The 144,179-nt window shown below is 40.0% G+C and overlaps 1 non-coding gene and 1 pseudogene across 1 annotated transcript; one reads left to right on the top strand and one right to left on the bottom strand.

The window, feature by feature from the left end:
* Positions 1-67,855: 67,855 nt before the first annotated feature.
* LOC103561431 (polyunsaturated fatty acid (12S)/(13S)-lipoxygenase, epidermal-type-like) lies at positions 67,856-109,509 on the bottom strand (annotated as a pseudogene).
* An 18,516-nt stretch (positions 109,510-128,025) lies between these two features.
* Positions 128,026-128,158, top strand: LOC139074210 (small nucleolar RNA SNORA48). Its single transcript, XR_011523748.1, has one exon. It is a non-coding gene; the product is annotated as a small nucleolar RNA SNORA48 (small nucleolar RNA).
* Positions 128,159-144,179: the final 16,021 nt, after the last annotated feature.

Below are 144,179 nucleotides of genomic sequence, written 5' to 3'. Positions count from 1 at the left end.
AATTCATCTTCATTTTAAGAAGCACATGGTTCACAACTTAGGTTTCCTTCCGTTCTTTCTGAAGACAAAACAAATATAGTTTAGTTTTGTTTCTAAGAATTAAGATCACAAATGCTATCACTGATATTACGTAACTGTTTAACAAAGAACACCCTGATTCCAAGGGGTTTTTTTGTTTTTTGTTTTTTTTTTATTTTTAAAGATTGGCACCTGAGCTAACATCTGCTGCAAATCATTTTTTTCTTCTTCTTCTTCTCCCCAAAGCCCCCAGAAGCTGAATATTCTAGTTGTAGGTGGTTCTGGTTGTGGTGTGTAGGATGCCGCCTCAGCACGGCCTGATGAGCGCTGCCATGTCCGCGCCCAGGATCCAAACCAGCAAAACCCTGTGCCACTGAAGTGGAGCGCACACACTCAACCACTGGGCCACAGCCGGCTCCTCCAAGTTTTTTTTAAAAAAGAAAATTGTTCATATTCAGAGTATACATTTTTTAAATTAACATATTTTATTTTTTTAGAGCAGTTTTACGTTTACAGAAAAATTGAGCAGAAATTCTTAAGAACTCACGAAGTTCCAGGGCTTATCACAGTCCTTGGGCTCCTGTTCCAGTGAGCTTGTGGTAATATAACCAGTAAGCCAATAGCCTACAACCAAGTGCAGATTAGCACCCCTCAAAAGTCCGTAAGTGATATATTTTGCTTTAAACCACAAGGCTGTAAATTACAGGTTTTATATACCTGTATCTTTTACCTTGCCATTTCCATACCATAGTTGCTGTTATCCTCAATCCACTATCTCTAAAAATGTCCACATTACCTTTGGTATTGTTAAAGCAAGATCTAGGAACTGCCGCACGCCAAGCTCACCACCATTTCTCCTAAGAACAGCGGGTTATGCAAACTGCAGTGACGTGATCGGTGCCCTTTGAAATCAGCAGGATCATAGCCCCTTTGGTTTCATTGATGAGCTGCTGAGTGGCTTGGCAGCCATCCCCAGGGTCTGACTAGAGGATTTTACCCTTTTCAAATTCAGAGCAGAATTTCCTTTACTACTGTTTCCCTGAAATGGTTTGTGAGCATCTCTCAGTTCGTCACTTTCAGGAAGGTTTCTGAGGTAGTCTCCAGTCTTTTCTGTGCTATTTCTGGTTTCAGAAGCCTGGTCTTGGGGTGACTCACGGAGGTGTGCTGACCCAAGAGACTTACTTTGTGGCCCAGGAGGCTGTGGTGTAAGCACGTTGGGCCTGAAAGAAAAAATGTTGGACTGTTGGTTTTCAAGCCTGTGTTCTTGTGAAATTTTCCCTTAGAATGGGGACGTTAAACTCAGATTCTACAGCAAAGATTCTTAACCTTGGGTCCACACACCCTCTGGTTCATGGTTGAGCTTTAGTGGGTCTGTGAATCCCTTGAAATGGCATACAAATTTCCTGCAAATATGATTTTCTGGAGAACGAGTGCTTAACTTTCATCAGGTTCTTCAGGAACTGGTGGTCCCCAAAAGCCTAAGAGCTACTGGTCTGTCCTGTTACCTTAATCTGACTTGCTAGTCACAGTTCCTTGTTTGTGTTTCTAAGCAGTAGAGCGTGAACTGGTGTCACCAAGCCCTCGAGGTCCCTGGCTCTGTGTGTCCCTCTTGTTCTTTTTGGTTGTATTCTTCTGGTTGGACATCCAGTTTCTGGGTACTCTTAAATATTTCTTGGGAGTTTTAAGTTATTCGATGATTCAACTTATGCTGGCGGTTATCTTTAAATATGTCATGATTTTTTCTTTTCTTAAACTTTTTTAGTGTGGACTGTATAAAACATAGAAAAGAGCACATATGCTGTCTGCAGCCTCAAAGGGCAAGGAATGACAGGTAGCGCCAAGGCTACTTGGTTGTTTAAGCAATCCAAGCTTATTAATAAAGGGAAACAGAACCAGGAACGACAAATCGGTACTTACAATATCCACACCACAATCAGCCAGGGAAGTCCCAACGGTTTGTACAGCGGGCGGGAGTGCCGATTGTCTGGGTCTGAGGCAAAGCGCCCTTTCCTCAGTGAGACTTCCAGTTGTTCTATGCCTGTGACTGCCTTTTATCCTAAGGTTTCTAACTCGGGGTTTCAGACATTTGGATACTTTGAGTTATTTCTTCTTGTTCCCATGGATGGGATGTCTCTATAGTCTGGTCAGGTGCCCATCGGGGTGGCCACCCCAGACAAGGAACACAAGGTAGGACATTGCCTTAGTAACTTGTGCCTTGGGGTCAGGGTCGAAGTGGCCATCTTTGGCCCCAACCCCAGACACATTCTTTCAGGTAGGCCGCAGATCCTACCAGCCCAGTGTCGCTGGAAGGTGGGGAGGTCAATGAACTCTGTATAACATATACATGTGGAATTTAAAGAAAAGATTAAAGCAATTAAAAAACACCCAGGCAACCACAACCCAGTTCAAGAATTAGAATATTGCCAACATCCCATTATCCACACCCTCCAAAACCTCTCCTAGAAATAACCACTCTTCTAACTTTGTGGCAGCCATTTCCTGGGCTCTTTTTATGTTTTTTTGGTGTATGTATGCATTATTTAGTTTTGCCTATTTTTAAACTTTATATAAATGGAATCATACTAAATTATTTTTAGCTTGCTTCTTTAGCCCAATATTATATTTGTAATATTAATTCACATTGCTGCATGTAGCTGTAGTTCATTCATTTTCATTGCTTTGCAGGGCAGTTTTATATGAATATACCACAATTAGTTTATCCATTTCACTGTTGATGAACAGTGGCTGGTTTCCTGTTAATAGCTGTTAAGAATAATGTAATGGTCTTCATGCATGTGGTGCATATGGACAAGAGTTTCTCAAGGGTACGTACCTAGAATTGGAATTGCTGGTTTGTAGGGTATGAGCAAATTCAACTTTATGAGAAAATGCCAGTGATTTTCTGAAGTGGCTCCAGGAACTTAAGGTCTCACACTCAGGGCGTGAGAATTGTTCCATATCCTTGATAATCTTTGGTATTAGGAGTGTTTTCATTTTAGCTATTCTGGAAGGATGTAGTTGTATCTCATTGAAGTTTTAATTTGCCTTTTTCTGATTACTAATAAGATTGAGAATTTTAAAATATGCTTATTGACCATTTGGATCTCTTCTTTTGTGAAGTGCCTGTCCAAGTGTTTTGCCTGGTCCTTACTAGGTTGTCTCTTACTTACTGATTTATTGGAGTTCTTTTTGTATTCTAGATGCTAGCACTTTTTTGGGGGATATATGTGCAGAACCATTGGTTCTCTTATAATTTTCTTTATGAGCCTTTTATAAAAAATCTTTTTAGTTGTCATTTTAAGCATACACAAAAATAGAAAATATAACTCACCATATTCCAATCACGCATCTTCAACAATTGTGTAATTTTTTTGATGAACAGAAGCTCTTAATTTTAGTGTAGTTCACTTTATCAATCTCCTTCTTTAAGGTTAGTATTATTTGTGTCTTATTTAAGAGATCTCTCCCCAGGGTCTTGAAGATATTCTCCTATATTTTCTTTTGAAAAATTTGTAGTTTTACCTTTTACATTTAGACCTTTAGTGTACTTGAAATTGATTTATGTGTGATATGAATAAAGATCCAGTTCTTTCCATACGGATACCTCCCTGTCTCAGCATCATTTATTGAATGGTTCCTCTTATCCCAGCTGGTTAATACCGACACCTCTGTCAAAAAGGACCAATACGCCTGGGTCTGGTTCTGGGTTCTCCATTCTGCTCCAATTGCTCCCCCCAATGCTAACACCAAGCTGTCATCATAAGTGGGTTTTTGCTCTTGGTGTCTGGCTTGATTGCTTATAGTAGTCATGATATGTTTTGCCTGATCGCAATCTTCTAATTTTGTTGAGACTTGCTATATTGTCCAGTGTGGTCAACTTCTGGAAGGTTCCGTGTGTTCTTGAAAAGAATATGTGTTATGCAACGTGGGGTGCTGTGTTCTACAAAAGTCCACTTGATCAAGTTTGTTAATTGTGTTGCTCAATCTATATTCTTTTTTATTCTGTTTATTTTTTTTCAGTTTCAAATCTGCATTCTTACTGATTTTTCCTCTGCTCGTTCTATCAATTACTGAGAGAGGTGTACTGAAATTTCCTGGTATAACTGTGGACTTGTCTGCTCCTCCAGGTAGTTCTGTAAGTTTTTATTTCATTTAGAGATTATGTTACAAGGGTCATATAAATTTAAAATCATTATATCTTCCTGGTGAATTGAGCATTTTATCTTTAGAAATGCTGCTTGCCTTCAATTTTTAATTTCTGTAATTAATAGAGTGACAAATATTTGCTGGATATGTGTATGTGTGTATGTGTATATATGTAGATATATAAATATATATACACATACACACATTTTAAAAAATTTTGTGTGTGAGGAAGATTCGCCCTGAGCTAACATCCATTGCCAATCCTCCTCTTTTTTTTTTTTTTAAAGATTTTGTTTTTTTCCTTTTTCTCCCCAAAACCCCCTGGTACATAGTTGTATATTCTTCGTTGTGGGTCCTTCTAGTTGTGGCGTGTGGGACACTGCCTCACCGTGGTTTGATGAGCAGTGCCATGTCCGCTCCCAGGATTCAAACCAACGAAACACTGGGCTGCCTGCAGCAGAGCGCGTGAACTTAACCACTCAGCCACGGGGCCAGCCCTGCCAATCCTCCTCTTTTTTTTTTTTTTTGCTTGAGGAAGATTAGCCCTGAGCTAACATCTGTGCCAGTCTTCCTCTACTTTGTGTGTGGGACACCTCCACAGCATGGCTGATGAGTGGAGTAGGTCTGCACCCGGGATTCGAACCTGCGAACCCAGGCTGCTGAAGTGGAGCTTTAACCACTCGGCCACAGGGCCAGCCCCTACACACATTTTTTATTGTGGTAAAATATATATAACATAAAATTTACCGTTTTAACCATTTTAAGTGTACAATTCAGTGGCAGTAAGTATATTCACACTGTTGTGCAGCCATCACCACTATCCATTTCCGGAACTTTTTAATCATCCCAAAGAGAAACTCTGTACCCATTAAATAGTTCCCCATTCCCTCCTCCAGGAGGAGTTCCTTCTATTACCTCTTCTCAGTACCTAATATCATAGGAATCATACAACACTTGTTTTTTGTACCTAGCTTTTGTACCTACTTAGCATAATATTTTCAAGGTTCACCCATGTTGTAGCATGTATCAGAATTCCATTCCTTTTTATGGCTTAATAATATTCCATTGTATATATACACCAAATTTTGTCTATCCATTCATCTGTTGATGGACACATGGACTGTTTCCATCTTTTGGCTATTGTGAACAATGATACTATGAACATTGGTGTAAAAGTAATCATTTGAGTTTCTTCTTTCAATTATTTTGGGAACACACACATTTTTAATACAATATTTTTCAATTTAAACATTTTCAAGCCTTCTAAAAACTTATATATTATATGTTTCTCTTAAAAATCAACTTGTCAATCTTTGATTTCAACTGAAGCATTTAGGCCATTTACATTTAACAAAATTGTTGATATATTTTGTTTTATATATATCATCTAATTTTATGCTTTCAATTTGTCCTGCCTGTTCTGTGTAATTTTCCCCTGTTCTTTATTGGCTTTTTTTGGGATTGATTATTATATGTTAAGTCACTCCAGTTCCTCTGTCAGTTGTTTGGAAGCTCTGCACTGTTTCACTTTCTTTTAGTGCTTACTTGGAAATTACAACATGCTTTCTTAATGTATCAAAGTCTAAATTTAATTAACGTTTTTACACTTATCCCAGATAATACAGTAACCTTAGAATATTTTAAATTAAACTTATTCTCTTTCCAGACTTGAATGTTGTTGTTGAGTGTTTTCATTGAAAAAAAATCCTCCTTACTACCAACATTTTCTAGAATCCATTTTTTTTGTTGAAGAAGATTCTCCCTGAGCTAACATCTGTGCCAGTCTTCCTCTATTTTGTATGTGGGTCGCTGCCACAGCATGGCTGATGAGTGGTGTGGGTCCGCATCCAAGATCCAAACACATGAACCCAGGCCACCAAAGTGGAGCATGCTGAACTTAACCACTACACCACAGAGCCAGCCCTTATAGAATCCATTTTCATTTATATTTACTCACATTTTTACAACTTTCTGTGTTCTTTATTCCTTCTTGAAATTCTGACTTTCCATCTGGGACCATTTTCTTTTTCCCTGAAGTATATCATTTGGAATTTCCATTATTGAGGGATTGCTAGTGGCAAAATAAATTCCTTTATTTTGCTCTCATTCTTGAGGTAGATTTGTACTGGTCTTAGAAGATGTCATTTCACTGTATTCTGCTTTCTATAGATGTTTTTGCAACAGCTACGAAATCAACTGTTAGTCCAGCCATTGTTACTTTGTAAGCAATCTAGTTTTGTAAAAACTATTTACATGAAGAAGTAGACAAATAGTATAATAATTCCTGTTTGCTCATGATTCAACTTTGATAATTATCAGCTCATGGCCAATCTTGTTTCATCTATACTCCTACCCACTTTCCACCCTCCTGTTTTATTTTAAGCAAATCGAAGACATCACGTTATTTCATAGGTCAACATTTCAGTATGTAAACATAAAAGATAAGAGATTTTTCTGAAAAGAAACAACCACAATACTAGTACTGGCCCTAAAAACTAACAATAATTTATTCATATAATCAAATATCCAGTGTTCAAATTTCCAGTTCTCATAAATGATTTTTTTTTAGTTTGAGTAAGATGCTCACATTGCTAGTATTTTTTATATTTGTTAAATTCTTTTAATCTGTATGTTCTTTCCCCTCTTTTTCTTTCTTTCCAATTTATTTGTTGAAGAAACAAAGTATTTTTCCTGTGGCACTTCCCACAGATCGCATTCTCATAGTGTCATTTAACATGTTCTGTGACTACGTGTAAGAACTTCTCTTTGTTTTGGATGTTCTGTGTGAAATGAATAAGAGAAACTTCAACCACATTGGAGTCAGGAAGTTCTGTAGGGAGAGCTCTCATATCCTATCATAGATTGTCGATTAGCCCAAACAGGAAGAGCTGTATGCTTGCCTCTTCCACAGGAGGTACAACTGCTTTACTACTGAGGGAAGATTTCTGCCCCGACCCGGCAATAGCCCAGCCAGTGAAAAAAGCCGCAGCTCAGCCAGTGAGAAGCCATTGCTGCCCTGAACTGTTCCTTTCCCCCAATGGACTTTTGTTTAGAACACCCCTCGCTTCTCCTCCTTTTTCTCTATAAAAGCAGCTCTCCTCCTTTGTTCTCTGGATTTGCCTGTGGTTTGCCACAGCATGCACATCCTGAATTGCAATTCTTTGGGCTATTCCCAAATAAACTCATTTTGAGCGTAAAATAACAGGCAAATTTACTTTTTAAGTTGACATCTACATTTCATTATGGTGTGTCTAGGTGTAGATTTCTCTTAAACTTTTAAGACTTTTCTGCTAAAGAGTCTCTAGGATTTTTGAATTGGTGGATATGCATCCTTCCTCAGTTCTGAAATATTCTCATCCATAATATCCTCAGATATTTTTTCTGTCCTGTTTATCTAGAACTCTGACTGGGAGAACTCTCACTGCTTGTCTCATAACTTTTATCTCATATTTCCCATCTCTTTGTTCCCTTTGGTTGCATTCTGAATAATTACTAATGTTTTATCTTCTACTAATTTTCTGCTAAACTGTGTCTAACCTGCTGTCAAACATATTCATTGAGTTTTAATATCTTGTTGTATTTTTAAATATGTTATATTTGTTCTATTTTGTTCCTTTTCAAATCTACTGTTACATGACATATGTGGGTTAGGCCTATCTCTTTATGTTTCTTAGACAAACAGACCAAATTGTAACTTAGAACAATATTCTACAAAGGGTTTTGGAATATTGGAATGGAAGTTCCAAACAAGGAATTATTTACACCTCCTGCTAGGTGTGGCCACGCACAGAACCCTCAGGCCCAGGAAAACCCATCTTCAAGAGATCGCTAACAAATTCCTCTCTGCTTTACTCTCAGTCAACATGCACCTCAAAGAGGCCATGTCATCTTCCTCACAATGGGAGTGTCCACCAGTACATCTGTCTTATCTGGAATCTGAGCCTCAATAAGTACAGGTTCTGAGAGAAAGGTGGAAACTTCCCCTGAATCCAAGTTCTGTTTTGCCAATCATCATTTTTCTGGCTAGATTGACCTTTCCTAGGAGGCACTTTGCTAAACTCTTTCTGTACATTATTTCATCTAATTGTCACAATAAACCTGTGAGGTTATGATGTTACTTCCTTTTTCCACATGAGGAAATGGTACTCAGAGGGTTTAAGTCCATTGCCATGGTAACACAGCTCGTGAGTAGTGAGAGAGCCTTGAACACAGCTCTGTCTCATGTCTATACCTAAGCACTTTCCTTTCCTAAATGATCTTCAGACTCTTCTCCTGACCCTGAGGGTTTAAGATCCAGATCAAGCCATGAGAGGCTGATTCACATACCTGGAATAAAATAGTGTCAATAATCTGTATCTCATTTTATTGATGTCAGGATTATATAAAATAACATTTGACACTAATTCAGGCCAACTCACCATCTTGCAGTATAAAAAAATACGATCACACTTTTTGGTGTTATTTGTGGTGTATTTTACATTGAGTGAAATGCACAGATCTTAAATTTGATCAGTTTTTTTTTTACATATTTATACACCTGTTTACCACTATCCAAATCAAAATATAGACTATTTCAGGGTCCGACCCCGTGGCTGAGTGGGTAAAGTTCCACATGCTCTGCTTCAGCGACCCTGGGTCACAGGTTTGGATCCCAGGTGCAGAACTACTCGACTCACCAGCCATGCTGTGTGGTGTCCCACATACAAAACAGAGGAAGACTGGCACAGATGTTAGCTCAAGGTTAATCTTCCTCAAGGAAGGGAAAAAAAGGAGGATTGGCAAGGGATGTTAGCTCAGGGTGAATCTTCCTAAAAAAAAAAATTAGACTATTTCAATCACCCATCAGCATTCCCTTCTGTCCATATTCCCATTTCCAGACACAACCATTGCTCTAGTTTCTATCCCTTTAGATTAGCTTTGTCTGTTCTTGAACTTCATATAAATGCAATCATACTATATATACTCTTTTGGTCTTGCCTCTTTTGCAGTACAATATTTTTTTAGATGTATTCATGTTATTGCATATAATTCATGGTATTCAACCATGTGACAGACTGGGAGAAAATATTTGCAAAAGACATATCTAATAAGCTCTGTTATTCAAAAGATACAAAGAACTCAACAATAAATATAAAATATACAAAACACTCAACAATAAGAAAACAAATCCAATTAAAACATGTGCCAAAGACTTTAACAGACACCTCACCAATAAAGATACAGCTGTCAATAAGCATATGAAATTACACTCCGTATCATATGTCATTAGGGAATTGCAAATTAAAACAATGATGCTATACCAGTACACCTACTATAATGGCCAAAATTCAGAATATTGACAACAGCAAATGTTGGTGAAGATATGGAGCAACAGGAACTCTCATTCATTGCTGGTGGGAATGCAAAATGGCACAGCCACTTTGGAAGACAGTTTGGCAGTTTCTTTCAAAACTTAAACATACTCTTACCATATGATCCTGCAGTCATGCTCCTTGGTATTTACTCAAAGGAGTTAAAAACTTATGTTTACACAAAAACCTGCACACAGTTTATAGCAGTTCTATTCATAATTGCCAAAAGTTGGAAATAACTAAGATGTCCTTTCATATGTGAATGGTTAAGTAAATTGTGGTAGATCCAATGAAATATTATTCAGTGCTAAAGATAAATGAGCTATCAAGGCATGAAAAGATGTGGAGATCCTTAAATGCATATTACTAAGTAAAAGAAGCTGATCTGAAAAGGCTACATACTGTATGATTCCAACTATATGACATTCTGGTAAAGGCAAAACTATGGAGATAGTAAAAACATCAGTGTACCAGGGGTTGTGGGGAGGAGTGATGAATGGGTGGAGCACAGAAGATTTTAGGGCAGTAAAAATACTCTGTATGCTACCATAATGATGGATACATGTCATTATACATTTGCCCATACCCAAGAATGTACACCAAGAGTGAGCCATAGTGTAAATTATGGACATTGGTGCTAGCTGGAGGCATTCATAGGACAGGTCCAGCACCTAGGTCCTGGACTCCATCTCTGTCCAGGCAGGCAGCTCCACTTCAGCACAGCCTTGGTGAGAAATACTCCTTGATGTACTGTCCCAGGGCCACTTAGGATGCAGAGAAGAGGAATCTCAAGCTGCTGGAACCTTTGAGCCCCTACCCTACATGTTCTCTGTAGCTGCCTCCTTCTTAGAGACTCAAGTTCCAGCTTTCACTGCTTGTGTGGCCTTGATATCTGGGATCAATAATGTCCCCTCCATCTTCTCATCTCTCCTACATCCTGTATCTCTACCCTAGAGTTAGAGAAAGTTGAACAAAGAGAACCTGGATGTAGACTTTTCAGAACCCTGTCAGATGGGGAGGGAAATAGTGAGCAGGAATGTTAAGGGAGATCTGGTCCCCAGTCAGGGGCTTTGGAAGAAGGATCCTGACCTAGGACTCAGTCCTCCTCTCCAACCCAGATGCAGAGATCCAGGGCGCCCCATACACACTGAGCTTACTTGCTGATGGGTCTCAGCCTCACTGCTGCCTCCTTACGGCCTCATTTTGGGATTCCCAGGGCTCAAGGGGACCAGCCTGGGACCGAGCTACACAGATGCACAGGCCTTGAGAAATAGGGGTATGGGAAAGAGATCCATATCGGCATCCAGCCCTTAGTGACCTAGACCACCCCATTGTATTTGTACCTGCTGCACGGCTTCACACAGGTCTTTGAATACAGCAGCCCCTTCAATAAAAGTTTGAAATGAAAACCAAATCAAATGAAAGCCTGCGTTTTTCTTGGGAAGGAGGCAGAAGCAATGCCATTTCAAGCTCTTGGGAAGGAGGGTGTAGGAGCCATTTCTTCAAAGAGCCCTAGATTCTTTGATTGGAGGATGGTATTTAGAACCCAAGATCTGGGTGTTAGACGTAGTTACGTGGCTTTTTAAACTATGATTTTCATTTGTTTATTCCATTTAGTAGATTACAATGATTAATTCAGTCACTCTGAATTTTACATTTAGCAGGAATGATTTTTAGTGTTAAAAAATCATTTTGCAAACTTTCCCTTATTGAGTTCTTTCTGGATAGTAAATTTCCAGGAGAAGAATTAATGAGGAAAAGGTCATAAGTATTTTTATGTTTCTAAATACTTGCAGGCAAACTGATCCCCAAAATATAGTACTAATACATACTGTCTCCAAGAACTTATAAATGCACAGCTTCACTTCAATTTTTAGAATAAATAGAAAGGTGTAGAATGAAAAATCTTCCTGTCCCTAGCTTTCCAATTCCCTTACTCTTCCTTCCCAAACACCATGGTATTAGTTTCTTGTATGTTCTTTTAGAGTTTCCTTATGAACCAGACACCAAAATGAATGCATGCAAAAGAGGGAATACTAAACACACTGTTCGTAATCTTACTTTTTTATTTGTATTTTGGAAATATTTCTGTATAAACACAGAGAACTTCCTCATTCTTTTTATAGCCGCAAAATATTCCACTGTATGTGCAAAGGATCCCTGGACCCAATTCCAATCTGTGTGTGTGTGTGTGTGTGTGTAGGCTTCCCTACACCAACAAACAGTTCTCAGATGCCAGCAGGGTGTCCAGGAATTCAACTCAATTCTGACACTATCCACCCGGAGATAGAATCACATTCCATAGGTAAAGGACTCAGTCCCATAGGACCACCCTTGACTTCAGACGCCAATCACAGGCCCAGGTTGTTATCTGTGCTTCTGACTGACTGGCTATAAACTGGAGGCTCCAACAACCCCCTCCAATTCAGGATGCCAATCACAAGTCCAGGTTATCACCTGTACTTCTGACCAACTGGCTATAAACCAGAGGTTTCCATGACCCCCTCCTCAGTTCGACTAATTTGTTAGAATGGCTCACAGAACTCAAGAAAACCTGTTTACTCGCTAGATTACCAATTTATTATAAGGGATATTGTAGGAGAGGAAGGCATATTCCTCTACCCTCTAGGTTCTCCTCGCTGGTCTAAGAATTAAATTGACATGAGACAGAATAACGGGAGAAAATAAATCGAATTTAACAACATGTATAATTGGGAGAAACCCAGAAAACCAAGTAACTTTCTAAAATGGCTGAAACCACCACTTTAAATACCATCTTCAGCTAAAGTCAAAGGACAGTGTTGGGGGCAGTGATTTGGGGCTTCAAAGGGGAGGAAGGGAGCCAGCCCTAGTGGCCTAGTGGTTAAGTTCAGCATGCTCTGCTTTAGTGGCCTGGGTTCAGTTCCCAGGCACAGACCAACTTGCTCTGTTAGCGGCTATGCTGTGCTGGCGGTGGCCCACATACTAAAAAATAGAGGAAGATTGGCACGGATGTTAGCTCAGGGTGAATCTTCCTCAGGAAAAAAAAAGGGGGGGGGGGGAAGGCAATTTAGATGGAGATGGAAAAGCAAATGTTTGGTAAACAAAGGTTTGCTATACCTTGCGAAGACAATGAGACATGGGGAGGACTTCGATTAAATGGGCCTTGCTAGGTTCCTCCCTGTCTACCACACCTAGTTTATTTTATATTATGGTTATCTATGGTGATAGCACCTTCCTGAAACAGGCCTTCTATCTTAAATTCTTTTAGGCAATGAGAGGGAAGGTCAGAGATTCTTTCTGAGTCTTTTGTTCTTAAAAATCATCAAACCAAAGAGACACATTTTGGGGTGGCAAATTCTGATCCCCCACAACATTAAAGGATGTGAATCCACAGCCACATGAAGAGATACATAGGACAAGGTGCCCAACAAAGGAGCTTCTGTCCCTGTGGAGCTTGAGGCCCTGCGCAGTGGCACATGGAAGCCTTCTGGCTGCCCAAGATGGGAGCTCTCTGAAAAAAGGGCCTATGAGCTATCCTTTTGGGTTTTTATGGAGGCTTCATTACATATTCATAATTAATTAAGTCATTGGCTGTTGGCAATTGATTCAACCTCAAGCCCCCCTCCTCTCCTCAGAAATCATGGGGTGGGGCTGAAAGTTCCAATCCTCTGTTGACACGGCTGGTTCTCCTGGCAACCAGCCCCCACACTTGGCTGGGATCCAAAAGTATCCTTCATTAGCATAAATCAGACACCCATTTCACCTTTATGGCCCTGAAGAATTTCCAGGAACTGAGGACAAGAGACCAAATGTCATAACAAAAGATGCTCCCATTGCTCTTGTCACTCAGGAAATTCCAAGGGTTTTGGGAGCTATGAGCCAGGAACTGTGGAGGAAGACCAAATATGTCTGAGAAATATATTTCGGTCATCTGAATGACCAAATATATATACTTCTTATAAACCACAATACTGCAGTATGAATTTACTGTAATGTATTTATCCAGTCATCCACCGATGAACAGTTAGATTTTTTTCCTAATCTTTTACTAAAGCAAACAATGAGACAATGACTAACCTTCTACTCACATAATTTCGCCTGTGTGCAAGTCTATTTGAATAAAGAATTCTCAGAAACATTAATGCTGGATCAGAGGATGTTAGATATGACCAAATTGCCTTCCACAGGGGTTATATCCAATTTACATACCCACTAGCAACATATGAGGCTGTGATTACCCTATTATCCTATTGCACACAAAAGAGTGCGCCATTAAACACTTCAGTTAATGTGTCTAAAGCACTTAGAACAGCGTATGGAACACAGCAAGAGAGTAATCATTACTTTTACTGTTGTTATTATTAGATTTTTGCAATCCATTTGGTGAAAAAAGGTACCTTCATGTTTTTTCATTTGCTTTTCTCTTATTATGAGTGAGGCTGGATCTCTTTTCATATCTTTTCTTATGTTTAAAAGCTATTTGTCGTCCTTTTTGTGATCTATCTTTACATGTCTTTTGCAATTTGTCTATTGGGTTGATGATCTCTCTTCTTCTTTTTTTTTTCTTATTTCATAGGAGCTCTGGAAATATTAGGGAGATTACCCCTTGGTGATATGAATGGCAAATATTTATTCCCAGTTTGTCATTTGTCTTGTCCACCTTTGCTTTTATGGATTTTGGATTTTGAGTCATATAGTTAAAGTCTTTCATGGTTTCCATTTTTACATTTAACTATTTTATCCTTTTGGAATATATCCTGGCAGATGGTATGAGGCTTGGAATGTTTTAAATTTTTGTTAGCTTAATAGCTGTAAATTAGTACCTTGATGATATTTTTCTCTTCATTTATTTAATTATTGGTGAGGTGAACATATTCTCTGCATTTGTTTTATTGTATTTTATCTCAAGTGAATGGTTTGTACCTACTCTTTCATACATTAATCTTTGGAATCTCAATAATTTTTCTTACCAACCTGCAAGTATTCTTTATATTATATAGACAGTATTCATATATTTATTGCAAATATTTTTCCCAGCCTATTTTTGTCTTTTTATATTTTTTATGTTCCACACAGTTTTAGCTTTTTATACATTAAATATTTATCCCTATGCCTCATTTTGGATAGTTCCTATTGCTATGTTTTCAAGTTCATTGATCTACAGTGTCTTATAGAACCAAACTAAAATGGAGTCACTTATGTGAGGGACAAAGTGGAGATGGTCAACAGCAGTTGCATAAAGGAAACTTAACCTAACCTTAGAGGAATTTACAGCTCTTCCAGGACACCAGCCAATCCCCAAATGCCACGTCTGTTCACACCATCTCTGGACTTCCTTGTTCCCCTGACTCAGCTACCATGGTTGAAGTAAGAATGAAGACCACTAGGCAACCAATCAGCTGAAAAAGCCAAATAACTTCCGTATCTATCCCATAACAATCCCTTAGCCTGTGAGCAACTCGGAACTCATTGCTCCCCTAGCCTTGAGTTTCCCGGCTTGCAGGTCAAAACCCTTGCAATAAACTCATCCTTCTGCTTTGTTTTATTCAGTGTGCAGAGTTCGGTCTTTGACAGTCTCATCTGCTGTTAATTGCATCCAGTGAAATGTTTATTTCAGATATTGTATTTATTATCTCTAGAAGTTCCACTTGATTATTTGGTATATCTTTCATTTCTTTTCTTAATATCTTCTTATAATATTTGCAATAGCTGTTTTAAAGTCTTTGTCTGCCAATTCCATCATCTCTGTCATATCTGATCTGTTTGTATTGACTATATGTTCTTCAGATTATGGGTCACACTTTCCTGCTGCTTCTCATTGCTAGTAATTTTTGACTTGATGCCAGATATTGTGAATTTTATATTGTTGAGTGCTTGATTTTGTTGTATCCCTTTAAAGAATGTCATATTTCATTTTGTCAGATAATTAATTTACTTGCAGTTCTGCTTGATCTTTCTGAGGCTTGTTTTTAAGCATTTTTAAGGATAGTTCTAGAGTAGCCTGTACTTGAGGCTAATTTAGCCCCACTACTGTAGGAGATTCTCCTGGGGTCTTTGATGAATGCCCCATGTTTTTAATGAGGTCTCTCCACTCTGGGTAATGGGCATGTAAAGAATTTCCAGCCCTGTGTGAGCCCAGGGAAGTTTCAACTTACAGATCCACAAGTAATTGTTCTCTTTTTGACCATTCTTTGCCCAATCTCATGGAATTTCACCCTTGCTCAGATTAGTATGCAGCCCAACACTCAAGGAGACCCCTGTGCAGATATCTGGAGCTCTGTCTCTGTGTATATCCCCCTCCCTGGTATTCTGCCTCCTGATTCTGCCTGGGCCTCCCTGAACCCTGGTCTCCATTTCCTCAGTTCAGTGAACTCTGTTTGAGATTCCCCTCCTTGTGTTGCAGTCCAGAAAATGCCTCTAGGCAGAAAGCCTAGGCAATTATAGAGGTCATCTCATTTGGTTCCCTTCACGGTGCTGCACTCCCTGTTTTCCAATGTTTTAAAATAGTTGTTTGCATGGATCTTGTCAAGATGGTGGCATAAGCAGACTCTGAACTCATCTCCTCCCACAAACACAACCAGGTTACAACTACTTTTGGAAAAATTACCCTGGATAGAAAACTGAAAACTGGATAAAAAGAACCCCCACAACAAGGGACAGTCCTGACTAAGGTGGAAGAGGCAGAAATTCCTTCTGGAGAGAAAAAAAGCCACCTTTAGGAGCAGCGGAGTTTCTCAGCCAGCCAGGTGGGAGCCACCCTATGGTACACAGCCCTCCCTGGAGGAGTGAGGTCCTGAGCGGGGCCGATACTGCTATAAGCCAATGGTGCTGAGGCTCCCCAAACTGGATGTACAAACAGCTGGCAAGGGAAGGAAAGACTAGACTCCCTGGGTACCTGAATTATGAGCAACCCTGACACAGCAGAAGGACACAAGTAGCCCACAAAGGGGTCACTCCTGGATCATTTAGTCTGGTGACGAGAGGGAAGCAGATTGCTGGGCCTCAAAAGGCATCTTTTACAGAAGGCCACTTCTCCAAGATCAGGAGACCTAGCCAACTCACCTAATACATAGATATAAGCACAGAGAATGAGGCATAATGAGAAAACAAAGGAATACATTTCAAGCAAGGGAACAGGACAAAATACCAGAAAAAGGACTAAATGAAACAGAAATAAGCGACCTACCCAATAGAGAGTTCAAACAAAACTCATAAGCATGCTCACTGATATTGGGAGAAGACTAGATGAACACAGTGAGCTCATCAACAAAGAACTGGAAAATATAAAAAAGAACCAATCATAAATGAAGAACACAATACCAGAAATGAAAAATTCACTAGAAGGACTCAATAGCAGAGTAGAGGATACAGAAGAACAGATCAGCGAGCTAGACAAAAGACTTGAGGAAATCACCCAAGCTGAACAGAAAAAAGAAAAAAGAATTAGACAGAATGAGAACAGTCTACAGGACCTCTGGGACAATATCAAGCAAACTAACATTCGTATTATAGGTGTCCCAGAAGGAGAAGAGAGAGACAAAGGGGCAGAAAATTTATTTGAAGAAATAATAGCTAAAAATCTTCCTCACCTAAGGAAGGAAACAGACACCTAAGTACAGGAAGCACAGAGAGCTCCAAACAAGATAAGCCCAAAGAGGCCTACACGAAGACACAGAATACTTAAAATGTCCAAAATTAAAGATAAAGAGAGAATCCTAAAAGCAGCAAGAGAAAGGCAACAAGTGACATGCAAAGGAAAGCCCATAAGGCTATCAGCGGACTTCTCAGCCGAAACCCTGCAGCGAGAAGAGAATGACATAACATATTTAAAGTGCTAAAAGGAAAAAACCTACAGCCAAGAATACTCTATCCATCAAGGTTGTCATTCAGAATGGAAGGAGAGATGAGGAGCTTCCCAGACAAGCAAAAATCAGAGGAGTTTGTCACCAAGAAACCAGTTCTACAAGAAATGCTGAAGGGACTTATTTAAGTGGGAAAGTGATGACCACAAATAGGGATAAAATAATTATCCAACGCCCCCTCCCCCCAAAAAAGGCAATAAAATCACTGGTAAAGGTAAAAATATAGTAAAGGTAGCAGATCAACCACCTGTGAAGATAATATGAAGGTTAAAAGACAAAAGTACTAAAATTACCTATTGCAATGGTAAGAGGGTAATGGATAGACACACACGAAACAAGAGATTAGATATGATTTCAAAAACATAAAATGTGGGAGGAGGGGAGTGAAAAAGTAGAGCTTTTTAGAAGGAGGTCATGCTAAAGAGTCTATCAACTCAATATAGACTGTTATATATATAGAATATTATATAGGATCCTCGTGGTAATCACAAATCAGAGACCTATAAGAAGTAAGCAAATAAGTAAGACAAAAGAAATCAAACATATTACTAAAGAAAGCCATCAAACCGCAAGGGAAGAGAGCAAGAGGAAAACAAAGGAACAGAGAAGAACTACTAAAACTCCCAGAAAAAAAAAAAGCAACAAAATGGCAATAAATACATATTTATCAATAGCTACTCTAAATGTCAATGGACTAAATGCTCCAATCAAAAGGCATAGGGTGGCCAATTGGATAAAAAACCAAGACCACATATATGCTGCATACAAGAGACACACTTCAGACCTAAAGACACTCACAAACTGAAAGTGAAAGGATGGAAAAAGATATTCCATGCAAATGGCAAAGAAAAGAAAGTGGGGGTAGCAGTACTTATATCAGACAAAATAGACTTTAAAGCAAAAGCTGTAACAAGGGACAGAGACGGGCACTACATAATGACAGAGGGAACAATCCAACAAGAGGATATAACACTTGTAAATATCTATGCACCCAACATAGAAGCACCTAAATATATAAAGCAATTATTAGCAGACATAAAAGGAGAAATAGACAGTAACACAATAATAGTAGGGGACATTAACACTCCACTTACACCAATGGATAGATCATCCAAACAGAAGATCAACAGGGAAACACTGGTGTTAAACAACACATTTGACCAGATGGACTTAGTGGATATATATAGAACATTCCATCCAAAAACCACAGAATACACATTCTTTTCAAATGCACGTGGAACATTCTCCAGGATAGATCACATATTAGGCCACAAAACAAGTCTCAATAAATTTAAGAAGATAAAAATAATACCATGCATCTTTTGTGACCACAAAGGTATGAAACTAGAAACCAACTACAGGAAGAAAAGCCACAAAAATGTGGAGATTAAACAAAATGCTACTGAACAACGATTGGGTCAATGAAGAAATCAAAGTAGAAATCAAAAAATTCCTGGAGACAAATGAAAATGAAAATATGACACGCCAAAATCTATGGGATACAGCAAAAGTGGTTCTAAGAGGGAAGTTTATAGCAATTCAGGCCTACCTCAACAAAGAAGAAAAATCCCAAATAAACAATCTAACAGCACATCTAAAGGTACTGGAAAAAGAACAAACAAAGCCCCAAGTCAGCAGAGGGAAGGAAATAATAAAAATCAGAGCAGAAATAAATGAAATAGAAACTAAGAAAACAATAGAAAAAATTAATGAAACCAAGAGCTGGTTCTTTGAAAAGATAAACAAAATTGACAAACCCATAGCTGGACTCACCAAGAAAAAGAGAAAAGGCTCAAATAAATAAAATGAGAAATGAAAGAGGACAAATTACAACAGACACCTCAGAAATACAAAAGATAATAAGAGAATACTACAAAAAGTTATACGCCAACAAGTTGGATAATCTAGAAGAAATGGATAAATTCTTAGAAACATACAACCTTCCAAAACTGGACCAAGAAGTAGAGAATTTGCATAGACCGATCACCAGTAAGGAGATCGAAACAGCAATCAACAACCCTCCCCCAAAATAAAAGTCCATGACCAGATGGCTTCCCTGGTGAATTCTACCAAACATTCAAAGAAGACTTAATACCTGTCCTTCTCAAACTCTTCCAAAAATTGAAGAGGAGGGGAGGCTTCCTAACTCCTTCTACGAAGCCATTATTATCCTGATACCAAAACCAGACAAGGACAACACAAAAAAAGAAAATTACAGGCCGATACCACTGATGAACATCGATGCAAAAATCCTCAACAAAATACTAAAAAATCGAATAGAACATTACATTAAAAAGATCATACATGATGATCAAGTGGATTTCATTCCAGGGATGGTTCAACATCCACAAATCTATCAATGTGATACACCACATTAACAAAATGAAGAATAAAAATCATGTGATCATCTCAATAGATGCAGAGAAAGCATTTGACAAGATACAGCATCCATTTATGATAAAAACTCTAAATAAAATGGGTATAGAAGGAAAATATCTCAACACAGTAAAGGCCGTATATGACAAACCCACAGCAAATATCATTCTCAATGGAGAAAAACTGAAAGCTATCTCGCTAAGAACGGGAACCAGACAAGGATGCCCACTTTCACCACTCTTATTTAACATAGTATTGGAAGTCTTAGCCAGATCAATCTAGCCAGAGCAATCAGGCAAGAAAAAGAAATAAAAGGGATCCATATTGGAAAAGAAGAAGTGAAACTGTCACTTTTTGCAGATGACATGATTTTACATATAGAAAACCCTAAAGAATCCACTAAAAAACTTTTAGAAATAATAAATGAATACAGTCAAGTCACAGGATACAAAATCAACATACAAAAATCAGTTGCGTTTCTATACACTAACGACGAAGTAGGAGAAAGAGAAATTAAGAATACAATCCCATTTACAATTGCAACAAAAAGAATAAAATACCCAGGAGTAAACTTAACCAAAGAGGTGAAAGATCTGTACACCAAAAACTATAAAACTTTGTTGAAAGAAATCAAAGGAGACACAAAGAAATGGAAAGATATTCTGTGCTCTCAGATTGGAAGAATTAACATAGTTAAAATGTTCATACTTCCTAAAGCAATCTATAGATTCAACACAATCCCTATTAAAGTTCCAACAACATTTTTCACAGAAATAGAACAAAGAATCCTAAAATTTATATGGAACAACAAAAGACCCCGAATAGCCAAAGGATTCCTGAGAAAAAAGAACAAAGCTGGAGGTATCATACTTCCTGATTTCAAAATATGCTACAAAGCCATAGTAACCAAAACAGCGTGGTAGTGGCACAAAAAGAGACACACAGATCAATGGAACAGAATCGAGAGCCCAGAAATAAACCCACACATTTTTGGACAGCTAACATGCGACAAGCGAGCCAAGAGCATACAATGGAGAAAGGAGAGTCTCTTCAATAAATGGTGTTGGGAAAACTGGACAGCCACATGCAAAAGAGTGAAAGTAGACCATTCCCTTACACAATGCACAAAAATCAGCTCAAAATGGATTAAAGACTTGAATGTCAGACCTGAAACCATGAAACTTCTAGAAGAAAACACAGGCTGTGCACTCTTTGACATCGATCTGAGCAGCATATTTTCAAGTCCCATGTCTGACCGGGCAAGGGAAACAAAAGAAAAAATGAACAAATGGGACTATATTAAACTAAGAAGCTTCTGCACAGCAAAGGAAAGCATCAACAAAACGAAAAGACAACCTAACAATTGGGAGAAGATATTTGCAAACTATATATCAGATAAGGGGTTAATATCCAAAATATACAAAGAACTAATACAGCTCAACAACAAAAAAAACAACAATCCAATTAGAAAATGGGCAAAAGATCTGAACAGAGATTTCTCCAAAGAAGATATACGGATGGCCACAGGCATATGAAAAGATGCTCAGCATCGTTAGCTATCAGGGAAATGCAAATCAAAACTACAATGAGGTATCACCTCACTCCGGTCAGAATGGCTATAATTAACAAGACAGGAAACAACAAATGTTGGAGAGGACGTGGAGAGAAGAGAACCCTTGTTCACTGCTGGTGGGAGTGCAAACTGGTGCAGCCACTATGGAAAGCAGTATGGAGTATCCTCAGAAAATTAAGGATAGATCTACCATATGATCCAGCTATCCCACTGCTGGGTATTTATCCAAAGAATTTGAAAACACAAAGGCATAAAGATACGTGCACCCCTATGTTCATTGCAGCATTATACACAATAGCCAAGACTTGGAAGCAACCTAGGTGCCCATCGAGGGACGAACGGATAAAGAAGATGTGGTGTATATACACAATGGAATACCACTCAGCCGTAAGAAACTATGACATCCATCCATTTGTGACGACATGGATGGACCTTGAGGGTATTATGCTGAGTGAAATAAGTCAGAGGGAGAAAGTCAAATACTGTATGATCTCACACATAAGTAGGAGATAAAAACAACAACAAACAAACACATAGCAATGGATATTGGATTGGTGGTTACCATAGGAGAAGGGGGGGGGAGGGCAAAAGGGGTGATTAGGCTCACATGTGAGGGGATGGACTATAATTAGTTTTTGGGTGGGGAACATGATGTAATCTACACAGAATTCGAAATATATTACAATGTACATCTGAAAGCTATATAATGTTATAATCCAATGTTACTGCAATAAAAAATAAATTAAAAAAATTAGAAGTAAAAAAAAGGAAAATAGTTGTTTGCAATATGAACAAGTATTAGGAACTGGTCATTGCACATGTTGTATGTGTGTGTGACTAAAAATAACACAATGTTAAAGATGACCTAAAGTTATAATAAAAATGGTAGTTACACTGAAAATAAGACTTTCAGCCAAATGAGAAGATGTTGTCCTCATCCCTCATCTTGAGGTAACATCATTTATTATTATTATTTGTTTACAATCAGAGTAAGAAGATGAAGGTACATATCCAAAGAAAACACGACAATATTAAAGCAATAACACTATCTAAACACTGAGATGTTATATAAAAAGCACTGAACTGGGTACCAGAAATTCTGGGTTTTAGTTCTCGTTCTATCATTGCAAGCTGTACAGCCTGTAGCCTCTCTGAATCTTAGTTTCTTTGTTCCATGGAAAAAAATACCTGTCATGCCCACCTCTAAGGAGAGGCTCAAATGAAACAATACAAGTGAGAGTGCTTTGTAAACCCCTTGCATGATCCAGAGGTAAGATATCACCGTATGATTGTTATTATTTTGCCTGGTAATTATCAAGATGCAGAAGGTCAGAGTAAAGCTTTGATCAAAGCCAGATAGTTGTAATCTTGGAGATGTCCCTGTAGGAAGTGTCATTAAAGATAGAAATAATAACTAGGTAGGAAGGAACCAGTATGGGAATCACCATAAACAAAACTTTAGAGGCAGAAACAAGCTCTCTTCTTATGTTGGCCCCTGGACAGTATACCCTCCCTCCACAAAGATTAGCTGACTGACACTTTGAGGAAATTAGAAGACAAAGCTTAAAGGCTGGAGTGGGGAGATTAGGGGTGTGCTGGGGGAGAGGTGAGGACACTAGCTGAGAAGGAGCTAAGAGGGATGGCTGGAGAGAGAGATAGAAAGATGTGGGAGAGAAAAGTGGTTTATCACCACTGTTCTTTGGCTGGAGTAGGGGTGAGTGTAATTATAAAAGTAACAACTACTAATTGTAAAAATTCACGCACAACAGAAGGGAACTCTTTTTCCTCAACTCCTCCACTCTTTTTCACTTAGGAGAGGTGACCGATCCTAATAATTTGGTGTAAGTCCTTTCACACCTCTTCCAACGCATACAAAACACATATAATACAAACTTACATTCACACCAGATGATGATTAGTTCCCTAAGCCTTGAACCTCTCTGCCATTGGCTTGTTAGTCGCTGGGCTGGTTCTTCTCCTAACCCCCAGATTAGCTTTCTTCCTTTCTTTTTCTCACCCTTAAGAGGAGTTGTATCTCAAGGGTCCTTCCTCCCTCTACATTCTTTGCTCTTGAAGATCTCCATGCTGATAACTTCCCAATCTCCTCTTCAATACCTGACTTATCTCAAGAGTTCCAAGTCTGTATTTCCTACTACCAGCTAGATATCTCTTCCTTGATCTCTCACTGGGACCTTGTCTACAACCAAGGTCAACCATTTGTCTCAAAAGGGCTCCTTCTTCAAGCTTTCCTGTATTTATCATTTACATACCCTTAAAGTCATGTGCTCAAAACTGTGGCTTTATCTTGACTTCTCTCTTTTACTGGTATCCAGCTCCAATTGTTTCTTCTCTCATAATATCTTTCTCCTCCATCCCATCTTTTCATTTTCTATTTTTACCACCTAGACCATGACAATCATCCAGCCACAAATCTCTCCCCACTCCAATACATCTCCTCATGGCTGCCATGCCAACCTTTATAAAACATTATTTACATCTTAATCATTTGTTCCTCCTCAATGTAGAGTCCTCACCTTCTTGCTTACCTGCCACTGTCCCAATTCCTCAGCCTGGCAATTATACCTGTCACAGTCTAGCCCCAAATAATCTTTCCAATCTTATCTCCATGACTTTTCTACACACCCCTTTCCATGCCAGCCCAAATAATTTAATTTTCGTTCTCTTAAAACACCTTGTGCCTGCTGACTCCTGGATCTTTACTCAAGCCACCGACTCAATCTGAAATTCTGATTACCTGTTTTTGAACTTGTCCAAGAACTTCTCTTCTCAGCTCAAAACTCCGTCAAGCCCTCCAAGAAGCATTTTCTGACTGCCTCTACCATCCATGGTACTGCCCCTTCCAAAGCCTGAGGACACAAATTATTGATAAACTGGATTGGTCTTTACATATTATATCTTTAGATATATATTTGGCCTCTCTGAGTTTCCCATGTGCAAAGACTGTGCCGTATTCCTCAGTTTACCCTCAGTGCTGGTACAGGGCCTGGACATCATTGATATTTGATAGCTTTTATGTATAATGACTGTGCTTAGGGATAGGACGATTAGGTTGATGGCTTGGAGACAAAGAAGATAAAGTATGGTGGATAAAGAAGGAGGATATTATGGGAAGAGATGAGGGATAAATTGTGGTAGGGGATGAAGGGAGAAGGTTGAAGGAGTGGTGGAAATGGGTATTTGGAATACAAGCATGGAGACTGAGTGAAAGTCACTCTCCTACCTGTCATTGGTAGGGCCTGAGTTAGAGGCTCCATCTAGATGTGGTCATGAGGTGGCTGAGTGAGGGCCCAGGCGGGCCTCAGACCAGGAGAAATTATGGAGTTGGGCTCCTCAGCTCTACTATGGCAGGCAACCAATGAATTATTTAATTCAACTCTTACAGAAGCTCAAAGAAGCCCCTGCTGGAAGGCCTGGTTGCTTGTTTCAAAGAAAAAGAAGGGTAAAGATAGGAAAATAGTTTGTTTGTCTACTGGATTCATTAAAAAGTATTTATTGAGCACATCTTAAACACTGGGTGCTGAGAATACAGAGATTTGCTCTCAAGGAGTTCTGAATCTAGTAGAGAAAACAGACATAAAAATAAACACAACCGTGTGTTACTTGAAGAAAGAATTCTCTAAGGGGTGTTGTGGGGCACAAAGTGGGGAGGGGTCAGTTTGCCTTGGGGAGACAGAAAAGACCTTTCATGGGAAGCAACTTGAATTGAGTCTTGAAATCTGAGTAGACATCTGCCAGGTTGGTGGGAACAGAGGAGAGTTGGGGAGAATGTGGGCGTTCTGGGCAAAGAGGCAGCAAGACTTGCAGGGAGCTGGTGAAATTTCAGGGAAATTCATGAGATTGGGGCCAGGAAGAGATAAGTAATGCGGTTGCAGAGAAAACAGACCCATGAGGAGACTTCTCTGGTGTGCTGGTGAGAAATGATAAGGGCTTGCAGCAAGGCAGAGTTAGCAGGAATAGAGATGGGGGAGGGTAAAGAGATGCTAAGGCAGTAGAATTGTCAAGACTGTTATTCAACTGGTGGTGACAGGGAGAAAAGAATGTGAATGAGAGGGAGAGAAACAGAGAGATTGATCCAGTATGACTCCCTGGTTCTTGGCTAGGGCAACTAGGTATATGGTGGTGTTATTTACTGAGATGTGGGACACATAAGGAGTGGAAAGATTGGGAAGTATGATTAATTCAGTTTTTGACAAATCAAGTTTGAGGTTCCTCTGGGAATTGTAGAATTGCTCCACTTCACTGGCCGCTGCTTTGCATATGTAAAAGCTCTGGTGTCTGTGAAAGGTCAAAGGAATTGTTGGTAGAGGAACTGTAAGCAAGTGAAATCCAACTCAAAATAAGTTATTGAATATTTACTACATGCCAGACATAGTGCAACACACTCTAATCTCCAAGGAGGAAGGGACACTATCTGACTTGCATCCCAGTACCTGGTACAGTGACTGATACACAGTGGACATTTCGTTAATATTTGTTGAATGACTAACTGAATGCATGAATGAATATGCTTGGTAACGGGAATACAGCGATGAACATCTCCTGAATCCCTCTTTTTGGGAGCTTGCTGTCTGGTTGGGGAGAAAAATGCAAAGACAACAGGTGTCAAACAGCATATTAAATTCTTGAATAGAGGATGTAAGGGCAATGAGGACTCAGGGGAGGGAAGAAGTGACTTACTCAGTGCTTGTGCTGGATTTTAAAGGACATACACAAGTTTTCTAGGCAGAGAAGAGGAAAAGACATTCCAGGAAGAAGAAATAGACCATACGATGGCTTAGAGGGGTGAAAGTGTATTGTATGATTCTCAGACTAACAGTTTAGTGCAGCTGTACTGCACATGGCAACTGTTATGCCTGCCATCACCTTATCAGGAAGTCTGCCCCATCCGCAGCTCCTGCCAGGGGAAGCTCTGGATATACTTGCCTTACACAAAATGGAACTGCTGTTCAGCCACAGGTGGCCACTTACTCAAGGACAGACAGATCATAAGCTTTTTAGCAGCCAAAGCGTTATACTTGAGTGGAACCATTGCCCGAACTGGAAGGAGCAGGGCCAGTTTCTCACTACGATGTGTGTGTTTGTGTGTGTGTGTGTCGATCTGGAAAATAGAGAGAGAATCAGGCAGTTAGCCATAGGAGCAAAGATGGAGAGAAGCCAGGAAGCCAGAGGGGCCAAGACGGTCACAGGAAAATGAAGTTACAAAGAAGTAGAAGCCACATGGTAGAGAAAAGACATGCCGAGCAGAGGGAGAAGAAGAAATTGTTTTCAGAGCGAGTAGCAGATGGACTCAGAGACCAGCCCATTATATCACATCTGCGTATATAAAAAACCCAGTAGTAATGTTATATATTTCCTGTCAACCATCAAACCTATCTAATGATTCATTAGGAGAGAATAGTCTATTATATTTACCCAGATATTTAAAGTTTATGTTGTTCTTCCTTCATTCCTGGTGTTTCAAGTTTCCTGCTATCATTTTCCTTTTATTTGAAGAACTTCCTTTAGCAATTCTTTTGGAGCAGATCTGCTGGCAATGGATTCTCTTAGGTTTTCTTCATCTGAGAACGTCTTTATTTCACCATAATTCTTCCAGGATATTTTTGTTGGATATAGAATTCTGAGCTGACAGTTCTTTTTTTATCAACACTTTAAAAATATTATTCTACTTACTTCTGACCTCTGTTGTTTCTGATGAGAACTCTACAATCATTTGTATCATTGTTTCTCTATAGGAAATGTGTCTCTTCTCTGATTCCCTCAAGATTTTTTGTTTTTCTGTAGTTTTCAATAGTTTGATTGTAATATGCCTGGATGAGGATTTTTCGTTTGTTTAATCCTATTGGTGATTTGCTGAGCTTTTTGAATCTGTATGTCTATGTCTTTTATGAAATTTGAGAATTTTTAAGGCATTATAAAAATTTTCTTAAATGTTTTTTCTGCATCACACTCTCTTGTCCTTCTTGGACTCTGATGACATAAGTGTTAGACCTTTTGGCATTGTCCTACATATCCTTGAGGCTCTGTTCACTTTCTTCAACCACTTTTCCTCTATGTTGTTCAAATTGCATAGCTTCTATTATCTATATTCGAGTTCACTGAATGTTTCCTTTGTCATCTCCATTCTGTAGTTGAGCTCACTCAGTGAATTAAAAAAATTTTACTCTTTGCATTTTCAGTTCTAAATATTCATTTACTTCTTCTTTATATTTTCTATTTCTTTTCTGAGACTTTCCATGTTTTCATTCATTTCAAAAGTGTTTGCCTTTACTTGTTGGAGTATTTTATAATCACTCCTTTAAAGTCTTTATTTATTTTTTTTGAGGAAGATTAGCCCTGAGCTAACTACTGCCAATCTTCCTCTTTTTGCTGAGGAAGACTGGCCCTGAGCTAACATCCATGCCCATCTTCCTCTATTTTATACGTGGGATGTCTACCACAGCATGGTTTTTGCCAAGCAGTGCCATGTCTGCAACCGGGAGGCAAACCAGCAAACCCTGGGCCGCCAAGAAGTGGAGCATGCGAACTTAATCGCGTGCCACTGGGCCGGCCCCTAAAGTCTTTATCAAATAATCCCATATCAGTGTTACCTTCACATCGGCATCTATTGCCTCTTCTCTTGTGAGTTGAGATATCCCTGGTTCTTCATATTATGAGTAATTTTGGATTGTATTCTGGATATTTTCAATATTATGGTATGAGACTCAATCTTGTTTACATCCTATAAAGAATGCTAGTATTTTTGTTTTATTAGGCAATTGAGCTGGTTGACTTCAGGTCACAAATTCCAACCAGTCTTCTGTGGTTGTGGTTTCAATGCCAGTTCTGTTTTCCAAACCTTTGAAATGCTATTTGGACCTGTCCCATGTGTGTGCCACCCAGTGGCCAGTCTGGAACCTGGGCGGTGGCCTGTCTCTTAATTCAGTTCTTGAAGTCTTTGGTGGTCTGTTTGTGATCTGATCTTTTCATGTGCAGTTCAGGAGTGAGCCATGAGTTCATAAACAACATTTTGGGATTCCTTCCATGAGCTCCTCCTTCTCTTTGATCTCCCCAGTGCTTCCCGGTTCCATGATGTTTCCCTTTTTGGTCCTTCAGCCAAAAAGTTGGGCTTAATTTACCCTGCTCTGCTGTACAGTTATTGCAGCTGTGCCCTCATCTGGGTTCAGGTGGCTAGAGGACAGAGAGTGGGAAAAAAAATCAGTGTGAGTTTTCCCCATCCTTTTGGGACTACACTTCTGATCAGAGAGGAAGGTTCCCCTTCTTTGGAGCTATAGGTCCCTGCTGCGGCTGTTGTTCTTTCCAGAAGACCCTTTCTCCACTCTCTAAGCCACAACTAATAGCTTCCCCCAAAGTTCTCTCTGTCCATGCTGATATACACTTCTGGGTTTTAGACTGCCGAGAAGTCAGGCTAGGGGTTACTGGAGGGAAAAAAAATAGTAAACTCACTGACAGTTTGCATCCTGGTCTTTCCCCTAATCCCTCTGCTGCTACTACTTTTCAGCATCCTTAAAAAGTTGCTCCATACATTCTATCCAAGTCTTTATAGCTGCATTCAGTGGGAGAGAGGAACCAGAACTCCTGTCTTTTAAAAAACCCAACAAGTTATAAAGCATGATTACTTTACCCGGCAATGTTTGCTTTGATTTCCTTACATGTTACTATGTTCTTGAATCTCAAATAATTCTTATGGCATTATTTTCCTTCTTTTTGGGAGTACATACTCAGAAGTAAGTTTCCTCATTAATTTTTTTAAATTTGAAAACACTTTTACTTGAGTTTTGCTGGGTACACATTTCTTGGTTGACCAATATTTTCTTTGAATGCATCAAATACCTGATTCCATTGTTTTCTGGCTTCCATTGCTGCTATTGAGACTTTTGTTGTCATGATAACTCTTGTTCCTTTGTAGGTGATAAGTCCTCTCTTCCTGGCTGTTTTTAAGATCTTTTCATTCATGGTGTTCTGAAGTTTTACTCTGATGTATCTGGTTATGGATTTATGTTCATTTTTTCTGCTTGGGATACACTGATCTGTGAGTTTTGAGATTTCATTTGTTCTGGAATACCGTTAACCAATATTGGTTTAAATATTTCCTTTTGTCTGTTATCACTATACTTTCCTTCTGAAAGTCCAATTATTTCTATAACTTCTCATTTTATCCTCCACTTCTCTAAATCTCTCTTTTATATTTTTTATATCTATATCTATCTTTGTCACATTCTGGATACATCCTTTTGAGAAATCTTCCAATTCTTTAACTCTTTTTTCAGTTGTTTCACATCTTCTGTTTAAGCCATCCTTTGAGACTTTAATTTCAACAATTTTATTTTTTCTTGTTTCTAGAATGGGTTTTTTCCTGATCTATCCATTCAGTCTAGATCACTTATTATTACACAGTTACATTTGTAAATGCAACTCTTTTTACTCTTTAAGCATTTTGGATACGTATGTTCTATATTCTGTATTTGTCACTTCTGATAGCTTTATTCCTTTAGAATCTAAATGTGTTTTTTCTTGCTGCTTCTGATTTTTACTCATAGCAGCTTTCTTCCTTGCGTGTTTGATAATCTTTGTGAACCCATTGCTTGATCTTAATATGTCAGAGGAACTTTCTTCCAGAGAGTTTGCTTTGGTTCTGAAGTAGTCAGGGAGTGCTACTCCAGATATGTAAGACCACTTCGTTCTTCTTTTGAAGGTATTGGCTCAGATAGAAGTTGCATACTCAGCTTCCCCAAATTGCTGCTATTCTAAGGTTAAATATCTCCCAAACATTGTTGCTTTAGAAATCTGGACTCTGCATCACTGCCTTTCCTAGCTGCCTGTCCACACAGGCTGAAAACTTGCCTCTCTTTCTCCTCACCATTCTAGCTCCCTCCTAGAAATGAAATTTATACTCACTGAAAACCAAAATACTATACAAGATAAATTCTAAACTGGAAACAGTGTGTTTTCTTAGAAAATTATCACTCAATACAAGTTTTCAAATTTATTTGTATAGTGTTGAGCAAAGTAAGTAATTTATGATATTATAAATGTCCGCTATTTCTTTATTTCCCTCTATTATTTGTTCTTTTGTGTATTTGCACTTTCTCACTTCCTCATTTTTGATTGGCTAATGAGTTGTTTGCCCCCTTTTAAAAAAAAAAAAGCCTTTTAGATGTATATATTAGCTCTGTTTTTCTTTCCTGTTTTCTAATTTATTACAATTTGTTTTTATTTCTTTATTCCTGTCTGCATCTTTCCTTTGGTTTATTTGTTGTTATTTTTCTAACTTTTTGTTTAAGATGCTTATTTCTTTATTTTGTATTGCACTATGTATTTAAGGTGATTTTCCCGTGAGTACTACTTTAGCTGCATTCCATAGATTCTGATATACATTCTTTACATTATTGTTGTTGTTGTTATCATTTTCCATTAGTTCTTTAATTTTGGGTTATATTTCCTTTTTGACCCAACACTTATACAAAAAAAGACTTTTATTTTTAACTTCTAGATAGAGAAGACTCTTGGATTTTCTTATTAAATTCTAGTTTGTTGCAATGTGATAAGAGAATATTATTTCCATTTTGGAGGGTTATTGAGGTATTCTATGAAGTCGTAAACATGGTGAATTTTCATGAATATTATTAGACACTTGAAAGGATTCTCTGCTTTCAGGCTGCAATGATTGCAATGATTGCAACGATATTAGTAAGGTCTACTTCGTTAATTATACTATTTAGGTCAACTCTATTTTTAGTTTTTTAAAATTATAATTATTTGATCTTTTTTGAATGGAGACAAGTAAATTAAAGCCTTTTATTAGCATGTTTCTGTTTACCTCTCCTTGCTTATCTTGTGATTTGTGCTTTATGAAGGTTACTTTTATGTTATTTGGTGCATCAATGTTTATAATTATTATATTTTCATTGCCAATTGTACCCTTTAGCTTTATAAAGTAACTTTGCTTTTTGGCTCAGATTCCACCTTGTTTATTATTATTATTATTATTATTTTGAGGAAGATTAGCCCTGAGATAACATCTGCCACCAATCCTCCTCTTTTTGCTGAGGAAGACTGGCCCTGAGCTCACATCTGTGCCCATCTTCCTCTACTTTATATGTGGGACACCTGCCACAGCATGGCTTGACAAGCAGTGCCATGTCTGCACCTGGGATCCAAACCAGCGAAACCCGGGCTGCTGAAGCAGAACGTGTGTGCTTAACCACTGTGCCACCGGGCCGGCCTCTATTAGTTTTTTTTTTAAGATTTAAAAGATTTTTCCTTTTTCTCCCAAAAGGCCCCTCGTACATAGTTGTATATTTTTTAGTTGTGGGTCCTTCTAGTTGTGGCATGTGGGTCGCCACCTCAGCATGGGTTGATGAGCAGTGCCATGTCCACACCCAGGATTCGAACTGGTGAAACCCTGGGCCGCCACAGCAGAGCATGTGAACTTAACCACTCAGCCATGGGGCCGGCCCCCACCTTGTCTATTATTAAAATCATGACTTTTGCTTTAAAAAATTTTTGTTGTATACCCTTGCCAATCTTTTTATTTTTTTAAATAAACTTCATTTATTATTTATTTATTTATTTTTAAAGATTTTATTTTTCCTTTTTCTCCCCAAAGCCCCCCAGTACACAGCTGTATACTTTTAGTTGTGGGTCCTTCTAGTTGTGGCATGTGGGATGCCACCTCAGCATGGCTTGATGAGCAGTGCCATGTCCATGCCCAGGATCCTAACCAGCAAAACCCTGGGCTGCTGAAGCCGAGTGCGCAAACTTAGCCACTCGGCCAGGGGGCCGGCCCCCTAAATAAACTTTATTTTTAAGAATGGCTGTAGATATACAGAAAAATTGTGAACACTATATTGAGAGTTTTCATATATGCCACACCCAGTTTCTTCTATTATTAACATCTTATATTAGTATGGTACATTTGTTACAATTGATGAACCCAGATTGATATATTGTTATTAACTAAAGTTCATACTTTATTCGATTTACCTAGTTTTTACCTAATATCCTTTTTATGTTCCAGGATTCCATCCAAGATACCACATTATATTTACTCATTATGTCTCCTTAGGCTCTTCTTGGCTGTAAGTTTCTCAGACTTTCCTCGCTTTTGATGACCTTGACAGTTTTGAAAAGTGCTGGTCAGGTATTTTGTAGAATACCCCTCTACTGAGATTTGTCTGATGGTTGTTTTCATGATGAGATGGAGATTATGGATTTAGGGGAAGATCACAGAAGTAAAATGACATTCTCATCACATACTATCAAGGGTACATACTGTCAACATGATTTATTACTACTGATCACCTGGCTGATGTAGTGTTTGTCAGTTTTCTCCATTGTAAAGTTACTCTTTTTTTCCCTTTTCGATATTGTCCTTAAAGACTGGGGAGTTATGCTCCACCTTCATTCATTCATTCATTCATTTATGAGAAAGAACTGGCAGCACTTGGTAACTCTGTGGATCTTGGAGAAGCACTCTAGGAGTTAAACAGCTTAGGGTATTTTTTTTCCCTGGAAGATTTGCCCTAAGCTAACATCTGTTGCCAATCTTCCTCCTTTTTTCTTCTCCCCCCACCCTCAAAGCCCCAGTACATAGTTGTGTATAGCTGTAAGTTCTTCTGGTTCTTCTATGTGAGCTGCCACCACAGCATGGCTACTGACAGACGAGTGGTGTGGTTCCATGCCTGGGAACTGAACCTGGGCCGCCAAAGCTGAGTGAGCCAAACTTTAACCACTAGGCCAACTGCTAGGCTCACTGCTCCACCTTCTTGAGGGCAGAGTATCTACAAAAATTGTTTGGAATTCTTCTGCGTGGAAAATTTGTATCTTCTCTCATTTATTTATTTGATCGTTTATTTGTATCATGAGGATGGACACAGATATTTATTTTATGCTTTGGGCTACAATCCCAATACTGCTTTATTTAATTTATTGTTCAAATTGTTCGAGCTTTGGCCATTGGGATCACTTTCAGTAGGTTCTTGTATCCTTCAAATACACCCCCATCATTGTGATTGTGTGTGTGTGTGTATGTGAGCATTACCTTACTTTCTGCCATTACAAGATACTCTAGGCTCATCTTGTATAATTTCTGCCTCAGTTGTAGAATCAGCCACCTCCCTAAGGAGCCCTAATTCTTTCTATTGGAGAATGGTATTAATAAACCATGATTTAAGCACTAGGTGTGTTCACTGCTACTGGAGTGGCATTGCTTCTAGGCTCTCTCAGGTGATAGCACAATTATATATACATATACACATGCATGTATATAATATACACACACTAACCCTTGTATATACACACCTTGTGTATATACACATATATATAAATATTTCTATATGAAACCATCTGTATCTATATTAAGCTAAATATGAGCTCATACTGATATCTCAAACTCTAATCCATGACCTCTAATCCTTGCATTTTTAGCCTTTATGATTAATTTTATTTGAGGTATATTTCTTGTATACAGCAGAAGAGTATTATTTTTAGAGTCAATCTAAACATATTTCTAGTAATTGGTACAATAAGTGGATTTATATTTATTGTAATATATATTTGTCTCTAGTTCTATAATATGATTTTGTTATATATTTGTTTATATATATCTTAATTTTATATGTTTATACTCCTCTCTATTTACACTTACACACACACGGAGATATTTAAATTATTTCTCTACGTGGTCTGCTTGCTTTGCTTTTCATTGTAGTTTTTTAGATATTCAGAAAGGTTTGTATTTTGTAATTACTAGTATAATTACATCTTGATTAATTCAGACAATAGTTATTATTTCCTTACTATGAGCAATGTTAAAATTAGCTTGTGTACTATTTCTCTTACATTTTCTCTGACACCCAATTTTAGCCAATATTAATTTTTTTAGTGTTTACCATTTTTACTATTAAATTTGCTTATATTTTACTACTTGAGGCTTATTCAACTTTGCAACTTCTCTCCCTATTCTCTCATTTTATTGGTTATATAACTGCCACATTATCAAAACAAAATATTTACATTCCATTATGTGACCTTTACCCTCACAATTGCTTTCATCTTCATTCTGCAGTACATATGTATTCAATGCTTACCACCAGTACTTTTGCCAAAGTTTCTCTTGGTTGGCTGGAATTTGTCCTCTGGTAGTTTCCACAAGAAGAGCTAATGAGAACAATATTCCTTGATTTCTTATGTGTTCAAAACTGTCTGAAGCTCTATACTAGAAGTGCAATATGGCTAGATATAAAATCCTTGACTCACTATTTTCTTGTATGTCTTTTATCCTTGCTCAGCGTATTTTGGCATGGGACGCTGGTGTGGAGAATTACAAGTGATTTGATCTTTTGGTCTAGCTGGCCAAAGGATTCTATCTTTATCTTAAAGTCCAATAACTTTCATAGGCTGTATCTTGGTGCTCACATGTTGGGTGAATTTTCCCTGTGACATGGTGCGCCCTTTCAAAATGTAGATTTGAGTGTTTCTTTTTTAAAGGTGCATTTGCTTGAATTATTATATTTTAAAACACTTATTATCTTCCTAGGGATTGTTCCATGGTTTCCTCTTCAGGGACCTTAATTATGTGTATGTTGGCAAGGTTTTACCTACATTCTGTATCTCTTAATCTAATCTCTTTCTTGATTTGTTTCATTATGTTTACTTATCTCATTTTTATCTTCTCCATTACTGTGCTATCTGTAATATCCATTCCCCATTGTACTCATTTTAATTTTGTCTTCATTTCTATGATGATTTTGCTTTTTCTTCTATTTCTTTTCTGAGTTCTACCAATTTTCATTTTAATTCCTGCTATTGTTGGTCATATCATTACTGAATTATTGTACTTTCTACTTTGTAGTGTTTTTTCACAGTCGCAATTGCTTCTTTAAGAATTTTTTAATTCGTGGTGAAACCTTTGGATACATATTTTTATCCAATCCATGAAAACATATTTCTGGTAAATGTTTTCCGTAGAAATTATTTGTGCTATTTTTATATTTAGAAATATGTACCATCTCTATTTGAATGTTGTATTAATTCCTTTTTAAAATTCACATTTGAATGAGATAGATTTTTCTCTATCAGCTATTTGCAGGGATTTCCTGTTGGCATTGAGCTGTGGAGGGACAAGAACAGCCTTCCATGGTGTGCGGCTCAAGGGTTCCCTTTCCTGTTTCTAGAAAGATGGGTTGTTTCCTTCAAATATGGCACTTTTATACAACCACACATCCTCAGTGTCCCCAAACCTAAGCAAGTTCAAGAGGGCTTGGCCCTTTCACTGAGCACTGCCACCAAGGGGCCCAACCAGGGTCTTTCAGTGCCATCTCCTCCCCTTCCAATGGGTTATTTCCGAGTTCTGCCACTCATAGGACCCTGCATATGACTCCCTCTTCCTGCAGAGCCTTCTGTGTAGCTCTTTTGGTGCCAACTTCTTTTTGACACATTTGCACATAATTTTGAGTTTGAAGCATTAGATTAGTTAGATTTTTCTAGATTACTGAAAATTGTTTTAATTCCTTTTGTTGTTCTTTATAGTTTCCAAAAGGAGAAATGGGAATATACATAATTTAACCACTTGAGATCCTCAATAAAAGAACTACTGAAAGATGTACTTCATTCAGAAGAAATAGGATCTCAGAAGAAAGGCATGGGATCCTAAGAGCACAAAAATATGTAAATATATTGTTCAATTTAATTAATTTGCTCAGTTAAAAGATTTGATTATTGACTATAAAGAAAGAATCATAATAACTATTTTTTATATATTTAAAATAAAGATGTGATCTCCAATTCCAGACAATAAAATGTTGTTTTCTTGTTTGGTAGAATATATATGTATATGTATAATGTTTTTACATATATATAATTTATCATATTTAATTACATATAATATGTTTATATACAATGTGTATATATATATGAGAGAGAATGTTTTCAGATTTTACAGAAAAGCTTATAGTTATATTTGTGATACAAAAGTGTAAGGGTAACCACACACACACAAAAGAAATACAACTGATTGCTTCTAATTCAGAAGAGGGGAAATACGTAATATAAAAAACATTGTCAATTAAACAGAAAGCAGAGGAGAATAAAAAGCAAAGAAAACGTGGTAAAACATTATACTCATAATAACATGGAGAAATAAGTCCTAATACGTCAGTATTTCCAATACATATAAATTTACCTGCAAAAAGTTAGACATGATTATATTGGATTATAAAAATAAAATCTATTTATATGCTATTTAGAAGAGATATCTGGAACTAAACCACACTGAAGCACTGAAAATAAAAAATGGATGGCAAAACCTAGACCATGTAAACACCAAGCAAAAAATATCTGTTCTAACCATTTTAATATTGTGCAAAGTAGAAAGTAAAAATCTCTCAAAGGATAAAGAGAGACACTATGTAATGCCAAAAGGAACAATCACCAAAGGAACAGAAGTGTAAACTTGTCTAGACTTAACACGACATATACAAGGCAAAAACTGACAAAATGAGAAGGATTAATGGATAAAGCCTCAATTTCTGTGGGAAAATTTAGGCATACCTCTTCAAGAATTTGGTAGATTAAGCAGACTTAAAAATTAATAACATAGAGTTGATATCTCTTTAACACGGAAAAAAATATATCAATATAAAACCAACATCTTTCTTACTGGGGAAGAAAGAGAGGCATTCCTACTAGTCAGAGAAAAGGCAAGGTTGTTCACTATCTCCATTATAATTTAGCAGCGTCTTGAGGGTATTAGCCAGCAGGGGAGGTGGGGAGGAGTAATAGAGAAATTTTAAAAAATAGAGAGGAAGAAGTAAATTTATCTTTATTTGCAGGTTATATCATTATATATTTGAAAAATCCAAAAGAGTAAGTAGAAAACTACTAAAAACAAAATGAAAATTTAGTAAAGTAGCAGAATACAAAATTAATCACAGAAATCAGAAGGCTTCATATAAAAAACAACTAGGTGGAAAACATAATGAAAGGCCACGTTTACAATAGCAACAAATAAAGAAAAATTTCTAGGTATAAACTTAACAATAAATGTACAAAAGCAACACGAGAAAATGATAAGACACTCTCCAAAGACAAAAGTCAGACTTGACCAAGTGCGAAGACATGCCATGTTTATGAACAGAAAGATTCAACACCGTGTTGATTCTCCCTAAATTAATTTTAAAAGGTAATGCACTCCCGATAAATATACGGTTAATTTTTTGCTAGACCTAAAAGATTGATTACAAAGTCTACTTGGAAGAATAAAGTAGCAAAAATATCTAGGAAATCTCTGAGAAAGAAGGGCTGTGGGACCATGGCCACAGCCCAACCGAGTATTAAGTGCATTTTAAGGCCTCCATCATGAAAATTATGGTGTTGGCGCATGAGTAAACAGACAGATCAATGAAACATTATACAAATCTAGAACTAGATATAAGAGCCTATGACAGATAGTATACATTAAAGACATCATTTACCCTTGTGGAAAAGAAGGACTTTTAAATAAGTGATGTCGAGACAATTGGATAGCCATATGGAAAAAAGTAAAATTGAAACCATTATTCAGACTATAAAGTAGGGAAATTTCCAAATGAGTCAAGTACATAAATATAAAACAAACATGTTCCCCATAAATGGTAATAGAAAATGTGGGTGAATTCTTTTAGAATCTGCAGTGGAAAACCTTTTTTAACTATGACCAAAATTCTAGAAGCCATAGAGAAAGAAAATTAACTTGACTATGCAAATACTAAACAAATATTTTGTATGGCAAAACTCCACAAATGAAGGAGATAGACAAATGGTAAAATGGGAAATAATTGGGGCTGGCCCCCTGGCTGAGTGGTTAAATTTGCACGCTCCACCTCGGAGGCCCAGGGGTTTGCCGGTTCAGATCCTGGCCGTGGACCTAGCACTGCTCATCAAGCCATGCTGAGGTGGTGTCCCACATAGCACAACCAGAAGGACCTACAACTAGAATATACAACTATGTACTGGGGGGTTTTGGGAAGGAGAAGGGAAAAAAAGAAAAAAAGAAGATTGGCAACAAACGTTAGCTCAGGTGCCAATCTTTTAAAACAAAGGGAAAAAATTAGCAGCTTTTACCACAAAGGGCTATCATCTTTAAAATATAATGAACTTCAAACTCCATAGAAAAAATTGAGCAAAAGATAAAAACAGTTCACAGAAAAAGAAATGAAAATGGCCCTTAGACATGTGAAAAGATTCTCAACCTTGTTTATAATAAGAGAAATGCAAATTAAAATTACACTGAGATGTTATTTCTCCCTTCTCAAATTTGCAAAGATCCAAAAGCTTGACCACACTTTCTGTTGGCAAGGTTGTGGGGAAACAGACACTCTTATACATTGTTGGTATGAATGCAAAATGGAAGTTTGGCAACATGTGGCAAAATTACACATAAATTTACCTTTTGAAACAGAAATCCCACTTGTAGGAATCTATCCCAAAAATACCTGGACAAAAAATGAGAAATGATGTAAGCATGAAACTATTAATTGTAGCACTCCTTGTAACAGCAAAGGACTGGAAACAACCCAAATATCCCTCAGTAGGGAACTGGCTCACAGATATGGAAATGCCAAAAGTCAAAATACAGAAAACATACAAATTAGACATTGACAACAACAACAAAAAGGCTGATGTAGCTTGACAATCCAGAGGAAGATATAACAATTCTAAATCTGCTTTCTACCTAATAGCATAGTCTAAAAATATATAATGCAAAAGTTGACATAACTATAATGAAAAACATATACATACTCAGTTTTAGAGGGAAATTATATCACACCTATCTCAGTAACTGATGCATCAGGTAGACAGAAAATCAGTGAGGTTGCAGATGGCTGGAACGATGTAATTAACCAACTTGACCTAAAACACATTATATCCAAGTGCACATGGAACACTTACCATAATTGATCATATAGGGCCAAAAAGTAAGCTGCAATAAATTTCAAAGGATTCTAAGTCATGCAGAGTAAATTTTCTGACCGTAATGGTACTGTTTGCAATCAAGCAATAGAAACATAATTAGAAAATCTCAAATGTATGGAAATGAAGCAATACACTGAAAAAAAAACACAGAAAAAACCATGGGTCTATAAAGAAACAACAGTGAAAACTGAAACATATTTTAATTAAATGTAAATGAAAATATATGTCAAAACTTGTGCACTGCAGTTAGAACCATGCTCAGAGGAAGATTCATAGTCTCAAATGAAAATATCAGAAAAAAGTCCCAGGCTCAACAGCAATCATTTGAATATCATTTCATGAAGTTAGAAAAATAATAGCAAATAAACTCAAAGAAAATAGAAAATGGCAAATAGTCATGAGCGGACATTAATGAAATAGAAACAAACTCATAACAGGGAATATCAAAAAAGCAAGAGTTTGTTATTTTAAAATACTGATAAAATTGATAACACTCAGGCAAAACTTACAGAGTAACGAAAGTGAACAAATTATTGTTAAATGCAACAAATAGACGAATATGACAAACAAATGTTGAGCAAAAAGCCAGACTAAAAGAGTGATATAATGATTCCATTAATATAAATTTCAAAAACCAGACAAGACTATATGTGGTATTAAAAGTAAAAATAACAGTTACCTTTGGGGAGACAGGAAGGAGAAGTGATTGGAGGAGATGCCATAAGGGGGCTTTTGGGATGCTGGAAATTTCTATGTCTTGAATAAATATTAGTTACATGAGTGTGTTCACCCTGTGATGATTCATTGACCTGTGACTTATGTTCTGTGTGCTTTCCTGTATGTTATACAGCATTAAGATTTTATCAAGAAGAGACAAGTCATCAGAAAATAGTTACTTGACAAAGTCAATGCCAAAAAAAGAGATAAGAACAAACTGTTTTCTCCTTCACTCTTTCTAGCTGCCTGGAATATGGACCAGATGCCTGGAGATTCAAAACCATTCATAATCCTGAAGATAAAAGCCACAAAAGACAACAGATCTGGAGGAGAGAAGGAGGCATGACATCTGCCGTGGACAGCCAACTACAGACATATTACAAAAGAAAATAAACCACTCGTCTACTGGGGCCATTCTTACTTGAAGCTGAATGCCACCTCAACTAATGGTTTAAGTATTCAATTTTTCAAAACTAGAAAAAGAAGTATAATTTAAACATTACAAGAGTAGAATGAAGCAAATAACAGAAACTAATAATGTAAAAAATGGAGAAACAATAAGAATACACATAAAACATTTAAAAATAAAGTTAATACGATAAGCAAATCTCAAGCAAGCTTTATATTTTTTAGAAAATGAGAGTAAAACTAAACCATATTAAGAAAGAATAAAAGAAACACAATTACTTACACAGCACAGGTTTAAAAGAAATCCTAAGAACTCTGCAGCAGGCATATAAAGGGGGGAGTGCTCTGGGAATCCCCGACAATTTACAGAGCCAACTGTTTGAACCTCATCATGACCTGACTTGGGTAGTGTTCATGCTGTGACATCATATCTTTTCAGTTAAAAGTGTCAACTGTCCTCTTTTTAAGTAATTGGGATGGTTGCTTTGATTTCAGCCAATCAGTAAAGTGGAAAATGTAACCCACTTGGTCTGGAGGTGAGACACTCTAGGACCACACGTTTTAATTCCTCTGTTTATTGCCCACAGTTTAAATAGAGAGCCCTCTGGGGGCCAGCAATGGAATAATAGGAGCTGCTGTTTGAGAGAGGAGAGACCTCTGGTCTAGAGCTTCCAGCCAAAAGAGAAGCCTTGGCATCAGAACTCTTGATCCTTTCTCTTACCATTTACAGATGGCCACCATGTCACAAAACTGCAGTGGAAACCGTTCACAGAGCAGGCCATGTGAGTGCCCACTCTGGAGTTGTGCAGCCCTACACGTGTGCAGGTGGAGTAAGAGGGAAGAACTGATCAAAGTCAGCTCAAACAGTCTGACCAAGATTCCTGAAGGAGTTTCGAGCCTGGTATAAAAGGAGGGGAGAGAAATGATTGATGGGAAAGTTAGGGGTGTGCAGTCCATCAGCAGAGATTTAGAGGTGACAGTAAGGCCCGCCTGTGCAGTGGTGCCGGGTCAGGTTGCCTCAGTAAAGGAAGAGGGGCCGTACCAGGCTCTCCTGGCAGATTAGGGTGGAATGCTTTGAAGGCAGGACTGAGTAAATTCAAAATGTGCTGTGGGGGAGGTTAGAATACTTGCTGAGAAGACTCCAGGGGAAGATAAGAGGGAGGATTAGAGAACAGAGTTGAAGAGAGATGAGACACTGGGGAGATATCCTGTTTTTTCTCATAAACTGTTCCTTCTCCTCCCCAAGCTCCCCTGTCTGTCTCAAACCCCTAACTGTAGGTGTGTCCTAAGAGTTCTTGGCCCACCCACATTCAGTCCGTCCTAATAGACCAATCTGGATCTCAATGATCCCTTTTTCAATCGTCTGCTTCATTTCTTCCCACAGGAGTCCCACTATTACTCAAATGTACACAGCTTTCCTTCCAAACCTCCCTAGCCCAATCATGCCCACACTCGTAACCTCCGACTCATCTTCTAATCTCCCTCATTCCCTCCTTCTCTGCTGAAACTCAGTCGGTCTTCTAGTTCCTTCAACCTTTACCTCACAAAGTCTCTCTAGAAAAACTTCTGGACCAATGCAAAGAAAGATTCTGGAAGTCTATAATCTCTGACACTGTCTTTTATTATCCACCTGTGAAGGCATGTTATGGGCTGAAACTCCACCTCCTGCTTGGTGAGACAGGGACTGGGGAGTTAAAAGGTTAGCACCATCAACAGGTGAATTTTGGTAGCTCATATGTGTCTGTTTCTATCTTATGAACTGTATTATGTTCATCTTATTTAAATTGCCTCGAGTATTTGTGGAAAGCTGCTTGGCATAGATAAACTAATATGTAAGATGTTTTAAGGATTCAGATTCTCTTTATCTGTTCCATCCTTTGCTATCCCACAGTGCCTACCCCAGGCCAGGCTTTCATATCCTCACATTGAGATGACAGCAGCAATTTCCAGGTTGGTCCTTTGGTCTCTACATTTTAAGGTTTATCTTTTTAGGTGCTGTTCTGCTCATGGTCTTAATCCTAGCTTTGATTCTTCCTCTCAACTGGCCCTTGATCTTGTTACATTTGGGTATATGTCATGCTTTTCTTAACCTTTTTAAGCATATGGGCCTGGTGGAGACAGCGCACAGAGTCCACAATATCCTTTTTTGTCATATCCTTGGAGATGGGTTCCAGGAGAGCTAGTCCAGCTGCAATAAGAGAACCACTCAGGGGGCCAGGCTGCTGACTCATGCATTCTTTCCTCCTCTATTCTGTGTTCTGAGGGACCCCCATCACAGTTTACCTGGCCTAGGTTGGCAGAAGCACACTGTTCAGTGCATATGAAGATGTACCTGGAGGCAAAATGGCTGACCTGGAACAGTCTAAGGAAATGGGGAAACTGGGTAAAATTAGAAGAGTCAGAGCTCAGACAGCAAAAAAGGGAGCAAAGGGCAGACATGTGGATATACAGAGAAGGAATCAAGTCCTGGACATCCTGGCCTTTGGATCATGTGGCTCATTCATGGTGAGTATTTGAATGTTTGTCAACATGGAATGAAACTTGAAACTATGGGGAACTATGGAACTATGGAACATATTGGAACTATGAAGGAAAGGATGAGAGAAATTATCTGAGATATGTAAAAACACCTAAAAGAGTATAAGAGATATATAGTATAGGTAAATGCAAAGAAAACCACATCTGCACACATCATAATCAAACCACTGGCTGAAAACCAAAGAAAAGAGAAAATATTAAAAGATGCCTGAGAAAGACATGTTAATTTCAGAGGAGCAACAAGACTGACAGCCGACTTCTCAACAGAAACAATGGAAAGCAAAAGACAAATTCTACAACAGAGTAACTTTTTGCCTAGAATTCTATACTCAGTGAGAATACTGTACAAAGTGAAGTAAAAATAAAGTTGTTTTAAGACAAAAAAAGTAAGAATTTATGTCTAACAGACATGCTCTGTATGGAATTCATCTCTGTATGTAAACAATAATAAAGGGAATTCCTCAGCAGAAAGAAAACGTATCATGAAGGAAACACAAAATTATACGAAGGAAAACAATCCTAGAGGAAAACACAGAAATACAGAAAGGAAAATGTAAAGATATGTGGGAAAATATAAATGAATATTGATATTGGAATGATATTGATATTGTAGGGTTTAAAATATACTTGAAATTACAATGCATGACAGTAATGCAAGAGGAGGGAGTTAAAATGTTTCTGAGTTACTAGTATTATTGGGTAAATGGTCAAAGTACTAATTCATCATAGATTACAGTAAATCAGTGATGAATGTTTTAATCCATGATATAAACATCAAAAATTGCAACACACACAGGCTAAAAGGAAAATGAAATAAAAATATCTGATTCAAAAAGAAGTCAGAAGAGAATGAGACATCTTGATAAAGAACATCTACAAAAAAACCCCAGCAAATATCACAGTTAGTGGGTAAAGACTGAATGCTCCTCCCTTTAGATCTGGGACAAAATTTCCACTATAACCACTCTCATTCAACCTAGTACTGAAAGTTCTAACCACTGCAAGAAGGCAAGAAAAACAAATAAAAGATGTACATATGAGAAGAAAGAAATAAAACTATCTCTATTTGCAGATGACATGATTGTGCCCATAGAAAATCCTAAGGAATCTACAAAAAAAACCCACAACTCTTAAAATTACTAAGTGTATTCACCATGGTCACAGGATACAATATCAACACACAAAAATAAACCAATATCTATATAACAACAATAAACATATGGAAACTGAAATTAAAAACAGAATACCATTTATAATCACTCCAAATAAAATGAAATACTTAGGTATACACTTAGCAAAACATGTACAGGATATGGATGCTCAAAATTACAAAATTCCAATGAAAGAAATCAAAGAAGATCCAAATTACAGAGAGATATACAGTGTTCATGGAATATATCAATTTCCCCCAAATTGATAAGTTTAATAAAATTCCTATCAAAATCCCAGTAAGGCTTTTTGTAGACATAGAAAAGCTTCTTGTAAAATTTATATGGAAAAGCACAAGCCTTACTATATCTAAAACAATCATGGCATAGAAGAATACAGTGGGAGGAATAACTTTACTTGATGTTAAGCCTTACTCTATAGCTATAGTGACCAAGACAGTGTGGCAGTGATGGAAGGATAGATACATACTACCATTAAAAATAACGAAATGTTATCAAGGTCTTTATGGCAGTATATTTAATAAGTTATATGAAATATACACCTTCTTTAAAATATATAATTTACCAAAATTGATGCAAGAAGAAATAGAAAATTGAAGAGCCCTATATCTGTCTTTTTAAAATTTTTCAAAATTATGGTAAAGTATACATAAAACTCCAAGAAGATAATGTAAGAGACAATCTAGATGACTTTGGATTTGGAGATTACTTTTTAGATACAACACCAAAGGCATGATCCATGAAAGAAATAATTGATAAGCTAGAGTTCATTACAATAACAACCCTCTGCTAGGCAAAAGACACTGTCAAGAGAATGAGAAGACAAGCCCCAGACTGGGGGAAAATATTTGGAGAAGACATATCTGATAAAGGACTGTTATCCAAAATATCCAAAGAACTCTTAACAAAAAGAAAACCCATAACCCAATTTTAAAAATGGGCAAAATATCTGAACAGACACCTCCCCAAAGAAGATATACGAATGGCAAACAGCATATGAAAAGGTGCTCAATATCATATGGCATTAGAGAATTGCAAATTAAAATAACAAGATACCACTACAAACCTATTAGAATGGCCAAAATCCAAGACACTGACAACGCCAAATGCTGACAAGGATGTGAAGCGACAGTCTCTCTCATTCATGGCTGGGGGAACAGCAGATTCTCACAAAATTAAACATACCCTTACTGTATGATCTAGCAATTGCAATCCTTACTTTTTGCCCAAATGAATGGAAAATTTGTGTCAGCACAAAAACCTATACATGAATGTTTATAGTAGCTTTATTCATAATTGCTGAAACTTGAAAGCAACCAAGTCTCCTTCAGTAGATGATTGGATAAATAAACTGTGGTACATTCAGAAAATGAGTACTACAGAATATTATTCAGTGCTAAAAATAAATGAGTGATCAAGCCACACACAAAAAAATGTAGGAACTTTAAAAGCATCGTACTAAGTAAAAGAAGCCCATCTGAAAAGGCTAGATACTGAATGATTCCAACTGTACTCCTCACACTCCCTCATCTCCCCAGGATTGCGTCCTCTCCTCCTCCTGTCTGGACCTTCCTGTTTTCATGTGTTTCTTTTGCCTCATGCTGACCTCAGGTCAGAGCCCCACTCTCCCTCTCCCCGACACCCCTCCATTTCTCAGCTCCCACTCTCACCCACTGGGCAATGATCTCCCAGAGCCGTAAAGCATCATGGGCATAGAGAGCACTTGGGATTCCCAGCAGGCCTCGGTCAGCCATATCGTCAGGAGGACAGAGGGAGCAGTAGGTCAGCTGAGCCATGGCCTGACAGATCAAATGCGCATAGCCCCCTCCACCTGTGCTCATTGCTTAGGACAAGAGAGATGAGAGGCCTTGAGGAAGAAACAGAGCTGGAGAACACAGCGTACTATATAAGGGGGTCAGATATGGGCTTTTCAGATTTAATGACATGGATATAAAGGGACAAATCTCATGGGTTTAAAGGTCAGGACATTCACACACGTTGGTCTGGGATCCCAAAGGTGGCAGAAGGTAATGCAGAGCCAGATTAGTTGGCCCCAAGCCCCATGCCCTCCTTACCTTATCAAATACACCACCTTCTGAGATGAGTTGAGATTGACTTGGGTATTGATCTCCATGGTATAGTGAATGTGCAGGATCAGGAGCTGGGATGGAGGAGATTGGAGAGGGTGGTTAACGGAGAACATGCTTGGTCCTTCCTCCTAAGGCATGGCACCCAGCATGGTGGCCGTCTCTCCACTTGATGCTTTCCTTCCTGCCAGTGCCTTTGCAGGCTGGTCTTCTGCTTCTCTGATCACTTACTCTCATGTTCTCCAGCTGCCCTGTGAGTTGAGCTTTGGAGTCCAACTGACCGAGATTTCAACCACACTTTGCCATTCACTTTGATACTTGGCCAAGATACTTTGATACTTGTCCATCTCTTCATCTCTTAACAGGGGTGACAGTACAGTCTCTTATCACAGGCACTGTGGTGATGCTTATGTGAGTGATGTTTGAAGGGTATTGAGTACAGTGCCTGCACACAGAAGTCCTTGAATAGTAGCTGCTATCATTACCTTTGTTATTTCCACCTTGAATACAGGTGTCCTTTGAGAATCAGCCTTTTAACTTTTGATTTTTTAAACCAGTTTTTCTATCATGCACATCCTTACAGTTTAAACTAGCCTTTCTATTGATTTTCAAAGCCACTCCTTGAATCTCTAGTTGTTTTACTCTTGCATTTTTTAATTTTGGGGTGGGGGTAGGATATCTTCAGTCAGAATTAGAGGAGCCATATTGATCCATCCTCTTTATCAGTAGAAGGGCTGTCATAAAATCTGCTCTCACCAGCAGTTGGGCACTCTTAGGCTTCCTCTCCCCTGCTTTTCTTTAGCTAATAAGTGAGCCCATTTGATCTTCACATGCATTTCCTTTTGTCTTAGACCACTTTGTCTTCATTTCCTCTCAGTTGAGATGGAGGGTTCATGCAACCTTGGTATTTATGTGAGTTGGTGATGCCGGACAGATGGAAGACCCAAATGATACCGCTAGTGCCACGATATCAAAGCAGCTCACATTGGTTTAAAATTCAGAAAATTCATGAAAGACCCTGAGTGTCATAGAAAGCCCAAAGTCCACATGAGGAGAGAACATACCAGAGGACAAAGAATTAATAGTAATAGTAATAACAGCAAGAACTAATGCATTTTGTAGGATTTAGCCTGTCACACTGTTGTGTTATGTCGTTTTATCCTCATCATCCTCATCAATGAGGGAGCCCCTGTTATCCCCACTTAGAGATGAGGACACTGAGCACGCATCTGGTAAATACTGAGGCCAGGATTCAGTATTCTGACCCCGGCAGTCTGAATCCAGAGCCTGCACAAGTAGCCTTTATGAAATGTGCAGGCTTAGCCCTCCTGGGTGTCCTGATAACAACTCAGCTGTTTGCCATGGGATGAAGGTTGTTATGGTGAGGGGAGACAGGTGTGGAGGGGGTGGAACTAGTAAAGGGGGATTTTGAACTGTAAAAGTGGGCTTAACCATTAAGAGAGACAGAAGACGATGATGAAAGGCATCATAAAGTCAATCAAATACAAGATTCCATGAACTCTGTTGGTGTCTGTCTTGTCTATGTTTCCCCAGAGCCCAGAGGGCCACTGCACTAATGGATAGGTCTGGGGATGGAAGTGGGGACCCCTAGAAGCAGCACTACTCAAATGTTCTACCTAGCAAGTGCTCACTTATATATCTTGCTAACACTGCAAACTCTACGTACCTAAAACTGAACATCTCATCTTTGACTCCAAATTGGCTTCTCCTGACTTTACTGTTTCTGAAAATTGCTCTTGTTCATAAGCTTATACACATTTTTGTTATAAGCTTATATACATTTTTGCCCCTTCTGCTATATGTAAAGTGTCATCAAGATTTTGAAGACATTTTTTAAGCAAGCACAAGTCTATTTTTGCTGCCTCCTGCCTAGCAATAGAGTTTAGACTCACTGTTTTATAAAATTACAGTATTTCCGGGTCACTACAACAGCACATACTCTGTGAGCTCCTAGCTGTTGCAGCAGCTCAGCCTTCTGATCTTTCTCTCCAATCTCGCACCCAGGCATGCTGCAGCTACTATTTCCGCATCACAAAGTCTTTGCACTTTCCTTTCCATTTCTGTAACCCCCAAGTATTGCACCCCTGTCTTGAGCAGGTTAAATAACCTGTTAGCCTGCTGTCTTTGCTCTTTACTCTTCTATTTAATGACTCCTAAGTTGTGGTGGAACATTCTCCATCAACAATATAGTGTTTATTGCTTTCTCTCTGATGTCAAACTCTCCTTCCAGATATTGTTCTCTGGTTGTTTCTATGTGTCTCATTTGTCCTCCCAGTTAAATGGTAACTCTCCCAAAGCAGAGCAATACTTCTGTCTATCAAATCATATTCCTACTCCACACCAGACTCATTGCTAGAGAATTTCAGAACTGCCTTACAATAAGCGCTGAATAAATGCTAAGCGACTTGACTTAATAGGATAGATGGGATCTCTCTGTATTATCTCTTAAAACTACATGAAAATCTATGATTATCTCAAAATAAAAAGAATTTAAACATTAGAAATAAAGCCACAAGGCTCAAAGTCCTGACACAATCATTTTCTCCTCTCTTCAATTCACAAATTGCTATAAAAATTCTTTGCTACAATAACATGGATGCTTGTTGAATTCGAAGCTCTATTTAGATGTTCCCAGACAGATGGCTTAGGCTTTTTAAAACCTAGACAGCTGTTGGGTTGTTTCCTTTCTATGGAATGTGAGAGAGATGGGACATGGAGGGTAGAAGATGTACCCTGAAGACAGGGTGCAGCCCTGGGAGGCACCTGTAAGGCCACAGCAATGACCTCAGCCAGTGGATTGTTGTTCAGCAAGTGATATTGGAGCTCCTGCAGTTGGAAATCTGAATTTTGGATGCAGCATTTGGCCAGGAGCCAGGCAAGTGGAGGATCTGAGGTCAGGAACAGTGGCGGGGTTGGGTGCTGGGGTTGGAAGGCTGGGTCTGCAATAAAAAGGAAGTCAGCATTCATTGACCTCTCACCGTATGTGAGGCACCATTCTCACCGTTCACCATATGTGAGGGAAACAGATGGCAAAGGTAAGACTACTACCTTCCAGATGGTTATAATCTAGTAGGAGGATTGAGAACCATTCCACTCTGCCTCTCCCTAACTGTGGCACCATGTGAGTGTCAGGATGATCAGGTTGAATGCAGGAGAGTCAGAAGCAGGGAGTCCAATAAGAAGATCCTAACAGTGGTTTGGGAAAAAAGTGATGGGGTCTGAGCTATGGTGGGGGAAGGGGAAGGAGAAAGTGAGAAACTGGCAGTACATGTCAGCTAATTGTGAGAATAGCAGGAGTCGAAAATCATTAAAGCCAAGGGGAAGAGATGTTTAAGAAAGAAGGGGTGTTGCACAGATTCAAAGGTCACAAAGAGACTGAGTTGCCTCAGGGTGAGAACCAACAGAGACCATCATGACTCTCAAACAAGCAATTCCAGGTGAGTAGTGAGCAGGCTGCAAGGAAGAAAGGAGTGATGGAGACAAAATGGTCTCACTGAATGAGGCGGGAGTGGGGGACAAGAGCCAGTGGTCTTTGTCTCGGGGCAGAGGTCGGAGTGAACAGAGACCAGTCTTGGGAGGGGAATTCCCAGGGGGCCTCACCTGGATGACCATGGTAGCAGCTTCCCATTGGGTTCCATCTTCAGCATCACCAGGTCAGCAGCCAGGTACTGCCTCTCTCCTTGGATCACGTTGGCTGGAATTCCATCCAGCAGGATGAAGTCAGCTTCAAACAGGGAAGTGTTCTTAGGAAAAGAGGAATGTATCCATAGTTAAAGTTGAAAGCATACCTCCAGAGGGCCAAGGCAAAGGGGAAGATGTAAAGACACTCAAGTCTAGCTCCTTGCCGTTATCCCACAGCATGCCAGAGTCCTCGTGGCAGAACTGAAGGAAGCATCAGAGCATCCGGTTCAAGTCCTCATTTTACAGGGAGGGATAGGACCCAATGAAGCGAGCCTTCCCAAGGGACATGCAGCTTGTTTGTGGCACAGGTAGTTTTAGAACTAGGCCTGCCAATTGATTCTGCACCGCAGGTGTATTAAGCTCTCCCCTTGTCAAGTTGGCCAAGCTCCTTTCCGCATTATCTCCTGAGGGTCTACTTTGTTTGGCTGTAACTGGCCTCAAAGCTTTTCCTCTACATACTTTATCATCTCTAGGTTTTTCTGGCACAGGACTCTGCACCCAGAGGCAGTGGCTTAGCACGGCCTCCCTTCCCTGAGTCATCTTTGGTCTGCCCCTTTGCCACTTTTCCTCCCACACTGCCAAGAAGAGAACAATGTAGGGTGGGAGAAGGTACCTGAAGTTCTTTCTCCAACTGGGCCTGAAGCTCCTCCATCCCCGTGGGCAGCACTAGCCGGGAGGGCAGAGAGGTGGAGCGTCTCAACAGCATGGGGATGGTGCCATTGAGGAAATAGTAGCCAAAAAGCTCACCATCCCGCCAGCGCCGGTGAACCTGCTCTGTGGAGGTTGGGTTGGGGTGTGGATGAAGGATATTTACCCCAATAGTCCTCTCCTCCAGACTCCACCTCAGGGATTTAGTCACATGATTACCCCATACCCAGCCCCCATCTTTTCATTCTTGAGGCCTCTGTGAGTTCACCAGGCACAATAAGGTCTTTTTTGGCAAACAGTTTTAGGGACTATGGCGTGTGACAGATAGGTCATGAAAAGGGCCAGCAAGGTGTTATGGAGACCTGGGGAAACCACTGATCAGTCAAGGCACTCTTTTGTTCCGAGAAGATCTGATCAAAATCCTCCAGGCATTTCCAGGAGCTCAGGAGGGTGTAAACTTGTTTGATGGCAAATTCTATAACCTTAGAACAGACAGTGAGGATTAAACTGTCAATTTACCAAATCCTACCTGTTTCTGGATCCACCAGCCCCACTCCACTCTGACCATCTCCTCACCCTGACTCCACTGTCCATTCAAAGTCCCGTCTCTTCTCCTCGTGGAATCTCATATTTGGAGGCAGATCACCCTTAGTCCCTGCAGCTATTGTCAGGGGCAACCCTTCCTTCCAGGTGGCCCTGCTAGGAGATGGGGACAAAAGTTAATGGAGAGGGTAGAAGTCAGCGATGGAAGAAGTGTCAGGGAAGGGGTGGGACAACTGGGAGGCCTAAGGGAGGTGGTCCCTGGTAGGTCTGCTGTCTTTCCTCCAGTTCTTTCTCTCAGTGCTTCTGGCACACATCCAAGGCATTGTTTCCTGCGAGGTGGCCTGGGAGACGTTAACACAACTGACCACACTGCTCTGTCCAAGCTCATGCTATGCTCTGGCTTCTTCCAATCTCCTGTCTCTTTAACTGTATTGCATCAGACTCTTTTGCCTTTTTCTCCGGCTCTGTCTCTCCTAATTAATTCCCTGGCCATTTATTTCATCCTCGCCCACCCCCTTTTCTTGATTTCACGAATCTCAGATCTCATATTTGTCCTAAGACAAAAATCCTGTTTTTGACACCCTGTCATAATCCTTAACTCAAATTTCCCTGTCTGTCCCTATTCTTCATTATCTATGAATTTTATTCTTAATCACCTGAAATGTTCATACCTATGCTACATTATCCTATATTACTTTATGATTCTCCCCTGTCTTGGTCCTCTCCTGTCCACACCTCGACCTGTCCTCCAACAGGACATATTTCAAGTCAGGTGCACTTACATCCCCTGACCTCGCCTTTCTCCATCCTCACCTATTCCCTGGGATAAGATACTGTGTGTGTGCCCCCCTCAACCGTACCCTCCCACCTGTCTTGGAGAACAAATGGTTTCATGGTGCTACCTTTACTTGGTTCCATCTCACCTGTCCTCAACGTCACATAGTCTATATTTGTTAACCTGACTTGTTCCTGCCCTCACTTGTAATTATACTTGCTTCTCAAAGATGCATATTCCGTGTTCTTACCTGTCCTTTCTCTCAATTGTCTCTCCTACTTATTTCCTAAGGTAAAAGATTCTGTATTTTCTGTCATTCATCGCCATCCCCTGCCAGGAGCTCCCTGTCTCTCACAGTGATCTTCCTTGTTTTTCTAACTTTTCAGCTCTCCAAGGTTATATCATTTGCTTCCCTTAGCTGTCTCCTCTCAGGGGTCACTGGCCATCTCATGTGCCATGTGCTACCCCGCCCTGCCCTAACTTGCTCCCCATCACATAGCGGTCTCCTTCCCACTTTTACTTTGCTCTTCAGTTTTCCATCATTGCTGCAACTCCATTCCCCGTTCTCCCCTTCTTGGAAGAGGGAACCTTCAGATCGCTTCTCTGTGTCCGCCTATTCTACATCCAACTTCAGGACTTTATACATTTTTTCTTCCGTTTCAAGCATCCTGCGTTTTCCACCCTTAACCTGCTGAGCACCCACTTTTTCTAGTCTCTTCCGACCTTCATCAGTGCCCCCTCTCCCAGTGGTTCCCGAGGCCCTGCCCCAGTTCCCCGCCGCTGCCCCTCACCGGTGCCCTCGGGCAGGCTCAGCACGCCCTCGCCCTGCACCCAGCGGTAACACGGGAAGGCGGCCTCCGCGCAGGCTCCAGGGCCCTGCACCGTGATGCGGTCGCAGAACCACGCGTCGTCCACCAGGGAGTGGTGTTTGCGCAGCTTCACGAAGTGCAGTGGCCCCAAGTCCTCGGAAACGTCTCGATCAAACTCTTCCTCCTGCGGAGGCCAGAACCCGGCGAGACTTAGTAGCAGGGCCCCGGGAGAGGCCGTTTCGTCCGGGTTGGGAGTTGGGGGTCAGAGGTGGGGCGGGGACGAGAAGAGGCGAGGACCTTTCTGGAGTCTGGGTTGACAAGGCCTCCAAAGATAGCATTCCCTCGTTCCCTCCTCGCGACACCTGCGGGCTGTGTCTCAGACGCCCGGTCGCAGGGAGGACGAGGGAGCGTGGGGCGTGGCCTGCGGTGTCTGAATTGATGACTGAGCATCAGCACCCGCATCGGTCCCTTTGCTGAGCTCTCACCCCGCCCACGCTCTCCCCAGGAGCTTCAGGTTTGACCCCTCATCCTATATTGAGCCTATGGTGCCACTGGCTCTGGGGTCTTTTGGGGAAGGAGTTGGAGGCTGCGAGGACCTGAGTCGGGAAGAGAGAAGGGGGTTGAGCCCAGCCTGGCCCTGGCTCCCGACCCTCTTCGCACTCCTGGCGCGGGAGTCCCAACTCCCTGGGAGTCTCAGCCGGCGCAGTCGCGCTGTCGCTCGCCCCCAGCCTCCCGATTCCGAGCCGCCCTCCCGCCGCGAGCCGAGCCCGGGCCAGGGTCAGTGTCCCCGCTCCCGCCCGCTGACCTGGCCCCGCACCGGCTGCAGCTGCAGCTCCAGCTCCGCCTCCCCGCGCGCCCCGACCAGCCACAGCTGCACGCGGTTGTGCGACCCGGAGAAGAGCGAGGCCCCGGTGGCCACGCGGATGCGGTAGCGGCCCATGGCAGCGGGTGGATTCACCTGGGCTTTAGAGGTTCGGTCAACGATATCAGGTGAGAATTCCGCGGCCAGGTAAAATAAATAAAGCAGGACTCTGCGAGTCTGCCCACTCCAGGGTGTGGGGCACTCCTGGGTCTCCATCCCAGACAAGAACATGTGATTAGCTCGTGGGGTGGGGTGTTAAGGGGGAGGCTGCTCTTCTCAGCTCAATGCTGAGAAGCGGGGCTTTGAGGAAGATGAGGGGCTGAGCCTGGGTGCAGTAAGGAGGGAGAGGGGGCAGGGCTAATCCATCTGAGTTCCTCTCTAGGCTTCTCATACTCCCCCAACCCCGCGTTTTGCTACTGAATAGCATTTTCTGCAGGAGTCCTGGGTGCCATTCCCTTTTCTTTTTGCCAGTGACCGGTGCCCCTGGGTGACTGTCTCCACCGTCTCTTCATCTACCAGGTCTGCCTGCTGAAGGGGCATCGAGATTGTCCTTGTGGGCCAGAGAAGGCCCCTTCTTGAGGGACACTCGAGAGTTAGGGAAAAGTTAGAATATCCCCTCCAATGTGACTTTCCATGTCCAGGCACCTAGGGAGTAGCTGAGGCCTCCATTTTCTCCCCCATCCCAAGAGAAAAAAAACCAATGTCCATGGTCCAGTGTTTCTCCTTATCCACTCCTTTCTGTTTATGGACTTGTTTCTATAAGGTTTTGGTCATTTCTTCCACAAAAAAATGAGGTCACGCTACCATTTTGTTTTCCTAGGAAGTTGTTTTCCACAGTTAACAATACATGATGGGAATATCTTCAGATCAATAGAGAACCAACTACACTTTTGGTTAGCTCTAAGTATTCCTTTCTTGATGAGCATCCAGGTTGTTCCCAGGAATATTAACTATGATGAGTGCTTTAATCAACACGTGTCTATGTATGCCATTAAGTATTGGAGCTTTTAAACTTATAGAATAAATTCCAAGAAGTGAGATTTCTGTGTAAAATTATATGAATGTATAGTAATAGATATTATCAAATATTTTCCAAAAAGCCTGTAGCATGGTATCAGAGTGCTCTTTCTCTGCATTCTCACCTGCACAGGGAGTTATCATTTAAAAATATTTTGCCAGGGGCCGGCCCCGTGGCCGAGTGGTTAAGTTCACGCGCTCTGCTGTGGCGGCCCAGGGTTTTGCCAGTTCGAATCCTGGGCGCAGACATGGCACCGCTCACCAAGCCATGCTGAGGCGGTGTCCCACATGCCACAACTAGAAGGACCCACAACTAAAACTACACAACTATGTACTGGGGGGCTTTGGGGAGAAAAAGAAAAAATAAAATCTTAAAAAGAAGAAGAAGAAGAAGATTGGCCCTGAGCTAACATCTGTGGCCAATCTTCCTTTAAAAATATTTTGCCAGTCTGGTGGACGAAAAGTGTCAAGAACTATGAGAAATCTGGGATTTTACCCTGCTTAAAAGCTAGCCAATTAGCCTGTTACTGTTTGTGAGACGGTGGTAGAAGACACAAGACTCCTGTTCAAATTCCTAAAGAACATTATTATTCACAGCAAAAGAAATAGCCGGAGGTTCATGTCCCATCCCTTCCTCCTGCCCCTAAGTTCCATGGTGGTGACTCAGGTGGGCGTGGATGGATGCCTGTACCTACAGCAGGTTGCATTACAGGACGGGATCACTGAGCTTGGGGAATTCACCATTTTTATACTAAGTGGAAGGAAGTCTGTTCTTTGTCTGGGGGTGATATTACCTCATTCCACAAGATTGCTTGCTACAAACATGGCTCTTGAGAAATAGCCCAAATAAAGAGCAGTCAAGACCTTGCATTCCTGGAATACCCAGCAGGAATGTTCGGGGGCAATCAGGGCCCATGGCAGATTTCCCCTCCCAATAGAAAGTAGTGTCTTAGCTGCTTAACACCTTCTATAGCTTCCTATTAGATATAAAATAATATACTCACGTCAATTACTTTCCTATATACCAGCAATGAACAAGTAGAACTTGAAATTTAAAACACCTTGCCATTTACATTAGTACCCCCTAAAATGAAATAGTTAGATATAAATCTAACAAAATATGTACAAGATCTATATGAGTAAAACTACAAAACTGATGAATGAAATCAAAGAAGAACTAAATAAATGGTGAGATATTCCATGTTCGTGGATAGGAAGACTCATTCTTGTCAAGATGTCAGTTCTTCCCAACTAGATCTATAGAGTCAATGCAATCATAATCAAAATATCAGAAGGTTATTTTTGTGAATATCAACGGACTGATTCTAAAGTTTATAAGGACAGGAAAAAGACCCAAAATAGCCAACTCAATGTTGAAGGGGAAGAATAAAGTTGGAGCCACTACCCAACTTCAAGACTTACTACAAAACTGCCGTAATCAGGACAATATGGCATCGATGAAAGAAGAGACAAATAGATCAATGCAACAGAATAGAGCCCAGAAATAGATCCACATAAATAAAATCAACTGATCTTGGACAAAGGAGCAAAAGCAATACAATGGAGCAAAGATAGTCTTTTCCACAAATGGTGCTGGAACAACTGGACATCCACATGCAAAAGAATTAATCTAGACACACACCTTACACCATTTACAAAAATTACCTCAAAATGGATCACAGACCTAAATATAAAATACAAAACTATGAAACTCCTAGAAGATAACATAGGAAACAACCTTGTAAATGTTTTCCCCAGGAAGTTTTTCTTTTCTGGTCTCAGAGGGTTTTACTTCATACACATGCAGATTGGTATTCAGCTAAAAGATCTAAAGGACTTCTATGTGGCTATCTAGAATTCTTTGTGTAGCTTCCCCCTCTTGTATATGTAGCCCTGCAATTTCTAGCCTTCTTGGCCTCCCTGAACTCCAGTCTCTGTCTCCCCACCTCAGTAAGATTGTCTGACTCAGTTTGGATTCTCCCTCACTGTGCACAGTCTGGGAATTAACTCCATGAAAAAAATCTGGATAATGATAGAACTCATTTCATTTACCTTTTCTCAGGGATCACAGTACCACACTGATTATTTTTCAGTGCCTAAAAATAATTGTTTTCTATATTTTGTATAGTTTTCTAGTTGTTTATGGTAGGAAGGTAACTCTGGAACATCTTAGTGTCTCATGGCTGGAAGCAGAAAAACTCTCTCACCTTTGTCATAGTTTTATCACACCTCTATGTATTCGCAAATATATTTCATTTTAATTATCTTAACCTGATTTTTTTAAAAAGTGGTATCATGCTTTATGCAATCATTTGGAGTTGATACTAATTTAACCTAAACTTTCATGTTGTATTTACCTGTTTTTCTTATATCCTTACAAGCACAAGACTTCTGCCTCTGCCTTGATTTTGTTCCTATTCACCTGGACTAGAAGTTTGTGTTATTGTGAACTGGGGACAGGGGGTGCTTATCCCAAAGCCATTCAAGGGACAAGTAAGAGCAGAACTTCAGCAATCTCCCTCCTAATTGATCTGCCCAACTAAGCAGAACAGTTTCCCCCAGGCCCGTCCCCATCCTTTCCACACGGGTCCAAAACAACGCCCCTGTCATCGAGAGAGTCTCTCGCCGTTTTTTGGAGGTCTCATTTCTGTAGTTCCTCCTTGGTTGTACATTGGGGAAAGAACTAGTAATCATGCTGATTAAGTTTCCTGGCAGGGCTGGACATTTATTTGGGAGCACTTTTTTTTTTTTTGTAAGAAAACTGGTAGCCATTTCTATCAATTGCAAACCATTTCTGTGGTTAGCACTAAAGCAATAACATCACTTCAAGATTGCTCTTCTTTGTATTAGAGAATGTCCTGGAATGGTTATTTCTTTTCTTTCTTTTTTTTTTTTTTCACCTTCTTACATTTCAATCTTGTTTCTTTTTGTTCTTTTTTTAAGGTTGGCACCTGAGCTAACATCTGCTGCCAATCTTCTGTTTCTTCTTCTTCTTTTTCTCCCAAAAGCTCCCCAGTACATAGCTGTATATTCTAGTTGTAGGTCCTTCTGGCTCTGCTATGTGGGATGCCACCTCAGCATGGCTTGATGAGTGGTGCTCGGTCCACACCCAGGATCCAAGCCAGCCAAACCTTGGGCCACCAAAGTGGAGCGTGCAAACTTAATCACTCGGGCACAGGGCTGGCTCCCTGGAATGCCTATTTTATATTCAACTTAAAGCAATCATCTACCCACTATTTGGGAAGATATGGATATAGATACAGAGATGGATATGGATATAGTTCTAATAATAGAATTTTTGGGATCACAGTGTCTTGGGGTTTAAATGTTAATGATGGATATATTTAGTTGATATTTCCCCAAATATACCTATCAGCATACATGACTTTACAAAGGGGACAAAGATCCTTTAGGGAGAAGAAAAGGGCACAAACCCTTTTCCTTTGAGGTTCAAAGTTCTTGAATATTTTGAGACATTCGGGTGGCTCTGAAGTCAGCTGCCAGAGAAAGGACAGCAGAGAAACTCAGAAGCACAAAGGATCAGGGCTCTGAACAGGTGTCTGGATGGGATCCATACCATGACCTAGGTTATCACAGGGAGACCTGGTTCTCAGCACAACAAGTGACTTTGACACTGAGGGCATTAAAGAATATGTGACTGTATTAATTGGAACCCCAACTGGTGATTCATCACAAACCCAGTTTTCATACGTGTGCTCATATAATCTTAATAGCTGTGAGATAAAGTAAGCATTATTTTAACCTTTTTTTTTTTTTTTTAGAGAAAAGGACTTGGCATTTCAAGTGTGTGAATCAGTTTCTCATTGTCTGATCGGGGCTTTACAAATCTGAGGGTCAAATCCTAGAACAGGGTGACTGAATCAAGGTGTGACCAAGTGTTTCCCAATTTCTTGCCTACTTCCCTTAGATTATATCATGCCCGCCTCCAGATTGACCTCAGATGATTGAACTAGAGGATTTCCAAAGACCTAGCTTCATGAAATCCTCAGGTCCACCCTCCTTTTCTCTTTCATTGCCCCGTGACAAAACACAAACAACCCGAGGCAGACCTGGCTTTCTGTGCTTTTGGATGATCTTAAGAAAAGGGAAGCAAAGCAGCCAAAGAGCCTTATGTACAGGGGCAATAAGCCAAGAGTAAATTCCACGGCAAAGTGAAATCAGGCTGGAGAAAGAATTATTTGACATGTTTAGAGTTTCAATCGTGAGGTTCAGAGTAAGGGCATGCATCTATTACTGTATAAATTATGATTATTCTGAACCCGCATCCTTCTGACTACAAGATGTCTACTCTGTAACTTCTAGGGATTCCCACTCAGCCCAAAGGGTCAGCCATGTCTACAATAACTGACCTCACAGAGGAACAATCCAAAAATTCTGGTCTGTCTGTTAAAGGGCCTGTTTTCCCCCCATGTGGATGACTTTACCACCACAATCACAGCCTCAAGAAGCTGTGGGATGATCAAAGCCTTCTTAGAACACTCATCTCCACAGGGTTATGCTCAGATGTGGGTTCTCCATGCCAGAGTAAGGTGAGACACCAAAGTGATGGCCATAGCTGACACAGCTTTTACAAATGCACATACCAAGACACATACATGCTCATACACACTCATTTTGTCTAAGGCACATTTCTATGTCCTATTACTAGAACCAGATGACCCAGCACTTTGGGGATAAGACCTTGATATCACTAATGAAAAAAATAACCTGGAGACTTGGGGAATCAGCTCTGCTCCTGGCAAGCCTCAATGTAGCTCCTTCCAACACCACCCCTCTCTCCCTCACACTCCACATTCCCATCCTAGGCAGGGCTCCTATTTGAAGTTAATGTCACCTTTACTGATGGGATCTGGCCCAGGGCCAGCAAGAGTTGGTTATGCTGAAACCTCAGCACAGTGGGACACTCTTATCTATGGTCATGTGGTGAGGAGACCCAGAAGGCTGTACTGATATCAAATAATGAGGCTTTAGAGTCAGGAAAATGTGATTTTAAGTTCCTTATCTGCCGCCAAACTTTATGATTTTGAACAATGTTCTTAATGTCACACTTTTAGTTTCCTGCGCTTAAAAATGGGGTTAATACTGAGCATTATAGTGTTAATTTCCTTTGTCTCTTATCATCAAGTATCTAAATCTTCTTGCTATAGCTCCAGTTGGTCCAGCATCTCAACCAAGCCTTAATCACACCTCTCTCAGATCTCAAATCATCTCATGGCTTGGCTCTTGCCCATGACCTGAGTGCTCGGCTATGATTTCCAGCTGTACCTGTTAGTGTCAAATCCATGATGGGGACATCTTATAGCTGAGGTGATCTCTTTGATCCAAATTTCCACTTTATTTCAAGGTACCTCAATGGTTCCCCTCCACCTCCAAGATTTCACATATCAGGCTCATCAAAAGTGATAATAAGACAGGGAGGGGTTAAGAGTCAATTTTCTCACTTTTTTGATTGAGCTCAGGGATGCAAATGAAAAAGGTGGGACAGGGGCTTCTATCCTCCAAAATGATAACTAAAGTAACTATTTTTCCTAAAAAGTGAAGAGTCTATTAAAATAAGAATGCTGCATATTAAAATTCTGATTAGAAAATCAATGAAGCCAAAAGCTGAGTCCTTCAAAAACTCAAAAAATTGACAACCTTTAACTAAAGTCACCAAGAAAAAAAAGAGGAGACTCAAATTACTAAAACCAGGTGTGAAAAAGGGACATTACCACTGAACTTACAAAAATAAAAAGGATTAAGTACTATAAACAATTGCATGTCAACAAAAATGGAAATCCTAGATCAAATGGACAAACTCCTAAAAACACTTAAATGATGCTGACTGAAGAATAAATAGAAAATCTGAATAGATGTATAACAAGTAAAGAGATTGATACACTAATTAAAAACTTCCAACAAAGAAAAATCCAGGACCAAATGGCTTTACTGGTGAATTCTACCAAAAGTAAAAAAGAATTAACACTAATTTTTATCAAACTCTTCCAAAAAGTATACAAGGGGGAGAAATTTCCCAAATCATTCTGTGAAATCATTATTACCTTAATACCAAAGCCTGAGAAAGACCTTGGAAGAAAAGAAAGCTAGAGATCCAATATTTTTTATGACTCCAGATGCAAATATCCTCAACAAAATACTAGCAAATCAAGTTTAGCAGCATATTAAGTGGATTATACACCATGACCAAATGGGGTTTATCTCAGGAATGCAAGGTTACTTTAACATCTGAAAATCAAACAATAACATACACCATATTAATAGAATAAAGGAAAAACACTACACATAATCTCAATAAAAGCAGAAAAAGCATTTGACAAAATCCAATACCCTTTCATTATAAAAAAAGAAGTCACAGGGAGTGACATCAGCATCATGGCAGAGTGAGCTCTTCCCTTAGTCTCTCCCCCTAAGATACAACAAAAAGGATATTCATAAACCAACAGAGGACATTCATACAACACAATAGATGTCTGAGAGGACCTTACAGCCATACAACTGAAGGTGGGGGTGCTGGACCCCCCCGGGAGGCAGTGGAAGGAGGTAAGGGGGTCTCCTGTCCCTCATGAGTGGTGGTGATCTAGGGTGTGGGACCTAACGCTGTGGCCAGCATGCCACCCTGAGTGGAGAAGGGGGAAAACGCAGCCCTCCACAGGAATGTTTGTGCTCTTGGAGTTGACTGCAAGCCTGTGGGAATGCTCCACATCAAGTCAGCTAGGCAATTGTGGGTGCTCCACACGAAGCCGAGAAGCCCAGGTGGGCACACAGTGAGTGCAGAGTCGGGGCATGTGGGATTGCGCATGTGAAAGAAAGTGCCCCTCTCCTGCTCTGACCTGGGGCACCAGCTCAGCTAGTAGGCAAGAGCAGGGCATCCCTGCCAGAGCACCTGCACCTATGCGTATAAAGCAGCAGTGGCCTACAGGCAGACAGGCCCTGTGAGCACAGCTTCCAATGGACAGGCACATCTGCCAGGGGTCACAGAGGGCCTGCCTCCTCATCCAGTGGTAGCAGGTGGAATCTGCAACCAGATACTAACTACCACTATGTGATGGAAAAAATATGCCCCACTGAATAGCATGAAGAAGTATATTAACACTCCAGACAAGAAGGAAAATTACAAGTATCCAGAAATCAATCCTAAAGTCACAAGAATTTACAAGCTAAGTGGTAGAGAACTCAAAATAGTTATCATAAAGAAACTCAATGAGTTACAAGAAAACTCAGAAAGATAGTTTAATATATGTGGCATAAAATTAATGAAGAAAGAGAATTCTTCACAAAAGAGATACCGTCCAAAAAAATCAGAAATGTTGGAGATGAAAAACACAATGAATGAGATAAAGAAAAATCTAGAGTCCTTAAAAACCAGAGCTGAGATTATAGCATACAGAATCAGTAATTTAGAGGACAGAAATATAGAAATGCTGCAGATGGAAGAGGAGAGAGAACTAAGACTAAAAAAAGATGAAGACTTCTCCAAGAATTATCTGACTCAATTAGGAAAGGCAAGATAAGGATTATAGGTATTCCAGAGGGGGAAGAGAGAGAGAAAGGAGCAGAGAGCTTGTTCAAAGAAATAGTAGCTGAGAACTTCCCAACCCTGGAGAAGGAGCTGAAATTACATGTAAATTAAGCTAATAGAACTCCTAATTACATCAAGGCAAAGAGACCTTCTCCAAGGCATATATTAGTAAAACTGACAAGAGTCAGTGACAAAAAATATTAAGGGGAGAAGAAAATAATCCACAAAGGAACCGCTACCATGTTTTCAGTGGATTTCTCAGCAGAAACCTTACAGGCTAGGAGAGAGTGGAATTATGTATCCAAAATTCTGAAGATAAAAACTTTCAGCCCAGCAAACTCCATCCAGCGAAACTGTCCTTAAGATATGATAGAGAAATAAAAACTTTCCCAGATAAACAAAAGCTGAGAGAGTTCTTTACCACAAGATCTGCACACACACACACACTCCCCCCCCGACCCAGGAATGATCAAGAAGGCCCTCATACCTGAAAAAAAAAGAAGGAGTTTACAAAGCCTTGAGCAAGGAGATAAATAGACAGACAAAATCAGAAAATTGCAGTTCTCTTTCAGAACAGGTTAGCAAACAATTATAACATTAAAGATAAAAGGAAGGAAAGCATCAAAAATAGCTACAACCACTTCATTTTAATCACAAACGCACAATGGGATAAGTTGTGACAACAATAACTTAGACAGGGAAGAGAAAAGGAATGGAACCTGCTTAGACTAAGGAGATCAGAGGCTATCAAAAAATGGACTATCCCATCTATGAGATCTTTTATACAAACCTCATGGCAACCACTAAACAGAAAATCAGGACAGAGACACAAATGATAAATAAAGAGAAAACTGAGAAAACCATCATAGAGAAACACCAAACTGAACTGGCAGTCAGAAATACACAGGATGAGAAACAAAGGAAATATAGAACAACGAGAAAACAAGTGATAAAATGGCAGCATTAAGTCCTCAAATATCAATAATCACTCTAAATGTACATAGATTGAATTCTCCAATTAAAAGACACAGAGTGGCTGGGTGGATTAAAAAACAAGACCAACAATATGCTGCCTCCAGGAAGCACATCTCAGCTCTAAAGACAAACACAGGCACAGAGTGAAGGGATGGAAGATGATACTCCAAGTTAACGGCAAACAAAAGAAAGCAGGTGCTGCCATACTCATGTCAGACAGAATAGACTTCAAGATAAAAAAAGGCAATGAGAGACAAATAGGGGCAGTATATAATGATAAAAGGGACACTCCACCAAGAGGACATAATGCTTATAAATATATATGCACCTAACACAGGAGCACCAAAGTACATAAAGCAACTATTAATAGACCTAAAAGGAGAAATTAAAAGCAACCCAATAATAGTAGGGGACCTCAACACCCTACTTACATCAATGGATAGATCATCCAGACAGAACATCAACAAAGAAATAGTAGAATTAAATGAAAACTAAGCCAGGTGGACTTAATAGATTTATACACAACATTCCATCCAAAATCGGCAGAATATACATTCTTCTCAAGTGTACATGGAACACTCTCAAAGATAGACCACATGTTGGGAAACAAGGCAAGCCTCAATAAATTTAAGAAAACTGAAATCATATCAAGCATCTTTTCCAACCGTCATGCTATGAAATCAACTATAAGAAAAAAGCTTGGAAAGTGAAAAATATGTGGAGACTAAACAACATGCTACTGAACAACCAATAGATCAATGAAGAAATTAGAAGGGAAATAAAAAAATATCTGGAGACAAATGAAAATGAAAATACACCATACTAACTCATATGGGATGGAGCAAAAGCAGTCCTAAGAGGGAAATTCATGGCAATACAGGCCCACATTAACAAATAAGAAAAATCTCAAATAAATAATCTTAAACTACACCTAACAGAACTAGGAAAAAGAAGAACAAAGCCCAAACTCAGAAGAAGGAGGGAAATAATAAAAATTAGAGCAGAAATAAATGAAATTGAAACCAAACAAACAAAAAAACAAAAACCAGTAGAAAGGATCACTGAAACTAAGAGCTGGTTGTTTGAAGATAAACAAAATTGACAAACCCTTAGCTAGACTCAGTAAGAAAAAAAGAGAGATGGCTCAAATAAATAAAATTAGAAATGAAAGAGGAGAAATTACAACAGATACTGCAGAAATACAAAGGATTATAAGAGAATACTATGAAAAACTATATGCCAACAAATTGGACAACCTAGAAGAAATGGATAAATTCTTAGACTCATACAACCTCCCCAAACTGAATCAAGAAGAAATAGAGAATCTGAACAGACCAATCACAAGTAAGGAGATTGAAACAATAATCAAAAACCTCCCCAAAAATAAAAGTCCAGGACCAGATGTCTTCTCAGGAGAATTCTACCAAACATTCAAAGAAGATTTAATACCTATCCTTCTCAAACTATTCCAAAAAATTGAAGAAGATGGAACACTTCCTAACTCATTCTACAAGGCCAATATCACCTTGATCCAAAACCAGACAAGGACAACACAAAGAAGGAAAATTACAGGCCAATATCGCTGATGAACATAGATGCAAAAATCCTCAGCAAAATATTGGCAACCCAAATACAGCAATATATTAAAAGAACATACACCATGATCAAGTGGGATTTATACCAGGGACGCAGGGATGGTTCAACATCCACAAATCAATGTGATACATCACATTAACAAAATGAGGAATAAAAACTACATGATCAGCTCAATAGATGCAGAGAAAGCATTTGACATGATCCGACATCCATTTATGATAAAAACTCTCACTAAAATGGGTATAGAAGGAAAGCACCTCAACATAATAAAGGCCATATATGACAAACCCACAGCCAACATCATACTCAATGGGGAAAAACTGAAAGCCATCCGTCTGAGAACAGGAACAAGACAAGGGTGCCCACTCTTGCCACTCTTATTCAACATAGTACTGGAGGTTTTGGCCAGAGCAATTAGAGAAGAAAAAGATAAAAAATATCCAAATTGACAAGGAAGTAGTGAAACTCTCTCTGTTTACAGACAACATCATTCTCTATATAGAAAACCCTAAAGAATCCACCAGAAAACTATTAGAAATAATCAACAACTACAGCAAAGTTGCAGGGTACAAAATCAACTTACAAAAATCAGTTGCATTTCTATATTTTAATAACAAACTAACAGAAAGAGAATTCAAGAATACAATCCCATTTATAATCCCAACAAAAAGAATAAAATATCTACAGATAAATTTAACCAAGGACGTGAAAAACCTATACAATGAAAACTATAAGACAGTATTGAATGAAATCGATGACATAAAGAAATGGGATGATATTCCATGCACATGGATTAGAAGAATAAACATGGTTAAAATGTCCATACTACCTAAAGCAATCTACAGGTTCAATGCAATCCCAATCAGAATCCCAATGACATTCTTCATGGAAGTAGAACAAAGAATTCTAAAATTCATATGGGACAACAAAAGACCTTGGATAACTAAAGCAATCCTGAGAAAAAAGAACAAAAGTGGAGGCATCACAATCCCTGGCTTCAAAACATACTAAAAGCTATAGTAATCAAAACAGCATGGCACTGGCACAAAAACAGACACATGGATCAAGGGAACAGAATTGAAAGTCCAGAAATAAAACCACACATCCACAGACAGATAATCTTCAACAAAGGAGACAAGAACATACAATGGAGAAAGGAAAGTCTCCTCAATAAACGGTGTTGGGAAAACTGGACAGCCACATGCAAAAGAATGAAAGTAGACCATTGTCTTTCACCATACACAAATTTTAACTCAAAATGGATAAAAGACTTGAAGGTAAGACCTGAAACCATAAAACTCCTAGAAGAAAATATAGGCAGTACACTCTTTGACCTTAGTCTTAGAAGCATCTTTTTGAATATCATGTCTACTCAGGCAAGGGAAACAAAAGAAAAAATAAACAAACGAGACTTCATCAGATTAAAGAGCTACTGCAAGGCAAAGGAAACCATGAACAAAACGAAAAGACAACCCACCAACTGAGAGAAAATATTTGCAAATCGTATATCCAACAAAGGGTCAATCTCCAAAATATATAGAGAACTCACAAAACTCAATGACAAAAAAACAACCCGATCAAAGAAAGGGCAGAGGTTATGAACAGACATTTTTCCAAAGAAGATAAACAGATGGCCAATAGTCACATGAAAAGATGTTCAGCATCACTAATCATTAGGGAAATGCAAATCAAAACTACAGTGAGATGTCTCCTTACACCCATCAGAATGGCTATAAGTACCAAGACAGAAAGTAATAAATGTTGGAGAAGCTGTAGAGAAAAGGGAATCCTCATCCACTGCTGGTGGGGATGCAAACTGGTGCAGCCACTATGGAAAACAGTATGGAGATTTCTCAAAAAACTAAAAATAGAAATACCATATGACCCAGCTATCCCACTACTGGGTGTTTATCCAAAGAACTTGAAATCAACAATTCAAAGAGACTTATGCACCCCTATGTCCACTGCAGCATTATTCACCATAGCCAAGATGTGGAAGCAACCCAAGTGCCTGTCCACTGATGAATGGATGAAAATGTGGTATATATATATATATACAATAGAACACTACTCAGCCATAAAAAAAGACAAAATCGTCCTATTTGCAACAACATTGATGGACTTGAGGGTATTATGTTAAGTGAAATAAACCAGACAGAGAAAGACAAACACCACATGATTTCACTCATGTGGAAGCTAAACAAACTCATGGACAAAGAGAACAGATTGGTGGTTACTAGAGGGGAAGGGCTTGGGGGGTGGTCATAAAGGGTAGAGGGGCACACATGTATGGTGACTAACAAATAATAATGTACAACTGAAATTTCACAATGTTATAAACTATTATGACCTCAATAAAATTTTAAAAAGCAATGAACTATAGACATATGCAAGAAAATGAATGAATTTCAATATAATTAAGCTGAGTGAAATAAACCAAATAAAGAAGTAAAAATAAGTAAATAAATAAAAGAAATCAACCACTCACCCTAAACCATAAAAACCTCATCATCCTTATCTGCCTTGGGATCATTGGAACCAATATCTCCAAGTTCTTTATCCCTGTTTATATCGGTTAATACAGGAAGCCCAGGTCTCCATTTCCTCTGTCATGCTCAGACTATAATCACCAAACTCCTGGCAAGATTGATAAAGAAACAAAAGGAAGAATGTGCAAATAAACCACATTAGCAATGAAAGGTAGCCATAATTACAGTTGCTGCAGGTAGTTAATAAGTAAGAGAATATTTTCAACATGACAATAAATGTGGTGAAATTTTGTAAACTTCCCAGAAAGAGTAGAACTAAATCTGACTAAAGAAGAAATATAATTTGGATGGTTCTATAACTAAAACAGAATATGACTAGGTACTCAAAAATATTCCCACCAAAAAAATCCACCACACATGGACAGTTGTAAGGATGAATTCTATAAAACATTCAATGAAAAGATAATACCATAGAGAAGATCTAAAAAAAACTGCAAAAAATGAGAAACAGTATCCAACTCACTAAGGGTAATTATAAGGATCTTAATAAAACCAGAAAAGGGTAGCTCAAGGAATGATAATCATAAGCCAACCAAACTAAAGACCATAAATGCAAAAATTGTCATCAAAATATTAGTAATTTTGGAATTCAACAATGTATAAAACGACAAATTCGATATACCTCAAGAATACAAAGTTGGATTAAGATTACAAACTTTACTAGATGTACTTCCAATAAAAATCACAATAGTTTGATATGGAGAATTACAAGCTGATTCTCATACCTGTGTAAAAGGCCACAAGTCCAAGAAAAGCGAAGGCACCTCTAAAGGACGAGTTGGATGAATATGTCTTATGAAATAACAGACTATGTTAACTATAAAGTTGTACAATATGTCAGTGTGGTGTGTTGTAAGACAAACATATGAATGGAATAGAATAGGAAGCTCAAAAATACTCCCATTCAGATATGGCAACTCGATTTACGTTAGCATTATAGATCTGGGGGAGAGGGTGGGCTCTTCAATAAGCTGTGCTTAGATAAGGGATTGTCCCAATGCAAACAATGGAATTGGACATCTATCTCACACCATATTACCAAATCCATCCCCAAATGATTATATAATAAATCGAAAAGACAAAGTTTCCAGAGGCAGGAGGAGGCTCCATGTTCTCTAAGGAGCATGGTTTTAAGTTAAAGATCATTCTGTTAGGTGACTAGGAGGTGAGGACAGTGCCTCAGACTAGTGACATATCCTGGAAGGGAACTCAGGTCGGGAAGAAAGTAGAAGCATAGCAACTCAGATCCATTAAAACATAGAACTTAGGAGGAAAAGGTTAATCATAGTGGGGTGGCATAGGATCTTTAAAGGGCCAGCATGTTTGGGCTCAGAGAGCGATACTGTTCTCTATGCAGCTTGGCTTCAGGTATTCATAGGAAAGGTCTAGTTGTTCATTCTGGGCGATGATTTCCTTATCTAGGTTGTCCAGATCTGTTTGAAATCATCTTAAAACAGCCTTGGGCTCAGGGCCTGAAAAATATTTTTCTGTGTGGTGCCCCAGGGCCACCTGAAGCAGAAAAAAAGGATCAATTAGTTTTTAGTTCTAAGAAACGGGCACCAGAGGCCAGTCACTCACTCTGATATCTTGTCTCCAGTTGTCAGTGCCCCCAGATTTCCCAAGGTCCCCTCCCACCTTGTCTGGCTGCCACTGGCCCAGCTGTCACACAAGCAACTTCTGAAGACAGCTCTGCTTGACATCCGGTAGTGAGACCATCACTGTGGCCATTGTCACATCTTCCTTGGTGGTAGGTGGAGGCATCTTCATTGAACATGAGCATCAGAGACCCAGAAAAACCAGTCCAGCAGGGGGAGGAGAAATCTGGAGTCAAACTGGAACTCTGATGTGCAGGACCCTAGCCCCCAACTCTTTCCTTCAATCATCCCCTAATCTAGGCATTTTCCCTTAGGGACCCAGGCTTTCAGTTGTCTCTTCCTGGCTCTGGTTGATGGCCACATGCTGGGCAGTGCACGTGAAGATGCACGTGGCAAGGAAATGACAGAGCTGAGCCCAAGACTGGAAGGAGACAGTGAAACCTAGGAGAAGAAAGACCAAATTTAAAAACTGCAGTCCCTGAGGAGTCAAGGAAATAAATGCTGATGTCTTGAGACACCCATATTTAGAATTAGCAAGTGTTCATTCATTCATTCAAAATGTGTGGGATACTGTGTAGTAGGCACTGTCTAGGCATTGGGGATACATTGGTGAGCAAAAGTGACAAACACCCTGTCTTCTTGTAGCTTAGATTCTATTGGAGGAGAAAGATAATAAACAGAATAACCAAGTGAAATTGCACACAGTATGTTGATAGTGATGAGAAGAGAAATAAATAAAGGAAGACGGACATGAGAAGTCAGGGAGGGGTGGTTGATAATTTAGTCAAGGGCCCAGGGGAGCCTCAGGGGACAATCGTCTGTGAAGCAGGTGGTGCAGTGGTCAAGAGCCCAGGCTGTGGCATCAGCCCTGGGACCCGTCCTGGCTCTGCTGCTGACCAGGTGCGTTACCTTGGACCAATTGCTTAGCATCTCGGAGCCTCTTATTTTCCTCTGAAAATGAAGATAATAATTGTTACATTATAAATAGATGACCCATGTAAAGCCCCTCAGAACTTTGTAGCTATGTAGGGTGTAGCTTATGGTAAAGTGGAAGCTCTGAGAGGCTGCATGGTCAAATACTCTTTTTTTAAAAAGTGGTTAAAAATAACAAGATAAAGGCAGGTAACCAAAAAGTATATGGGCAAAAGGCTTTGATAGGCACCTCATAAAGGAGGATATCCGGATGGCTATTAAAGCAAGGAAAAAGAACGCAGTGCAGCAAGTCATTGGGGAAATGCAACTTTAACTCACAAAAGCTCTGCACCCTCACCAAAATGGCTAAAGTAAAAATGATAGAAGTATATTTTTCATGTATTTGAGAGAATATGGAGCAATTACAACTCATGCTCTCCTGGAAGGAGTGGAAATTGGAACAGACACTTTGGAAAACAGTAACTTAACGAACATGAGCACACTCGGTGATCCATCAGTCCCATACCTACGTGTGCCCACGACAGAAAAACACACACACAAACGTCGACAGCAGCACAGAGCGTAATAGGCACAAACTGGAGACAATCCTAATTGCTCATCAATAGCAGAAAGGAAAAATAAACTGTGCCATATTCACAAAATGGGAAATTTACAGCAACGTTAATGAATGAACTTCACGCTACATGTAACAACATGAGTAAACCTCAAACATATTGTTCAGAGAATGAAGGCATACACAGGCGAGTACTTGCTTGTATTTCTATTTGTGTAAAGATCAAAACAGGTAAAACTAACCTATGCTGTTAGAAGTCAGGATAACGGTTACCTCTATGGGAATAGCCAGGTCTCTGAGGAGACAACCTTTGGTATGTAGAATTGTCCTGGGTCTTAGGAGGTGGGAATGGGATTCAGATGCTTCATGTATGGCTGGAGAGGGGGTTGTGATGAGGGGTCGGGGTCCTGAACCCAGAAGGGCAGGGCTGAGAAGGGGCTCTGGGCAGAGTCTCTGAGGAGCTCCTGTCTCTGGGGAGGGGTTTTACCTCGGTCCTGGGCCTGGCAGAGCCCCACCTCAGTGATCTCCCGACACCAGGCCTGCAGCTCAGGGGCCCCTCTCACGGTGTCATCCCTGTGGTAGAAGAGGTGGACGATCCCCTCCACGTACCTGCCCAGAGGAGAAGGGAGGGGAGCTCCTTGAGGGGGGAAGGCTCCAGCCTCCTTCCTCTAACTTTCCTGTGGTCTCTGTCCAACTGACTCTCACTGTGTCTGAGGATAGATTCTTCAACACATGCCTTTTGGGACTTTCCCTGGCTCTTTCTGCACACTAGTGTGGAAAGGAATGAAATGTGGGTCCTTAGTTCTGGGAATTCCCTACATGTGGTTGCTGGCCATTCTTCCGGACAAGAACCCTGATTTGTCCAGATCCCTCAGTCTCCCCCTCCACAGCTTTCCCGACCGAGGCTCTCTACCCCTATTCCACTTTCCTCCTGTTCAGACCTCCCCACTGACTCCGCACACTCCCTCATCTCCCCAGGATTGCGTCCTCTCCTCCTCCTGTCTGGGCCTTCCTGTTTTCATGTGTTTCTTTTGCCTCATGCTGACCTCAGGTCAGAGCCCCACTCTCCGTCTCCCCGATGCCCCTCCATTTCTCAGCTCCCACTCTCACCCACCGGGCAATGATCTCCCAGAGCCGCAAAGCATCGTGGGCATAGAGAGCACTTGGGATTCCCAGCAGACCTCGGTCAGCCAGATCGTCAGGAGGACAGAGGGAGCAGTAGGTCAGCTGGGCCATGGCCTGACGGACCAGCTGCACATGGCCCCCTCCACCTGTGCTCACTGCTTGGGATGAGAGAGTTCATAGGTCTTGAGGTGTGGAAGAAGAGCTGGAGAATCTTGACAAATTAGATAAGGGGTCAGAAATGGAGTTTTCAGAATCAAAGGTATAAAGGTATAAAAGAGACAGGAACCTGGGTGAAACTAAGAGAATTAGAGACTATGAGACAAGGACATGAGACAGATCTCAGGTAGCAAAAGATATTTGGAGATATAGAAAAGAATTTCCATCTGTGGTTGTGGCGTCTAGACTCTATGGCTCCACGTGGTGTGTACTCAAATCTGTATGGACTTGAATGAACCGTGGTGCTATGGGGAGAGGATATGAAAGGGTGGGGGAAAATACCTGAGAACTGTATCTGGATCCAGAGGAAGCTCTTAGAGCATGTGGATGGGAAATGCTGTATGGGAAGATGAGAAAGGAAGGGGGCTGAGGAATCAGGAGTGATCACTAGGATTTCTGGAGAGGTCCAGAAATTCTCAGGTATCTTATCATGCTGTGAGAAGGGACAGATTGTTGACAGATGGGGCCAGTTGACACAAGTTCAATGGGGAGGGATCTGTGCCTTACTCCCCATCCTAGGCACCCTGCAGTCCAGTCTCAGTGGCCTGCAGCTCTGGGCCATCCTTCACGGCTTCATCACTCTTGCAGAAAAGATTGGCCATCCCCTCCACGTACCTGCTCCTAGGGAAGAAGGCATTTGGTCTCAGGTGGCCAGTGTAGGACCTTCTTGACCTGTAGGTCCTCCTCATTCTCTCCAACATGCCCACTGGGTCCTCCCTCTCTGTGTTACCCTCACCAGCTGATGTTTTCCCACAGCCTGAGGGCATCTTGGCCACAGAGAGAAGACTTCACATCCAAGAGCCCAAGTTCAGCCAGGTCATCAGGAGGGCAGAAGGAACAATAGGTCAAACAAGTTGTGATCTCTGGAGAATGTCAACATGGCCTCCACTACCAGTGGTCATCACCTGAGGACAACCCCACAGCAGATAAACTAGGGTTAGCCATGTCAGGTGGGGCAGGAGAGAGATCAGGATCAGGAGATTCCAGGTCCTACTCAGGCCTCTCTAAGGAGAAGGCTACCTGGGTGTGAGACAGATCAGGGAGAGGCCTTCATGGAGGAAGCAGAGCTTGGGGGAGGAGTGAGCAAGTGAAACATCCCTTGGGATTCTGTCATCATTGAGCCCTCTTCCCTCTTTACCCATCCCTTCCCAAGCCAGATCAAAAATTCCCCATTCAGAGACAAGATTACTCTGAGCCAGGATGTTGCTCTCCAAAGTGTAGTGAAAGTAGGGGCTCAGGAGCTGATTGTGGAAGAAAGAAGTGGGACATAGTCAAAGAAGAGGATCTCAGGATCCATGAGAGGAGGGGAAATTAAAGAACCATGGAGAGAAAAAAAAAAAGGAGAGGATGGGTCTTCACGAAAATGAGAGACTTCCCGTAGGATTGGATTGTGTCAGGTTAAGATTTGGGAGAAGAGAGATGGGGAAATGTCTTCCTGGGGCCTCCCAAGGTCAAGGGTTTTAGGAGTTCACTTATTTACACAGTCTCATGTTATTCGTAAGAATTCTAGGAATCCTTTATCTCATACCACAAAAACTAGCAAGCTTCCCACATATGAAACCATATGTTATGCCTCTCTCATCACTGTTAATAAAGCATCTCTACTCCCTTCACAGGCAAATTCCTCCACTTGTGATCAGGAGCACGACCCCAGGACATCACTTGTAATCAATCAATCTTTCTCACACACACACACACACTTAATATTTGATACCCTAACAAAGAAAACCCTCGCTTTACCCCACACCCCTTTTGTTTCTTGCTTACCCTTTCACAGCAAGTCTTCTTAAAAGCGTCACCCTGTGTTATCTCTGCTTTCTCACCTCACATTTTTCTGCTCAGCCCACACCAATCAGACAATCAATGCAAGTGTCACTTCTCTGTTTGTAACTTTGTTGACTTCTCAGCAGCATTTGGCATAGACAATTATGTCTCCTTCTTAAAGCACTTTCTCCTCTTGGCTGCCATGACATCACACTTTTTGTTTCCCTCCTACCTCAATGGACGTCCCTTCTTTTGCTCCTTTTCTTATTTCACTCCCTCCTCTCAACTTATAAAGGTTGGGGTGCCCTAGAGTTATATCCTGGGACAAATTCTCTGCTGTAGCTACAAACCCTAGACAACTTCATCTAGTACAATGGCTTTAGATACTTCTGTTTTCTGATAACTCTAAAATCTCTATCTTCAACCCTGACCTGTTCCAAGAACTCCAGGCTCATATCTCTAACTGCCCTCCTGACATTTTCAAATGGATCTCTAGGAGCACTGGAAACCTCACGTGGTCAAAACAGAACTCTTTATTCTTCTCCCCACCAAGTAACATGGCTTCCTCTCTCATCTTTTCCCACCTCCCTTTCCTCCTACCCAGTGCTTCAATCACTCACATCCTACTCTTCAATCACACCTGTAGGGGAAGGAGACACTTCCTTTACCCTCTAGGTCCTCCTGGCTGATCTAAGAATTAAACTGACATAGGACAGAATACCAAGAGAAAATAAAACAAAGTTTAGCAACATGTACACATTGGAGAAACCCAGGAAAACTGAGTAACTCACCAAAATGTCTGAAGTCACCACCTTAAATACCATCTTCAGCTAAAGACAGAGAGGATGTTGGGGGGGGGGGTGGTTTAGGACTTCAAAAGGGAGGAAGGCAATTTACATGGCGATGGAAATGCAAATGTTTGATAAACAAGTGTTTGCTGGGCAATCTATAGACAATGTGACCTGAGAGACAGAACTTTGATAAAAATGGGCTTGCTGGTGCCTTTCTGTCTATCACATCTCTTTTACATTATACTAATCCTATGATATTAGCTCCTTCCTGGAAGAGACCTATCTTAAATTCTTTCATGCAGTTAGGGGGAAGGTCAAAGTTTCTTCCAGAGTCTTTTGATCTTAAAAATAATCAAGCCAGAGACACATTTTGGGGTGGCCAATTCTGATGCCTGACACACCTACTATCAGCCATTATCCACATTCCTCTGCAGGTCTCTCTGACTGAAATGTCTGCATCCCTCACCACCCAAACAGAACCTCCTCAGCCCAAATTTCAACTCCTTTGTAAAAACCTACTCTCATTCTTTCCCCAACCCTGGGTCTTCTGATAGCACTGTGTATATATGTGTATATCTGTGTGTGTCTGTGTGCATGTGCATGCATGCGTGTACATATAAACCGAGATTGCTACTAACCTAACACGCCACAAGGTTAGACTCTTGGTAGATGCCACAAGGTTAGAAGTGTGAGATCTGAAGGGCTGTCAGATGCAGAATGACAGAGATGCTGAAATACCTTGTAGATAGGATACAGGCTGGGCAGGCTTCTCATTGTGGCCACAGAAATAACCTCAGCCATCAGATGTCCCTCAGCAGGTGTGACTGTAACTGATATAGCTGGAAATCAGAGCTACAGACCCAGATCTTGGCCAAGAGCCAGGCCATGAGGGGATCTGAGGGCAGGAACAGCACAGATTGGGGCCATCTGTGACAAGATGGCTGGAGTTGGGCAAGAGGGAGTCGGGGCTGAGGGCCTGTGTGTCTAAGTCCCAAAGGAGGTCAATGTCTGGGGGTGGGAAACCTAGGTCTCTACCTGAATAACCATGGGTAAGAGTCTTCCATCAGGCTGGAGCTTCAGCACCACATATTGTTACTTAAAAATGATGGCATTAGGCTTGACCTCATCCAGCAGGGAGAAATCAACTTCACACAAAGATCCAGCCTGAGGCTGGGGGCAGGGGTGGATAGAGGGGTAGGATCAGTTCTGGACCTGCCTTCTCTCATTTGCCAGAGTGGATCCTTCCTCTACCCATCAACTTTTACTTTAAACACCAATCACTTTCCCCATAACCAATGCCCTAAATGCAAGGTTTCCACACCCAGTGTCTTTCAACAGAATTGGAGCTCCTGAGGTGAACTTTCTGGTTTTCCACCATGCACGTCCACCCCCTACAACCAAAGTCTTCCCTTATCACCCCCCTCAGGCTTTAGCCAAATGCAGCACAAAATAGTTCCTTTATCCCCTCCTCCCCCAGCTCTCTACTGGGCTTTGTTCAGTCTCTCTTGCTGTTTCCCTCCAGAAGCCTGAGCTCTTCCCTAAGGCTAAGTACATCTAATGAAGAAGGAAGAGATGAAGGTGGAGATGGAAGAGGGGGAAGAAAAGAAGGAGATAACAGCAGGAGTTGGTGTAGATCAGTGGTGCTCAAGCAGACGTGATTTTGCCCCCCAGAGGATGTTTGGCAATGTCTGGAGACATTTTTGGTTGTCACAACTTGGGGGATGCTACTGGCATCTAGTGGGTAGAGGACAGAGATGTTGCTAACCATCCTACATGCACAGGACAGCCCCCCACAACAAAGAGTTATCTGATTCAAAATATCAATAGTACCATAGTTGAGAAACCATAAGTGTAGATGGAGGAGGGTGTAGATTAAAGAGGTATCAATGGAGGAAATGAGGGAAGGGGGGGGCAGGAGGCAGGAGAAGGAAGCATAGAGAAAGGAGATGGGGACCATGGCTGTGGTGGCGAGTGAACAGAGGGAGTGCAGCAGCTGGAGTTCTTTCTCCAGCTGGGTCTTCAAGTCTTCCATCCCTGGGCTGTGCCAGCTGGGCTGGGAGGCTGGTGGAATGCCTCAAGAGCATGGGGTTTGCCCTGTCGAGGAACTGGTACCCAAAGAGTGCATCATCCTTCCAGGAATTTCAAACCTGCTCTAGCGACATCAGTTGGGGCGCACGCTGTGAGCTCTGAGCTCCTGATCCTACTAACACATCACTCTCCTATCCTCTCTCCCTCTTCTTCCAAATCCTTGGGTTGGAAATGTGATATAGATTTTAGGAGGTTGTGGTAACTGACCAGCCAGGGCAGTCTTTCCACACAGGAATATATTTTTTTGAAGTCTTCCAGTCTTTTTGCAGAATTTGTGAGACCCAACGTCCCCTTGAGGGCCAAGTCCTTCAACCTGTGGAGAGAATGTTACTGAAAGTTCAGTCTGAACTCGATGTGAATCCAAATAACAAGAACAGAGTCTTGAGGGGAAAGAAAAGGCCTTATTTTCTTTGCCAGGTAGCAGGAGTAAAGCAATGGCTAGTGCCTTAAGAATTGCTAGCTCATTAGGAAGCAGGTTGGGGTTTTTAAAGGTTGGGAATGTGGCTCTTTGTGGGGAGTGGGGGGGTGGCTGTGGCCTTGCTGGCCACTATTTTCCCATCAGCCTGTGTCTGGGGCTGCTTCCAGCAGAGAAGATAAAGGATTTTGCAGATGAGTGTCCTTGGCTGTTTATCTCCATGGTGGATAGTAGACTCTGGCATCAGGAAGCTGAGGAGTTGGGGCCTGGGAAGCTTTTCTTGATATTGTCTGGACATTAGGTTCCTTATAAGAGACTTCAAGGACCTGTGATTAGTTACAATTTGAGCGGGAGCCCAGCATGAGGCCATCTGGGCTTTTAACACTTTGTAATTTCTATTTGGTTGTAAAGCTCAGGGAGTCAGAGCTTAAAGAAACAAATATTTACATATGAGTGTAACTAAAGAAGCAGGGAATGGGACGTGTACTTTGAGTTTTAACCCCATATATGTTGGGTTCAACGTAGGGGAACCCATATCAGGGCTGGTATTAAGAGCCTGTAACAAGAAGGCCAGTGCAAGAAGATCAAGAAAGGATCCCACCTTGCATCCTAGGAGCCCAGTGCCCAACCTCCACCCGGCACTAACACTTTCACCAGAAAGAGAGTGAAGCCCAAATCCTCGTCCTGGAGGAATCACCTGTTCCTGGGAAGATCCCGCTGCGTGCTCCCCCCTATAGGCAGGATTAACCCACCTTTCCAGGAGCCTGCCTGGAGGAAGAACTTGGAATCCGGAGAAAGTGGGGCGGTGGGTTTCTTGGGATCTCGTGGGAGATCAAAGGCTTTCTTGGGCTCACTGGTTCACCTTCTTTCTTGCCTTAGAGCTCCTGCTCCCGATGTTTCTTAAACAGGTTCTGCGGGTCATCTCTCACAGTCCGGGCTGGGGAGAGGACAGAAGAGCACGAGGCCTCCCTTGACATCCCTCCGTGCTCGCTCCCCTGCGTCAGCCATCCTCTGAGCCCCACGCTCTTTCACTTCTCCCCTCTCCAGCTTTCTCACTTTTCCCTCCTATATCACAGCATTCCCTCGACATCCTTCTCCCAGCCCGCCGGGTGCCGCCCCCCGTTTCCTCACGCCCTGACTGGTGCCCTCGGGCAGGCAGATAATCAGTGCCCTGCGGTAGCAGGGGAAAGGGCCTCGCCTTGGGCTCCTGGACCCTGCACGGCGTGACCCAGCTGCAGAAGCAATCGAAATCCAACACGCCTTCGTGCTTACGCAGCTTCACCAGCAGGGGGCGACCCGGGTGTAGGACGACGTCGACATCAAACTCCGCCTCCCGCGGAACAGGACTCGGGTCAGAGGCAGGTTTGGGGGTCCTCAGAGAGGGCGGGGTCAGTGAACCTTCAGAGAAGTTTGGCTCCGCTTGCCCCACGGAGCACTTCCCAGGAGAGACCTGAATCCCAGCTGGAGGTGAGGAGGAACAGCCAACTCTGGGGCCTCCGGGCTCCGGTCCACGCCGCGTCCGGGGAAAGCGCAGCGCATCTCTGCTCCCTCCACCCGGGCAGAAAATGCTGCTCTTCTCTCCTGGGCCTCTTGCTTTCTCTTTTACTACCTGGCAACCCCGAACCCGAGCTCCTTCTCCCGCGCCCGAGGCTCGGGCGCCCGCAGGCACCTCCTCCCTCCCCCGCCCCCAGTGGCCGCTGCAGGGTCCCGGGCCCCCGCGCCCAGCCGTGCTCTGCATTGACCTTGCCCCACGCTGGCCGCAGCTGCTTCCCTAGGTCCGCTCTCCGTACTTGCCCACCAGCCACAGCTGCGCTAGGTTGCTGAAGCCCCCCAAGACCGGTGGCCACCCGGATCTTGTACTTGCCCGTCTTGCCCGGACTGGGAGGGGACCTGTGGAAATTAAGCAATTAAGAGGATCTGAGGCCCAGCCCCCGAGGAAACTACTCTCAGACCAGTGTCTATTGTGATCGATTCCAAGGTGTCCACCTCCCATCCACAGGTTCCTCTCCGCTCAGATGCACGTGTCCCTGGGTTTCTCACAGCAGCTCTGGAAGGTGCGCCCCACCCTTATCCACTTGGCAAAAACTACCTGGCCAGTTCCACGCCCAACCAGGACTGAACACACTGGCCTACAGACGATGACAGATAAACACTAGCTGTTACCCCCACACACACACCTACACAAATTTTGATGAATAAATGAATAAGATAGGGACAAGGGACGGATATGAGGGAGGTGGAATGGTTTGAAGTGTGCGAGTGTTTTCAGTGAAAAGTGAGTGAACCATTTTGGCAAGGATGCAGGGCCTTTTGCTGAGGACAAGAATGAGATAATGCTGGACAGGTGAGGCAGCTGGGTCTGCTGTTCAGACTCGTGAGCCAAGAGGGGGAGTTTGAGATTCCTGGTCTAATCCAGTCATGAAGCTTCCGTTGGACTTTCCTGAAACCGGCTCTCTGGGGCCAGCAACCCAGGCTGAGCACCTATAATGGGCCCCATCAGCCTGCTCCCTTAAGGACCAATTCTTCCCCACCTCACCTCCCAGTCTTTTGCTCTCCTCAACCTCCTTAGGGACAACTGCTGTACCAGGCAGGGATCCCTCCTAGGTTCCTTCTTTGGATGTTCATTTCTATCCGCCTCTCCCCAGGAGCTCCTGCTCTCCCCTCAGCTTGCCTCTTTCCTGGACCTTCTGTTCCATTGTGAGCAAAGGCTTTGAATCCACAGCTTTTTGCTTAAACCTTGCTTTCATCTCCTCATGTTCAAATAGTTAATCAAAATAGTTGGTTCAAGTGGGATTCAAAAACTATTCAGACATACCTTAAACATTTTGTTTTAAAGTGAAACCATAAATGTATAGACACTCATGAATGTTTTCATATAGGGTGGAATTTTTTTGAGTGTGGGTCCATAATAAAAGCTTCCCTAGGTCTTTCTTGCGTAAACCACACCCAAATGAGTTGACGTTTATTTAAAATGAAGCTAAATCCTAAAGGTTCTTGTGGGAAAAAAACTAAATGCAGTATCTCTCCAGATCTTTATGGTTTTCCCCAAACATTTTACTGTTGTCTTCCTACTCCTAATCATCAACTTCACAGTGATTTTTTTTAATGATTCTTGTTTATAGAGTCATTAAGTATTCAACTTGGTTTTAATAAAACAATACCTTTATGTATACTCATTTCAGCCATTTTTCTGTAAATTTCACAATTACAATAATAAATATAACTGACATAAACAGTTTGGGAAACTTACACAACTATTCTTGATAAACCTAAAGCTCAACTGGTGGGCATCAAAGTGCCAGGTGTGTCAGGAATTAGCCTACTCACTATGTGCGTTTGGCAAACTGTGGGCATGCCAGTCTCTTTTGGAGGGGATGGGTAGTGTTGATTACCTGATAATTTGGTTAAGTTTAGGTGATTTAGAAGCTCCTATTGTCAAATCCAGTTTTTCTCTGATGCTACCCTGTCCACAGCAGCTACCTCTCCCAATATGCAAGAATCTAGGGACCATGAATGGCCACAAACCCTCCCTGCTCCCACAGCCATGTCCAGAGAGTTGTGTCACTGCCATCCCTCAACAACTTCCTTCTGAAGTTCACGCTATTCCCCAATAAAATCCTCTTTCCTTCCTCCTCAAAATCAGAAGCACTCTCGCCTCCTCCCCATTGACTCCAACACCTAACAAACTTCGCCTCCACTCTGTGCCCTACCATTGTCCTCAAGAGCCTCAACTTGTATTTAGAGAAGACCCTTCTTACACTTCAGCAACATGCTCCCTCCACTGACGGAGCCTCCAAATCCCTACTTTTCACATTCCAGTTGCCCGCCAAGCCAATCACAACTTAGATGTCATTTATCATCACTTAAAATTCACCGGCAGTATCGTACACATATCGTTGTTTAAGCCCTCAGCCCTCAAACCATTCTCCCTTTCCTGAAGATTGTGACTGGAGAGAGGAGAGAAAGAGAGCAACGGTGAGCTCCTGAGCATTTCCAGCCCCTTGCTCCAGCCCATGGGAGACCCAGCTCAGTTCTCTTCCTTGGGTTGTGTGAGATACCAAGTGTCCTTCCAAGAAATCCCCTTTGGTGGCTTAAGTAAGTTTGAAGTGGGTCTCTAGGGCAAAAGAAATCCTATCAGGAGTAAGTCCCAGTTATAGATGCATAGAAAGCAATTATGACACCAAGTAGTGACGAGTCTCAAGAATTGTTGTGTAAACATGAATTTGCGTTCCTTCTCTAACCACCTCCCCATTGTGCTATGTGAACCTCCCTTCCTGCTGAGTAGTGTTTTATTTACTTAATGATTTCTTGTCCTGAGTCTACAATTTTCCAGTCCTTCTTGATTAATACCATAATCTTATTTCAATATTTAAGATTGCTTATTTTATAACTTCCACCTCAAAGTCCATTCAAAGCTCATCTCCTTGCCTCCATCTACTTCTAAACTATGCTTCTGCCACCTATTTAATTAGATGTCCTAACTCTAGCTACACTTATTTTTGGACATAGAGGCTTAGAGTAAAAGAGAGGGCTGATTTGCTTTTCATACACTTTCCCTTTCCTTTCTCTCTTTATATTTCATACTCTCATACATCCTCTATGAAGGAAGCCGAGACAGAATGAAGAAATTCCACTAAGTAACTCATCAAAGCTGTCTCTGGCATCCACTACTGATTACTTGTGTGGATATGATGGTTCATGTAAGTAATGTTTGGTTCTTGGAGCAGTGTTCGGTTTCATGCCTGTCCTTTCTATCAAAAGCACTCCTCCTAGAGAAAGAGCCGTATTTCATCAGGGTAAAATCCCAACACCATTTTCAGGCTGGATGTCCCATTATTTGGCCTGGAGATACTGTAGTCCCATGGCTTCTGCCCCTCTGCCAGCTTCCATGCCCCTACGTGTGGAGCCACCAGAATCACTGATGCCCTCCTCTGTACTCACCCTAGTGAGTTGAGTTGAAAATGGCTCCTATCCTCTTCCAAGGCAAAATATATTATTTTCTTAGGTTATTAGGTTCTTTCAGGCTTTCTTGGAACTGTTTACAGGTGTCTCATTCCAAAATCTGTGGTGACATATGTCAAAGATAAACAAACAAACACAAAGACACAGAGAACATTTTGGCGGTTACTAGAGGGGAAGGGGGTGAAAGGAGAGCAAAAGGGGTAAATGAGGCACGTGTGTATGGTCATGGATGGAAACCAGACTTTTGGTGATGAATGCGATGCAGTCTGTACAGAAGCCGAAATATAATGATGTATATCTGAAATTTACACAATGTTATAAACCAATGTGAACTCACTAAAATTTTTAAAAATCTCCAGTGAGATTCATTCAAAAGTCTCCAGACCAGTAACAAACACGAGTTTCTGTAGTAAAGCATGCCCCCAAATTTAGACGGCAAATAGCTCGCTCTTCTTCCCCATAATGGAGGACGACGACTAAAAAGGACAATGCTCCATACTCCGAGGGCATCAGAACTCTTCTGTAATAACTTTTGTTTCACTGTCATACACTCCAGGGATGGCCCTAGGAGATTCATATTCTGCCAGTTTTCCTGCATCAGCCAAGGATCCAATAGAAGATAGATGACACATTTAAATTAGGATAATTAGAGGAGAATTTATTTACACTGGGACAACATATAAAGGGATGGATATGGTGTGAGAAACTACAGTGCCAAGGCTAACAGTCCTGGGGCTGTCAACACCTATAGGCCCAAGGAAAAAAGAGGAGGGAGTGGTTGCTAGAAAGTTATCTGGAGAAGGCTTCCTTGAAAGGAAGAGTGCTCTTTTGTCAACTCACACACCCTGAAATGAACTTTTAGAGAGGGATTTAGGGGAATAAACACCCTGACCTCACTCTCCTTCCCTATTACCTCCTGCTGGGGCTCCCCATTGGGCAAACCCAACTGGAAACCAGAGAGTATGAGAACCCATTAGTATAATCCATCAGATCATCTCCCAGGGAAGAGAGAAGAGTACATAAGGGTAGAAAATGGATCTGAAGAGACAAAAAGAATTTATCCAGAATATTGTCTTTATAGTAGACAGCCTCAATCTTCATGAGAGCCTCTCTTGGATCCCCCCACTGTGGCTTTAGAGAGAAAAGAACCCTGCCCTCTCTCATATTGGTAAAAGGGAAGAAAATATTTCTCTTTAAAACACTAAACTTTAGGGTTGGGGTGGGCAAAATTGGTGAAGGTCGTCAAAAGGTACAAACTTGCAGCTATAAAACAAATGTCATAGGGATGTAATGTACAGCATGTTAACTATAGTTAATAATATTATATTGTGTATTTGAGAGTTGCTAAGAGAGTAGATCTTAAAAGTTCTGATCACAAGAAAAAAAACTTGTAACTATATATGGCAATGGATGCTAACTAGACTTACTGTGGTGATCATTTCATAATATATACAAAAATCAAGTCATTATGGTGTACACCTGAAACTAATATAATACATCAATTATATCTCAATAAAAATACCCACTAAATTCCACAGAACACTGGTGACCTGTTCTATCTGTTCTCTATTTATACTGATTGAAATGGGATGGTTGGTAATAGAACAATTTTGAACCGGCACCTTCAGTAAGCTCTCCGTGAGGTGGAAAAATTGAGATGAAGTGGGGGCTAATGAGAGTCCCCCATCCTGGGATAGGAAGTAGGCAGTGACAAAGCCATTGACTAAGCAATCACCTATTGTCTTCTGGGCCTCGTATCATATGAACACTAAGGGCAAGCCTTGAGGAGATGCAATAGCCAACTCTACAGTTTCAGTTTTGTGACTCTAAGGTGCAGCAGAAGAGACAAACATGAGTTCAAGTTTGCCCATCTGAAAGCAGACAGGGAAAAGCAGAATATTTATATAACTCTGTTACGGCAAACTTTTCTTATTACAATCAGTGATTTGAGACCACTGGTGCCAAATCAAGAAATTAGTTGTTCAACGCTATCCCAATCAGAATCCCGATGACATTCTTTACAGAATTAGAACAAAGAATCCTGAAATTCGTATGGGGCAACAAAAGACCCTGAATTGCTAAAGCAATCCTGAGAAAGAAGAACAAAACGGGAGGCATCACAATCCCTGACTTCAAAACATACTACAAAGCTACAGTAATCAAAACAGCATGGTACTGGAATAAAAACAGGTGCACAGATCAGTGGAACAGAATTGAAAGCCCAGAAGTAAAACCACACATCTATGGACAGCTTATCTTCGACAAAGGAGCTGAGGGCATACAATGGAGAAAAGAAAGTCTTTTCAACAAATGGCGCTGGGAAAACTGGAAACCCATATGTAAAAGAATGAAAATTGATCATTCTTTCTCACCATTCACCAAAATAAACTCAAAATGGATCGAAGACCTAAAGGTGAGACCTGAAACCATAAGGCTTCTAGAAGAAAACGTAGGCAGTACACTCTTTGACATCAGTATTAAAAGGATCTTTTCAGACACCATGTCTTCTCAGAGGAGGGAAACAATAGAAAGAATAAACAAATGGGACTTCATCAGACTAAAGAGCTTGTTCAAGGCAAATGAAAACAGGATTGAAACAAAAAAACAACCCACTAACTGGGAAAAAATATTTGCAAGTCATATATCTGACAAACGCTTAATATCCGTAATATATAAAGAACTCACACAACTCAACAACAAAAAATCAAACAACCCAATCAAAAAATGGGCTGGAGACATGAACACACATTTCTCCAAAGAAGATATATGGATGGCCAATAGGCACATGAAAAGATGTTCATCATCACTGATCATCAGGGAAATGCAAATCAAAACTAGACGAAGATATCACCTTACACCCATTAGAATGACAAAAATATCTAAAACTAATAGTAACAAATGTTGGAGAGGTTGTGGAGAAAAAGGAACCCTCATACACTGCTGGTGAGAATGCAAACTGGTGCAGCCACTATGGAAAACAGTATGGAGATTCCTCAAAAAATTAAAAATAGAACTACCATATGACCCAGCTATCCCACTGCTGGGTATCTATCCAAAGAGCTTGAAGTCAGCAATTCCAAAAGTCCTATGCACCCCAATGTTCATTGCAGCATTATTTACAATAGCCAAGACATGGAAGCAACCTAAGTGCCCATCAACAGATGATTGGATAAAGAAGATGTGGTATATATATACAATGGAATACTACTCAGCCATAAAAAAGAACAAAATCGTCCCATTTGCAACAACATGGATGGACCTTGAGGGAATTATGTCAAGTGAAATAAGCCAGATAGAGGAGGACGATCTCTGTATGACTCCACTCATATGAGGAATTTAAAAATGTAGACAAAGAGAACAGATTAGTGGCTACCGGGAGAAAGGTGGGGTGGGGGGTGGGCACAAAGGGTGAAGTGGTGCACCTACAACGAGACTGACAGACAATAATGTACAAGTGAAATTTCACAAGATTGTAACCTATCATTAACTCAATAAAAATAAATAAATAAAAAGAAATTAGTTGAATTAGTTGTGAGTCTTAATGAATAATGGCACCCAAATCATCTGAAGCACCTGGTTTCTAACAGTAAAGTTGGTATAATAACTGGGAAAATGGAGAATCCTGGCAACTGAAGAGGATATCTAGGAAGAACAAGAGGTTTTAGGGAGCTCTCTCCCCAGACTTCACCATTCCACCAAATACTATCTCCATATGTGCCCCCTAGTTATGATCAAAGACGTTACAATATTCCATTGTAGAGTGGTTTCCACCATTATTCTGGGAATGCATCATATAAGCAGAGGATGGTAATATTTAAGGACTGGACTTCCATGCTGCCCTTCGCTCCCCATTTGTGCCCTGAGGTCAAGGCAATAAAGCAAAGAGTTCAGCAGAGATGTGTGGAGCTTTCAGGCTTGCTGCGAAGAAACAAACTCCAAATGGCTCAGTTCTGGCCATTAAGTCTCTGATGATGACCCACATGCTAAACAGTCCACTAAATTTCTGTGTGAATTTCTTTCTCAGATACAGGAATCATAGGGAAGGTAGTTAAAGATGTATGGATATAGTTAAAGATAGGTGATAGGTAGATGGATAGATGATAGATATCTACATCTATAGATATAGATCTATATAGAGCTATAGCTCTATAGATATCTATATCTATGCCTACATCTGTATCTATCTAGAGAGAGAGAAAGATAGAAAGAATATAGAATTTTTTCCTCTACAACATAAGAACATGAATATGGCTGCCAACAGATCACCATGGAACTAAGCCTTCAGCAAATGTCCTCTCCAGGAAGAAAACTACCAGTTATTTGCATCCATTATCTCAAATTAGAAAATGTGAATAAAAAAACTGACATTAGGGGCCGGCCCTGTGGCCAAGTGGTTAAGTTTGCACACTCTGCTTCGGTGGCCCAGAGTTTCACTGGTTTGGATCCTGGGCACAGACATGGCACTGCTCATCAAGCCATGCTGAGGTGGGGTCCTACATAGCAGAACCAGAAGGACCTACAACTAGAATATACAACTATGTACTGGGGGGCTTTGGGGAGAAGAAGTAAAAAAAAAGATCAGCAACAGATGTTAACTCAGGTGCCAATCCTTAAGGAAAAGAATTGATATTAAACTTGTCAAGGTCACTTTGGGAAACCTTATTGCATCCTCATCAATGCAAAACTTTTAGGCAATGGGAAAATCCTCCAGATCAAAATAGGATTAAATCATATTCAAACAAGGCTGTGTGCTTTGAGTTAGACCTAAGGATTTGAGATCACCTCAAGGGAAGAACCTCAGAGTGTGTGAGGAGGGGGGAAGACTGGGGTAGTGCTTATGAGCACGGGCTTTTGAGACAGCCAGACCTGAGTCCGATTCTGGACCTGCTAACTTGCTGTGTGACCCATGACACATTACTGAACCTCTCAGAGTCTCTATGACCTCATCTATAAAATGAAAGTAATAATACCTACATCATGGAATATTTGAGGATTAAAACGGTTGCTGTATAAACTGCTCTTAACAGAGTATCTAACATTTAATAAGCATTCAACAAGTGGTAGATATCATTATGCACAAGGAAACCTCCATAGTTAAAGAGGTGCAGAGCTTTGACTAAGGTCACTGAGGACGGTCTTGATGCATTTGGGGACAAAGTTTTTCCTTCTGGGGAGAAGTAATATCCTAGATAACGAACCTGAGGACAATAAAATTGTATTTTGTCTCCTGAAATCTGTCCCTTTTGAGCCAGATCTCCTAATAGGTATTGGGTATCTGTCAATGAATTATCAAATGCACTGGGGCAAAGAAGGAGGTCATCTACATATTCAATACATCAGTAACATGGGAAGACAAGATTCTTTAAGTTTTCATTTAATGTCTGGGGAAAAATAGGCTGTAAACCCCAGGGGCATAACAGTCAAGTATATTGTGGATTTTCTTAGACGAAGGTAAATAGATGTTGGGAGTCAGAGTGGAAGGATTTACTAAAGAGAGTGGAAACATAAGTCAATAACAGAGAAGTAATTGGTGCTGGGGGTATTGAAGCAAGGATGATATAAGGGTTTGAAACTAAAGGGAATCTAGGCTTTCTTAGTTTATTTACGGTCCATAGGTCTTGGGTTAATCAATATCCTTCCTATTAGGCTTTTAAAGAAATTAATAGACTTTATTTTTTAGAACAATATTAGATTTGCAGAAAAATTGAGTAGATAGTACAAATCTATGTAATCAGCGCTCAGATCAAAAAACATAAAATAACCAGCAACCCAGAAGCCTCTCTCATGACCCCTTCCAGTTACTACCCTCCTCCAAGAGGTAACCACTGTTCTGACCTCTAGCACCACGATTAGTTTTGCCTGTTTCATACCCTATATAAATGAAGTCACAGCATATGTACCCTTCTGTGTCTGGCTTCTTTCTTTCTTTCTTTTTTGGCTGAGGAAGATTCACCCTGAGCTGACATCTTCCTCTTTTTGGATGTAAACCAGCCATCACAGCACAGCCACTGACCAATGAGTGGTGTGTGTCCAAGCCCTGGAACCAAACCCAGGCCACCAAATCAGGAGTGCATGGGACTTAACCACTAGGCCATTGTGGCTGGCCCGTGTCTGACTTCTTTCGTTCAACAGTGTGTTTGTGAAATTTGTCCACATGGCTGCATATTAGTTGTTCTTTTATTCTCATGAGTGCATAGTATTTTTTTGTACAAATATACCACAATTAATGTACCCATTCCATTGTTGATTGGCATTTGGGTAGTTTCCAGTTTAAGAATATTGTGAATAGTACTGCTATGAACATTCTAGGGCATCTTTTAGCAAATATATATAAACACATTCGTTGGATATATATTAGGAGTGGAATTATTGGGTCATAGGCTGTACATATGTTCATTCTTAGTAAATACCCCCAAATAGTTTTCCAAAGTGGTTGTACCAATTTATACTCACACTGTTGGTTCATGAGGGTTCTATTTGCTTCACATCTCCACTCCACAGCACTTGGGATTTTCTTTGCAGCTGTGTTCCCACTTAAAGAAGACGAAAGATATTGGAGAGCAATTAGGAGTCTCTGCCTCAAACAGAAACACCTTAGTATGGAGAGCTTTACTCTGGGGCAACAACGCCCACACTTTCTCAAGCACTTCCCAGACAGTTTGCTCATTTCCAGTAGAGAAGAGCCCTTTGGGGGTTTTGCCTAGAAAGTGAACATCTGGTTACTCGGGATTCCATGAGCGGGAGGAGGAGAAATCAACTGTTCTGAACACAGTGCTTAAATTAATATCTAATTTTGGCCCCACTTCTCAATTCTCTTTCATCTTACCTTATATCGGGACTTCGTGACCCTGTCTAAGGATCTCAAAGAGAGGGCAGCTCCTCCCCGAATACAAGCTGCTCTTCACCTTTTCTAGTCTGCCGCTTCCTCTCTCCCACTTCATCAGTCACACCGCCCCGTCTACTTTCTATCTTCTAAAATTTTTGAGATTTTTCATTCCTTTCAGATCTTCCCCACTTTTTTTCACTGTGGGCCCTTTGTTATTCCTTACAATAATTTTTATAGCATCTTGGGAGGAAAAGCAGCACGCAGTTCTTCATATTTAATCAGGAGTCTTCCTTTTGCTTAAGTAAATTGTTTGGCTGCTAATGGAAATCAACCACTTTCTTCTTTTTTTTTTTTTTAGTGTTTTTTAAATTTGAGTTCGTAATAGTTTACATCATTGTGAAATTTCAGTTGTACATTATTTCTTGTCTGTCACCACATAAGTGCTCCCCTTCACCCCCTGTGCCCACTCCCCACCCCCTTCCCCTGGTAACAACTGAACTGTTTTCTTTGTCCATGTGTTGTTTATATTCCACATATGAGTGAAATCATCTGGTGTTTGTCTTTCTCAGACTGGCTTATTTCACTTAGCATAATTCCTTCCAGGTCCATCCATGTTGTTGCAAATGGGATGATTTTGTCTTTTTGATGGCTGAGTAGTATTCCATTACATATATATATCACATCTTCTCTGTCCAATCATCAGTCCATGAGCACTTGGATGGAAATCAACAACTTTCTAATGGGCCATAAAGCTCTATTGTAAAGGGAAAGAAATAGAATGAGTACTTTTGTGTACAAGGAACCAAAAAAAGATGGAATCGAAAATGTAGGAGAGGAGCTCCTGACATGACGGCGTGAGTTCTGTGAACCTGCTCTCCAGTGAAACTATTGAAACATTTTTAAAAAGCAGCTGTATAAAATCTCTGGGAATGGTCCTGAGGGCATACAGCAAATGAAGAAACGCTTATTCATGAAAATCTCCCATTTCAGTTTTTTAAAAAAGTGAGAGTTTGTGGTACTTAATCCAAGATCTGCTCCCTCTTTCCCACCTCTAGCGAGACGGAAACTCACTCCAGACTGGCAAGGCAAGAATACAGAGCTCCTTTTCCCTCTAGCTCCCAGTCAGAGAGCTATCTGTATTTGGTGCACTTTTCCAAAAACATGTCAGCATTTTTCATCCTGCTCCTAACTGCCCCTTGCTGAGGGTGAGCTCCAGACGGTGCAGCTGAGTGGGGGGGACACCCTTCTTCTGCTCAGCCCCTACTCAGGCAACAGAGGCCCTACCTTAGGTGCAGAATGGTGAGAACATCTAACCTAATTCTACACCTTAAGGAACAAGAAAAAAGAAGAGCAAACTAAACTCAAAGCTAGCAGAAGGAAAGAAATAATAAAGATTAGAGTGGAAATAAAAGGAATAGAGAGGAGAAAAACAATAGAAATAAGCAATGAAATCAAAAATTGATTCTTTGAACAGATCAACAAGATTGGCAAAACTTTCGCTAGACTAAGAAAAAAGAAGAGAAAACACAAATAACTAAAATCGGAAATGAAACTGCAAATATTACCACTGACCTTCCAGGGATAAAAAGGATTATAAGAGAGTACTATGGCTTCCTTTAGTATTATGTTTGGATTCCTTTCTCTTAATGTTTTTGTGTATTTATTATAGGTTTCTGGTTTGTGATTACTGTGAGGTTCATATATAATAACCTACATACATAGCAATCTGTGTTAAGTTGATGGTCTCCTAAGTTTGACCTCTTGCTAAAAGCTCTACTCTTTACTCCTTTCCTCCCACATTTTATGTTTTTGTTAGTATATCTAACCTCTTTTTGTGCATGTGTATACCCACTGATCATGGATATAGATAATTTTGCCACTTTTGTCTTTTGACCATCATATTAGCTTCATATGCAGTACATCTGCTACCTTTACTGTATATTCGCCTTTACTAGTGATTTTATTGGGGTTTAAAAAAAATAATTTTCTTATTCCTATATGTGAGCTTCTCTTTTCCACTTAAATAAGTCCCTTTAGCATTTCTTCTAAGTCTGGTTTCTTGGTGATGAACTCCCTTAGCTTTTGCTTGTCTGGGAAACTCTTTATCTCTCCTTCCATTCTGAATGATAACCTTTCTGAGTAGAGTATTCTTGGCTGTAGATTTTTCCGTTCAGCACTTTAAATATATCATGCCACTGCCTTTTAGCCTGTAAGGTTTCTGCTGAGAAATTTCTCATAGCCTTATGGGGTTTCCTGTGTGTAACTTGTTACCTTTCTCTTGCAGCTTTTAGGATTCTCTCTTTATCTTTGATTCTTGACATTTTAATTATAACGTGTCTTGGTGTGGGCATCTTTGGGCTTATCTTGCTAGGAGCTCTCTGTGATTCTTGTACCTGGATGTCTGTTTCCTTCCTTAGGTTAGGAAAGTTTTCAGCTATGATTTCTTCAAATAGATTCTCTGCCCCTTTGTCTCTCTCTTCTCCTTCTGGGACACCTATATTTTGGATGTTAGTGCTCTTGATGTTGTCCCAGAGGTCCTTAGACTGTCCTTGTTCTTTTTAATTCTTTTTTCTTTTATTTGTTCAGTTTGGGTGATTTCCTCTAGTCTTTCGTCCAGCTCACTGACCCATTCTTCTGTATCATCTACTCTGCTATCAAGCCCCTCTAGTGAGTTTTTCATTTCCATTATTGTATTCTTCATTTCTGATTGGTTCTTTTTTATATTTTCCAGTTCTTTGTTGAAGTTCTCACTGAGTTCATCTATTCTTCTCCCCAGATCAGTGAGCATCCTCATGACTATAAGTTTGCATTCTTTCTCAGGCAGATTCTTTATCTCTGTTTCATTTAGTTCTTTTTCTGAGGATTTGTCCTGTTCTCTTGTTTGGAAAGTATTCCTTTGTCTCTTCATTTTGCCTCTTTTTCTGTGCTTCTATCTGTGTTTTAGGTAGATCAGCTATGTCTCCCGATCTTGGAGAATTGGCCTTATGTAAGGTAAGAGATGCCTTATGAGGCCCAGCAGTGTGCTTCTGTTTTGTCACCAGTTCCAAATGTTCCAGAAGTGTCCCTTGTGTGGGCTATGTGTGTCCTTTTGTTGTGGCAGGGTTGCTCTTGCTGCAGGTGCCCAGGGAGGCTAGGCTGTGCCCCTGGCCAGTTCACTGTAGTGTGTAAGAGAGTACCAGGAACCACTGTATGTCAACAAATTAGATAGCCTAGATGAAATGGACAAATTCCTGGAAACACAAAAACCAAAGCTGACTCAGGAAGAAATAGGAAATCTGAACAGAATTATAACAAGAGATTGAATCTGTAATCAAAAATCTCCCAGCACAGAAAAATTCAGTACAAATGGTTTCCCTAGTGAATCCTACCAAACACTTAAAGAAAAATTAACATGAATCCTTCTCAAACTCTTCGAAAAATAGAGAAGAAAACACTTCCTAAGTCATTTTGTGAGACCAGTATTACCCTGGTACAAAAGCCAAAGACACTACAAGAAAAGAAAACTACAGACCAATATCCTTTATAAACATAGACACAAAAATCCTCAACAAAATACTAGCAATCTAAATCCAACAGAATATTCAAAGAATTATATGTCATTACCAAGTGAGATTTATCCCAGGAATGCAGGGTGGCTCAACATAAGAAAATCAACCAACGTAATATAACATATTAATAGAATGAAGAGGGGCCAGCCCCATTGCGGATTGGTTAGGTTTGCATGCTCCTCTCCAGCGACCCAGGGTATCACCAGTTCGGATCCTGGGCACAGACATGGCACCACTTATCAGGCCATGCTGAGGCAGTGACCCACATGGCACAACCAGAGGCACTCACAACTAGAATATACAACTGTGTACTGGGGGGCTTTGGGGAGAAGAAGAAGAAAAAAAGAAGATTGGCAACAGTTGTTAGCTCAGGTGCCAATCTTTAAAAAAATTTAAAAAATAGAATGAAGGAAAAAAAAATCATCTCAATTGATGCAGAAAAAACATTTGACAAAATCCAACGCATTTTAAAAAAAAAAGGCTCAGAAAACTAGGAACAGAAGAGAATTTCCTCAAAATGATAAAGGGAATCCATGAAATACCCACAGCTAATACCATACTCAATGGTGAAAGACGAAAGCTTTGCCTCTATGGTCAAGAATAAACACAGATACCCGCTTCTACCAGTGCTATTCAATATTGCACTGAAAGTTGTAGCTAGAGCAATTAGTCAAGAAAAAGAAATGAAAGATATCCAAATTGGAAGGAAAAAAGTAAAACTATTTGAATTCACAGATGACATGATTTCAAATACGGAAAGTCCCAAGAACCCACAAAAACTACTAAAGCTAATTAATTCAGCAAAGTTGCACAGTACAAAATCATTATACAGGAAATCAGGGTTCCTATACACCAGCAATGAACAATCCAAAAATGAGATTAAGAAAACAATTCTATTTACAATACCATCCAAAAGAATAAAATACCTTGGTATAAATTTCACCAAAAAGATGAATGGCTCGTTCACTGAAAACTACAAACATTACTAAAAGAAATTAAAGAGGATTTGAATAAATGGAAAAGCATTCGATGTACGTGAATTGGAAAAGTTAATACGTTAAGATGACAATACTACCGGAAGTTATCTACAGGTTCATTGCAATTCCTATCAAAATTGCAGAAATGGAAATGCCAATATTTAAACTCATATGGAATAGCAAGGGACTTAGAATAGCCAAAACAATATTTAAAAAGAAAACCAAATTTGGAAGACTCACATTTCCCGATTTCAAAACTTACTACAAAGCTATAGTAATCAAAACAGTGTGGTACTGGCATAAGGACAGACATATAGACCAATGAAACAGAACTGAGAAGTAAACCCATGCATCAGTGGCAAACTGATTTTTGACAAGGGTGCTGAGATCATTCAGTGGGGAAAGAACAGTCTCTTCAATAAACCGCGCTGGGACAATTGGCTATCCACACGCAAAAGACTGAACGTGGACCCTTATCTCACATCATACGCAAAAATGAACTTAAAATGGATCAATGACCTAAATATAAGAGCTAAAACTCTAAAACTCTTAGAAGAAAACGCAGAAGTAAATCCTAATGACCTTAGATTTGGCACTGGATTCTTAGATATGACACTAATAGCATGAGTAAGAAGAGGAAAAAAAATGCATAAATTGGACTTCATCAAAATTCAACTTTTGTGCATCAAAGGGCAGTGTCAAGAAAGTGAAAAGGCAAACTACAGAATAGGAGAAAATATTCACAAATCATATATCTGGTAGGGTCTAATATCTGGAATATGTAAAGAATTCTTACAACTCAACAACGAAAGACAAACAATATAATTTTTTAAGTGCACAAAGATTGAATAGACATATATCCAAATAACATACGTAAATGGTCCACAAGCATATGAAAAATTGCTCAGCACCATTAGTCATTAGAGAAATGCCAATCTAAACCACAACGAGGTACTTCAGACCCACTAAAATGACTGTAATTTTTTTTAATGAAAAATAAGCTTTGGCAAGAATATAGAGAAATTGTAACCCTCATACATTGCTGGTAGGAGTGCAAAATAGTGCAGCTGTTGTGGAAAACAGTTTGGTGGTTCCTTAAAATGTTAAACATAGAATTATCATATGATCCAGCAATTCTACTCCTAGGTATGTACTCAAAAGAATTGAAGACAGGTGTTCAAACAAATACTTGTACACGAATGTTCATAGTACCACTATTCACACCAGCCAAAAGGTAGAAACAAACCAAATGTATACCAACTGATAAATGGATAAACAAAATGTGGTGTATCTATACAATAGAATACTGAATATTGTTCACCCATAAAAAAGAATGAAATTCTGATACCTACTAAAACATGGATGCACCTGGAAAATATTTTGTAAAAAGCTAAACGCAAAAGGTCACATACTGTATGATTCCATTTACATGAAATGTCCACAATAGGGAAGTCCATAGAGACGGAAATCAGACTGGAGGTGTCTGGGGGCTGGAGGAGGGTGAGTGGGGAGTGACTCTTTAATGGATGTGGCTTTCTTTTGGAGTGATGAAAATGTTCTGGAACTAGATAGAAGTGGTGGCTACGTAACACTGTGAGCTCACTAAATGTCACTGAATTGTTGCCTGTACACTTTAAAATGGCTAATTTTATGTTATGTAAATTTTACCTCAATTAAAAAAAAATTGTTAGAGAATAATGTGACAAACGCTCATGTACCCACTACACAGAATAATCCACTGTTAACATTATTGCTTCGGATATATTTTTATATAAAATAAATAGAACATCACAGGGAAAAAAAATCATATGAAGAAAAAGGATGACGCTCTGCCCCTCCTCTCTTCGCCCCCCAACCTTGCTCCCTCCAAGGAACCACATCTCAAGTTTTTAAAATATTTCTTCTGATATTTATACCACATTTCTAAATAATATACTTACAGTTCTGTTTATTGAGCAGCCAATTTTAGAAACTATTTACTAATGATTTGACTTGCTGTGACAGTAATGAGAATTTAGCTCCCCCAGACTTCTCTCCTTTTCACTTTTCCCAGCCTCCCTTATGATTATGTCTAAATTTTTGTTAAGTCAATATTCAGAGTTTACATCACTTTGATTGTGTAAATATTGCTCACTGCAGTCAAGCAAAATAGATTCTATTTCCTTTCTTGCATAGCATTGTTTCCCTTGAAATTAATAGTTGCCTTGTTTTTTTATTTGCTTAATTTCCATGTACTGTCCTTAACTTTCACGTTGGCTTCATCAGATCTGTAAAACGCCTATCCATTTTATTATTTAATTATAAAATATATGAGATAGCACATCAGTGACATTTTATCCTTTCTTAGATCCCTCTGTCCTCCCGCTCCAACCAGAACTGGCCAGTCTTCACATCCGCCGAGCAGTTGTTATTCTGGAATCTGCCTTTACTGTTTTCCTATGTTGGATCCTCTCACTAAATCCCAAGTTTTTCTCTTCTTGGTTTTTTTCTTATTTTGCTCCAGTAGCTTTCTTGTGGATATGACTCCCTGTGCACCTTAAAATGTGTTTAGCCTCTCCTCACATTTAACAATTTGGTGGCAGTATAGGTGTCGCTTTATTGTCTCTGGCTTCCGATAGTGCTATTGAAATGCCCAATGCCTTTCCAAATCTAGTTTATTTTATGTAATCTGCCTTTTGTCAGTGAAGCCTTTCAGAATGTTCTCTTTATAACTTGCCTTCCAGCTTTTTGTAAATGTAATCCATGGGTTTTTGGTTTTGCAATCTAGTTGTTCTGTCTGTTTTTATGTGAGTATATAGATCCAAAATCTATGCTTCCTCCTCTGATACCACCTGCCCAGAATCCCTACATATTACTTTTCATAGTAAAAAACCGTGGTATAGGAAGATTGATCTGTACATTGAGTTTGTAATGAGTTTTTATGAAGTTGCAGAGATGGCAGGGAGCCAATGTTGATTTCTGAGAGATGGGAGCGTTATCATCAGGCTGGCTTATATGAAAGATTAGCTTGGCAGAGATTTAGGGATTGGGGAAAGACAGCAGAATGGGAAGACAAATTATGATGGTACTTCACCAGCTCAAATAGGAGATGATAATAAGGGAGAAGTGGGTGGCAATGGCAAGGGACAGACAGATGTGAGAAACACAATGGAGGCTAAACCAAGTGGCTTGGTGATGAGGGAGGGGGACCTTCATGAGCTGCCCCTCAAGGCTGGGGAAGCTAGTTGTTCACCCACTCTCCCCTTCCAGGCAAGGGGAACTCTTCAAGCCGGGGAGTTCCCTCCTGGCACTGGGCAATACCAACTTGGGGGATGGGATGATGGAGGTAAGATGAAGCTGTCTTCCTTCTTGTTTTGTGTGGTTATTCTCAGGCTTTTTGTTCCACTGTGTTGCTGACGTGTCTTAAGCGGACTCCGAGCTCTCCCAGAGCTGTGTTGTTTGTGGATAGCTGTCTAACTGTTGATCTTTGACGGGAAACAGAGGCTGGGGTCTCCTACGCCACCATCTTGGTGATGTTGCTCAGACATTATTTCTGATGAATGATGACAACATCACCATGGCTTTGGAAAAGGGATTAAATCTGAGTTGGATCAAGTCTCTTGAGTTACCGCTTCGTGTGGAAAATACAGAGGAGAGAAGAACACATTGAACCGTGCCACTAACAGGCCATCAGGAAAATCTACAGGACCTGCAGCCTGGGTTCTCCAATACATGAAGCATAAGGAAAGGGAAAGGGAGGGAGGCAGATACTAGAATTAAAAGAGATGTAAAGACATATCACATTTAAATAGTGAGCAATACTGTAGTGTCTATAGATGCAGACCTGAGGGGCAAAACCGAAAAGAATCACGAAGAAATGATAACTATAAAAGTCAAGAGAGTGGTTACTCTGGGGAGAAAGGCATGTGGGGAGGAGAGTGGCTGAGTCGGAACACTGGAGAGGCTCTCAGGGAGGCTGGCAAAGCTGTCGTTCTTGACCTGGATGGTGGGAGAGTGCTTTAGAGTAAATCCGTTAAGCTGTACCTTTATTTTGAGTGGTTCTGTATCTGTGTTTTATTTTACCAAAAAAAAAAAAAATAGCCCTTATACAAAGACAAGTAATTAATAGGAAGAAAGTGTTTGCAATATATAACAAAGCATTAATGTCTATAATACATAAGAATCTTCTACAAATAATAAAACATAAAAAATCTTATAGAAAATTAGCAAAGCCATTAAGAAGCAAAGTATAAAAGAAATGCAAGCGATCAAAAATAAGTGAAAATGTGTTTAACCTCATTAAATATTAGTTTAATTATTACTCATTAGTAATTATGAGTATAATTATTACTCATTAGCACTCATTAGCAATAGGGGAAATGCAAATTGAAAGAAGATAAAAGTTTTACCCTTTTGACTAAAAACAACAATAAAAAGCCCTGTAATTTGTTGAAAAGAGTATGGTAAAATTGGCATTCACATTACTGAGAGAATAAATTGGTAAAACTTTTGTAGAGGACATTTTGGCAGCATTAGTTAATATATCAAATATGCTCACATTTTACCCACAATTCTACTTCTAATATCTAAAGAAAACACCCCTCTCTGGACCCAAGGGACATTCATTGTGGCACAATTTGAAATTTTTGGAAAAAAATATAGTTGTCAATAGGGTAATGACTAAATAAATTTAAATTACAATGCATCCATACTATCAAATATGGCCATAGATCTGGATAAACTCATAGTATGATCCCAATTATTTTTCAAAACTGTATATGTATATATGTAAATTAAGTGCATATTAAACCTTTAAAAATTATAAATAAACATGCCAAAAAATTAAAAAGTATATAAGGATATACAGCGCCAAGTCGTAATCTTGCTCTAGAACCTAGTCCAGTTAACAGAGGTAAATACTCATTATTAAATACCTAAATCAAATTAATAATTTCTTATATAACCTTCTAAAATTTTTCTATTCATTTGGGAGTTATAATGGGTATATAATTTCAGGGAGGCAAACATGGATAATTCTTTATTTCTAAAGTTGACTTCAGTTGTTGACTCTGAGCCCCAAATCAGCATTCTAGAAGACAACTTGATCATTTTTCTATCATCCTTTTGTTATTATCTAGTTTTAAATTCATTCTGTGTTATTATCTAGTTTTAAATTCATTTCCAGGTTTTCTTTTCCCCTTCTTCCCATCCTCACTCTGCATGTTCACGTGGCCTCAGAGGCTGTGGCTGGAAGCAGTCTGCTTTGCAATTGGCCATACCTCCGTGGCAAGGAGCAGGTGCTTCTCTGTCAGTCTCATCTGGTCCTGTGTTGGCATCAGTGGGTCCTTAGAGTCTGAGTTCTCTTGGCTGATGTTGGGAGACAGCTTTGATGTCTAGGAACCAGCAGATCCTGCTACAAAGTATAGTTCTAAAGTGGTTTTCTGATGTGCACAACCCCACCAAGATGCAGCTCTATTCTTGTCCTCACCCCAGCAGGAATCTACACAATTTTTTAATGCTCATCCCCTTACCCTGCCAGGCAAACTCTTGAGCTGAAATGCCAGCAGCTTCCTCTACTAGCTACCAATGCCCTCCCAAGCTTCTCAGGGTCTTGCAGCAAAGTCTGTAGATAGCATGACTGACCTGTCATCCCTGGACCCCCTCATTGCCACTCCAATTATTCTCTGCATACTCAGTTGCATGAGAAACCTCTGTTGAATTTCTGCCTCAAACTTTAGCCAGAAAACAATGTGTTAATTTCTCAGAGTCACAAATAATCTCCAGTTTTGCAATGTACCTTTTAAGGTTGCTTTCCTTTCATCACCACACCGACTCAGAGCCTGGCCCGAGGGAGAAGAGAGAGAAAGACTCTACATTCCTTCTCACTCTCTTTTGCCTTCCTCCAACTCTTCACCTTTATATGAGCATAGAAGGGGGAAAATTGGTTCTACCAGAACAAAATCTATCTTAAAATCTTTGAACTCTGTCTATTCACACCACTGTGTGAAAGCTTTACTGTGTCACACTAGGCAGGGATGCCTACATGGTACTTTGCAATTTAAAAGCTGTGGTCTTTCCTCTCTGAGTTGGGCTACCTCCATAGCTGTCAAAGTCCTCAACGTTTATATCCTGCATGTGGAATGGTCTTTGAGGGGATTGGGAGGGTGTCAGGGTTAGGATTAGGGTTAGGGTTAGGGTTAGGAATGGCTTATTAGTAAGTACATTAAAATATCATCCAGCACACGCTTTATCTGTTGGATGTTTTTTATGAAAGTATAGAATATGAAAATAACAGTAGTTTTAAAAATAAGGATATGAGATATCACACAAGACGTATGTCTGAAGACATGTCCAGAAATCATCAAGATAGGTTAATAACCCAGCTGCTCAATAATGTCTAGTCTCTGCTGCCACTTTCCTGCGGTTTTCTTGCTTTACCTTCGTGATCGCAAAATGTCACAGCTTTAAACATTACATTCTGAAGCTATGATGTCTAAAGGAAGTCACAGAGGAAGGAAGGAAGACGAGGAGGGAGGGAGAGAAGAACAGAGAGTTTCTCCTTGCTTGCCTCTCTCTTTTCATCAGAGAGGAAAATCCCTCTCAGAAGTTCAATGGCAGACTTCCTCTTACATCCCATTGGCCATAATTGGGTCTCGAGTTGACAAAAAATTAGGACTTGATTGACAAAGGAAAGGGGGAGTAGTTTGGGATAAGCAACAAATACTGTTTCCCCACTATTAATATTTGTGTCTATTTAACTTTTTTCATAAATGGACACATAATTCAACCGTCCTCCCTTTTCGTTTTTTTACCAAACAATGTACTCTGAAGATCTTTTCATGTTGGCACATTTACGTATAACTCACTATTTTAATGGCTGTATTATATTCCACTGTAATGGACATGTTCCTTTTTATTTTTGGCCTGCAGGGCATCATTTCCTTTGGTGAATTACCCGTTCCAACTCCATGTGATTTTGTGACATCCTAAACCCTCACCACAGGGTAGACATGTGTCTCCAATAGGATGATCCAGAGTCCTTTAAGGTGGCTGTGGGAGGCTATATTTCTCAAAAAGAGCTAAAGCAGTATTTCCAGTCCCACAGGCTTTTCCAGAACCTTGCCACTTTCCCATTAAGAGATAGGGTCTATTTCTCTTCCCTTTAAGCCTAGACGGGGCTTTGTGACTGCCTCGCTTCATTCACACTCACACCACTCTCATCGTCATCTCACACCTGGACTCCTGTAATACTGTCTTCATTATCTGCCCACTCTCTGCACTCTCTTCCGCTGTTGACAGGTTAATCTTCCAAATCTAGAGGTCTGACCGTGTACAGTAGTCCCCCCTTGTCCACCGTTTCACTTCACCTGGTTTCACTTTCACCACGGTCAAACATGGTCCGAAAATATCAAATGGAAAATTCTAGAAATAGATAATTTTTGAGTTTTAAATCACTTGCCATTCTGAGTATCATGATGAAATCTGGCACCATCCTGCTCTGCCCTTCCTGTGACATGAATCACCCCTTTGTCCAGTGCATTTACACTGTGTATGCTACCTGTCCATTAGTCACTTAGTAGCCATCTCATTATCAGATGAATTGTTGTGGTATCACAGTGCTTGTGTTCAAGTAGCTCTTATTTTACTTAGTAATGGCCCCAAAGTGTAAGAGCAGTGATGCTGGCAATTCGGATATGCCAAAGAGAAGCCAGAAAGTACTTTCTTTAAGTGAAAAGGTGAAAGCTCTCAATTTAATAAGGAAAGAAAAAAGTCATATGCTGAAGCCGCTAAGATCTATGATAAGAAAAAATCCTCAATCTGTGAAATTGTGAACAAGGAAATAGAAACTTGTGCTAGTTTGGCTGTAGCACCTCAAATACATATGTATAGGAAAAAACAACATATATATAGGGTTTGGTACTATTCATGATTTCAGGCACCATTAGGGATCTTGGAACATATCCCTCATGCATAAAGGGGGACTACTGTAACTCTCTTATTCACAAATCATCATTGGCTCCCTACCTCCACTCACTACTGCACACCAGTCTTCAGCCTTTTTAGCTAGTAGGTAGAATTTATGAAATTTCCACTTCTGTAAGTCAACGACTCAAAATATCAGCAATTTCACATGGTTCAAACATTTTATCAATAAAAAGAGTACATGCATATGGTAAAAACTCAATCAATAGAAAAATGCAAAAGATTATACAACAAAAAGAAATTATCTCTATTATCTCAAATTCCTAATCCCAATTTCCAGAGGTAAACATTGTTGGCAATTTATTGTATATCTTCTAGAAAATTCAGTTTTACTTGCCTAAAGTTGTGTATAATATTACTTCATAATTCTTTTAAATACCTTGGAGAGCTATGGTCATGTTTTATTTCTCTGTCTTAATTGTTGTTTCATCTCTTTTTGCTTAATAAGCCTTAAAGAGGAGTCTTTATATCTTTGTTTTTCAAAGAACCAAATTTTTGTTTTATTAATGAATTCCATGAGGCCTTTTTATTTCTAATTTATTAGTGTTTTACACTATCTCCCAGAGGTCCCTGGAGGTATCATGCTCCAGTTTTCCACAATAGTAAGCAGCTTATTAATGCTTTTTTGGTTCCCTTCCCTTCCCTGTCTCATTCACCACTCTCCTATCAGGACTTCCTGGGATAACCTCCCAAATAAACTCCTCCCTGCACTCAAATCCTAGTCTTAGGGTCTTCTTCTGGGGAAACCCAATCTTAACTGAGATAGGAACACTTGAGTGAATGTGCTTGAGAAGTTTCAACCCCAAGATTCCTGTAAACCCTCTGGGCCAGCAGAAGTAGCCTCTTTCAGCTAGCTAGAGGACAGAGCTCTTATTTTCTGGAGAGCATGCAATGGTCTCCCCTAAGGCAGGTGTTATGCAAGATGGTGTTGTCCTCCCCAAGATCTGCCTCCACCTCTCCTCTTTGCTTTTAGACTACTTTTAAAGATTTTATTTTCTATTTTTTTCCTTTTTCTCCCCAAAGCCCCCCAGTACATAGTTGTATATTCTTCGTTGTGGGTCCTTCTAGTTGTGGCATGTGGGATGCTGCCTCAGCATGGTTTGATGAGCAGTGCCATGTCCACGCCCAGGATTTGAACCAACGAAACACTGGGCCACCTGCAGCAGAGCACGCAAACTTAACCACTCGACCATGGGACCAGCCCCTAGACTACTTTTAAAGTCGAGTCTAAGTATGGCCCAAGGAGGGAACTAATCTATTGACCAAAAGAACTGCAAAACATGACTAGTGCATGCATACTAAGAAATGAAGAAAATATGCTTGGGTGTGAATCTTGAGGGTGACAGTCTAGGAAAGGCAAGATCTGAGGCCAGATAAGGGAGAGTTTATTGATGTCACTCTCCTGTGGCTTAAGATTTAACACTCTGCAAGCAAAAGAAAGCAGATGTAGCCATACTTATATCAGATAAAGTAGACTTCAAGATAAAAAAGATAATGAGAGACAAAGATGGGCATTATATAATGATAAAAGTGACATTCCACCAAGAAGGCATAACACTAATTAATATATATGCACCTAACACGGAAGCACCAAAGTATATAAAGCAACTATTACCAGAACAAAAGGGAGAAACTGACAGCAACACAATAATAGTAGGGGACCTTAACCCCCACTTTACATCAATGGATAGATCATCCAGACATAAAATCAACAAGGAAACAGTGACCTTAAATGAAAGATTAGGCCAGATGGACTTAATAGATGTATAGAGAGAGCATTCCATCCAAAAACAGTAGAATACACATTCTTCTCAAGTGCACATGGACCATTCTCAAAGATAGACCATATGTTGGGAAACAAGGCAAGCCTCAATAAATTTAAGAATATTGAAATTATATCAAGCACCTTTTCTGGCCACAGTGCTATGAAACTACAAATCAACTACAAAAAAAAGCTAGAAAAGTCATAAATAAATGGAGATTAAACAACATACTACTGAACAGCCATTAGATCAATGAAGAAGCCAAAAGAAAGAATCAAAAAATACCTGGAGACAAATGTAAATGAAAACACAACATATGAACTCTGATGGGATACAGCAAAAGCAGTGCTAAGAAGGAAATTCATAGCAATACAGGCCTACCTCAACAAACACAAAAAATTCTCAAATAAATAATCTTAATCTACACTTTAAAAAAACTAGAAAAAGAAGAACAAACAAAGGCCAAAGTCAGTAGAAGGAGGGAAATAGTAAAAACCAGAGCAGAAATAAATGAAATAGAGACTAAAAAAACAATAAAAAGGATCAATGAAACTAAGAGGTGGTTCTTTGAGAAGATAAACAAAATTGAGAAACCTTTAGCTAGACTCAGTAAGAAAAAGTGAAAGGACTCAAATAAATAAAATCAGACACGAAAGAGGAGAAATTACAATGGATACCAAAAATTATAAGCGAATACTATGAAAAGCTATATGCCAACAAATTGGATAACCCAGAAGAAATGGATAAGTTCTTAGACTCATATGACCTCCCAAAACTGAATTAAGAAGCTACAGAGAATCTGAATAGACCAATCACAAGTAAAGATATTGAAACAGTAATCAAAAACCTCTCAAGAAACAAAAGTCCAGGACCAGACAGTTTCTCTGGTGAATTCTACCAAACATTCAAAGAAAATTTAACACCCATCCTTCTCAAATTATTCCAAAATATTGAAGAGGATAGGTTGCTTCCTAATTCATTCTACAAGACCAACATTAGCCTGATACCAAAACCAGACAAGGACAACACCAAAAAGGAAAATTACAGGACAATATCGCTGATGAACATAGATGCAAAAATCCTCAACAAAATATTAGCAAATCAAATACAGCAATACATTAAAAGGATCATACACCATGATTAAGTGGGATTTATTCCAGGGATGCAAGGATGGTTCAACATCTACAAATCACTCAATGTGATACGCCACATTAACAAAATAAGGAATAAAAATCACGTGATCATCTCAATAGATACAGAGAAAGCATTTGACAAGATCCAACATCCATTTATGATTAAAAAAAAACCTCACTAAAATGGGTATAGAAGGAAAGTATCTCAACATAATAAAGGGCGTATATGACAAATCCACAGCCAAATCATTAATTACAATTAACACTGAAAAACTGAAAGCCTTTCCTCTGATTACAGGAACAAGATAAGGGTGCCTACTCTCACCACTCTTATTCAACATAGTACTGGAAGTTTTAGTCAGAGCAATTAGGCAAGAAAAAGAAATAAAAGGGATCCAAATTGGAAAGGAAGAAGTAAAACTCTCACTGTTTGCAGATGACATGATTCTATATATGGAAATCCTAAAAAAAAAAAAAATCCACCAGAAAACTATTAGAAATAATCAACAACTACAGCAAAGTTGCAGGGTACAAAATCAACATACAAAAATCAGTTGCATTTCTATACACTAATAATGAACTAGCAGAAAGGGAAGTCAAGAATACAATCCCACTTACAATGGCAACAAAAAGAATAGAATACCTTGGAATAAATTTAACCAAGGAGGTAAAAGACCTATACACTGAAAACTATAAGACGGTATGGAAAGAAATCAAAGAAGACATAAAGAAATGGAAAGACATTCCATTCTCATAGATTGGAGGAATAAGCATAGTTAAAATTGCTATATTACCTAAAGCAATCTACAGATTCAATGCAATCTCAATCAAAATTCCAATGACATTCTTCATGGAAATAGAGCAAAGAATCCTAAAATCTATATGGAACAACAAAACACCCCAAATAGCGAAAGCAATCGTGAGAAAAAAGAACAAAGCTGGAGGTATCACAATCCCCAACTTCAAAATATACTACAAAGCTATAGTAATCAAAACAGCATGGCCCTGGCACAAAAACAGACACACAGATCAATGGAACAGAATTGAAAGCCCAGAAATAAAACCACACATCTATGGACAGATAGCCTTCAACAAAGGAGCCAAGAGCATACAATGGAGAAAGGAAAGTCTCTTCACTAAATGGTGCTTGTAGCCTGGTGTTGTAGTGGTTAAGTTCGCATACTCTACTTTGGTGGCCTGGGATTCACGGATTCAGATCCCAGGTGGGGACCTGGCACCACTTGTCAAAGCCACACTGTAGCAGCATCCCACATAAAATGGAGAAAGATTGGCACAGATCTTAGGTGAGTGACAATCTTCCTCACACATACACAAAAAAATGGTGTTGGGAAAATTGGATAGCCATGTGCAAAAGAATGAAAGTAGACCATTATCTTATACCACACACAGAAATTAACTCAAAATGGATTAAAGACTTGAATGGTTTCAGTAAGACCTGAAAGCATAAAACTCGTAGAAGCAAATATAAGCAGCACAGTCTTTGACATCAGTCTTAGCAGTATATTTTCAAATACCATGTCTACTCATGCAAGGGAAACAAAAGAAAAAATAAACAAATGGGACTACATCAGACCAACTTCTGCAAGGCAAAAGAAACCATGAACAAAATTAAAAAACAATCCTCAACTGGGAGAAAATATTTGCAAATCATATATCCAAGAAGGGGCTAATTTCCAAAATATATAAAGAATACATATGACTCAACAACAAAAAAATAAATAACCAAATCAAAAAATGAGCAGAGGATATGAATCGGCATTTTTCCAGAGAAGTATTCCGATGGCCTACAGGCACATGAAAAGATATTCAATACCACTAATTATTAGGGAAATGCAAATCAAAACTATAATGACATATCACCTTACACTGGTCAGAATGGTTATAATTAACAAGGCAAGAAATAAATATTGGGGAGGATGTAGAGAAAAGGGATCCCTCACATACTGCTAGTGGGAATGCAAACTGATGCAGCCCCTATGGAAAACAGTATGGAGATTTCTCGAAAAACTAAAACCAGAAATACCATATGATCCAGCTATCCCACTATTGGGTGTTTATCCAAAGAACATGAAATCAACAATTCAAAGAGATTTATGCAACCCATGTTCACTGTAACATTATTCACAATAGCCAAGACATGGAAGCAACCCAAGTGCCCATCAACAGATGCATGGATAAAGAAGATATATAATGGAATACTACTCAGCCATAAAAAAAGACAAAACAGTGCCATTTGCAACAATATGGATGGACTTTGATAGTATTATGCTAAGCTAAATAAGCCAGACAGAGAAGGACAAACACTGTATGATTTCCTTCATATGTGGAAGATAAACAAACACATAGATAAGGAGAACAGATAAGTGGGTACCAGAGGGGAAAGGGCTGGGGGAGGGCAAAAGGAGTAAAGGGACACATGTGTATGTTGATGGATAAAAAGTAGACTATCAGTGGTCAGCACGATGCAAGATACAGAAACTGATATATAATAATGTACTCCTGAAATTTACGCAATGCTATAAGCCAATATCACCTCAATAAAATAATTTTTTAAAAAAAGATTTAACACTCTGATGTGGCATCAGAAAGCCTTGTTGGAATGTTTCCTTGGAGTTTAGAAAAAACAATAGACTGGTAAATGAGGTGGAAAAGCTCTTGGAAGAATATTAAGGAAGAGATCAGGTGTAGAGAAGTGGGTGTGTTAGAAAGAATTTATTAACATAACATCAGCTGACTATTTCCCTGCAGGGCCCAGAAGGTACTCCCTTCACTAAAGCAATGAGGAATGCATGAGTGAGGAGAGCACCAGCATCCTTAGAATGCTCAGTGCAGTTGCCCTTGTAGGTCAGAGATGACACTAGAAGATGTCATAGAACTAAGTACTAAACCACTGTGATGGGTTAGTTTTCTTTCAAGCGTTAGCAAACCACGTTATGCTTTGCTCATCAAAATTATGCAACAAACCAGACATTTACCTCCCCTTATACCTTATAGATCTCAGTTGATGTTAAACTGGCCTTGCTCATTTTTTGTCACCCTTGTATTTTGCATTATGTTTTTCAGTATGAGCCTGCTTACCTAAGATTTTTCATTATTAAGACCACTTATTTCTAAAACACTACTTGAACTTGAATAACTAATATATTTCAGTATTTAGTGTTATGGGCAAAAGAGAGCCATCAAGGAAAACTCCAAGATTGTTTTTTTTGTTTTTTTTTTAAATTTTTTTTTTTATTTTTTCCTTTTTCTCCCCAAAGCCCCCCGGTACATAGTTGTGTATTCTTCGTTGTGGGTTCTTCTAGTTGTGGCATGTGGGACGCTGCCTCAGCGTGGTCTGATGAGCAGTGCCATGTCCGCGCCCAGGATTCGAACCAACGAAACACTGGGCCGCCTGCAGCGGAGCGCGCAAACTTAACCACTCGGCCACGGGGCCAGCCCCAAGATTGTTTTTTTTTAAAGATTGGCACTTGAGCTAACATCTGTTGCCAATCTTTTTTTTTTTTTTTTTTTTTCCTTCTTCTCTTCCTCAAAGCCTCCCAGTACTTGTTTGTATATTCTAGTTTCAGGTCCTTCTAGTTGTGCTATGTGGGACACCACCTCAGCATGGCTTGATGAGCGGTGCAGGGTCCGCACCTAGGATCTAAACTGCTGAAACCCCGGGCCGCCGAAGCATAGCATGCGAACTTAACTGCTCGGCCATGGGGCCGGCCCCTCCAAGATTCTTAGTCAGAACTATGGGAAAGATGGAGCTGCTATTAACCATGCTGGGGAAGACTTAGGGAGGAAGAGGTGCAGGTGAAAGATCGGGAGCTCAGTTCCACTTTGTCTAAGCCACTTCAAGTTGTTGCAAGTGAACGATCCAAGTTACTTGAACCAAAAGCATCCTACCTTATACAGAATTTGCACCAGTAATTGGGAGACTACAAGCATTAGATCATTAAATATAGATCATAAATATTATGTCCTTTATAAAGAGGATGGAGAAATTAGGCTGGAGGAGAGGAAGAGCTCCACCTTTTTGGGTTAAACTTGATAAACTAAGGCTTATTGCATGCTAGACTGAGACCATATGCCTGAAAATACTGCAACATCAAAGAATTTGGTAGGAAAAAAAAGTCCATCATGTTGGAATGTGTTAGCTATGTCATGCAGCCTTCAATAAAGACTTAAAAGAAAGAGACTAGCTTAAGCTGAAGGCAATGATTTAAAATCAGAGAGGGTATTGCATATTTGAAAACTGCTATGAGAGTAAATCTTAAAAGTTCTCATCACAAGAAAAAGAATTCTGTAATTATGTGTGATGACAGATGTTAACTAGACTTATTGTGGTGATCACTTTGCAATATATACAAATATCAAATCGTTATGTTGTATACCTGAAACTAATATAATGTGTATCATTTATAATTCAATAAAAAATAAAATAAAATCAGAGAGGGAAGAGTGGCTTTGTTAAAAGCGCCTCTCTCTGGTTATAGACTACAATTTAAAAACTACTGGAATTCTGGTAATCAGGAGTCTTTTGCTCTTGGAAAAACTGAACTCTCTATACCCCAAGCTAAGATTAGTGCTAGCAAAGTCAGGGAGATGGGGACTCAGTATGAAATAAGACTAAAGCACAGAGAAAGGTCTTTCCCAAGTGCCTCCCATTAAGTAAGCACTCTGCCTGACGAAACAGCCTCAGTGGGAAGATGCAACCGAGATTAACAATGTCACTGGTCCAACTGGGCTTTTGTGAGACTTAGGAAAATGTATCTTTCCAGGTAGAGGCATCCCCACAGGTGTGCGGTTTCACGAATGATTGATGCTTTTTTGCATATCACTAAAAGTGCACTAAAGCTCATGAGTACTATAGAGACTTATTTTGTCCTCTCCCAACTTGAATCATGTAGGGATCACTAAGACCCACATCTTTATTTTAAAAACTCTCTCTTTGAGTTTTCACAGATCCTGTACTCTCGCTTCCTGGAGTTTCAAGCCTACCAGCTTATCTGGTCAGATCTGCGGTGCCTCACCTCTCTCCACTGCCCAACACATCTAACAACAGCTTCTGCATCATAAACTTTGACGTTTTTCTTTATATTTAGACTTTTAAACATAGTGGACTAGACACCAGAAGTTAAGAGTATGGCTCCCATATCCTATTGATACTGTCAAAGTTCATAAGACATTTACTATCTCAAACCATAGATGATCAACAGACCAATTAGACATCCTAACATTATCTGTGTTCCCTTCAATTTCTGAATTAAAATTGAAAATTTCTTCACTAAGAGTTATCTATAATGGTTTTTGATTCTTTGCATTAATCCCATTTCTAATGCCAATCTATTTCACCACATACTGACAAATATTAATGGCAAGCTCATATTGTAGAAAACATCAGACATAGATACCAAGAAAATAAACAAGACCTAGACATCAAGTAAGTCAAACGACTTATTTATCCAAAGGATGCTCATCAGAGACACACAGCTGCAGATGATAAAATCAGAGTGGGTGATATCATTCCTTCCAGAAACTCACTTGTCCACCTTCAGATCCAGACTTATCCTAGGGCTAGATTTGGTCAGGACGTATCCTTGCCTGGGTACATACTGGGACCTCCATACTCTGGCCATATTCGCCTCACAAATCTCCAGATCCTGTTGTGGGCAGCATGATTGCCAGAGGACAGTACACAATGCACTTTGGCCTGCACAATAGTTCCCTCAGCTTTCTCAGGCTAAAAGAGCTTGGGCTGTGTACATACCAGAATTTAGGTATGTGGGTCTAGAACAAAGGTCAGTCACTCAGACGTTTCAAGAATCATAGCAACATCTCATAGACCAGCTTAGTGCCTGCATGTGGAGTCTCAATAACACTTCACCACGGGTAGCCCAGGGCTCTATCTCCTGACTGCTTTTGGACCAAGCACAACCAAGACAAGTGTCATAATATCTGGCTTTGCTAGCTATTAACTACAATGAGGAATAACCCCAGAAAAGCTATCAGACATAAGGGGAAAGAAAAGCCTGCTCTTAAAGGGCTTATGCACAAATTCACACATTTCAGAAAGCAACCTAAAATCACCAAAAAGAAAGCTGCACAGTCCTTTGGTGAAAAGAGACTCACTTGATAGGCTCTGGGTACATCTCAGTGAGAGGTGAGACCTCCCCAGGGACTGAGACCTTGGCGGTAGCCATTATTGTGACCTAGTACAGGCATGCTGACACAGATGCTGGCAGACACCATTGGAGTTCTTCCCCTGACCTGTTAGGGCAGGGGTCTGCTCCGCCCACTAGAGCACTGATTTAATCCAGTTCAGCCAGGGCAGACATCCCACCCTAGGGACAGGCCCCACCCAACAGTAAGCCTTCAGGCAACTTGTGGGCCCACATAAGCAGGGTGCCTGTAACCCCTGCAGCCAGGTGAGTGGGTCCACCTCTGAGGGGCAAGGTCTGTGTTGGTGAAGTGTGTGGGTCCCCTACAGTCAGGTGACTAGGTCCGCTTCAGTGGGTTGAGGCACATGCATGGTGCAGGACTGTGTTGACAGAGTGTGTGGCCCTGTGGGCAGTGGGGCTTGTCAGCTGCAGCAGACTTGTGCTCCTCAAATAGCCACATAGGGGATTGGTCCCACCTTCCAAAGCCTGAAATAAATGGGTACTCCCATGCTTGGAGCTGGTCTCACTCAGCTGCAAGCCTGAGAGAGCTGACAGCAGCCTTGCAGGCCAGAGGCCTACAGTAATTGTGAGCCCCTGAGCGCAGCAATCAGCCATGCTGGGGGTCTACTCACTTATCAGAAAAACTCCAACAGGAATGTGCTATTAGACCTTGCAGCCAACTGTGCTTGGGCTCTCCAGGCCTAATAAAGTGACTGAAGGGTCCATAGCAGACACATGCAGCTGAGCATTACAACCAACTGGCCAGGGGGACAGCTTTGCCTCCCTGGGCACCTGCAGCAAGAGCAACCCTGCCACAACAGAAGGACACATGTAGCCCACACAGGGGACACTCCTGGCACATTTGGAACTGGTGATGAGTGGGAGGCACACTGCTGGGTCTCATAAGGCATCTCTTACATAGTCCATCTCTCCAAGATTGGGAGACGTAGCTGATATACCTAAAACATAGATATAAGCACAGAGAAAGAGGAAATATGAAGAGACAAAGAAATATGTTCCAAGTGAGGGAACAGGACAAATCCCAGAAAAACAACTAAACGAAACAGACATAAACAATCTACCTGATAAAAGAGTTCAAACTAATAGTCATAAAGATGCTCATTGATCTTGGGAGAAGAATGGATGAACTCAGTGAGAACTTCAACAAAGAAATGGAAAATATTAAAAAATAACCAATCAAAAATGAAGAATACAACAATGGAAATGAAAAATTCACTAAAGGGACCCAATAGCAGAGTAGATGATACAGAAGAACAGATTAGCAAGCTGGATGAAAGACTAAAGGAAATCACCCAAGCTGAACAGATGAAAGAAAAAAGAATTTAAAAGAATGAGGACAGTCTAAGGGAATTCTGGGACTGCATCAAGCACACTAACATCCATATTATAGGTGTCCCAGAAGGAGGAGAGAGAGACAAACGGGCAGAGGATCTATTTGAAGAAATCATAGCTGAAGACTTTCCTAACCTAAGGAAGGAAACAGACACCCAGGTACAGGAAGCAGAGCGCGCACCAAACAAGATAAACCCAAAGAGGCCTACTCCAAGACACACTATAGTTCAAATGTCAAGAATTAAAGATGAAGAGATAATCCTAAAAGCTGCAAGAAAAAGGCAACAAGTTACACACAGAGGAAACCCCGTAAGACTATCAGCTGATTTCTCAGCAGAAACCTTAGAGGCTAGAAGGGAATGGCATGATATATTTAAAATGCTGAAAGGAAAAAAACTAGAAAAAGCCAAGAATACTCTACTCAGCAAGGTTACCATTCAGAATGGAAAGAGAAATAAATAGTTTCCCAGACAAGCAAAAACTAAAGGAGTTTATCGCCAAGAAACCAGCCTTACAAGAAATGCTAAAGGGACTTGTTTAAGTGGAAAAGAGAAGGCCACAAATAGGAATAGAAAATTATCAAGAAAAAAGCAATAAAATCACTGGTAAAGGCAAATATACAGTAAAGGTAGCAGATGAACCACCTGCGAACCTAATGTGAAGGTCAAAAGGCAAAAGTACTAAAATTATCTATTTCCATGATAAGAGAGTAACATACACATGCACAAAAAAAGAGGTTAGATATGAAATCAAAAACACAGAATGGGGGAGGAAAGAAGTAAAAGAGTAGAGCTTTTAGCAAGAGGTCAAATTCAGGAGACCGTCAGCTAAATATAGATTGCTATATAAGTACATTATTGAATATGAACCTCATGGTAATCAGAAACCTACAATAAATACATAAAAAACTAAGAAAAAGGACCCCAAGGATAATACTAAAGAAAGCCATCAAACCACAAGGGAAAAGAGCAAGAGAAGAAGGAAGGAACAGAGAAGCGCTCTCTCCTACGTTTCTAGCTGGGTCTTCGACAGATCCTACTGATTCTCTCCACCAGCCCATTGCTCCAACCAATGTGGTTCCAGCCAATGTGGGTCAAATAAGCTCTGGGCCTTAGCAGTTCTGCACTCATGCTGATCCCTCCTCCCAGAATCCATCCACACCACATCCCCATGTTGAAACCCCATCCTTCCTTCAGACCTAGCTCCAAGCCTGCCTCTCAGTGAAGCCTTCCCTGACGACCAGCCATCAGCAGCCTCTCCCTCCTCTCTATCCCAATAGCACATTTCTAACCACATGTTGCTCAACTGCAGTCATCTGTGTGTTTGTATCAGTCTGGGTTTTAGCAGGAAACAGATGGCAACTGAAGGGACTTAACTGAAGATAACGTGCAGAATTAATGGAATCAACAAGGATGGTGAAGCATCTAGGAACAACAATGGAGTGAGCCAGTATCACCACTAGCAGGAGAGGGAAGGGGTTCCTGGAGCCTGGAGGGAGGTGGACCCACGGAAAAGGAACTGCCCAACAGGAGCCGCGGCCCCGGAATAGAAGCGACCATCTCCAGAACCACAGTGAGGCAGGGCAGTTGGCGAGAGGAGGTGAGATAAATGCCCAGGTCCTTCTCACCTCCCAATTCTTCATCTCCTGCAGACGCCTCCCATCAACAAAACCTAGTCAGAAGCCAGAAGGCAAGGGACTTCCATTATGCAAGCTGTATGTAAATGTCGGCCTCCTAGGGCGCAAAGCAGGACAGAAAAAGATGGAGAATTGATCAGGATGGGCTGATAGGAAAATGGGGAAGAACCAGCGTAGTCTTGTTTCCTACACAAACTTACCTTACAAAACATTGGTTCAAATCACAGTTTACACCATAACAGCTCTTGAGAAGTTATACCACTTTTGGAATGACTCCTTTTTCATACATTTTTTTTACTTTTGGTGTGATGACTTTTCCATCCAAAACCATGGTAGATTAATATACTATGTGAAGCAATATATTGATATTATGGTTTCAGGTAAAGATCTACTTACTAATTTACCCAACAAAGCAGTTTCCAGTTAAAGAATATTGCCCACAGAAAATTTAAATTCCTCACCGTATTCAGATGACCCCAAATAATTTTGTTTAGCCTTCAAAGTCTAAGAGAGAGGGGTGAGGAGACAGCATCTTCTACAAATCTTCAGTGTGCTGCATGTGTGTGCTGTTTTCACGTGTTTTGAAGCATCATCATGTCAATCTTTTTTTGTCGGTCTTGAGGAATAGAAAATTATCACGTGCCGTTGAATGCCTTCCTGAAAGTTAATTAAATTCAGCATCCCCCCTCCATTAGCCCCACCCACGATCAAGTCTTCTCTTATTTCTTTAGACTTCATTACATTTCGTTTTCTATGCAAACTGCATTTATTTGCTTTCAAACTCTTTTTTACCGCTTATCTAAACTTGTTCCCATTGTTTAGATAATATATGTTTCTATTTGTGAAAAATATTTGAGTATCTTGGGTTGGGATGAAATGCATCATAATTTTTACCACTAAAAGTCTTGGGAATTTTAAAATTCAGCCACAGGGTATTCAGGAACTAATTAAAGTTATTAAGTAAGGATTAGGTGACTTTTTAGTGCTTTGGAACAAAATCTTGGAAACCTTGGTCTTCCAAAGCTTCCATTAACTGTTTTGCACATACCGTGGTAGGTTCCAAACAAGTGTTGGTTGGTTGGTTTGTCTTGTTTTAGTCCATTGAAATGACATCTACTCAATTATAAGCTCCTCGGTGGTGGCAGAGACCGTGTCTCAGTTCATCTTCCCTTCCCAGTGACGAGCACAAGGACAGTAGATGGTAGGCACTCAGTACACATGGGTGAAATAAATGAACATGTCATTGGATTTGTGCTGCTCTTGTCTATCAAGGGAGCTTCTCTAATCCATTCACATTTCCATGCATTGGAAAGATAAGTATTGCTTTTATTTATCATGGTTGTCTAATCAGCCCAACCAATGGGCAAGTTTATCTAGGGACCAAATCGAATCTTGCCCAGGGCCATATAGCTGGTGAGTGCAGGATCCAGGATTTGAACCTAAGCAGTTCAAGTCCAGAGGCTGTGTACTTAACCGCTCCCCTCCAACCCCTCCCCGCTCTCCTGAGATCCTGTAATGGAGACACTCCAGGGAGTGGGAGCCTCTGAGCCCGTCAGGGAGTCCACTCCTCCTTCTGGGATTTAAATTATCTATTTGGTCTCTCATGTTTTTAAAATGAAGTCTTGTTATAAAACGCAAGAATTCATAAAATAAATGCACAATCCTGGTGGTGTCATTTTGCTCCAGGATTGTGACCACTAGGTGAGAGTCCCCAGGTCATCCATAACCAGCAGAAGGAAAACACAGCCCTTCTGCTCGCCCTCGTTTTATCCACAGGCCCTGAGCGCCTTTATGGGCTGGAGAGAGGAAGTGTTCCAAAGTTCTTAGGCGCAGCACTGTGGTCCTTACAGCTCGCCCATTTCTCTTGGCTTTAAGGGCAGGAGCAGGTCCTCCAGCTAATTCTGCCTACTGGCCAGCAGGTGGCGCTCAAAGCTCAAAGGAGGCTAAAGGGCTAACGCGGATTTGCCAGTATCTCCTGAAGGAGGAACGCAAAATCACCAAAAAGAATTTGTTTCCATTCCTGCCCATGTCCCTTCCTTCTCCCTGCCCTCCATCACTAGGTACAGAGGGACAATCTGTTTAAATATAACAAGGTCTTTGAGTCGGAATCTTGGAGTACAAATCTTCTTGAGCTGATGAAATGTTCTGCTATTTTAAGTGGATTAGGCTGAGGTAAGCCGCACCCTGGTGTCAGGACCACTGACCCCAAAGCCCATCCCAAAGCTGGAAGGCTGTGGGAGTGCGGGGGGTGGGAGAGAGCTTTAGCGTGGCCTCCAGTGACCAAGGCCAGAACCCATACAAAAAGAGTGTTCTGATACAGCCCCATTGAGCCCTTCCTGCCAGTGCCCCTGTGGCCAGCACGTTCCTCTGTCCATTCTAAGTGCCACCAGCTGCCCTGAGTGGGTGAGTGAGATAGAGGGTGGACTCTGCGGGGAGAGAGAAGGGGAAGAGGAAGGTGCAGCCGGGTCTAGGACTCGGAGCGCAGGGCCAGCAGCTGGGTTATAAATGAACCCTCCTAGAACAGTGACCACAGCCCAGCTGAGAAGCTGTCAGCAATGCCTTGCATCCCTCCTTTTCTCTCACCTTCTGCCCGGAGTTTGACAGGCCCCTTGCTCCCTAGGGAGCCCAGACTCAGAGGGGACGTCCCCTGTGTGCATGCTGTAACCTGCAGAAGCCTGGTGACCTGGGGAGCAGGGATAAGAAGCTGGTTGGAGATCATCCAAACTCACTCATGGAGAAAAGGACATCCTTTTCTTCCTTCTCCCACTCACTAAATACTTCCTGAGTACCTATTATATGCCTGGCCCTTTGCTAAGCCTTACATGTTGTGGGGGAGGAATGAGGAGGAAGAGACCAAAGGAAAAAGTAAGATATGGCTCTGACCTTTTGGAGTCCACCGTAGGAGGGCCTGGCCCTGACGGGACGAAGTCAGCCTCATGCGCTCGCAAAGGCGGGCTGGAGGTAGCGCATACACATGAGGCTTTGGTTACTTCAGTCTGTTAAGTCCAGGGAATGCTGGACATGGAGGAGCCCCACAGTCTGGTTTGTTCCCAGAGAGAGAGGGAACAGCAGCCACAAGGGCAAATAAGTGAGAAACTGTTTGCTGGAGGGTGGGAGGTGGGGATGGCACAAATATTTCAACGGTGAATTATGGCAAATAATTTAAGGATGGTTAAGTGCCCTATTCAAGTGGTTCACACCTCAGAGATGAGGCACAATGTGCCACCTGTCTCAGAGGACATGCTTCTTAACTGAGAAGAAAGAGACTCAAGTCCAAGTAACAGTGGAAATTCAGGCATCAGGAGTGTGTGTGTCTATGGTCCAAGGTCAGAGTGAGCAGGATATGTTGGGTAGAGAGGACTTTGCCCTTTTGCTTGTCTTTATTCTTCCCCCCACGTCACAAATGCTGCTTTTCTGCTCACAAGTTGAGGATGGAACTGCCTAGACAAAGACCAACATTGTGCCCTTTAATGGTGTGTCTCTGGGCAATGATGCCCTATGGCTTCTTCTCTCCCTTTCAGATCCTGGCACTGGGGTAGCACCAGGGTTCTCTGGCTCCTAGCCTCTGCTTCTTGGCTTTGTTCAGAGCTTGGTCCCCAGATAGCAGTGATTCGGCCATTATTACCAAGAGATCATGCCTAACACAGACACGTTGGGTGTCCAGAGCATCAGCATCCATTCCAGGGCCACCACTATGGCCAATGGATGACTATCTCTGCCTGGATCTTCGACATAGGTTCTAACCAGTCTGGGTCAAGAGGGCAGATCCTGGGTAGAAGCAGGAATGTCTGAATAATCTCTGCAAGCCTTGACTGCCTCCATCCTCAGGGAGGCACTGGTGTTCCAGAGTAGTCCAGCTTTGTGTCTGAGCTCTCTACTTCCCCCAGTGAGTGCTGTGAATTTTGAATAACCCTCTGCCTCCTCATCTGAATCGCCAATAGGAAGTGGGTTGAAGGTCCTTATCCAGTACAGCCAGGGAACCCAGCTGTGCTGATCCAGGTGTGCAATAGCCATTGCTACAACTCCCCCGGGTGTTGCCTTTGAGAAGTCCTGATGCTAAAGGTAGGCAAAGCCTGCCCAGTGCCAGGGAAGCTGTGAGGGTCTACTGAGCTCTCTCAGGGGCTCCTCTCCCACCCTGAAAGAAAAAGCCCCAAGGATACACTGGGACTGGGCGGGGGAAAGGGGTTGAGGGATATTTCTGGCAGAGTTATCAATTAAACAAATAAACTTATGTACTGTATTTAATAGTTTCAACACCATCAGAATCACTTTTTATTTCTGCTGAAGGAGGAGCTGAATCTCAAATTGTTCATCTTAACCTTCGACATAAATTGGCTGTTCTAAGATTTGAATACAAACAAGGCTCCTTTAAGAAAAACGGAATAAGCTTGCTGTTGGGTGTTTTTACATTAATTGATACACATCTCTAAACGTCATTAATCTGAAATAACTAACAGAGGGTTTTTAATGTCCACGAAGAGAAGAGTAAAATAACACTTTAGTACTATTTTGGTATTAGAAAAAAATCTTCTCTTTGTAAAAGAAAAAACAACTGCTTCTTCCACAGAGGAACTGAGATAGATATTCGCTTTGAAATTAATTTTTTCTTGTAATAGATAGTCTTGCCAGGAAGCAAGATACAAGTTTTTCAACATTCTTAAAAGAGACACATAATTTTAGATCATCTCCTCCCTTAAGTTAAAAGGTTGGGGGGGAGGGTGGGAGTTGGAGTTTTTTAAAACAAAGAATAGCTTTATTAATACAAACACACGAAAAACTATAAAGCAGTGATAAATTTAAATATCTAAGTTATAGCAAATGGGTAGGAATTTAACATCCAGGGTCAACAGGATGTTTGAAGGAGCAACAGAGAAGGACTCCCACAGTCGGAAGGGCGTCTTCATAGGCAAAGGGGGACGCAGCTGTAAACAGTTTTTCAAACTCTCTCTCTCCTTATTAAGGATCATAAGAGGCACTCCATTCAAGGGGAGATATGTGATCTGATGCTCTTCAGGCAGGTCAAAACTCTCAAAATGTAAAGGATCGAAGAGAAAGAATTTTTCTCTTTCTGGATAGGTGTCATCCGAGGCAGGAACTGAGCTTCCCAAAAGCTAAAATGGCAATGAACAATAATGAAGAGACTTTTACGGAAATTGCACCCTCAACATTACTTAATTCTTACAGCTACTCCTAAAAGAATAGTGATGAGAGTTATTTGACAGAGTTCAAATTGCATGATTATAGCATATTTTAAAATACAATTTGGAACTATCTGCCTAGCAAAGGAAAAGGTGGACATTCTCTAGAAGAAGACTTCATCATCTGGGATGTCTGCAATTTTTATACAAATTACCCAGCATTCAATCAAAAAGTACTAGTCAAGCCATGAGACAGGACTATAGACAAAAGTATAAGAGAAAAAAGTCAAAGAAAGAGAATCTCAGTTGCTACAGATACTAGAGTTATCAAAACAAAGACTGTAAAATAATGGATTAATGTGTTCAAGGAAATAGAGGAAATGATGAAGAAAATATGTGAAATGATAAAAAAATTTCACCAGAGAACTATAATCAATAAAAACAAATCAAATGGAAACTCTAGAACTGAACAACACAATCGCTGAAAGAAAGACTTCAATAGATGGATTTATGGCAGAATAAACCCAGCATAAAACTGGGTTAATAAGCCAGAAGACAGGTCAATTGAAAATAACCACATAGAAGTAGAAAAGAAAGAAAAAGAGAAAATAAAGAACCTAAGTATGTTGAACACTGAGAGGAAGTCTAACTTGTGGAATTCCAGGAGAAGAAAAGAGAATTAGGTGGAAGCAATTTGAAGAGATAATGGCCAAGAATTTCCTGAAACGGACTAAAGATATCAACTCACGGATTCAAGAATCTCTGTCCACCCCAAGAAGAATAAGTACAAAGAAAACTATTCCCAGGCACACAATAGCAAAAGCGCTAAAAAACAAACAAACAAACAAACAAAGACAAGTAGAAAACTGTAAGAGCAGCCAGAGGAAAAAAAAAGACACGTAACTGAAGGAGCAGCAGTTGAGGTGCCATCGCCATTTCTCAACAGAATGAGAGAAACCAGGGAACAACAGAATGCTGTTTCTAAAGTACTTATAGAAAATGACTCCCTCCTCTAAGTCTATACCCGGTGAAAATATCCTTCAAAAACAAATGCAAAGTAAAGATATTTTTAGACAGATAAAAACAAAGAATTCATCACTATCACATCTGCTCAAAAACAAATACTAAAGGGAGTTTTTCAGGTATAAAGGAACAGTTCCAAATAGAAACACAGAAACAGACGAAGAGCACCTACATATACACACACAACAGAATATTATTCAGTTACGAGAAAGAAGGAAATTCTGCCATTTGCGACAACATGCATGGTCCTAAAGGACATTATGCTAAGTGAGATAAGTCAGATAGAGAGATACAAATACTTTAAGATATCACTTATACGTAGAACATAAAAAAGCTGAACTTGTAGAAACAAAGAGTAGAATGGTGGTTATCTGGAATCAGAGGGTGGGGGAAATGGGGAGATATTGATCAAAAAGTACAAACTTCCGGTTAAGAGATCTCTAAGCTCTGGGGATCTAATGCACGGCATTGTGACTACAGATAACAATACTGTACTATATACTTGAAAGTTGCTACAAGAGCAGATCTTAAATGTTTTCACCACAAAAAAGAAATGGTGATTACATGACGTGGTGGAGGAGTCAGCGAACACTACTGGTGGTGACTTGTTACAGCAGCCTGAACGGACTGAGGCATCTTCATTTCCAAATCCACCATCAGTTGTTCTCTCGAGGCAAATCGAATGGAGATGATGAAAGAATTAAGTATTTTCATCTCTGAAGGACGTCTTTGTAATCAGGGATCCCAATGTTCAGAAGCTTACAGTACTAATAATAAAGGGGGAAGATACATTTTAAAATATACAGAATAAACCCTAACCTTAGGAACAATGAAATAAGTCCTAATGAAAGGCACAAAATCCATTCATTTTATTAGAGAAATTAAAATGACTAAGAACCAAAGAAAGGGAAAATATTTAAGTTTCCCTCGTGAAAGACTCAGAAAGATATCAATGACATGACTTAGAAGAGGCACAGTTGTATGGCTTGCTCACTCTCTCTCTCCATTCATGTCAATGAAATAAACAAATGAGAAAATTGGAGCGTGGTATACACAAAACCTATTGATAGATGATCCTGCATATTTAAAGAATCATACAACCTGTCAATACTGTACACGTATGGTGGGAATAGAAAAGGAAAGAAGGGAGGGAGGGAAAAAGGAAGGATGAATGGAAGGGAAGAAAGTTCTTGGCACAACTGTTATGTTTCTGGGTGAAGTCATGGCATAGTAACGATAATAATACCTAATATTTATTGTGTAATTATTATGTAACCTGGCCCTAAGTGCTGTGCCTACACTGTCTTGTTTAATTTTTTCTTATTTACCTTTTATCTTTATCTACATGACACTGTATATGCTTTTAGACATCTCACAGTGCTCGAACACTCCTGCATTCCACCCCTTTCCTCTGCAGACGCAACCTCCTTCAAAAATTTTAACTATTTCATCTAATATTTATTGTCCTATTTCTAAATAACATAGTTTTGCTATTTCTTGATTTTTTTTTATAATTTTTTCATTTGTCTCCTAAGCAAGATAGGCATTTAGCTCTCTCACGCCATCCCCACACACAAACACAAACGTCCCCCATCCCTACCCTCCCTATGTACTTGCTTCAGCATTTTTATTTAAATAAATATTTGATGTTTAGGTTATTATGACTATCTAACTATTATACACAGTTTAACCACACCGTATACTATGACTACGTTTCTTTCTTTTACTTTTTTGTTTTCTGTGAAGTTAATCATTGCCTCATTTTTTATTGTTTGCTTTGTTCCTTGTGAAATTATTAATTTATCTCTGGACTCAAATAAAACTATAAATCTCCCTTCTCGATATCTTCAAAAACGTCAGGCAATCTAATGATTTCCTCGTCTTCATGGAGACACATCTCTGGAGTTCCAGGCTGAACTGGCTTCTATCTAGACCTCCTATAGAGCCATCAGCCTGGAACCTACCTTCACCATGAGTGGAAATCTCCTCCAGCACTTTCCTGTCCTGGGTCCCCTGGCTCTTGGCTTTCATTCATTCACTTAGTCAACAATTATTTATTAAGCATTTATTCTGTGCCAGGCACTGTTCTGGGTGCTGAGTTTACATCAGTGAACAAAACAGGGAGGGAGATTGTCCTTATAGAGCTATGCGCTAGTGAAAAGAAACATAATAAGCAAGTAAAGTAAAATATTTAACATGCCAGGTGGTGATAAGTGCTATAGAGATAGAGGAGGGAGAAAGGAGGAGGAGAAGAAGTGCTGATAGGAGGGTTACAATTTTAAATGAAATGTTCGGGGAAGCCCTCATGGAGAAGATGACATTTCACCAAAGCCCTGAAGGAGGTGAAGGCATAAGATATACACGTATCTTGGGGGCTGGGCATGGGCAGGCCAAAAAAAAAAGTAGAGGAAATAACAAGCAACAGAAGTCCTAAGGTGGGAGCATGCCTGGTATATTTGTGGGTAGAGATGAGTGAATGAGAAGAAAGGGGGCAAGGGGATGAAGCCAAAGAGGGAATGAGGACCACATTGTACGGGACCTTATGAGCCTTGGTAGGAATTTTGGCTTTTACGCTAAAGGAGACCTTGGAGCGCTTTGGCAGAGGAGTGACATGACCAAATGTACGTTTCAATGACATCGTTCTGGTTGTTGCACTGAGAATATATCGCAGACTTGCTTAAGACAAGAGTTAGTATCTTTGCTTGGAAACAAAGAATACTAACTGGAATAGAAAGTAACAGTGAAGAACATGCTGCAAACAACAGACTCTTAGGGAAATATGGGGTGTTTGGAGTTAGGTATCTGGCTGTGATAGAGTGGATAACAGTGAAGTTCTCACTAATATTCCATGTATGGAGACCGTAGAAGTTCTTGGTATCTGGTGGCAAAATGACTAAGTCACTACTGCATCAGGAAGCAAGCACTTAAGGAGGCCAGGACTCTGTGGAACGAGGTAACTTCTTCTATAGAACAACACAAGAAGTACTAGGAATTCTAGGACAGTGGGGTACTGGGGCTGTTTCTAATGCCAGTGGAAAACTGAAAAAGAATGTCAAGTTCCGAACCTAAATTTATTGCTTCAAGGTGAACTAAAACTCAGAGACTTTCTGTAGCCATCGTGTCAAAGAATCTCATCTCTTGTAGCCACCTAGAGGGGGCTGCACGAAAGAAAACTCAGTTTGATTCTCTGTCTTGAAGAAAGCCATTGATCAGGAAAGGCTGGGACTTAGCTCATTAGAATGGGATATCAGGGAGCACCTGGAAAGCTGCAAGTTTGCCCAAACCCTTCTAAAATGCTTTGTCCTGCCCTCCCCTATAGCAGACCCGATAAGGGTTATGTATTCTGTTTGAAGACTAAAACTCCGAGACAAAGATATTTAGTCAAATAAACACTTACCACATGATAGAAATACAGAGATTTACTGTTTTGGTGATGAAGTGACCAATGGAATGTTAGCAAAGGCATTCGACAGTATACTTATTCAGTGGACCTTACAAAATGGGTCTCACTAAGGGTGGAGAGCCACCACTGTCATTCTCCTGCTCCTTTAGAGTTGACCACCACTGCCTAATGTTGTGCTTAAAAAGCTGCTAGCCAGGCTCCAAATGCTTTGCTTCTCTTGGTCACTCTTCTGACAGCAAACATTCTTGCATAATAGAATGTTTCTTTGTACCAACAACACTTCTTTATCGTTGCATGTGTCTTATATTATTTAGACAGTTGAGTTGTTGCCTGGAAAGAAAGTTCATAGGAATTTTATCTTCTGACTCTTCCCATTAGGTGAAATTCCTTAGTTAAGTGGATGTCCAAGAAATGCTCCTGACATCAATGCCGTTATGGGTGAACGTCCCTCGCCCTCCTCTCCTGAAGAAGCTGCTCCTCCCTGGCTTACACACGGTGCTCCTGCCTCACTAGAGGAAGACCACACGCAAGAACAAACAAGGATAATTCCCTCAGATCCACCCCCAATCACATCACAAGCTACTAATCAGAATGGGATCCCAGTATTCCAGGGTGTAAGATGTAAAATCAGATTCTGGAAGAGAAACATTACATGGTGGGAGGGTTTCTGAATTTGCTTATTTATGACAGTAAAGATCTATAAACTATTTATGGAAATGGGTTTTTGAGGATGATTAACCAAAGCGAATGGAATATTATTTTACATCAGGCTGAATCTGTCCGTGTGTGGACTTAGAAAGATTCTGCATTTGCACATCTGGGTGTGATTCTCACACTTGGTTCTGTTGGCCAACATGAAGTCAGAGGCAGCTCTGGATGACACAAATGAAGTTTAGATGCTGTAAAACTCTTGACATATTGCAGAAGGATTTCAAAGATGGGCACACAAAAATACTGGATTAGTTCCATGCATATGTCCTACTCACCCCCCACACACTACGTTCCTTGAGGGGACCCAGAAGATTCTCCCTTGCCAGAATTGAAGAAGCAATATCCTTGAAGTGAGATTTACTGGCTGTTCAATTAAAAACTAATATATTTACACACACATACATAAACGCACGCACACAACGAGGACTGTCTGTACCTGTGAGTTTTAATTCAATACAAGTCTTCAGATAAACTAAGATTACTCACTAATTACCTCAATTTTGCATTGGTCCAAGGAATCAAAGGCAACTAAGGATTCTGTAAAGTACCTTTAAGTCAGCATCCTGAAACAACACAATAATTCTTGATTATAAGTATTCATCAGAGAGGTACAACATCTTAAAAATTTCCTTTCTAAATAAGTGGAGTGATTCTGTAGATCCACAAATATTGCAATATTATTTGACATTTATAAGTAGCTTACGAATTTATTAATTTGAATTCTAACTTAATTTTGATTAAAGCCCATGTCTTTATTTACATACATTTAAATAGTATTATGTGTTTAGGGGTTTATCCGACCTATAAATTAAGTGTAAAGATTTTAGGAAATTCCACTACAGTCTTTTAAAAAGATCGAAAGTCTTGCATGAACTAAACTATCAAGTTGACATTTTTACTTCCCACTATGGAAAAATCACAGAGATACTGCACAGCCATTCCTTAAATCCAAAATTGACACAATCATTTAATTTTGCAAAAGGATTGCCTTGATTAGGAAAATTAAGTGAATTTGAAGTAAGGTATAATTTTCTCATTGTGCTTTTGCTAAGTAATGTTAAAACCACAGACATCGCAATTAAAAGTCTCAGTATAAAAGAGTTTCTTAAAAGTTTTTATGACCATTAAAATTAACCTGATATGAATTTATATATTTGTTCTTTATCTTATAACTCAGTACAGATGAGTTCAATTTTTATTAATAATAGTTGTGCATAGTTATTTATATGGATTTTATTATATTCTCATAAGCATGCAGAATTTATCTTCTAACCAAATATTTCGTAACTGGAGTAAATTGCTTGACTCAGAATTTCCCTTTTACAACTAGAATACCAGGGTTAAGATTCTCTCCCTGTGGCGGCCATGGAGGTAAGACCTTTGGATATCCCTTCAAGAGAACCTGCTGGAAGGAGGGTGGTAGGAGGACAGCCTCTAGCTGCTACACCCCTAGATCCATTTGCAGTGTTCACATCGTGACCAGGCTTTCTCCAGAATGCTCGCAGCTAATGAATGACCATCGTGAGGTACTGCAACTGCACGATTCCTGTCTAATGCAAGACACCTTTGTTGGACAATCTTTGCTCTAGGGCTCCCTACCAGCCTGGCCAAGACTTTCTCAGAGCTTCACTGGCGTCTGAGGCTCCTCTCCCCCACGATTTTCCTTACTTCCTCCTCTCCTTACACAGGTGTCAGACCTGCAGGATGATCTGAGGGCTCTCCCTGCCCACGCCTGCTCCTCAACCCCTTTGCCCTTCACTGGTATTTCCCTCATCAAATCTTTTGAACATTTAATTCCAACATGACCTCTGCTTGTTGAAGGACTGGAACTGACACTGTCCCTCAAAGTCTAATTTAGATACATTATTTAATGTGTTTGTTCGAGTTACCAAGTATGATTTATGACTTGGCTCTCTTTCCAAACACAAGGAAAGCAGTAGAAATTTTTGTTGGATTTGTACTCTCTCGCTCTTCTCTAGATGGCCTTTAAAGTCTCTTATCTCGGATGTTGGCAAACACTTGGAAATTTCTCGTAACTCATGAAGTAGGAGCTCTACTGAACCTGAAAGACTTTGTAACCTTTACTTTTTTACGCCCTCCAGAAATGAACTATCCCATATAATTAAAAGGTGCTCTCTAAAGTAAATTATTTTCCTTTGTCATGCATGGAGTATCTATGCCAATACTTTTTAAATAACATACAGCTTCATCAAACATATTTCTTTATCATCAGAAAGACTAGAGTCTCCACTGGAATCCCAGAATCCTCTTCGATACTCCATTGTTCATCTCTCAATTAATAGAGGTTTTCACACGGGGGAGAATATTTCTTATGTGAGCAATGGAAGAAATCATTAAATTAAGATGAGCAGTTTGGGGAATATATATGATCTCTTTTCTTCCATGAATAAGAAGGAAAAAAATGAATGCCTTCAGAAAACAAAACTTAGCCCTGGATTTATCCCCTATGAAGATGGCTGCCTCCTGCTATTAATAACAGGAAACCTTCTTAGGTCACTGGTTTTCTTTCTTGGAGATTCAGCTCTCCATCCCTGGTCCAGCAGCAAAATATAAAACTTATTAATAAGGGCTGCAATTCTCTCAAAGAGAAAAATCCACTTGCTTCAGCTCACACATAAATTTAGTCTATATTTCGAGAATACATACCCAGTACTATCTAGCAAAAATCCATGTGATAACAAACAGCAAGAAAAAAACCAGCAGAAAACAAAAATAATTTTCTTACTTTCCAATGAGTGGCAGAAACTGCTAGGTATCTTTCCACATCCATTTCAAACTTCTTCCACAGCACCAAAATTGTAGCCTGACACATGGCTGGCTACCTGCCCAACATTTCCTTGTCACCCTACCAATTAGATTTGGCCATGTGGCTTAATTCTCTTCCTTGGAATGCAAGCAGAAGTGACGTTTGCTGCTTCCAACTGGACACCTTAAGACCAGATTGTTATTTCCACATTTGCTGACCACAACTCAGCTTCAACTGTGAGAAAAAAACTTCCTGTGGGGGAAACAAGGGGACAGGAAAAACCTGGACCTTTGAAATATGGAGTAGAGCTTCCAGGTTACCTGGAGCACCTGCCCTGGACTGTTTTTTTAGAGAAAAATTAAGTTCTATTTGTTTGAGCTATTGAATTTTGGATCTCTTTGTCAAGCAGTTTAACCTACCCTAATTGATACACACGTCTCTGTACATTTTTCTCAACATAGTAGCTGTCTAGCAGCATGATTCCCCGTTGGTTAGAGACAGACGGCAGAGGCAGGCAGGCTCTGCACCAGTGCCCAACCAAGGCTGTCTTAGTCAGTTCAGGCTGCTATATCATATATATCAGAATTTGGTAGCTTAAATAACAACATTTATTTCTCATGGTTCTGGAGGCCAGCATGTCCAAGATCAAGGTTCTGGCAGATCTGGTGTCTGGTAAAAGCTCACTTCCTGGTTTTCAGATGTCCATCTTCTCATTGTATCTCCACATGGTAGAGAGCAGAGAAACAGGAAGCAAGCTCTTCTTTGCTTTTTCTTATATGGACACCAATCCCATTCATGATGGCTCTGTCCTCATGATCTAATTATCTCCCCAAATCCCCACCTCTAAATACTATCACATTAGGTATTACGGTTTCAGCATATGAATTTGGAGAGGACGCAAACATTCAGTCCATAACAGGAGCTGATCTTACTTTCCTTTCTTTGGCTCATATTTAGCAGGAGTGTGAGCACACGGTCTTCAATGTGTCATTTTCAGCTTCATTCAGCCAAACCACATCACAGCACCATTTGTTAATTTAAATGGAGCAAGACTTCCATACTCTCCATTTAAATAAGAAATCAAGATGAGTCATCGTTTTATTTTTCTTTATAAATAAGAGAGAAGAGGAAAGCCAAAATTATTCTCTTCTTGATTAAGACACAAAATGCATAAGTATGTACAATTTGATGAAAACAAGATGTTAATTTAAATAGTATGGCCAGACCAATACATTACCAATGTAATCATTCTCATTTAAAGATTTTTTTAGAGGTTAAGGGTTATTTTCACAGGATATAATGTCACAGGAAATATTTTCACATGACTTCTACAAAACACAGCAACAACATGCCTAGAAAAGGGTGAAGTTTCTCTGGAGAAAGATAATGTCAGTCAGATAATTTTGTTTTGTTTTGTTTTGTTTTTTTAAAGATTGGCACCTGAGCTAACAACTGTTGCCAATCTTCTTTTTTCCTTTTTTTTCCTGCTTTTTTTTGTCCCCAAATCCCCCAAGTACATAGTTGTATGTTTTAGTTGTGGGTCCTTCTAGTTGTGGGATGTGGGATGCCACCTCAACGTGGCCTAATGAGCAGTGCCATGTCCACGCCCAGGATCTGAACCAGCAAAACCCTGGGCCACTGCAGCAGAGCTCAATAACTTAACCACTTGGCCATGGGGCCAGCCCCAAAAATGTTTTATATACAGTGTTCCACATTCAGTTGAAAAATTATTATGCATGCTAAAAGACAAGATCATATGATCAAAGCCCAAGAGAACAAGAATAAGTAGATAATAGAATTACCTGAATCACCATGGGTGATTCAGGTAAAAGAGTCAGCAAACGAGAACATTAAAATAACTATGATTAATATGTGCAAAAAAATAAAGGAAAATGTAGAGAATTAAATGAAAAGTTGGCCAATTTCAGAAAAGAATATTAATCCATAAAAAGATTAAAGGGACTCCCCTTGGAATGGGCAAAGAGACACCTGATTGGTGGTGTTGCTCTTATATCAGTCAGTTGTACAGTCCTTTGTTCATCCTAGCTTGATGACTGGGTTGGTGGCCAGAGCTGTTTCATGCCTAGGGCACATAAAAAAAAATTAAATGGAAGTTTTAGAATTGAAATATACAATTCTAAAAATAAAAATTCAAAAGATCAGTATAAACATAGATTTGATGTAACAGAAGACAGCATCAGTTAACTGGAAGTTGGACCACCAAATTGAAGCACAGATAGAAATAAGAATGGAAAATACTTAAACAAGTATAACAGACATGTGAGATAAATTGAAAAAGATTTAATTGTAATTGAATCCTAGAATGACAGAAGAAAGAAAATGGGACCTAAATAATATTTGGCAAAATAAGGTCAGTTATTTTCCAAGATGAATGAAAGAGACAAATCCACAAATTCAAAAACATTTTCAAAGAAGCAACAATAAGTCTGGGAGTTGACTTCTCAATAAAATTTATAAAAAGTCAGAAGGCAATGGAATGAAGAAGAACAGAAAAAATGACCTCTTTTCAAGCACATTTAATTACCCAAAATCAGAAATGATAAACTTATTAAGGTCTGTGCCCCTAAGAGCTTCAGTATTATTTTAACTTAGTTTGTTGGTCAAGAATGAAATGGGAGGAATCTGACTTTAGTTTACCCAATTGTCAAATTAAATCTTAACCAATGCTTTTTAATAAAAACTATTTTGAAGATCAACACTACTCTTTCTCCAGTAGAAGCTGTATATAAAGAGAAGAACTCAGTAAAATTTATGTTTTCAAAAAAAGGAGAAGCCAAATGACAATTGGTCTATTTTATTGACACTTTTTTTTTATTAGTAACAGCCTTTGATCTATTTCCAAATATTCAAATGTAAATGTGTCTGTGGTTGTAAAGAATGTGCCTTGTTTCTATAATAAATGTTTTGTTTAAAGTCTTTTAAACAAAGACAGTCTTTTGTTTAAAGTTAATCTTAATGCCATCTCATTTTTATTTAAAAAAAACTACTTGTGAGAGTGACATCAGCATCATGGCGGAGTGAGCTTTTCCCCTGGACTCTCCCCTCTAGGATACAACCAAAAGGACATTCAGGCACCAACAGAGGACACACACACAGCACAAAAGATGTCTGAGAGACCCACACAACCATACAACTGAAGGTGGTTGTGGGGCTGGATCCTCCAGAGGAATTGGAAGCTGATCAGCAGGAGCTCTTCAGAGATAGAGGGGCCACGGCTGGGGGAGGTGAGCAGCTGAGAAGAGGCACCCCATCCCCACCTGTGCTCCAGCCCCACACAATCACATGGAGCATGGCACAGTGAGAAAGGGGCCGGCTGGGGGAGGTGTGCAGCTGAAGAGAGGTGCCTCATCCATGCCCAGTGCTCCAGCCCCATGATAGCCCAGAGCTTGGAACAGAGAGGGAAGTGGCAGCTAGTGGAGCCCCATGAGTGCCTGGAGCACCACACAGAGAAAGATGCAGCAGTTGGGGGAGGCATGCAGGTGTAAGAAGTGACCCTTCCCCCACCTGGCACTCGTCTTGCAATTGTCCAGAGCTCCACACAGAGGGAGAAGCAGAGGCTGGGGGAAGCACAGGTGAAAGAGAGTACCCCTCCCCTGCCCAGTGCTCCAGATCTGCCATTGGCCAGGGCATCACATAGTGAGAAAAGCAGTCAGTGGATGGAGTTGGGCCCAGAATTCACAGTGCTTGATCCCCACCCAATGGAAGCACGTGGCAGCAGTGACTACATAATAACACCATGTGGAGACAAAAATCCACATCATCAAGCAGTATGAGAAAGTATATTATATCTCCAGACCAGAAGGAAAATGACAAGTATCCATAAACCAACACTGAAGACACAGAAATCCATAACCTAAATAACAAAGAATTCAAAATAGCTATCATAAAAAAAACTTAATGAGTTATGATAAAACACAGAAAGACAAATTAATGAATTCAGGAGCTTCTTCACAAAAGAGATTGAAACTTTAAAGAAGAACCAATCAGAAACATTGGAGATGAAAAACACAATGGATGAGATAAAAAGAAATTCTAGACTCCTAAACAACAAAACTGACAATATGGAAGACCAAATTAGCAATTTAGAAGACAATACTATAGAAATGCTTCAGAGGGAAGAGAAGAGAGAACTAAGACTCAAAAGAAGTAAAGAAGCTCTCAGAGAAATATATGACTCAATTAGGAAATGCAACATAAAGATTATAGGTATTCAAGAGGGAGAAGAGAAAGAGAATGGAGCAGAAATCTTGTTCAAAGAAATAATGGCAGAGAATTTCCCAAATCTGGGGAAGGAGATTGAAATCCACATGAAAGGGGCCACCAGAACTCCCAACTATGTTAATGCAAAAAGACCTACTGTAAGGCATATGGTAGTAAAGCTGGAAAAAGTCAATGACAAAGAAAAAATATTAAGGGCAGCAAGGCAGAAGAAAATAACTTACAAAGGAACCCTATCAGGCTTTCAGTGGATTTCTCAGCAGAAACCTTACAGGCTAAGAAAGAGTGGAATGATATATTAAAAATCCTGAAAGACAAAAACTTTCAGCTAAGAATACTCTCTCCAGTGAAAATCTCCTTCAGATATGACAGAGAAATAAAAACTTTCCCAGACAAACAAAAGCTAAGGGAGTTCATCACTGCAAGACTTCCCCTACAAGAAATCCTCAAGAAGCCTCTCATACCTGAAAGAAAAAAAAAAAAAAAACAGGAAAGTGGCTGCAAAGTCCTGAGCAAGGAGATAAATAGGTAGGCAATAATCAGAAAACGGCAGCTCTCTATCAGATCAGGTTGGTAAACACTTAACTTTTACATCAAGGATAAAGAAAAGGAAAACACTAAAATAAACTTGTCTCATCATTTTAACCACAAATGCACAACACGAGATGGAATAAGATATGAGAAAAATAATTTAGAAGGGGAAGAGGAAAAGGACGGAATCAGTATAGTCTAAGAAAATAAGAGGCAATCAGAAAATGGACTATCTCATCCATGAGACTTCTTATATGAACCTAATGGTAATCACTAAACAAATAATTAGAACAGAAACATATACAATAAACAAGGAGAAAATGAAGAAAACCAACATAGAAAACTACCTAATCAAATCGGTAGTCTGAACTACATGGGACAAGAAACAAAGGAAATGCAGAAGAATTGTAAAACATGTGATAAGATGGCAGTATTAAGCCCTCATATATCAATAATTACTCTAAATGTAAATGAACTGAATTCTCCAATTAAAAGACACAGAGAGGCAGGATGGATTAAAGAACAAGACCCAACAATATGCTGCCTCCAGGAAACACATCTCAACTCTAGAGACAAACATAGGCTCAGGCTGAAGGGATGGAAGATGATACTCCCAGCTAATGGCAAACAAAAGAAAGCAGGCATTCCATACATATATCAGACAAAGTAGACTTCAAGATAAAGCAGGTAAAGAGAGACATAGAGGGGCAGTATATAATGATAAAAGGGACTCTCCACCAAGAATACATAACACTTATAAACATATATGCACCCAACACAGAAGGACCAAAGTACATAAAGCAACTATTAACAAACCTAAAAGGAAATATTACCAACATCACAATAATAGTAGGGGACATCAACACCCCACTTACTTCAATGGATAGATTATCCAGACAAAAAGTCAACAAGCAGATAGTGGAATTAAATGAAAAACTAAACCAGGTGAACTTAATAGATATAGAGAGAGCATTCCATCAAAAAACAGCAGAATATACATTCTTCTCAAGAGCACATGGAACTTCTCAAGGATAGACCAAATATTGGTAAACCTCAATAAATTTTAAAAGATTCAAATCATATCTACTATCTTCTCCAACCATAATGCTATGAAACTGGAAATAAACTACAAGAAAAAAGCAGGGAAAGGAACAAAAAATGTAGAAACTAAACAACATGCTGCTGAACAATTAATGGGTCATTGAAGAAATAAAGGGAGAAATAAAAAAATATTTGGAGACAAATGAGAACAAAAACATACAATACCAACTCATATGGGAGGCAGCAAAAGTGGTCTAAGAGGGCAATTCATAGCAATACAGGCCCACATTAACAAACAAGAAAAAGCTCAAATAACCAATCTTAAAGTACACCTAACAGAATTAGGAGAAGAAGAACAAACAAAGCCCAAACTCAGCAGAAGGAGGGAAATAATAAAAATTAGAGCAGAAATAAATGAAATTGAAACAAAAAAGACTGCAGAAAGGATCAATGAAACAAGGAACTAGTTCTTTGAGAAGATAAACAAAATCGACAATCCCTTAGCTAGACTCAGTAAGAAAAAAAGAGAGAAGCCGCAAATAAATAAAATTAGAAATGAAAGAGGAGAAATTACAATTGATACCACAGAAATACAAAAGATTATAAGAGAATACTATCAAAAACTATATGCCAACAAACTGAACAAGCTGGAAGAAATGGATAAATTCTTAGACTCATACAACCTCCCAAAACTGAATCAAGAAGAAATAGAGAATGTGAATAGGTCAATCACAAGTAAAGAGATTGAAAGAGTAATCAAAAACCTCCCCAAAAATAAAAGTCCAGGACCAGATGGCTTCTCTGATGAATTCTACCAAATATTCAAAGAAGATTTTTTACCTATTCTTCTCAAACTATTGCAAAATACTGAGGAAGATGGAAATATTCCTAACACATTATATGAGGCCAACATCACCCTGATACCAAAGCCAGACAAGGACAACACAAGGAAGGAAAATTACAGAGCAGTATCACTGATGAACATAGATGCAAAAACCCTCAAAAAATATTGGCATACCCAATACAGCAATATATTAAAAAGATCATATACACCATGATCAAATGGGATTCATACCCGGGACACAGGGATGGTTCAACATCTGCAAATCAATCAATGTGATATACCGCATTAACAAAATGAGGGAAAAAACCATGCAATAAACTCCATAGATGCAGAGAAAGCATTTGACAAGATCCAACATCCATTCATGGAAAAACTCTCACTAAAATGGGTACAGAAGGAAAGTACCTCAACATAATAAAGGCCGTATATGACAAACCCACAGCCAACATCATACTCAATGGGGAAAAACTGAAAGCCATCCCTCTGAGAACAGGAACAAGACAAGTGTGCCCACTCTCATCACTCTTATTAAACATAGTACTAGAGAGTTTGCCCAGAGCAATTAGGCAAGAAAAAGCAATAAAAGGGATCCAAATAGGCACGAAGAAGTGAAACTCTCACTGTTTGCAGACTACATGATTTTATTTATAGAAAACCCCAAAGAATCCATCGGAAAACTATTAGAAATAATTAACAACTACAGTAAAGATGCAGGGTAAAAAGCCAACTTACAAAAATCACTGGCATTTCTATACTCTAATAACAAACTAACAGAAAGAGAACTCAAGAACACAATCCCACATACCATTGCAACAAAAAGAATAAAATATCTAGGAATAAATTTAACCAAGGAAGTGAAAGACCTATACAAAGAAAACTATAAGACATTACTGAAAGAAATCAATAATGACATAAAGAAATGAAAAGATGGATTGGAAGAATAAACATAGTTAAAATTTCCATACTACTTAAAGCACTCTACCAATTCAACATAATCCCAATCAGAATCCCAGTGACATTCTTCACAGAACTAGAACCGAGAATCTTAAAACTCCTATGGGGCAACAAAAGACCCCAAATAGCCAAAGAAATCCTGAGAAACAAGAACAAAGTTGATGGCATTGCATTCCCTGACTTCAAAATACATTACAAAGCTATAGTAATCAAAACAGCATGGTACTGGTACAAGAATAGGCATATAGCTCAATGGAACAGAATTGAAAGCCCAGAAATAAAACCTCACATCTATGGACAGCTAATCTTTGACAAAGGAGCCAAGAACATAAAATGGAGAAAGGAAAGCCTCTTCAATAAATGGTGCTGGGAAAACTGGACAGCCCCATGCGAGAGAATGAAAGATGACCATTATCTTTCCCCATACACAAAAATAGACTGAAAATGGACCAAAGACTTGAAGGTAAGACCCAAAACCATTAAACTGCTGGAAGAAAATATAGTCAGTACTCTCTTTGACATCAGACTTAAAAGGATATTTTCGAATACCATGTCTACTCAGACAAGGGAAACAAAAGAAAAAATAAACAAGTGGGACTTAAACAGACTAAAGAGCTTCTAGAAGGCAAAGGAAACCAAGATCAAAATGAAAAAACAACCCACCAACTGGGAGAAAATATTTATTTGCAAATCATATAACCAATAAGGGGTTAATCTCCATAATATATAAAGAACACACACAAATAAACTACAAAAAAAACAAACAACCCAATCAAAAAGTAGGCAGAGGATATGAACAGACATTTTTCCAAAGAAGATATACAGATGGCCAATAGGTACATGAAAAGATGCTCAACATCACTAATCATCAGGGAAATGAAAATCAAAACTACACTTAGATATCATCTTATGCCCATTAGAATGGTTATAATCACCAAGACAAAAAATAACAAATGTTGGAGAGGTTGTGGAGAAAAGGGCACCCTCATCCACTGCTGGTGGGAATGAAAACTGGTGCAGCCACTGAGGAAAACAGTATGGAGATTCCTCAAAAAGCTAAAAATAGAACTACCATATGACCCAGCTATCCACTACTGGGTATCTACCCAAGCAATTAGAAATCAACAATCCAAAGTAACATGTGCACCCCTATGTTCATTGCAGCACTATTCACGATGGAAGCAACCCAAGCTTCCATCGACTGATGATTGGATAAAGAAGATGTGATGAATATATACAATAGAATACTACTCAGCCAGAACAAAAGACAAATTCATCCCATTTGCTATAACATGGAAGGACCTAGAGGGAATTATGCTAAGCGAAATAAGCCAGACAGAGAAAGACAAACATCAGATGATTTCACTCATATGTGGAATATAAACAAATACACGGACAAAGAATACAGTTCAGTGGTTACCAGGGGAAGGGGGTGGGGGGTGAGCACAGGGAGTGAAGGGGAGGACTTACGTGGCGACAGTCAAGAAATAATGTACAACTGAAATCTCACATTGATGTAAACTATTATGAACTCAATAAAAAATAAAATAAAAATTTCTACCATTCCTTTTTAAGGCATATTCCGCATGACTCAATCAAACTCCCTCCCCAAAACCTGCAAGATATTTGCTCCAATAGACAATTGGTGGGCATAAATTATTTACATAATTTTCATCATATTGGGATTCTCACCAATTCTATAACACTGGAAGGTTTGCAGAAACCATACTAACTGGAGGCATTCTTCACAACCTACTAGCTATAATCAACACAAGGACACGCATTTTCAAACAGATCTTACTAAGCCATTAGCGTATGATGATTAATTAAAAACTCAGTGAAACATGTAACTATAAAAAAATAAAGAATTTACCAATCCCATCAAAATTTTAGAAAACCTTACTGTATTTATAGATATCGAATAAATGACCCTGGAAGTTCTTCCTGAAGTTTTCTTTAGCACTGAAAAAGAATGCCTGTATAAGAAACCTAGATTCATATTATTGCTCTAATTGACTACATGAAAGTGAATATACTGATATCTTTATGAATGACCTAACTATAGTCCTCCTGACTACCACACTCCCCCTCACAATCTTGACTTTCGGTCCATGTCACCTGTAATTATTATTCATGCTATGTTTAAAATTAAAAGTCAGCAGGAAATTCATATCCATCACTCTTCATGCTATCCTCATCCATAAAAATTAATTTAATCCACATGCTCTCAACACTTCTCCTTCATTTCCTTGAAGAAAGAGGAGGATTGATACGTCACATTCCATGTCCAAAAAGTCAAGTTCCCCACTGTTAATTTTAATTTAACTTCTATCATCTCCTTTCATGGGAATAAAATGTAATTAACTCACTTATTTTCAACTTCAAATCTTCCATCAGCTGTTCTCTTGTAGCAGTCTGAGGTACATGAATGAATGGTGATGCTGAGAGCGTTTAGTAGTTTCCATCTCCTAAGAGACATATTTTATGGCCAGAGGTTCCAAGGTGATCTACCATGCTTCATAATATAGAGAATACACATTAACTTAGAAACTCTGAAATAAGCCTGAGTAAAATATCAAAATCCGTTCATTTAATTGCAAGAATAAGAATTACTAGGCATTTTAAAAAGAAGGAAAATATTTGAATTTTCTCAGAGCAGAGACTTAAAAAAAGGTACCAGTGACGTCATATGGAAGTGGCAACAGTCTACATTTCTTTCTCTCCATTCATGTCAATAAAATAAATAAATAAAACTGGGGAGTGCATATGGAAATCCTATTCAGAAATGATGCTGCATACACATAAAAAATACGCAAACTGGAAAATACTGTGTATATAAGAAGGCAATCACAAAAAAAATGAGTTAATTAGAGAATATATAGTATGTTTTTCAATTAGTTAGAATAATAACAATGATAATACGAGTATTGAATAGTTACTTTGTGGCAGATGCTATATCAAGTGCTTTATGTACATTACATAATTTAATTTTTCTGCGCCTAAATTTTATTTTTATCAGAATAACATGTGTGCCGTGAAATGAGTGAGAGAAATTTCAACTAAACTGGAGTCAGCAAGTCCTGTCGGGTAAGCTCCCACACCCTATTATACATGGTCACTTACTCCAAACAGGAAGAAATGCATGCGGGTATCCTCCACAGAAAGTAGAAGTACTTTACTTACTGAAGAAAGATTTCTTCCCCCACCGGGAAACAGCCCAACCAATGAGAAGTGTCCCAGCTCAGCCAATGAGAAGCTGCTGCCGCCCTGAACTGTTACTTTCCCCCAATGGACTTTTGTTTAGAACAGCCCCTCCCTGCTCCCCCCTTTTCTCCCCTTTAAAGCAAGCTTCTTTTCTTTCTTCCCCAGATTTGCGCATAGTTCACCATAGCATGCACGTCGCAAATGGCAATTCTTTTGGCTATTCCCAAATAAACTTTTTTTGAGACTAAAATAAACAGGCAAATTTACTTTTAAGTTGGCAGTGCGTGTTCTTAGTAGTCTAACACATACTGTAACACTCCTCTGTTCTAATCCTTATCATTCCATATTCTCTGAAACTGAAGGAACCGTCTTCAACGCTTAGCTATTTCTTCTAATCTTTGTTGCCATATTAGAGCCATTACATGGTTATTCTGCTATTTCTTGATTTTTTTTTATATTTTAGATATTGTCTGTCAACTTCCTCCTGTGTAAAATAGAGATTTAGCTCTCATATCATTCTGCACAGAAGCACATACTTCCTCCTCTCCGCCCCCCTCCTGCTACGCTTGTATCAGCTCTTCGGGTTAAATCAATGTATTTAGTGTTTATATTATTATGATTATGTAAAGACTATCACCACTGAGCCACACAGTTTGGTTTGATTACATTTTTTTCTTATAAAATTTTTATTTTTTCTAGGAGTTAATAATTGTCCCAATTTGTTTTTGGCTTAGTTTTCTATTTACTTATCATTAATTAATCTCCAAACTCTTCAATAAAACTATAAATCTATCAAAACTTTCAGACACATAAGGTAATCTAACAGTTTATTCTAATTGAAATCATTTCTCTTGGGGTCCTCTGCCTTCCTCCTCAAATCTGGCCTAATGCCCCCCTGGACCAGCCACACAGCTGCCATCTGTAAACAGCCCTCCACCATCATCCTGGGAATTCACTTCCTCTCTCCCCTGAAGGATCCCTGCTTCCTAGCTCATTCTTTCACCTAGCAAATGATTGAGCACATGATCTGTGCCAGGCACTGTTTCAAGCTCTGGATTAGTGATGTAACCAGCATGTCTGACACACAGAGGAGACAATTTTCCAACCCTCCTTCTCCATAAGAGAAAATTTCCAGTAAAATGATGTACTAATAAACAAGAGTTGTTCTTTTTATTTATTCTTTAGTTTTAAGGCAATTAACAAAAAAGAAGACTAAGTTTTAATTTCAAAGATATTTTTCAAATTCTGTAAAATATTTCAGGTATGAACTAAATTCTTTCTCACCAAAAATATATATGTATGTATGTATATATATTACACCTCACGGTTCTTACAGTGTTTCAGATTGATACACTTTAAACATAAGTAAGGGTCTCATATTTGAAGAGCGGCATCCCCACCACACTGTCCTTGAGACATCACTACTGAGGATATGTCAGTGAGTAAAACGTAAAAAAGCAAAATCTCTACCCTCAGAGAGCTCAGAGATGATAATGCAAGGAGACAGAAAATAAACAAATAAACAAGTAATGTGCACAGTATGCCAGAGAGTGGTAAGTGCTATGGAGGAATAAAAGAGCAAGGAGGAGAGTTACAATTTTAAATAGATGTTCAGGGTAGTCCTCACTGAGAAGGTGTCACTTAAGTAAAACCCTTAAGGAGATGTGAGCCATGGATATATCTGGAGGGAGAGCATTCCATGTTGAGGGAACAGCAAGGAAAAAGTGAAAAATCATAAAGTGGGAACATGCCTAGCATATTTGAGGAAGAGGAAAGAAGCCTGCATAGCTGGAGCTGAGCGAGCAAGGGAAATAAAAGTAGAAAATGAGATCAGAGAGGAAATGGGGGACGTGATGGGGTGGGACCTTGGGAACCTCTGTAAGGTCTTTACTTTTTATTCTGAATAACATGGAAAGACACCAAAAGAGTTTGGAGAGGAGTCACATGATCAGACTTAGGGTTTAATAGCAACACTGACAGCTGTGTTAAGAATGAAGGAAGACAAGAGGGCAAGCGGGTGACTTCTTAGGAGGTATTGCTACAATCCAAGCAGAGCTGATGTTGGCTTGGACAAAAATGATGGTGGGGAGGTGGCAAAAAGTGGCAAATATAAATATATGTTGAAGGAAGAGCTGTCAGGATTTGCTGACAGATTGAATATGAGAAATGAAAGAAATAGAGAAGTCAAGACATTTGGCCCGAGAGACTTTGAGGATGGAATTGCCATTTACTGAGATGGGAAGAGAGTGAAGTGAATTCAGGGAGAAAGAGCAGAAGTTTGTTTTTATACATGCTAAGTTTGAGATGCCTATTATATTATAAGTGATAATAATATGAAACAAGAAGTTATATCCTCTAATTTGGAGCTCAGGGGTGAGGTCCAGGCTAAAGACATACATCTGGGAGTCACAGTATGGAGACGGTATTTTGAACAATGAGGGTACGTGAGGTCACAAAGGATGTGAAAAGGCAAGAGGTCTAACATTTGAGCTACAGCACTTGTGGTAAGTGATGTGCTGTGTAACCCAGATGGCCTATCAGGACTGAGGCACTTCTCCCCACCTGTCATGAGTGTTGGCAGCTGAACTGAGGGCTAACAGCTAAGTCCCTCCCTGGAACCTGCCCTCAGCCAAAGAGGGCTGCCTCTTGCAGGATTACAGCCCTCCCCAGGGACAACCCACTTCAAATCCATGGTCAGTATGGAAGCACAAAGACCTAGCCTCTTTGCCTCCATCTGGGGAAAGTTTGAAGGACAATTCCAGCTCCAGAGCTCTGTGTGCAATCAGCATCACTGTTCAGCTTCTTCGTGTGTCCATCCTGGTTCCTTCGCGCCCTCACAGGTATGACTCTCAAGAGCATGCAATCTCCATTTCATTGACTGCTTCCCAAGGAACCTGACCTAAGAGAGTACTCCAACTTCAGAGTTAGAGAGACAAGGAACTAACAAAGAAGGCCAAGAAGGAATGGCCAGTTAGGTAGGAAGGAAAGAGTACGGCTCCCTGGGATGTTCTTCCAAAGAATGAGGCACTAAAGAGCAGGCTGGAGATTCTGTGAGTCTGGGCAAGGCTTGCCAAGGGCAGGCCTCCCTCCGTGCTGTTAGCCTGCTCTTTCATTGAGAGAACCCAGTTGTCAGTACTTGCAGGTCTTTTCTCAAGATTGTCAGCATCAAACAGGGATTTCCAGTCGTCAGAAGGAAGACTCTTGGCCACCAGCATTTGGTGTGGCAAGGGAATTGAGGATCTCACAATCCATCCTGTGGATTTTCGCTTAATCCCTCTGTTTTTAGGACTACATCTCCTCCTACCCTCAGCTGTGCTTAGGCGTCCTGGAGTCCAGAGCCCAATTTCTCCGGAGAGTGAACCTCCAGTCTTCTGCTGGTTTAGGGAGGGGCAGCGAGGTGGCTGTGTGGGTGGAGGTCTGCCCACAACTTGTAGCCAACGCTGTGGGAGTTCTGCCCATATCCTCTCAGCCCACCTCCGAACTCACTTGATTTTTTGTGTTAAGACAATTCAAAGTAAACACAATGAACCTGTTAAATCAAAAAGGTTTTCTTTGCCCAATTCTTGCCTGTTAAGGAGATATTTGTGTAATATTTTTAAATGCGGATTTTCTACCCCACTCTAACATCCACTCTTGGCTTCCGGGATGTCCTCCCTTCCTCACTCTTTTTTTTCTGTTCTGTTCCTCATCAGTCTCCTTTGCTGGTTTCTCCTTCTGGAGCATCCTTTAAAATATCGGCGTTCCTGGAGTTTTCAAGGTCTCCTCTCACTCTGTACTCTGTCCCTCAGCTCAGCTGAGGCTTTGAAGTAGTAAAGACCTCATTGGATCCAAATTCCTGTTTTAAGCACAGATTAAAGCACGTTCCGTGACAATGCTCAAAGAATCTGTCTTCTCTGGGGATTGAAGAATCACAGAGTTAGGAGAATTCACTTTATCAGGTCCCATCATAGAGGACTGAGGGGTCTGATCAGGAAACAATGAGACTCTGATCATTGGAAAGGATTATGTGTGAAAATCAGAAAACTTGGGGAATTCCCAAACCTCTTCTGAAGCATCTTCTACTGTCCTTCTCTATAATAGACACTATATGGGCTGTAAATTGTGCTCCACAATGGAAAAACTGAAACACTGATTTAGTCAAATGAACATTTGCCAAACGATAAATACAGAGCTTTATTTGTATAGACAGTGAGAAGACCAAGGGAAAATTAGAAAAAGTGCTCAGTGGTGCAGCTCCCCAGAGTGTCCCAGTTCCCACAGAGAAGCACGTGTTTGGCAGACACTGGAGACCACAGCAGACCCAAAATGAGTTTCACCAATTCTGGGCAGCATAGTTGTTGTATCTGTCAGTCTATTAGACAAAGCTGCCTCCTCACCTTGCATGCAAAAATACTTTCATCCATCCTCCAGTCACTTCTCTTCCTTACTCCTCTGATATCAGAGACTCTCATATAACAGAAAACATATTTAAACCAAACAGTTACATGTCATTGTACATATCTAATCTTATTTTGATAGCTGGGTTGTTGCTTGGGGAAAAAATTCATAGGACTTTATTTTCTGACTATCCCTATTAGGTGAGATTGCATAGTTTATTGCACAGTTAAGAGGGCATCCAAGAAAGAGAGTCATGCTCCTGGCGTCTCATTAGGGGGGAACCTCCCTCACCCTCCTTTACTGAAGAAGCTGTCCCTTCCTAGCTTAGACGTGCTGTTACTGACTCACCAGAGGGAGACCTCCAAGCAAAACAAACAAACAAACAATAACTCTTCTCAGGACCTACTCCTCATCATGAGCTAGTAATCAAAATGAGATCCCAGCATTCAGTGACACGTATGCTCAGTTCAGCATACATGTAAATGTGAAGTCAGATTCTGAAAGAGAAAGTTTGAAAATTGAGAGGATTAGAGATGTTTTGTTTATTGATGTCGATTCCGAGGACTCTTCCGGAAAGTGGATTTTGAGGGCAACCAACCAAGGAAAAAGGGACATCATTTTACATCAGACTGAAATTGTCTGTATTGGTAAACTTAACAGAGATTCCAAGTCAAGTATGTTGTTTTGCACATCTGGGTGTGATTCTTTTTTTTAATGTGGTAACATTGGTTTAAAACATTATATAAATTTCAGGTGTACGTCATTATATTTCAACTTCTGTATAGACTACATAGTGTTTACCACCAAAAGTCTAGTTGCCATCTGTTGCCATACAAATGTGCCCTTTTGCCCCTCTTGCACTCCCTCCACTCACCCCCTTCCCCTCTGGTAACCACCAATCTAGGCTCTGTATCCATGTGTTTGTTTTTTGTTGTTGGATTTTAATCTTCCACATATGAGTGAAGTCATACAGTATTTGGCTTTCTCCATCTGACTTATTTTGCTTAGCGTAGTACCCTCAAGGTCCATCCATGTTGTCGCAACTGGCAAGATTTCATCTCTTTTATGGCTGAGTAGTATTCCATTGTATATATATACACCACATCTTCTTTATCCATTCATCCATTGATGGGCACTTAGGTTGCTTCCAAGTCTTGGCTACTGTGAATAATGCTGCAGTGAACATAAAGGTGCATATATCTTTGTGAATTAGTGTTTTCACGTCCTTTAGATAAATATCCAGAAGTGGAATAGCTAGATTGTATGGTGTAATCTTGTAAGAAATCTCCGTGCTGTGTCCCATAGTGGCTGCACCAGTTTACATTCCCACCAGTAGGGTATGAGGGTTCCCTTTTCTCCACATCCTCTCCAACACTTGCTATTTCTTGTCTTTTGAATAATAACCATTCTCATGGGCATGAGGTGATATCTCACTGTGGTTTTTATTTGAATTTCCCTAATAAGTAGTGATGTTGAGCATCTTTTCACGTACTTGTTGGCCATCTGTATATCTTCTTCAGGAAAACGTCTGGTTCAGATCCTCTGCACGTTTTTAATTGAGGTTTTTTTTTTGTTTGGGCTTTTTTTGCTTTTCAGTTATATGAGTTCTTTATATAGTTCAGATATTAATCCCTTATTGAATATATGATTTGCAAATATCTTCTCCTAATTGATAGGTTGTCTTCTCATTTTGTTGATAGTTTTTTTTTTCTGTGCAGAAGCTTTTCAGTTTGATGTATTCCAGCTTATTTCTTTTTTCTTTTTTTTTCCCTTACCTGCGGAGACATTTTCAAAATATACTGCTAAGACTGAAGTCAAAGAGCATACTGCCTATATTTTCTTCTAGGAGCTTTATGGTTTCAGGTCTTACATTCAAGTCTTTAATTCATTTTGAGTTAATTTTTGTGTATTGTGTAAGATGGTCTACTTTCATTCTTTTGCATATGGCTGTCCAGTTGTCCTAACACCACTTATTAAAGAGATTTTCCTTTCTCCATTGTATGTTCTTGGCTCCTTTGTCAACTTTTAGCTGTCCATAGATGTGTGCGTTTCTTTCTGGGCTTTCAACTGTTCCGTTGATTTGTGTGTCTGTTTGTCTGCCAGTACCATGCTGTTCTGATGATTACGGCTTTTAGTATACTTTGAAATCAGGAAATGTGATGCCTCCACCTTTGTTCTTGTTTATCAGGGTTGCTTTGGCTATTCAGGGTCTTTCTTTGTTCCATGTAAGTTTTAGGATTCTTTGTGCTATTTCCATGAAAAATGTCATTTAGGACTTTGATAGGGATTACATTGAATCTGTAGATTGCTTTAGGTAGTATGAACATTTTATCTATGTTAATTCTTCCAATCCATGAGCATGGAATATCTTCCCATTTCTTTGTGTCTTCTTCTATTTCTTTCAACAATGTTTTATAGTTTTCAGTGTATAGCTCTTTCACCTTCTTGGCTAAATTTATTTTTAGGTATTTTATTCTTTTTGTTGCAATTGGAAATGGAATTATATTCTGGATTTCTCTTTCTGCTATTTCATTGTTAGTGTATAGAAATGCAACTGATTTTTGAACGTTGATTTTGTACCCTGCAAGTTTCCTGTATTCATTTATTATTTCTAATCATTTTGGGGAGCAAATAGTGAAAATTTCCCTTCTTCCTTTCCAATTTGGATCCCTTTTACTTCTTTTTGTAGTTTAACTGCTCTGGTTAGGATTTCCAATACTATGTTGAATTAGAGTGGGCACCCTTGTCTTGTTCCTGTTCTCAGAGGGATGGCCCTCAGTTTTTCCCCATGGAGTATGATGTTGGCTGTTGGTTTGTCATATATGGCCTTTGTTATGTTGAGGTACTTTCCTTCTGTACCCATTTTATTCAGAGTTTTTATCATAAATGGATGCTGAATCTTGTTGAATACTTTGTCTGAGTCTATT

Source organism: Equus przewalskii, chromosome 10, assembly GCF_037783145.1.
Source record: "Equus przewalskii isolate Varuska chromosome 10, EquPr2, whole genome shotgun sequence".
Classification (NCBI taxonomy): domain Eukaryota; kingdom Metazoa; phylum Chordata; class Mammalia; order Perissodactyla; family Equidae; genus Equus; species Equus przewalskii.
The sequence above is the reverse complement of the archived record's forward strand: the minus strand, read 5'-3'. Positions and strand labels throughout refer to the sequence as shown.